The sequence below is a fragment of the Arvicanthis niloticus genome, chromosome 14 (genome assembly GCF_011762505.2).
Source record: "Arvicanthis niloticus isolate mArvNil1 chromosome 14, mArvNil1.pat.X, whole genome shotgun sequence".
In the NCBI taxonomy this organism is placed as follows: domain Eukaryota; kingdom Metazoa; phylum Chordata; class Mammalia; order Rodentia; family Muridae; genus Arvicanthis; species Arvicanthis niloticus.
Genome location: NC_047671.1, coordinates 40,959,257 through 41,103,435, shown reverse-complemented (window position 1 = coordinate 41,103,435; position 144,179 = coordinate 40,959,257). Strand labels below are relative to the sequence as shown.

The 144,179-nt window shown below is 41.5% G+C and overlaps 2 protein-coding genes across 4 annotated transcripts; both read left to right on the top strand.

Annotated features, from left to right (window-relative positions):
• The first annotated feature begins 47,512 nt into the window (after positions 1–47,512).
• Positions 47,513–110,049, top strand: Lvrn (laeverin). 2 transcript variants are annotated; one of them, XM_076912666.1, is made up of 20 exons: positions 47,513–48,329; positions 63,497–63,639; positions 65,362–65,501; positions 70,120–70,246; positions 73,081–73,235; positions 74,353–74,466; positions 77,061–77,204; positions 77,935–78,000; positions 78,091–78,156; positions 78,958–79,130; positions 80,946–81,019; positions 81,334–81,473; positions 83,432–83,487; positions 92,983–93,136; positions 94,373–94,467; positions 97,406–97,513; positions 98,207–98,374; positions 98,567–98,704; positions 103,898–103,973; positions 108,050–110,049. In XM_076912666.1, the coding sequence occupies exons 1-20, from the start codon at positions 47,644–47,646 to the stop codon at positions 108,182–108,184; spliced, it is 2,958 nt and encodes a 985-aa protein (XP_076768781.1). In that variant the 5' UTR covers positions 47,513–47,643; the 3' UTR covers positions 108,185–110,049. The 2 variants fall into 2 exon arrangements, with proteins under 2 accessions (XP_076768781.1, XP_034373625.1); XM_034517734.2 differs by having other exon boundaries at positions 47,515–48,329; positions 108,044–110,048.
• A 13,788-nt stretch (positions 110,050–123,837) lies between these two features.
• Arl14epl (ARF like GTPase 14 effector protein like) lies at positions 123,838–137,741 on the top strand. Of its 2 annotated transcripts, XM_076912665.1 has the most exons (5): positions 123,889–123,956; positions 125,731–125,803; positions 130,516–130,619; positions 132,786–132,925; positions 135,789–137,741. In XM_076912665.1, the coding sequence occupies exons 3-5, from the start codon at positions 130,524–130,526 to the stop codon at positions 136,009–136,011; spliced, it is 459 nt and encodes a 152-aa protein (XP_076768780.1). In that variant the 5' UTR covers positions 123,889–123,956; positions 125,731–125,803; positions 130,516–130,523; the 3' UTR covers positions 136,012–137,741. The 2 variants fall into 2 exon arrangements, with proteins under 2 accessions (XP_034373630.1, XP_076768780.1); XM_034517739.2 differs by lacking the exon at positions 125,731–125,803 and having other exon boundaries at positions 123,838–123,956.
• The last annotated feature ends 6,438 nt before the right edge of the window (positions 137,742–144,179 follow it).

The following is a 144,179-nucleotide window of genomic DNA, read 5'->3' as shown; positions in this document are numbered from 1 at the left end:
CTAATTAGATGGCACTTCCTAAACATACTGGTTGCTTATAGAAATAACAGCAGCCAGATACTGACTAGTTCTCTCACCCTTAAGCATCTTCTAGTGCCCAACAGCAAGTCACAGAAAGTTCAAGACTAAGTTATTTTTAGAGTGAAACCAGCCATACTGCATTAGAAAGCAGAAGTCAGTCTCATATATATTCTCAGTGAGCCCACGCCGCCTGGGCCCTGTTCAGAAGAGCCAGTATACATCACATCTGATTGCAGTAGCCATTTTCGATGGCCAGGGTCACCTGCTTTGCAGTTCGGCAAGACTGAATGGAACACATTACAGATGTGCTTGTCTAGCTGTGACAACAGCAGTCTATGCATCGTCTTGTCACTGTTTTCATGAGCTTCAGGTGAGACTGAGTGAGCCCTGTCTCACATCTGGCTGCAGCCTTGTGACATCCTGATGGGGCTCCAGATCCACAGAGGCTATAAATGGGTATTATGTTAAGCCCCTAAATTTGTGGTAACTTATTATATGGCAATACAAAATGAATTAAGGCTCTCAAGGCATTTGGCAAGGCAGAATCTGAATTATACTATAGTATATGGCTATTAACGTTGAAGTGATTTAAAATTCAGGCAACAATACAAACAAATCTCGAATTTGATTTTTGTTCATTGAAATAAGCATGACCCCAAACTGCATGATGTATGCTTTCATTTATATGATTTTCTGGAGAAGACAGGAGGACAGCAATGAAGAACATGACAGTGTCTCTACCAGAGCTTGGAGTTAGGGGAAGGGACTGTCTCTAAGGAACAAGAAGAGAAAGCTGGGTGAATAAGCTGTCCTGTGTTACCATCTTAGTGCAGACACTCATTTCTGAGTATTTGTCAGGTCCACAGAACTGTATACCACAGAGTTAATTTTACCCTATACAAACTTTAATACAAAATAAATGACATTAAAGGAATTCTTTTGGAGATTTTTGTTGTTTTTTGGGGGGTTGTTGTTGTTTTTTGTCTCATGTTGCTTTGTTTGAATTTTTTTTAAACTTTACTGGTCTTTTGCTCGTACATTATTGTTTCTAATGTTGAGGGGTGTGTGTGTGTGTTCATTTCTCATGTTTCTTCTTAGTTTAATATTTTCTTTTGTTTTATCTTTGTTTGTCTTTTTATTTGTCTATTTGTTTTTTTAAAAGAGAGAAAGAAGGCCTGGTGTTAGAAGAATGAGGAGGTGGGAGGATTTGGGAGGAATTGAAGGAGGGAAAACAGATCAGAATATATTGTCTTTATTTTCAACTAAAAATCATAAATTAAAAAATGTAAATTGCTTACTTGGCATTAGGAAGTTGTGAGCACTCTGTCTCATGGATTTAGAGTCCAGTCAGGAAAGCAGTACTTACACTAGGTATATAAAGAGTGCTATAACTGAGTTCCTGGATGTCCCCTAAATCCCATATATCAAATGTTTAGTCTCTAGCCTCTGGTATTACTGGGAGTGGGTAGGGCTTGTACAAATGATGCCTAGTAGAAGAACAGTCATTAAGGACAGCATTTGACTGGAGCTTGCTTACAGTTCAAAGATTTAGTCCGTTGTCATCGTGATGGAAGTATGATAGCATGCAGGCAGACTTGGTGCTGGAGAACATAGCTTGAGGGTTTTCTACATTGGGATCCTCTGGCAACAGGAAGGGAATGAGACTGGGCCTGGCTTGAGCATTTGATCTGAGCATCTTTGCTCGGTCTGCACTCCTTGTCACAGCCTTCCACTGCTCACAGGCCCCAAACAGCCAGCCAGCTGTGGGCTGAATCCTGAAGCCATGAGCCAGATTTAACTGTTCCCCCTTTAAGAGTATTTTGTGTCATTGAGGTGACAAGAGTCAGATGTAGGTAGACTCTGACATAGGTAGGATTTAATAAAGGTGATAGGTTAGACAAGCAGACAAGGACTGAGGAAACAGAAAGGCAGAACTAAGTTGCTGCTCAGATGCAGGACCTGGTGCTGACCAACTGCTGGCTTCATCTCTGAATCATGTCTGGAAAAAAAGCTAATCGACACCAATTGGAACAAATTGCCAGCTGCTTGGGTGGCTGACAAGAAATAGAAAAAGCAAGAAGGACTACCCCTCCCCACCTCTAATCTCAGTATTAGGTGTACAGTATTAGGGGAGCTAGCTGCCAAGAAATTCTTTGAAACCCTAACTTCACCCACAGCTTCTACAGGCTGATGAGAGGCAGGGGGCAGTGTGCTGGCTCGTGACCACACCAGTGTCAAGGTTGCAGGTTATCAGGAATAGTCACATGCTCTGGGACTCACTGATGCTGTACCCTGTTATTCAACGTCATCCTTAAAGAGGAGCAAGATGATAAGACTCAAGAAGGCAAACAGGAATTTTGCCGTAGTCGTTCCTAAGAGCTAAACTTATGGTAGCCATAAGTGGTTCCTTCAAGATACAATGAGAGAAATGTGGTAACTGAAATCTGCTTGTCTGGAAGGATAAGTTTCTTCAGGGCTTAGGTATGACATATAAAGCAATGGAACTGACTCCCTGACATAAGTGCCAAGATTTTTGTATAATCTCACACTGGATGCATGCTCCTATCTACCCCTTCTTATAAAATTAATTTTACATGATTGTGCAAACCTTAGAATGTGTCCCTGAAGCTTGTCTGACTTAGAGGTCCCTTTGTGACTTCTCAGTTTCGGTAAATACAAAGGAGGTTCTTGATGTACAACTTCAAAGTATATTCATGACACAGTGATCCAAGCGAATGCTGTTAGATTTCTCTTTAAAATTTGTGACTAGTGTACACAGGATCCATTGCTCAATAAAGAATAACATTGCCAAATGAAGTAGTCTGTTCTCCTCCACGGGAGGCTTCTTCGAAGATGAGAATACTCTCAAAGGAGGATTTATTAACTCACAAAGAATGCTGGCTGTCCGCAAGATTAGCTCACAGTGTAACAGCATGGGGGATACAAATTTCAGCTGCCTTGGAGGTGCTAGTTTGTAATCCCAACACTTGGTGGCTGGAGGCAGGAGGATCAGTTGTTCAAGAGTAGCTTTGGCTGCCTAGAAAGTTCCAGACCAGCCTGGGTAACTAAGATCCTGTCTTTAAAAAGCAAAATAAACAACAAATGATCAGGAATTCAGTTTCCATGTATGACACAGGCTGTATGCTACCCTGTTCCTCTCTGGTTTGATGATCATCACTTTTCAACCCAGAAATCAGTATTTGCTGTCAAATAGAAACAGTTCGGTAGTATCCCATCTAAAGAGCCCATTCTCCCTATTTACAGGTTTACTTTTAGTGTGTTTGTGTGTATTCGAGTAGGTATGACTTCAGATGCCCTTGGTGGGCCAGAAGAGTCACATCCCCTTTTTGGGGTCCACACTAGCTCCCCTGGAGCCTGAGCTGCTTCTGCAGGAAGCTGTGAGCTGCCTGAAGTGGATGCTGGGAACTGAACTCAGATCACCTGGAAGAGCAGAAAGCATTCCTGATCACAGAGGCATCTACCCAGCCTCCATTCCCTTGGTTAACCCACTTCATGAAGTGAAAAATTATAAAATATCAGAAAGCAAAAGCACATACTTCAAGGCTACTCATACCTGGATGGAAGAGAGGAGACAGGTGAACAGGGCTTTCAGGATTGTAGCTACAGGGAGGCAGGGATGGGAAGAATGTTGTAATGCAAACTAGGCTCAGAAGATGGGCCTCTTGTTGGGTCTGTTGAGCACATGGACACACTAATGTTGACTGTTTGATAAATGACATTCATCCACTATTGAGTTGTCTGCCTTTGCCAATTTGGAGAAGGGGTCAGGGAAGAAAGACTTAGAAACCCCTTGGCTGTTCCAGTGAAGTGTAATCGAACAAAGCATTTTACACCACAGTTCTTAAAACTCACAGAAATCTACAATAGAACAGAAACAAAAAGAGTCTACCCTCCCTTGCTTCCCCCCCCCCCCCCAAAAAAAACACTGAAAAACAAAACAAAAACAAATGGCCTTTCTATTTTCCATAACAAAGTCATAGTCAAAAGCCCAGGCCACAAACTCCAAAGGGCACTTGAAATACTGCAGTCAAACTGGGGAGGAAGCTAACCTTGCTTTCTAAGATGTTTGGCTGAAAACATTTTCCTGAAATCAACTTACATGATGAAGAGGTTTATTTAGGAGGATCTCTGCTTATTTTGGTCAGACTCAAGAATATGGCTTGCCCAGGGGAGAAGCAGAGAATGTTTCTAGGCAAAGCTTCCCACCACATAGGAAAGCGAAGCTGCCTGCAGGCTCTGGTGATATGTCACAGCCATCCCACCTGCTTGTGGCCCAATGAGATCCCTTCTGCTTGCCAGCCTAATGAGATCCTGTGACTTTGATAACGCTCCACTTAACAAAGAGCACAGGGCTTAAAGCTTAGGCCACTGTATTGCCCTTTGAACACCACAACTAATGATCAACCTTCTCATTTTCTTCTTCTAGTTGATATTAACCTGAATCAAAGCTGAGGGCTACTTTATGATCTCCCCATCCCTTTTCACCCTTGGCCTCAGCTGACAATAAAGGACAATTAGAACACAGCAAGTAGATACTACCGCAGAAGGGAAGAGAGCAGAAAAGAGCAGAATGCACAGGAAGACACTCGGAAATGAATTCAGAAGCTTGAGAAACGCATCTGTCATTTCAAAGGGAGTTTGGGATATGTTGATTTCTCTAAGAACTTGAAAAAGTGACAGGAATTTTTAAAGAGTATAAGACAAGGGGATAAAAGAACCCGTAGGACTTGATAGAGATGAATGAGAAGAAACATACCAGAGAAGAGTCACAGAAGAGACGAGAGAAGAAGAGGAGGAGAAAGAAAAGTAGACACAAAGCTTGGGTAAATCTAGCCTTGAGAAGAATGCACAGGTCATAAAAATTAATCCAAGAGATTATGAAGATAGTGTCATGAGATTGCTTAGCAGGCAAGGGCACTTACTGCCAAGCCTGACCACCTGAATTCAAGTCTAGGAGTCCTGCAAGTGTTCCCTGACTTCTGCTTGTGAGCCATGACATGGGTCCCACCCCCAACACACTAGATAGATAGATAGATAGATAGATAGATAGATAGATAGATAGATAGATAGATAGATAGATAGATGGATGGATAGATAGATAGATGGGTGGCTGGGTGGCTGGATAGGTAGCTTGATGGATAGAGTAAAGGACAAGGCAGAGATGGGGTTGAGAATCAATGATATGAATGATAGCTATGTTACTGGAGTTAGGCCCAGCCTCAGCCCTGTCAGGTCCCTTAAGAGCCAGGCTCAGCCACTCTCCTTAAACAAGTAACAGTGAAAAGCAGAAGAGTAAGTCAATGTCACCTTAGGAAAAGGGACAAAGAAGTCTTGTGACTGCTCTGATTTTCCCAAGTCTATCTTCAGGGTCCCGACCTGTACTTTAGGTTTAAATAGAAAGCAAGAGGTAAACTAAGCAATTCCTGGTCGGAGTGTGGCCCTGACCACAATCACCTTGTTGCCAGTCTCTCCTGCTAGGTGATCTGAGAGGTTATAAGCCCCTTTCTGCACACAAGCTGTCCCTTTGACTGGCACTGGCTGAAAAAGACATTTTTCATGTTCACACCAAAGCAGAGAAGATGGCCAAATATCAGTTTCTAAAATTAGGTTCTGTGGCCTCAGCATCTTAGTCTTGGAGCTTGGATTTAAGCCTCTTCATGTAGCAGGTAAGGAATGGGAAAGGGCCGTCATACTCGGCCATAAAGAAACTTGACAACATTGCGCAAACGAGGAAATACTCATTGGAGGATTGGTTCCATGCGGTATGCCTTTAAATGTGCTCTCCATGTGTTTTAAAAATTATGATTTAGTGTATTAAAATTAAATTCATATGCAGCTTTTCAGAATTTGTCTAAATTTAGCAAATACACATTCCTGAAATGTCAGTATACAAGGCTCTGTGCGGGACACTGCGGGGATTGCAAAAGTGGCCCCCAGCTCTTCTGTCATATAATGGCTTTCTCTAAAATGTCATTTATTCTGCAAATTGAAGCTCCTCGGTAAACATACAAAATAGGGTGCAATAGTTTTTGAAAAGCACAAATTCAAAGATAAACAGCAAAGGCCATCAGGAGAGTCTGTTTCCCACCAATGATGCCCTTTTTCTCCTCCATTCTTTTTCCTATGTACCAGGGTAGAAGCCCACAAACTATAGATTGCTACAAATCAAAACTCCAGAACAACCCAAACAAATGAACCAGTGGGCAGAAAATATCCTAATGCTTCCATCTCCTGTGGATTTCATGTTTTGGATAGCTGTTATGTGGTGGGCATGTGTACTGGTGCTTTAATTAACCTATGTGGCTAGCCCAAGTTTTCAGGAAATCATGCACTCGGGGATTGAATGAGACTGAGCCACTTGCCCCCTCAGAGAAGCATGCTGAGAAGATTGTACTGGTGGGAGCAGTGTGAGAGCCCACGGGACACTCTCCATACTGACTGTGGGAAGTTGTTTGCCACAGATGATCACAAACAGTCAACATTCTTAGGGACTTAGTAAAAAAAAAATCCATCTCTGAGACTAGGAATAAAAGAAGAAGGGAACATAATGCAGACCTTAGTTCATGGAAGCAAAGTGGCTCTTTGCAGGTCAAAGTCAGCAGAGTCTGTAAAGGACTGTAAAATGAGATACAGGCAAAGGAGTGTGAGCTGAGGGAGAGGTGACTGGCATTGCTCACACCGTATCAATGGTACCTTGAGACACTCGTGGTCATGGGAAAAGCCAGACTCTTAAAACTAAGAACTTATAGAGACCAAGTGAAAACGGATGACGTTTTCATCTCCATGAGACTTAGTGTAGCTGAGTGTGGTCACAGGCTGAGGTGGAGGGACCAGAACTTGGAAGCCAACCTTAGGAGGTTCCAGGATAGTCTGAGCTCTGAGGTGAGACTTCCAGAACCCTAATTTCTCCAAACACAGACACCCAGCAAAACAGAACTTGGACTCTGGTTATAAATAACAAGATAACATCCTATTTCTATCCCGTGCCTTTCGTGCGGTGGTTTCCACGGTCTCATCAGACCTATAGTGTCAGCATTTTTGTTTTTGAAGTATCTATCTAGCCGGGCAGTGGTGGTGCATGCCTTTAATCCCAGCACTTGGGAGGCAGAGGCAGGCGGATTTCTGAGTTCGAGGCCAGCCTGGTCTACAGAGTGAGTTCCGGGACAGCCAAGGCTATACAGAGAAACCCTGTCTCAGAAAAACCAAAAAAAAAAAAAAAAAGAAGAAGTATCTATCTAAATTCAAGCTTTAAAGTGATTTGGAGGAAAAAAGCCCAAGTAGAAGAAAAACAAAACTCACTAAGAAAAACAACTTCCCGGAGGTGAATTTAAATCTGTAGGAGTCGCGTGACTCTGGCTGGGAGAAGAGCATCGCTTGCCAGTTGGCTTGGCACAACCTCATGTGGAGCCCAGGAACACATGCAGCGGATGTTGGAGCTGCTTTCTGGAACTGTATGGCCATATTTCCATCCCTCAGGATTTCCCAGCTAAATCGCCTAGGAGATCGGAATTTGTCCTGGCTTCTGGAGCCACATCCACTCTCACTCACAAGTGATGATTTGGAGCGCGCTATCTCCTAAGGGGCTCCAAAGTGCATCATGTTCCTGGCAGGCCTCATGTCCCGATGTGTCCCTGGCAGGTTCTGCTCCTTCTGGGAAGACCTCTTATTACTTTGTTTTAGCCTCACCTTTGCCCTCTCATTTCCTGCCAGGCAAACATTCTCTCCTCATTTGCTAGAAAGGGTCAGTCAGTGCATAGCTAACATTTGTGGGCTTGATCTACATCCACGTACATTCAGCAGGCAGGAAAACTCAACAGGCTACAGAGAAGTCGATGAAACAGCCTGACTACCTTAGCATTCACAAGCAGGGACATCTAGAAGCCAAATGGAAACAAATACAATTGTCAAGATTGAGATCTTAGAAGCATGCAAATACCACTGACATCACTTATGGAAAATGGTAGGGCAGAGTTCCAGTTGTTGTTGAAAGAGTTCGTTCTCAGCTCACAGCTGAAAGAGATGCTCACTTTGGTTAGAAAATGTCCTGAACCTTTATCCAGATCCTGCAGCTCCAATCCATCATCACCTCTCTGCAGCTATCAGGGACAGAGTAAAGAAGCAGACTGTGCAGTGACTTGAGATGTCTCAATTTATGATACCTGGCTCCTCCAGGCTCCTTGTCATGTAAGCCATGCTGAACCAAATCACTTGACATGAAACTCTCCACCACCCCTACAAGGTTATAAAAGTTAGACCTTTGGTTGTCGACTTTGTTAAAGGCATGGTTGAAGACTCTGGAGACCGGCTTGTGGGACATTGCTCCGAAGAATGGTCACTAAAGAGACTTTTCTCCATCCTTCACTGTCATAGAGACTTTCATTCTAACCTTCAAATGTAAATTGACTAAGATATTCAGCTATGTCTGTCAGTCTACATCTGAGTTTGCTGCTAAGAATCAAATCATATCCCATGTTAGGGATATCAAATCTGAAAACACTTGTGGGCCAAGCCTGTTGTAAAAATAAATGATGCATTTATTTTCATATCAAAATTTCCATAAAAATGGCATTCTTCCCTCTCAAATTTTACCTTTAGTGATGGTGGGTGTAAAAATTTAAATATGATACAACCTGTTCAAAGAAAATGTGCAAAGTTACTAACAGCTTTAAAAGTGGCATTTGCACAGTAAGCTCATTCCCAAAGTGCAAATGTTGCCATAACTTAACACTGCTTTTGATTCCTTTTCACAAATTAAGCATTACACAGGATTGAAAAATACACCCAGGGCCTTTACCGTTTCCCAAAAGCCCTCCCATTCAGTCTCCTTTGACATTATTGTGGACCCCCAAGTGTTCATTGGAGTTTGAATTTACTTTATGTAGTCAACAAAGTACACATTATCAGAAGATCCATATACAACCAAATAAAGAAGACTGCGTCATAAAGTTCAAGGGTCCCAGGTGACATGAATGCACCCACAAGCCCTCTGAAACACGACATACATGTGCTTCCATCTTGGAACACAGTCAAATGCTTCTACATCTTTGATTTCACTGTGGTTCTGTAGAAATCTCCAGCATCAACCGACAGTTCCAGTCAACTGAGGAAAAGAGGGCAGACAAAAGGCTGGTTGCTACTTAGACGCTATAACTGGAATGATCCCGTTCCTGGGAAAGGGAAAAGTCAATTCCACTTCTGCCTGATTCTGGCCATTTTATTCTTTATAAAGTTCCTATGCAGATTTTCAAAAGAAGCCCCTCCATTCCTTTAAGGCCCCATTGAGTTTATCTCTCCACTGATTGTATTGCTTCTGTCTGCTCCTCCCCCACCCACCCACCTGATGATGCCTGAGGCCCTTCCATACTAACACACCTCATATCTAAGAGGTATTTTCATATCAGCTTCCTTTACAGACTACTGCTGTTTATTTATTATATTTAACAACTTCCAAACACTCTGAGCAGGTAGCACATGGGGCAATGAGTTGGCAGAGGTGACACAAGTTGTTAGCCCCAGCGTCTTAGGACTGTGTGTCTTACAGTAGAAACCCTGTGCTGTTAACAGCCTATTATCTAAGCTGCTACCTAAATTTAATGACAGTAATATTTTATATCAGTTCTACCATACCAGAGTTCCAATTGCTTTATTCGATTTGTTTCTCTTTAAGGGACTCAATCTTGTCCCAGCAAGCAATCTATAAATACAGTATTAGGTTTCTGTTTCCAGTGTCATGGTCTAGGCTAGCTATGCAACTTGTAAGTAATAGGCCTCTAATAAAGACTGGTTCTCAAGTTACAACAAATGGCCCCAAACAAACTTCTTGTCCTCCAACCCCAGTTGAAGGTAGATGGAGTCTTTGACTCAGAACTTGCTCCTCTCGTTTTATTTCTTTTTTTAAGTATGAGGCCATGACTTCCCAGGACCTGCCACCCATACTTAGTATTACCATTTGTAAGAAGTTGTACTGATGGTAAAATAGATGGATAAAATGAATAGATTTCTACTCACTGGTAAGTAAGCACTGCCCCAAACTCCAAGTGTTCTTCCTCCCTGTACCAGGTCTGCCCCTGTGGCCCCAGACCTTGTCCCCTTCTGTTTTTTTGCTAGAGATGCTGTAACAGAGTACCATCCATGAGCCTTTCCCAGCAACAGACCTTGTCCCACAGTTCTGGACAATACCCAGAAGCCAAACATCAAGGTGTTAGTTGGGTCATACCCTCTGGTCCTGTTCTAGAACTCTCCATAGTGTCTGCAGGTTTGCTGTAGTTTTCCTTAGCTCATAAACTCATTGCTCAGTCTGTTTTCATGTTCATGTGGTGTTCTAGTCTATTCTACCCTTTTAAAGTACTGTATTTTATTAATTTTAAATTATGTATCTAGATGGGAGGGCTATGGTGGTGGGCGGATGGGTTTGTGCACAGGAATACATTGCCACAGAGGCCAGGAGAAGAAAGTGCTAGAGCCCCTTAAGCTGGAGTTACAGGCAATTGTGAGCTACTTAAAGTCGGTGCTGGGAATTGAACTCAGGGCCTCTGGAAGCACAGTATGTGCTCTTAACTGCTGAGCTATCTCTCCAGCTCCATCCATCCCCCTTTTAATAAGCACCAGTTATGTTGGCTTGGGGGTCTACTTTACTGCATGACGACTTCCTTTTAACTGATTACATCTGTAACAACCTTATTTCCAAATATAATTAAGTTGTGAAGTGCTGGGGTTTGGGACTTCAAGGTTTTAGAGAGACAAAGGGTAGCCCATGCTATCACCTCACAATTAGAAATGAACAATTCATACAATAGGAGGCTCATAAACATTCTGATATGCCAGTGTGTATGATGTAGCTGTTGGTAAGTAGTCTACCATCTTGTTCCCAATAAGTTAATTCAGTGAGGGTGCGTTGACTGACTTCACAAAAGCATGTAGAAATCTTTGTGTTCAATATTTGTATAATTCCAGGAATGTAACAACTTAGCATATTAGAAGCTCTGAGCTAGTGACATTCTCAAAATTCCACTTTAATATTTTACTGAATCCCAGAATACCAAAGGAGTCTCACTACTATCCTTCCCAGAGGATAAAGAAAACCAGGACAGCAGGGGCTAATGGTGGTGTGCTAGAAGCCTCTGAACTCTTATTCTGTTGTGGCGAGCTGAAGTAGATTGAAAGTGGTCTTTTTGGGTTATGTTGAGCTGGCCTTTGTGGCCTTTCTCTAAGACCAGAATCCCAGATCCCACACTACTCTGTTTCTAACCCAGCCATTAATCTTTATTTCAAACAGAACTAGTTTTCTTGATTCTTTCTGATTAAGAAGAGACATCCTTTCAAAGGAAGGACCCTGTTCACAGAATCCTGAAAGGAGTTATGGTTTCAGGAACAGAAGGGATATAATAAAGGAGACCTTGAAGTGCAAACATCTGGACAGCTGTCTAGGGCCTTCAGGCCTTGGCACACTAACATCCTGATGTTTTGATGAGTGCTCTTGATCTCTTACTACTTCCTTTGAGCCTTGTGCTGCATTCTTTAGTAAGGCTTCCATTTCTGTAATGTGGGAGTGGGTAGGGCAGGAGAAGGGAAAAAGAAAGTAACAAAGCTCAAGACTTCCACAACATCTGGCAGCCCTGGTAAGTCCTACCTGCCCCTTGGGTTTTGCTTCATACATCAAGCGTGGATACATCTCCTTAACTTCTGGATGGGGATAGTGGATGATTCTAAACAAATCCCAGAGTCCAGTGACTCATGCTAATGATACTCCAGTATGTTCAGGGAGAGTAACAACAGTGGACATCAAAGAGTGATCCTGTTTTTTTTTTTTTTTTTTTTTTTTTTTTTTTTTTTTTTTTTTTTTTCCCTTTTCAAATATAAGGGCCCAGTTCTATTTCATGGATAACTACCCCAGAACTTTCTTCAAATGGAAGAATTGTACTCAGCCTTTGGCAGTCACGTTAGCTACAGAATGTGTCTGGGTCAAAGCAATTGCAGGACTGTGAGTGACATTTGAACATAGGCTTCACTGTAAAAAGCTCTGTGGGTGCATTGCATTGGTCTGGTACCAATCTACTTGTAAACTGTCCCACTTGCTACAGTAGATCCACTTCGGTTTCCTTTTGGCTTAGTTTTATTCTGCCCCCAAAGCACTCCCAGAGAACCTCTCATAAAGACACATCTGAAAGTGCTCAGAGGTGTTCAGAGGCCAGATGCTTGACTGAACAAATGTTTCCATAGCAGACACCAATACCAGATGAGGGTTAAGGACTTTGAAACATTCCTTGCTCTGTATCTTATGAGAAAAACCCCCACAAACACACTTAATAGTTCCAACATTTTGAGTAGGGAGCAAAGTGACCCTGGGGACTCCCCTCTGCTCTAAGTTTCTTGATTTGAGTGAAAGGCGAGAGATAAACTCACATGCATTAAAGCTCAGCTTATAAGAGTGATGGAAAGATACAAGAACAATCTAGATTCTTGCCTTTGAAGGCGGAGGATTGGCTGAGCAGATCTTGACCACATAGCAGAAGTCCCTGAGGTCTAGCTCCACTACAACATTTGACTATGACGGCTTTCTTTGTTCTATGGGAAGTTTGCCCTTACCTAAGAAACAAACCTTTAGTCTGGATTTCCCAGGGTGGGCTCTTAGGAAGGAGTTGGGTGAACCAATGAGTTTTATTGCGGTTACTCACAGGAATTCGGGTGGGAGACTACAGAAGCAGAAATGACTCAAAGACAGTTGCGTCTCCAAAATCCCACCCAAGCCTGGGTGACAGCTCACATAAGCTGGGAACCTGGAACACACTGCACAGCCTGCAGACAGCTTAGTGGGCTAGAGTGTCCTTCACAGGTGGCTTGGTTGGCCAGAGCTTCTTCCAGGCAGCTTGACTGGGCTCTGCTTCTTTCAGTCAGCTTGGCTGACCTCTGTTTCTTTCAGATGGCTTGGCTGATCTGAGCCCCTTTCTAGACAGGAACCAGGCCAGGGCAGAGTCCCTTGGCAAATCTGGGAGACATGGTGTCCTTGCAGTTCAGTGTTCTTGTAGTGGGATCAGCCATGGTAATGCATCTGGAGGAGTACACAAGACACCATGAGGGAATTCAAGTGTGGGAACAGAGCCGGGCCTTAGACCGAGTTCTGTGTACAGCTGAAAATCAGCAGCTCGACCCTGGGGGTGTTTCCTCAAATGTCACATGTAGAGGGTTCTGCTTCCAGGTGTGGCAAAAAACAAAATCTCAGTCTGGGCTACAGGTGAAAGAATATAGAAAGCTGACTTTCCACAGTTGAAGAATCCTGCTTTGTTGAGATGTGTCACACGTCATCTTATTATATGGTCATTTTGACCTTGATTTAAAAAGGACTGGGCATTTTCTCATTCATCACAAACATCTCAAAATAAAAATAAAATTTTATTAGTTTGAAATAAAATAAATAAATTATTGTCAACATGATTGAAACATAAATATTCCCTGCCATGAGTTGTAGGTAGCAGTAGAGAAGACAGTGTGTGTATGAAATCCACCAAAGTAGACATTCCCTTGGAGAAAAGTTAAAATTATATGAATCTTTGTAGTCCCCATTTTGTCTTATTTCTGTGACAGAATGCATAAAAGATGCACCTGAAGAGAAGAATAATTTATTGTGGTTTTCAATTTAAAAGAAACAGTCTATTTCTGCAGGGAAACCATGGTAACATGGCCTAACAGGAAGCAAAGAGACCTTGAGCCAGAGCTGGGCTCCACTATGACTTTCAAGCCCCAGTCACTCACTTCTTTAGCTAGGTGCTACCTCTGAAGAGCTCACTAGCTCCACCCTGTCAAAACCAGAATCTGGGGATCAAGTGTTTAAAGACATGAACCTGTGGCGAATATTTCACATGCAAAACGTAACAGCTTTAATTAGATATTATATTAAAATTAAATTAGTTGTAAAAGTAACAATAACAACAAAAGAAAGCATGATGGATTTTCCCCTATGACACCATGGGCCACAGAAGAGAACAACATAGGAGAGCATGAAATCACTGTCTCATTGAGAAATTCCATGACAGTTGGGACAGCATGAAACCACTGTCCATTGAACAAGTCCATGATGGATGCAATGTCTTATTTGAAACTCATATCTCCATCGAATGCTTCTCCTAGCCTCTTTCCCGAGAATGTTCACACATTGCTATTACAGTCTCCTCTTATTCCATCTACCAACCTTTTCCAGATGGTCACTTATTAGCACTTGCCAACCTCTTACTATTATTGCTCTTTGGGGGCCTTTATAATAAGGAGTAGGCAAGCGTGCAATTTAAATCAAATGTGTTTGAAATTTTCAAGTTGTAAACTTAAGCCATTTAGTGATAGTTCGCTTCCAAATGTAGCTTCCTTCCTTCTTTGGAAAGCAGAGACTCAGAGGGCTGCTGACAGTCCAGCAGCTAAAGATGTCTGCTTTGGTGGCTGCCAAGCCAGTGAATAAAGTTCAGTCCCTGGATATCAGCACAGTAGAAGGAGAAAAACTTAACTTTCTCTTTGAGGGTCATCAGTTCTCTTTAAATTTTTGTCATAAAGAACTAAAAGCTGAAAGAAGGAAATTCCAGAAAAAAAACCCCACAAAAGTGTGATGTTGATACACAAATATAAATACTTTAGAATCAAAAAGAACCGTGTTACAAAGCATTTAGAATCCCAGAAAGGAAGCCTGAATGGGGAGATGTAGGGGGATGTGGACCAGGCTGCATCTGGTTGGGTTCATGATGTGGGTTCTTGGTATTTTAAACACTTGGAGTTAATAAAGGGAACATAGAACTTTGAGACTTATTGGGCAGCGCTGACATGCAGGACAGTGGGTTTGAGCTACCGAAAGTGGGGATTGCCGACATTGTTAAGTGCCAGGACCACTGACAGAATTCGTGTTGGGCAGGGTGGAATGGGGGCCTATGGTAAAAGCATCAAGTCATGAATGAACTGCCATCTAACCCTCCAAGGAAAATGAAACGCTTTTTTTCTGCTCTAAAGGTTGGTGGAATTGGCATGTGTTTGATCTGGTCCCAAAGTGGTTTTCTGCCATTCTCAAACAAACCCAGGTCCGCAGTTGGCAACCTTTGAGAATAGAAGGGTATTTTCACATTCCTTGTTACCTACTCACTTTGCTAATCCACATGGATCCTTCAGTGACAGCAGAGTCCACACGTGTGACAGCTGGTACAGTATTTAAACCAGCATCCTTTGCCTGTCTTCCTTCTCTGCCATTTCACTGGCCTTTCCTGTTGACCCAGCAGATGGCCTTGGCCCAGTCCTGGACCCTTCCTTTACTCTACTCGCCATTACAATAAGCAGACACATCCTGTTGACTTAACAAACAACAAAACCACAACTTTATTTAGAGACAGCATATGTACTTTACAATTCACCCACTTAAGACATACAGCTTAGGGGCTGGAGAGATGACTCGGTGGTCAAGCATCCTGGGGACCTGAGTTCAGTTCCTAGCACTCATGTTGGGCAGCTCACAACTATCTGTAACTCTAGGGGATCTGATGCTTCTTCTGGTCTCCTTGTCCATGTGCTCCCACCCTCTCATATACATAATTACAAATAAAATAAGTCTTTAAAAGGTAGAATTTGATGGTTTTTATTTCCTGTAAAATTACCAATATGCAAAACAATCAGCACTGTCAACTTAAAAATATTTTTGTCGGGGCTGGAGAGATAGCTCATCGGTTAAGAGCACTGACTCTTCTTCCAGAAGTCCTGAGTTCAATTCCCAGCAGCCACCTGGTGGTTCACAACCATCTGCAATGCGATCTGATGCCCTCTTCTGGTGTGTCTGATGGCAGCTACAGCGTACTCATATAAAATAAATAAATTAAATTAAAAAATATTTTTGTCATCCCAGGGATAAACTCTGTACCCTTTAGTTTCATATTCTATAATCTCCCCTACTCTTCTTATCCCCAGGCAACTATTGGTCTATCTTATGGCTCTATATATTTGGTTATTATACATTTTCATATGAGCATAATTATTTCATATGTGGCCTTTTGTGACTGATTTCCTATCTGAATGTTTCCAAGATTCCTCCTTGTTGTAATGTGTAACAACACATTATTCCTTTTCATGGCCAAGTAATATTTCATGATATGGATACACCAGATTTAAAAATGCATGCATCAATTGATGGATCTTTAATAAATTTTTTATAAGTGATGTTATATAATTTATAATGTTACATAAACATTAACTTATTTTGATTTTTCTTACACATAAATCTAGCTCATATGAAAACTGAGTCTACTCATTTGAAGAATGCCAAACCATTTCCTAAAGCAGCAGCATGACTCTGAGGGCTTCAAGTTCCCCAAATCTTCTCCAACACCTGTTGTTGTTTGACATTCTGAGTCTGTCTAACTGGTGTATGAAGCACTATTTTCCTCTTATATCCTTTACTTAGACATTTTGTTCTTTCCCACTATTGGTGGCCCGATCTAGTACTTCTCGCACAGAATTCTGGGTCCTAACCTGCTTTTTGTTTCCTAGCCACTTACTTTTCTGCCGCTACTGGTGGATTAAGGTTGTAACCTAGGAAGAATTCCAAGGCTTCTAGAGGAAATTAGATGAATACATGAGTTAGGACAGCAAGATTAATTTTATGTGGATTGCTATATTAGTAGGTCCTGTCTATGGATAGGACCAGAGTCATTGCTTTTCTGTCAGCAGCTATCAGACAGGGGCAAGTACTGTTGTTTGCCACTGAAGCTCTCCTTAAAGCCCATTTGCTAATGGATTGATCCCCAACAGGTAGCTGCTGAGAAGCAGGACCCATCTTTAAAGAGGTGGGACCTAGTGGGACACCTTTATGTCACTAGGCTCATTCATTAGAAGGAGTTGGTGAAGAACCCTTTCTGTCTTCCAGTTCCTGGCTAGGGGAGCTAGTGGTTTTGCTCCATTTTGCGTGGTGGCACATACAATATACCACTACCCATGATATGCCACCACAGGCCCAAGGCAACAGGACAAACCAATCATAGGCTTAAACTATGAGACCAAAATAAATCCTTTCTTTGTAAACTTATTATCCCTGGTGTTCACAGTGATAGAAATCTGACTACTACAGAAAGGCACATGATTTCCCTATTGGCATTCTCTTCTCTGCCCCAAGGTCTTAATGATGTCTACCCATAATGACTATGATACAGTTAGAACTTGTGGCACTTCCTAGCATGTTTCTCTGCTCTTGGATTTAGGGTTGAGGCAATGGTGTGCTTGTTTGAAATGGTAGACTAGTTGGTTTGAGTTAGAAAAATCTGTGTTCCTTGATTTTTTTTTTTCATGAAAGATTGATGAGGTAGGCGTGGACTATGCCAAGAAGTGGGATGGGTACCACAAGTAGGAGTAGTAACTATAGGTGGAGTGTCAACTAAGACAGTCCTTACCCTTACTCATAAAGAGTCCAGTGCATAAGACCAGGCTCGAACAACTAACGTCATATCAGAAGATCCAAGAGCCCCTCCTAAAGCTCTAGGGCAGGGATGATATCAACTTGGCACAGGGCTGGGGAAGTCAAAGGCACAGAGGACTTTAGAGAGAGATGTTGGCGGCAAGGCTGATAAAACTTGGCAATTGATCTGATGTAAACAGTAACAAAGAAGAAGGGAACAGGGAAGGCTAAATCTTTATGATAGGGTTTTAGCAGTTGGGTAGGTAGGAAGAATAGAGATACAGTTTCCCAAGACAGGGAACCCTTGAAGAGCAGCAGATACATAGGGTAAGAGGTCAGGAGAGAGAGAAAAGAGAGGAAGTGGGGGAGGGGAAGAGAATGTTTTTAACCTGGAAATGACACTTTTATTTTTTATCAGAAAGACATGGCACAGAGTGAGAACAGGGCCAAGGCTAATTCCTGAGCAACTCCCATACTTAGTGTATGGCTAGAAGGCCAAGTACAGATACCTGCAAAGAAACACCAAAGAGGAACAGAGGAGCTAAGGAATGCTAGGTCCAGAGCTCAACCAGGAGAGAGTGGTCCATGGTGGGGGATGCTAAAGAGACAACAAGCAGAGTGTGGGCTTGACTGTGTCTCAGCAACATTCTGCCTTCTGGTTTCCTCAAGATGGGAGGTCTCAGCTTCTGCTCCAGCTTTATGTCTGTCTGCTGGCTGCCACGATCCCCGACTGTGATGGTCTCCAACCCTCTGAAACTGTGAGCCCCGAATTAAACCTTTTATTTTATAAAGTTGCCTTGGTCCTGGTGTTTGGTTAAAGCAAGAGTAACTAAGTGTCCTACTATGTGGCTGATTTTGGAGAAAGTTCTGTGGACTGTTGAGAACAGTGTTTGAATGGAGTGACCCACAGGCATCTGCTAAGTCTAGTTGATTTTATATCATTTGACTCTGAAGTTTCTCTGTTTGTTTTTGTTTTGTTTGTTTTGTTTTGTTTCTGGATGGCTTGTCTGTTGGTTAAAAAAAAAAGGGGGTGTTCAAATAACCTCTGTCTTTGTATTGTGCTTAATCTGTGAATGTTTAGAGGGTTCTTTTCTTAAGAGAGTGAGCTCTGGCTTGGAGTTTGAAAACAATGGAAGGCATAGTTAAGAAGGCAGCTGCTCAATGAAGTTCTGAGAACCCATTGTTCAGAGGTGCTAATGCAAAATGAAATCTTCAAATGTATTCTGTTCCTGTAAAAGGAAGCTAAGTAGTATTCCTGAGGTTTGGGGAATAATGAACGAGTTATTGAAAACAAAATATCTTCCTGTTTTCTTATTTCCTTGTCCCCTGTTTATTAAATTATTATGAAAATATGTCTGTGCAATACTCATGGCTTTTCTGTTTCTCCCTTAGGGTGTATTACCTAATTTCCCTGGTCAGTTAATACAAGTATCTCTCAGTTCCATCCACACACACAAAAAAAAGTTATTCTGAGCACTTTGGAAGATTACATGCTTTATCTTAGTTTGCCAAAGTAAACAAGGTCTCTAGTGTCTCTAGAATGATTCAATCTACCAAAAAAGTAGTCATAACATCTACTTTAGTGTTTTCTCAGTTGGAAGAGAGTGATGTATTTAAAAGTAAATGAAATTAAAAATTGTTTTTTGACACTTCTAGTGTGTGTGTTTCTTCCTGTTTTCTTATTCCATATATATATTTTTTTCTAATTATTTTCACCCTCCACCTCTCTTACCTCCCTCATACCCCTGTCAAACCCCCTTCTTCTTCCTCACAGACTGTTTTCTCACAGTCATATCTTTTTGTTTTCCTTTGTGACCCGTGGGTTTGGAATCATCCACTAGAGGCTGGTGGCCTCACCAATGGGTACACAGCAGAGGACAATGACTTCCCCTCCAGTGGAACATGTCAGTAACAAATAGTGGGGGAGGGGCAGGGAATCGGGCTTTATAAGCCCCTCCCCTGTTCATAGTGATTGTTCATAGGGCCGGTCCTCTCAGGTTCAGTGCCGGTAACCGGGACTTTGGATTAGGAAAGCAGTGAAATGCTTTGTTTAAGCAGGGCTTAATGGGGCCATCCATTAGTAAGAACATGGGAGACAGGGATGTTGAGGATGATTTGAACTGTGGAAACCTGGCTTAAGAGATTTCAGAAAAGAAGTTTAGTATGTAGACTGTTCTTGTGATATTTTGGCTGAGAATGTGGCCACTTTTTGCCCTTGCCCAAAATGTTTGCCTGAGGCTAAAGTGAAGAGGTTTAGAATGAAGAAAGGAAATCTCAAAACAGTCTAGTATAGACTCTGTCATGTAATTCACTCTTATGAAGAATGTTTCAATGAAAAGGAGCAAGCTGAGCAAGGAAAAATACAAAATATAGTTCAAGAAGAAAAGGGGCAGCAGGAAGTAGAATGGAGCTAAATTCTGTGTTTAAGGAGGTACACAGATTAAAGATATTAACTGGAATAAAGGCAGTGGTGACCTCAGGACAAGATCTCAGACAGCTAAGCTTCCACTTTGTGAAAAGGAATTAAAGACCTAAAACACTTTAGGTCCAGGTGTGTGTTGGTCCACACCTTTAATACCAGCACTCAGGAGGCAGAGTCATGTATATCTCTGAGTTCAAGGTCAGCCTGGTCTACAGAACAAATTCCAGCCAACCTTAGGCAATGAAGGAAACCATCAAAAATAAAACGCTGGTGAAGATGTAATTGAACAAGGGGCCATATTCCAGCACCTGCAAACAGAACTTGACGGCTTCAGCCATACAGTCTGACTTTAGAGTCTAGGATAGAAGAAAGGAGTTGTGGAATCTCCCTCCACTACTAAGGAAAGCTGCTGTGTCTTTCCCTTCACGGAGGCTCTGAGAGGCCACTGTGTGAAGCTATGAAGATGAAGCCTAGATTGCCTTTGAGATCCCAAGAGATTAGAGATGCCAGGGCTGTGGAGTACCTGGTATTTCCTCACTATGCTCCTTTCCCTGTGTTTTGGAATGTTAATATATGTCCTGTGCATTAGATGTTAGAAGTATGTGATCTGTTTTTTTTTTTTTTTTTTTTTTTTATTTTGATTTTGTAGGAGACTCCAGTTAAGATGCATGAATCTCAGGAGATACTTTGAACTTGGGACTTTTATACATTGTTGAGACTGTGATAGACTATGGGACTTTGCATTTTGCATTATGTTATGGCTACAAGCCTATGGGAGCCAGGGAGTAGAATGTAATGGTTTGAATAGGGATGGCCTCATAGTCTCATGTGTTTTAGTGCTTAGCCCATAGGGAGTGTCACAATTAGGAGGCGTGGCCTTGTTGGAGTAGGTGCAGCCTCATTGGAAGAAGTGTCACTTTGGGGCCAGTCTTTGAGGTCTCCTATGCCCAAGCTATGCCCAGTGTGGCAGGCACACAGTCTCCTTTTGTTGCCCGAGGATCTCAGCTCCTTCTCCAGCACCATGTCTGCTGGCAAGGCAACATGTCTCACCGTGATGATAATGGACTAAACCTCTGAAACTATAAGCCAGCCCCAATTAAATATTTTACTTTATAAGAGTTGTTATGGTCATGGTGTCTCTTTACAGCAATAAAACCCCAACTAAAACAATGATCTTATACTTCTTATCCCCCTGCCTTTACTTTCTGATTGCTGAGATTGCAGGCATGTGACACCATGCTCAGTTTATACGGTACTGGAGATGAAACACAGGGCTTCATATATTGTAGGCAAGTATTCTACCAGCACTGCCACATTCCACTTCAGCATTTCAGCATTCTGTATTCTAATCTCTCTCTCTCTCTCTCTCTCTCTCTCTCTCTCTCTCTCTCTCTCTCTCCTCACTCTCCTAATCTGTTAAGTGATTTCTCAAATGTCTGCTGGCCCTTGGCCTGAGCTTGCCATATGGTGTTTTTCACTGATGGAGAACTGGAGAAGATGAACTGCCCTTCTTGAAGACAGAGTCTCCCAGACTCATTGCCAGAGGCTTGTTCCCTATAGACATTTGGTCTTAGAGAAATTTCCTTTCATTTTTCTATATGAGACAAACATGCCTTAAAAATAGTCTAAACCTTCAGCTGTGGTCAGGCTGTGGCTCATGGGGGCTGCATGCAGCCCAGGATAGTTACGAATGCAGTCCAACAAAAAATAATAAGCTTACTTAAAACATCATAAATGAGAGGATGGTGGGAGCACACCCTCATAGTATTGGAGGGGGGAATGGGGTAAGGGGTTAGGCATCAGTGGAAGTTGAGGGCCTAGGTTCCCGAAAGTTTGAATTCCCTGATGTTGGGAAATTTGAGAACAGAAAGGCAAAAATGGGAGGATGGTGGGAGCACACCCTCATAGAAACTCCCAGAATTATATGGATTAGGCATGACAGAGGCAGGCCGCCAGAAGACTAGATTCCAGAATTCAAACAAACAATTATCTTGATACTAAAATTTGTTTTGAGAATTGTATATTGCAGAATACATAGCCTTGGTGTATCTACTCATCGGGCAAGTTGAGCAGACCTGCTTGAACCTCTGATGTCCTGGAATTCCAGCTGGATGCAGTGAAGACACAGTGTCAGAGGCTTATCAATTTACTCTTCCCCCAACCCCTCTTCTAATATCTCAACACCCATAATCAGCTTGAAGAAGTTAATGAAGAGTTGGCGCCCCTATTTTCTGGGTTTGGGGACTGAGGTGGTTAATATTGGGCTGTCTTTCTAGAGAAAAGTAGTGGTTTTGTTGAAACAGGGAGGATTAGCTAGGATTTATTGCATAGCCATAACCTACTGGTAGAAATATGTATAATTGTTATTAAGATGAAGTTATAATTTCTTTTTGTTTGTTTGTTTTTTTTTGAGACAGGGTTTCTCTGTGTAGTCCTGGCTGTCCTGGAACTCACTCTGTAGACCAGGGTGGCCTCGAACTCAGAAATCCGCCTGCCTCTGCCTCCCAAGTGCTGGGATTAAAGGCATGCGCCTTTAATTTCTTAAATGGTACAAAATTTACATTGATTTCAAATTTAAGGTTTTTATTGGTACGAGCTTCTTATTAATATAAAAGTGAGATAAATATTGTTACTATCATAGGCATTTCGCCTGTTTAACACATTTAGGAATACAAGGCTTAGACCCAGTCCTTCTTTAACTTTTTAAACTTATTTGAGATGGTTGTGAGTTAAGGGCCTATAGCAAATTCATGGCTTTGAGTTTATTGTTAGGGTGTTTTCTATATTTTCTTTAGAAATAGCTGAGAGGAGTTAACAGACAACAGTCCAGATTGCCTTACATAAATAGTTGGTTTTCAAAACATCAGAAATCCACAGAATTGAGGTTACAAACATTTCTGTATTAATGTTCATTTTGATTAGAGACCTGTCTGCTCCTGACAGTTTCCTGTCTTGGATTCTAAGAAGAAATTGAGCATCTTTGGAGTTATTCCAATTGTGGTGAGACAGCCACTAGGCAAGAATTGCCTCTTTCTATCTACAGACAAATCACTGTCTAGAAAAGGACACACTTGCAGAATAGTCGACTGATTATATCTGCCAAGACAGAGTAATCAGCTCTTAATAATTCTGCATCACTAGGTCTCTCAGATGATCCTGGGCCAGAAGGCTGAAGATCGGATGCTCCAATGTTTTGTAGCATAGGGACTGTCCAGGTGTTCATTGGTCTCTATAAATTGGCTAAGTTTTAGAAGCTATGCTTTGTGCTTCCCATAATTTCAGTTAACTCAGTCATTCTGGATTTCTGATGGGGTTGAAAACTTATAGTCTCATAGCCAATCCTGGCTATTTATTTTGTGAGAAAAAATTTGAGAGGATGTTTTTCAGCTGATATTCATTCTAAAGCCAAGAAAAAAAAAAAAGCCAGGTTCAGAACTATGTCTTTTATTTAGGAGAGATGACAGAGGTTCTGCTTAGTCAACAAAATGATGGACTGGGTATTAGGTCTATCTTTCACCTTACTGACATAAATTGGTATAGTTATGCTCTAACTGTATTTTGAGAGAAAAGTTTTATTTTAACAGGAAGGGTGATATGTAGGAGGAGCTAAGGTGGGAAGAATAAGAAGAGAGGAGTAAGGAGAGGAGGAGGAGAAGGAGAGGAGGAGCTAGGTGATGAGAGAGAAAGAGAGAGTGGGGCCAGATATGGAGGCAGATGTTCACATGTCTTCGCCAGTCAAAGATAGTTGATATATCTAGGTTGGGTATTAGGTTACACTTCTGATTGATATTGAGCATTACCAAATATATAAAGCCATTGGGTAACATTTAAAAAATGTATAAAAGCAAAAAGGAGAAGGGGGTATAGGATAGGGGTTTTCTAGGGAGGGGAAATGGGGAAAGGGGGTGGCATCTGAAATGTAAATGAAATATCCAATTAAAAAAGTGCTGCCGGGCGGTGGTGGTGCACGCCTTTAATCCCAGCACTTGGGAGGCAGAGGCAGGCAGATTTCTGAGTTCGAGGCCAGCCTGGTCTACAGAGTGAGTTCCAGGACAGCCAGGGCTACACAGAGAAACCCTGTCTCGAAAACAACAACAACAAAAAAAAGTAGGGGAAAAAAAACATTATAAGATTTCTTTTTCCCAAAAAATTATTTTGGTAACTTGATTGCATGAACCTTGACAACATGATTTTGCAACACAGAAGGGTTGTGTATACCTTATTTTGCAGTATGAGGCTACTTAGCAGTGGGAGTTGGGAATGGAGGAAACCAGGTGGACAGAGGACTGATCAAAGTGGACAGATGGGCCAGTGTCACCTTCTCTTTGGATACCAATGTGTGTTGGCCTAACTACTAGTCAGTTCTACCTACTGAGCCCTCAGCTCCTCTGTTACCATTTACTTCCAAAAAGAAGCAGCTTATTTAGTGTCCACACCCTAGATACCTAGCTTCCTGCACAGAGATAAAGCTCTATGCTATTGCTGTGCACTGCTGGTAAAGCTTCTCTGGGGTTGTCTTAATGATGGTGTTTTTAAAGACCTTTGTATGTACTTTAATGTCTCTACTTTATAGATGATGTCTCCGAGGCCATGAGATTTGGGGTATGTAAATACATTGCATGTGTACCTGGTTCCAGTGAAGACCAAAAGAAGGCACTTACTGCTCTTGCAGAGGACCTGAATTTGGTTTCCATCACCCAAATGGCAAATCACACAGTCTGTAACTCTAGTTCCAGTGGATCGAACACCCTTTTCCAGCCTCTGAAGGCACCTGGTACTCATTTGGTGCACAGACTTCATACAGGCAAAACACCCACACATAAAATAAATAAAAAATTTTAAGACATCATGGGAGAGATACTATACACAAGGACTACCCAAAGGTCCATATAACAGTGTCCGAGATAATTACATGACTCATCTATTTACACTCAGAATGTAGTCTCCTATCATATTTTGAGGTAGAGACTTTTTAAAATTTATTTATATGTATACAGTATTCTCCTGGCACGTATCCCTGCGGATCAGAAGAGGGCACCAGGTCTCATTACAGATGGTTGTGAGCTACCATGTGGTTGCTGGGAATTGAACTCAGGACCTCTGGAAGAACAGTCAGTGTGCTCTTAACCTCGGAGCTATTACTCCAGCCCCCTCAGTTATCTTCCTTTATTTCAAATTTCCATAAAAGCTGGCTGGAGGTAGGATCATTTGAAGCAGAGTTTTAAAAACCAAGGTTAGTTTTGACTGGATAAATTCCAGCAGAATTATGTTCTTCAGGGATGGGAGAGAGTTTGAGAATGCCAGATAGAAGAAATATTTATTGTGGAGACAGGGGAAGATCTCTGTCTTCAGGCAGACCTCAACTGGAAGAGGCTCAAGGCCAGACTCTGAACATCCTTTTTATACCAGGCCCTTTCATCGACCCCTGCCTGGATAGGAAACAGAATTGTTTGGAAGAAGGTTCTTCCATTCTGCCTTTCCACACCGTGAGCTCCCCTCACTGCTTTCTGAGCTGCTGACGTCATTCAAAGAGAATTTTTAAAAAAGGCTTAACAGCATGAGATTTCCCTAGCATGAGAATCTCATTAATTTATGAGGATGCAAATGGGAACTATTTGATGCTTGCTGTCTTGAAGAGCATCCATCTAACTTAGGTGAGTGAGGAAATCAGGATGTTTAATACCAAGACTGAAAAGTCAGATGTTTCAAAGAAAATCAAGCTGTGGACAAATGGTTTAATCAGTAAGAGTTTGGCCTGTTGTAATATTTGAAGACTTTCTTCACTTCTCAGGAAAGTCCATCCGTGACACAGGACTGAGCTACCTAAATATCACATTTAAATATCACATGCAAATCTTACTCAATGGCATGAAGAAGTGGCTGCCATGGCCGTGGGCAGTGTTGATTTTCCAATAGAAATAGTCAAATTCCTGACTTCTGAGTGAGGTTAGCCCATTGGCTTTAGCATTTAAACAAACTCTGAAAGCCTTTTCCATAAAAAACCTCTGTCATGATATCTGCCTGATCTTGTTGTCTGAAATATGTCAGGATATACAAATGCTTGCTGTTGCTCCCAATAATCTGTAGTTAGAGGTTAAGGTCTTTTAATTTAGGAATAGTGAAAAAATGTAAATTTGACCTTCTGCTCATGGGGATACAAATAGGAAAGAAAGGAGTGAAGGTACCATTATTTAAAGATAATATGATTCTATACATAAAAAAATCCTAAAAAGTCCACCAGAAACCTCATACAGCTGATAAACACATTCAGCAAAGTGGCAGGATACAAAATTAACACACACACACACACACACACACACCCCCCAAAATCAGTAGCCTTCTGATATACAAACAATAAACATACTAAAAAGAAATCAGGGAGATACTAGCCTCAAAAAAAATCATGGCATAAATCAAACGAAGAAAGTGAGGAACTTGTAAAATAAAAACTAAAAGACAAATTTAAAAGAAACTAAAGAATATGCCAGAAAATGGAAAGAGGTCCCATACTCATGAATTAATAGGATTGCTACTGTGGAGGTCGCTATCACATCAAAAGCGATTGACAGTTTCAATGCAATCCCTATCAAAACTGCAACACAGTTCTTCACAGAAATTGAAAACTACTATCCAGATAGAAATCCTATAAGCTGCATTAGCTGCCTGACTATAAGATATACTGGTGTAATAGTGGCACAAGTGTTATGGAAGCAACCAAGTACTTTTTAAAAATTGGATTTAAGGGCCATTCCATGAGATGGACCCTATATCTGATATGGTTAAAGTGGCCGAGAACCCGAGTCTAAATAGGTCAAGGACCCTAGGGGAAAACCTATTACTATTATTCTGCTGAAAGAACATAAAACTAAAATGACTCCTAATGACATATTTGTTATACCTGTAGATCTGTGCATCATTTAGTGATCATTAAAAAAAGTTTCTTCTTGCAATAAACAGTAATCAACATAGAGATTTACAACTGGACAATGTGCAGAGAGTGAGAGACTTTGATCATTAAACAGGATGCCCCTATACCATAGCCCCTCCCCCATGGCTTCGGGATCTATGTGGAAGAAGTGGTGGAAAAATTAGCTGGGTCAGAGGTCATGGATCACTCTAAGGAAATAGAATCTTCCAGACACAACAGGATGCATACATATATAAATTAAACCAAACAGAACTGGGACAGCCTGCCCAGGACCTGCCCAAGTTCAAACAAAATCCTAACACAGAGAAGGGGAAGTAGATGCAAAGTCCCATGTCTAACAAGAAAGTGTTTGCAATTATTCCCACTGGGACAGGGAAAACCAGTGTTCTCCATTGGAGTGTCACTGAGTGTCAACCACATTCCAAGTCAGGCCCCATGAAGTAGTGGCCACCATAAAGCAGACTCCATGGCTGGTTTTGGTGTGTGTGTGTGTTTGTTTTAGTGTTTTGTTTTTTTTTTTTTTACCTTACTGGTTTTACTTGTTTTGTTGTTGTTGTTGTTCTTTTGTCTTGACATTTTGTTTTTGAGAGAGAGAGAGAAAGAACATGAAGTTTGGTGAGGAGGGAGATGGGAAGGATCTTAGAGGAGTTGGAGGAAGGGAAAGAATATGATACAAATTGTATTATATGAAAAAAAATCTAAATCCACTTACTTACAGCCACCAGGTTTTGACAAAGAGGCCAGTAACACAAAATATAACAATAAAACATAGCATCTTCAACAAATGGTGCTAGCCAAACTGGAAAGCTACATGCAGGATAATTAAACCAGGTTCCTATTTCTCACCCTGGACAAACTCTTCTCAAACGGAACTCAACATCTGAGTCTGATGGAGGATAGAGTACAGCATTCTTTCACAGGAGAGGACAGTTTGAACATAATCCCAGTGGCATAGGCAGGGCCAAAAATTGTCAAATGGAATCACATAAAACCAGAAGGCTTCTGTATAGCAAAGGATGCCATCATTTGAGTGAAGAAAGAGCTTACAGAATGTGAAAAATATTTATCAGCTGTACATATGAGAAGTTAGTAAGTAGAATATGCAAAGAAGAAAAACAATAACAAAATCCCCAAAACATAGACATCAAGAAAAACAATGGATTTTAAAATGGAACAAGAAAGTAAATGAATGTAAATGGCTGAGAAATATTTTTTAAACCGTTTAGCATACAACCAAAGGACTCTATGGTACCACGGAAATACTTGCTCACCCGTGTTCATTACTACCCCACTCACAATAGCCTGGAAATGGAAACCAACCTAGACGCCCTTCAGCTGATGAATGGATAGTGAGGATGTGGTTTGTTTATACTACTGAGTATCATTTAGTTGTTAAGAGAATGAAATTGTGGCTTTCACAAAGAAGTTGATGGAAGGAATCATCCTGCGTGAGGTAACCCAGATCTAGAGAGACAAATGTTGCATATTTTATCTCATTTGAAGATACTAGCTTTGATCTTCAGATGTGTATGTTTCATTTGGGACACACACAGAGGTCAGGAAATTATTATGGGGTCGTGGAGGGGGAAATTTCAGTGGAAGGAAGGTAAAATGTAGGGATATAAAATGGGAACACAGAAACAGAAAGGGAGTTAAGTGGTGGGGAGGAATGAGAGGGCAGAGTAGAGGAGGAAGTACAGGGAGGGATAACCAATACTCAAGGCCTTTTGAAAAAGTCCTCTGGAAACGTACTACCGCAGAATCTTCCTAAACTGTATTCGTGAACATATAGAAAAGGAGTCTAAACAGAGTTACCCAATAGCAGGGGAATATCCCCTCTGTAGAAAGCATGGGCTAGCAAATAAAAAGGCCAGCACTAATCAAATAAGATATCGGTTGATTGTTCTCCGAAGCTTTGTGCCAGCATTGCACAAGCATATTTTAAAGGCAGAACTCCTAGATCAAAAGGTTTGTAGCTGTGTTTCTATTTCTCCTTTGGTAGCATGCAAAGCACCTTTCTTTACCAAGGTCACTAGCACAGGGATGTAGACACCAGCTCAATGTCTCCATGTCCAATGATTTGTGTAGGTGTTGTCTTTACAAAGGACCATCACTTTGTGGAGAGCAACCTACAGTCTTAGCAACAGTCTGGGTTTTGGGGGGCGGCTTTGCCAATATCTGATTTGACTTAAGGCCCACTCTATGAGAGGGTACCCACACTGGAAACTGAATGGCCAAGAACCTGAGAAGTACACACAAGCCCCCATTCCTAACCCAGAAGCTGTCTCTATTTGATAATCATTTGCAAATGAAAACTTAGTTCCTCCAAGCGAGTCTCACTGGGGAAACAATACTCTTAAGGGTAGGCTGCATGCCCAGCAGTAGACACCAGCAGAAAGCAAACCCAATGGCAGAGCTTTTCCTTTTCTTTATATTTTACCTTAACTTTAATTTAATTTCATTTTTTCTTCTCTCTTTTTTACCCTACAGGTCTTTTGCGTATGTATTATGGCTTCCAGTTTAGTGGTTTATGGGATTTCTGAGTGTGCCAACAAATGGGTCTCTGCATCTGTATTCGTTTTTTGTGCCTTTTCTTGGGCTCTTTTCCTTCTTTTTGTTTGTTTTGTCCCATTCTGATGTGTTAGTTTTTGTTTTACCTTATTTTATCTTTTCTATCCCTTAGAAACATACTTTCTATCTAATGAGAGACAGAAAGAAGCTGGACCCAAATGAAAGGAAGGCAGAGAGGAATGAAGCTATGTGTATTTCTCTGGTGTTCTTCTCTTCTCTGATCAATGCTGTTCCACATTCTGTAAACTCTAGGCATCGCTGTCTCCTCACATCCTAATACAGAAAGTCCTGTTAGGTAAGAAACCAAGATGATACTTCATTTGTGTTCAGTCTAGTGATAGTCCTGCATCAACTATTGTTTAATATCCGAGAACAATTGCTGTATACGTTTATTTCTGGTCATGTGGTTGATAACCGCAGGGTGGCAAGTTTGGCTCCGTTTGCTTTACCATGTTTACGAGTGAAATTCCAAGGCCTCTGTAATTCTTACACATGGGTCAGCTTCTGTCTCGGTGAGATGTCCTTCAGAATACCTTTCTCGAAGTTCTTAAGTTCCCACTGTTTCTGGTGGCTGATATCATTTGGGGAAGTAGGTTCATTTTGTTGGGGTACCCCCAAAAAGCTGAGATCACACGGCCTCTCTCCCTAGCCTTCATGCTGCATGTGGGTTCACTCAGATGCCAAAGAGGCACTGAGACAGGCGTATGGATTTGATAGTAAGTGGTAGATATGGTGTTTCTGTTACATGGTTATGTGAGGTCACACTTCCAAAAAGATGCTAATATGCTAATATAAATAATATGGCTCTTACATGGGACATATTGTTCTCTGATCTGTCATCGCTCTACCTCAACACAGCCCCTTATCCATGCACAGAGCCTGGGTGCTATTGTTCACACTCATAGTCCAGTTGTGCTGTGATATTAAAACCCAGGGTCAGAGTGGTGAAGCAGACACTATGTGGAGGGCACCCAGAGCTGCCTTCATCCCCTCCACCGGCTCTGTGCTAAATGTCAGGTGGTTCTCATTGGTGGTGCATGTGTTTTGTCTGAGGACTCTAGGTACTGTTGTTTGGGCACACCCATACTTTATGGGTATGTTTGGGAGAAGAATTGGTGGTAATTAACTTTTTCCATTAACTTTTTGGTAATTAACTTTTTCCATTTCCATTTCCGCTCCATTAACTTTTTCTTTCCTCTGCAGCAGTGGTTTTTGACATCAGAGTCTGCTTAGCAGATAACCATGCTTGGGCTCTGCCTGGAACTAATTACAATAAAACCTCATTGATGGGACTTAAGCATCATTGTAGAAAATTCCTGAGGAGTTTCTGATTGTAGCCAGACTTGAGAGCTGGTGTTTAGTCTTGGCATCCTGGGCTCGTTGACTGTAGCAACTGCAGAGTTTATGTTTCAATTCATTCCAATTCAATTCCACCTCCAGGCCAACATGTAAAATATGGAATCTTAGATGAGCAAATTAATATCTACCAGTTTTGTTCAAGATAGTCATATGTTGGCCTATTCCCTTCAATACCCATATACATCCTTCAGATTTGCAAAGAAACCTTTCAGAAATGAAAGGATCTAGGTATGTGCATTCTCTTCTTAGGAACAATGTTATGGAAAGATTTTGTGATACCATTTTGATCCCAGAAGCAGCAAGACTTAGTGTGGAGAAAGCATGCAAATCAATATTCCTTTTCAAGGCATCTAACTCCAGGTAAGGCAAATTTCTCCTACAAAAGAGGGCTGTCATAAGTGAAACAGAAAGCTGCATCCATTGGTAAAGGTTGTTCAGGAGAACCTGATGGTTCAATGTTCTTGTCTTTGTCGATGTGAAATATTCCCTGTCTCATCATCCCAGCCCTTCTGAAACATCGCTTGCCTTAGTGTCAAAGGCCTGCTGGAGCTGGACAGTTACCTTGCACTGCAACTCTAGGCCTAATCGACTCCGTTCCAACCACGAAGCGTCTGTAAGGTGGTCATGGGTATTTCCTGACTGTTCACTTGTACTCTGAGATGAGAATTGGAATCATTGAGTTTGCCATTTTCTTTCTAGACTGTCTCCATGGTAATCGAAAGTCATGATGCTTTACAGTCTTATAGTCATCATTTTCTCCATGAGAGACAAATTAAACAGCCACTCAGTCTTCCAGTCTTTTCTTTATACCCATTGTTTATCCTCTCACCATTGGTGAGAATATGAGCAGGCACCGTCTATGAGGAGGGCATTTATAAACTCTTTTTTTTTTTTTTTTTTTTTTTGGTTTTTCGAGACAGGGTTTCTTTGTGTAGCCCTGGCTGTCCTGGAACTCACTTTGTAGACCAGGCTGGCCTCGAACTCAGAAATCCGCCTCCCACGTGCTGGGATTAAAGGCGTGCGCCACCACTGCCCAGCTTATAAACTCTTAATGGTTGAACTCCTAGGTATGGTTGAGACAAAAAGTTTTATTGTATGTATGAGGGAGAGAACAGCCAGAAGCTTCTAGAAGAGTCCATATTGAACATGGCCAAGATAGCTGAGCTGGACCATGATAGGAGAGAGAAGGTGTCTTAGTTAGGGTTCTACTGCTGTGAAGAGACACCATGACCAAGGCAACTCTTATAAGGACATTTAATTGGGGCTGGCTTACAAGTTCAAAGGTTCAGTCCATTATCATCCAGGCGGGAACATGGTGGCATCCAGGCAGGCATGGTGCAGGAGTTGCTGATAGTTCTACGTCTTTATTTGAAGGCTGCTGGCAGAATACTGGCTTCCAAGCAGCTAGGACAAGGTATTCAAGCCCACGCCCACAGTGACACACCTACTCCATCAAGGCCACACCTAATAATGCCACTCCATATACAAACCATCACAGAGCGGGAGATTAAAAAAAAAAAAAAAGATCAAAAACAAAACAAAACAAAAAAACAAACAAACAAAAACCCAAACAAAACCAAGAGGGCAAAGAGAGGAGAGGACTAAGAACCAAGAGAGCATGTGGCCAACATGGCTGGATTTTTTTTTTTAAGAAAAGAGAAGCTGGGGAAAGAGGCACAAAAAGCAGAGCTGGGGGCTGGAGAGGTGCAGAGTGGGGGAGGCTGGGGTAGGGGTGAGAGGTGCCGAGGAACCTGGGAGGTGGCCAGCGTCTGCCTTTATATGTTAGATAGGCCCCTCAGCCATTTGTCCTGGGTTTCTTTGACTACACCCATACTCTGAGAGTCTATTTCCTGGAACAATTCCTGATGAAATTACTGCGTCAGGTCCCAGAAGAAAATGAACGGCAGAGCCATGGCTTAATTGAAGAAAATTGAATAAGTGTACTAATCCGGGAAGTATGGCCAGACTTGAGGGAACGAAAAAGAAAACATTACCCAAGCAAGGACCAGCAGCATTGAGAAACAGTTACCACATCAGACCCTGAGGATCAAGGCGATTGCCAGAACCTGGAGGAGGCGGGACTGTGGATGGAAGCTGTTCAGTCTGAGCTGTGGCCACAGGGGGGTGCTGCGTTCACACACTCTCTTGGTGGGCGGCCAGGGAGAGCAAGACAATTGGCTTCTTTTTGGTTCATTGCCTTCTCACCATGGTACCTCCTGCTAGTCAAATCCAACTGGAGGCAAGGTTCTAGCAGGCCAGGTAGTACGTTTTGTGTCTCAGATCAGTAAGATTCTTGGGTAGAAAGTAAGAATGGCAGATGGGGAAGTTTGGTGGGGAGCTGAAGGGAACGATTGGATTAGGTAGAGGTTAGGGCGGGAACTAGAATAATTAGCAACTCCCCCCAAAAGTTGCTTGAAGCAGGGAATAAAACCCGCTTGCCACCTACGAATCTACCTATGGCAGCTGGTGGGATGCCTGCGATTATGAGAACTGAAACAAAAACAGACACCAGAACAACCCTTTTTGTATTATCCTTGATCTTGTTTTGGTTTTATTAAGTCACAGAAAAGCTCATTCGTGAGGAAGTAATAAAACCAGGAAGAAACCCATTCACTTCTTGGCCATGTTTTCTGTTCTCTACTTGGACGCCAGAACCTTCCACTTTTATTTTTGTATTCCTGTCTTGATTTACAGTTCTGAAATCTCCCTTGATGCACACTAAGGGCAATTGCCACTTATAGCACCTCCTCAAATCATTGGGAGCTGCACTGAGTGGTAACATCGGGATAGGAGCAGAAGGCGTACCCAGCAAGATGGACACCCTTAGTTGAACTTCGTTGGTTTTCTAAGTTACATATAACTCTGTGACAAATGATAGTGGCCCAGAGTACCTTCATTCAATACTACAGCATGTTCTCTGAGGTTTAGCTCTCTCTCTCTCTCTCTCTCTCTCTTCTCTCTCTTAATTTCTGTGTGTATATGTTATGTATGTATGTATGCATGCATGCATGTATATCTCACATTTCGAGACAAGAATAATGGTGTTAATAGTCCTTCAAGTATGGCAAAGAGTCTAACTTCTTTTGTGCCCACCATTTCCTTTTGTGCCCACCATTTCCTTTTCCCTTTACTATATGTCTGTCACACAACACTGGAGATAGGTAGACAGGCATCTTCCCCTGGGGTTTCTTTGGAGATATAATTTCTTACAATTGGAATAGGCGCAAGAAAGACTTGTACACTAATGTCACTTCCCTAATGGAAAACACCCAGTGCACACTTTCTTTCTCTTCCTTTTCTGGGACCAAGTTATAGGTGTGATACTCATGGGCCCGTGTTGAACATGATTGATTGATGATAGCTGTAGAAAAGCCTGCCTGCTCATCATAGTTATTCAACCTACATCTGGATCATTATTTTAAAAAGTAATCGGTCTACTTTGAACCATTGTTTGCTGGGATTCCTATATGTTTAAATCTTAACCAACAAGTCAAGACTCATTTGGCAGCAATGTAGGACAACAGCAGATCAAGCAGCTTTGTCTGAGGTGTTCTTCTGGTGCCTCAATCTCCCATCTCTATAAACAAATGATTAAATAAGATATGTAACTGAAAATAAAGTTTTACTTGATTTTGTGTAGAAAGATGGATAGCCAAAAGGAGTAAGTGGATATTTAACGTATGACGTTAGTATTGTTACCTAAGATATTTGCTTTTTCATGTGTTTTCTTTTTTCTGGTTTTAATATTTGTGGTTATCATACCAGATTGTGTGCAAGATATTTCAGAGAAGAAAACAACCACGACTGTATCCTCTTTTTAGAAATAGTCTTATTTTAATTGTATGTGGCCTGCCAAAACCAGACTACATATTTCCCAGTTTAGTAAAGAGTGCTGATTTAGACAGAGTTGATTTCTATTGTAAGTACAATAAATCACTGTTACTAACTAAAATAGCACATCAGTGTTAGGTTGCAGCATACGTGAACGCCATTGTTCAAGTGTCGTTGCTGTGGTGTCTGTGTGATGCTGCACTGACACCCTGGCCATGGTTTCTGTCTGTGCCACATGCCTGTCAACATGGAAGAGGAGAGGAGCTACATGCATGTGTTATGAAGCACGATAACTTCAAGTACAATTTCCTTCAGCTCCTTGCTAAAATATCAAATCAGCTCAGGAAAGAATAAAAATGATAACCCTGGGAGCCAGGGAAGAAGGATCTGTGAGCAAATTCCTTTTCTGTAAAAGCCTGATAGTCTGAGTTCAGATCCCTAGACCAGCCAGCTGTGGTAGCACACATGTGTAATCCCAGCACTCCTAGGGTGAAATGGTGTCTCAGTTAGGTTTTACTGCTGTGAACAGGCACCATGACCAAGGCAAGTCTTGTAAAGAACGACATTTAATTGGGCTGGCTTACAGGTTCAGAGGTTCAGTCCATTATCATCATGGTGGGAGCAGGGCAGCATCCAGGTAGGTATGATGCAGGTGGAGCTGATAGTTCTGCATCTTCATCTGAAGGCTTCTAGTGGAAGACTGGCTTCTAGGCAACTAGGATGAGGGTTTTAAGCCCACACCCACAGTGACACACCTACGCCAACAGGGCCACACCTTCTAATAGTGCCACTCCCTGGGCCAAGCATATACACACCATCACAGATGGGAAGAGGAAACAGGAGAATCACCTGTAAGCTAATGGGCCAGTCAGAGTGGAATATGAAACAAGCAGATGAAATAAGAGAGATCCTACCTCAAATCAGTAAAAATTCGAGAACCAACTCCCCAAATCTGTCATCTGACCTCCACACACATGCCACGACATACATGCACTCACACTCACATACATATCACACACAGAGAGACACAAATACACACACGCTGTCTCCCTCCCTCCCTTGCTCCCTCTCTCTCTCTAAAAAAATCAACAGGATTTAGAAGCAACACCTGTTAGCAGCATTTCAGAGAAATCTGTAATTATTGCTAGATCGATATAGTTATAAACAGAAAATCTTCCTACTTAAAGATAAGAAACCATCACCCCATCTTTGCCACAACTAACTACTTCCTAAGTCAGTACCAGGACAATTTGTAAGAAAGACTTATAGGTGTGTAAATGGGTTCATGGGAAAACAGTGGTCAAAAGATGAATACCCAGTGAACACAAAGAAAACTGCTTGTCTTGGCCATCAGAGAAATAAAAATTAAAACTATTAGAAGCTAGTCAAAATGACTATCATTAAATTAGTTAGTCTCATAGATGACCCACTGATTTCCACTCTCACTCCCAGCCCTCTTCTGCCCTCTCCCCCACCTGATCACCACCCCATACCCCTCCTCAACTCCTCTCCTGCCATGTTCCCTCTCTTCATCCTCCTCTGATGACTATTTTGTTTCCCTATATGAGTGGGATTCATGCCTCCTCCCTTGGATTCTCTTAATTACCCAGTTTCTCTGGGTCTGTGGATTATAGCATGGTTATCCTGCACTTTATGGCTAATGTCCAATTATAAGTGAGTACATACCATACATGTCTTTCTGGGTCTGTCTTTTCTCATTCCGGATGATATTCTCAAGTTTCCCTCAGTTGCCTGCAAATTTCATGATGTCTTTGTTTTTATTAGCTGAATTGTATTCAGTGTATAGAAATGTACCACATTTTCTTTATCCATTTTTCCACTGAGGGACATCTAGGTTGTTTCCAGTTTCTGGCTATTAGGAATAAAGCTGCTGTGAACATAGATGAACAAGTCGGGCCTCAGTGGAAGAGGAGGTGCTTAGTCCTGCTGTGACTAGATATCCTAGGGTGGGTGGTACCCAAAGGGAGCTTTCTCTTCTTTTAGGAGAAGGGGAAGGGGTGATGGGGGAGGGGCATGTAAGAGTAGGACTGGGAGGTGAGGAGAGGGGGGCTGTGATTGGGATGTAATGTAAATAAAAAAATAAATTATAGGAAAAAGTAAATTTACATTGCTGGTGAAGATATGGGGATAAAAGGAAGCTGTATACACAGATAATGAGAACACAAACTGATCCAATCACTATGAAAATAAGTATGAAATTTGATCAAAGGCTTACGACTAGGACTACTGTGTGACCCATCTATGTCACTAACATACCAACATACTCACGTTTATGGGAACATCACTTACTCTTTGTGATAGACCAGGATGGATACACACTTGTTATATACTAGGCTAGATTTTAATCTCTGATTGTCCTACCTCTACCTTTCATGTGCTGGGACTACAGGTCCGCAACACCAAGCTTATTGAAGCACTATTCACAATAGTTAGGTTATGAAATAAGCCTCCATCAATAGATAAATGAACAAATAATATGTATATCTACACAATGGAGTTGTACTCAGCCATAAAGAAGAATTAAATTATTTTGTTTGATGCAAAATGTATGTAACTAGGTTAAGCAAAATAAGTCAGATGTCATCCACAAAAAAAAAAAAAAAAAAAAAAAAAAAAAAATCGTTTTGAGACAGGATCTCTCACTTACCAAGTCAGCTCTGCTGACTGTTTAGTGAGCTCGAGGGACCTGCTGATTCATTATCCCCAACACTGTGTTCACAAAGCACATGCCACCAGGCCCCATCCTTTGGTTCAGTCTAGGATACCCAGTCCATGGAATTAGGTAACTGGCATTTAGTGTGAGTCTCCCAGTATGGTAAATCCAATCTAGATTACTTTCTCATAGATACAGTTAGAAGTCTGCCTCTGACATGGTTCTAGGTTCCACCAAGTTGATGATCAGTATTACTGCCACACTTGCACATCCATCTATAATAGAATTGAAATTGTTGGATATTTTTACCCCTATGTAAGGAGTAAAAATAAATCCCAAACTGAACACACTGTTATGCAGGAAACTTACTAATGTGAGTGACATTGAGCTGAAGGAACCAGACATCACAGAGTACACCTTAAAGTTTCATTTTAATTAAAGTTCAAAAAGAGCAAAAGCACCATAAATGTCCATACAGATGGAAGGAAAAGAAAGATCATAGAGTAGGTGAATGTCATCAGATTAGAGAATTGCATTTGGGGTAAGATTGCTTATAGTTCAGAAGTGAATATGAGGGAGTTTCTGCCACACTAAGCACCTACATTGAAGAACAACAAATAAACAACCTAATGGTGCCCATTAAGACCTTGGGAAAACAAAAGCAAACAACACCCCCAAAAAGTAGATAAAAAGAGATAATAAAAATCAGGGCTAAAATCAACTAAAAATAAGAATAAAAAAACCCCCAAAGGTTCAATAAAACATGTTTTAAAAGATTAACAAATTGACCAGCAGTGGTGGTACACGCCTTTAATCCCAGCACTTGGGAGGCAGAGGCAGGCGGATTTCTGAGTTCAAGGCCAGCCTGGTCTACAGAGTGAGTTCCAGGACAGCCAGGACTACACAGAGAAACCCAGTCCCCAAAACACAAAAACAAACAAACAAAAGATTAACAAATCTTTAGCAAAACTAACCAAAAGTAAGAGAGGTGTTCAAAATTAATAACATTAGAGATAACAAGTGAGAAATAGCAGCAGACATTTCGAAAGTTCAGAGAATCCTAAAGACATACATTAAAAATCTATGCTTCATTAAACTGGAAAATTATAAAGAAATAAATAAATTTCTAGGTATATGTGGCTGGTTGAGGTTAATGCAAGGTAAAGTAAATAATTTAATCAGACACATAATACCCAGTGAGATAGAAACAGTAATTAAAATATTTTAATAAAACATCCAGGGGCAGGTGGATTATGCACAAACTTTTACTAGACCTTTAAAGAAGATCTAACACCAACATTCCTCAAATTATTTTACAAAATAAAAAAATGAAGGAACATATCTGATTTTTCTTTTTTATAAAGCTTAGTATAACCCTGATACCAAACCAAAGATTCAGCAAAAAAGAAAATATTATGCTGTCCTAGTTAGTCCTATTACTATAATAAAATATCATGACCAAAGTGACTTGGAAGGAAAGGACCTATTTGGCTTACATTTCTATATCATATGGAAGGAAATCAGGACAGAGGCTCAGACAAGACCTGGAGGCAGGAGCTGATGCAGAGGCCATGGAGGAGTGCTGCTTACTGGCTTTTTCCTCATGGCTTGCTCAGCCTGCTTTCCAAGACCACCAGCCCAGAGATGGCCACCCACAGTGGGCTCAGCCTTTGCATATTAATCACTAATTAAAAACATGCCTTACAGGCTTACCCATAACCTGATCTTCTGGAGGCATTTGTTTTCTTTAAATTTATTTCTCCTTTTACTAAACATAGATTCTTTCTCATATAATATAATCTGAATAAAGTTCCCCCTCCCTCTACTCATCCTAGTTTCTTCCCACCTCCTTTCCCATCGGAATCCACTCTCTTTTTGTCTCTCATTGGAACAGAATAGACTTGTAAGAGATAACAACCAAACAGAACAAAATAATATATAGTAAGATAAAACAAAACCCATCATATTAAAGTTGAACAAACCAAGCCAACAGAAAAACAGAAGAACCCCCAAGAGAAGGCACAAGATTCAGAAACCCACTCATCCACACATTAGAACTCTCAAAACACTGCTAAAACTGAGAGCTGTAGTATATTTGCAGAGAACCTGGTGCAGAACCATGTAAGTTCTATATTACTAGTTCAATCTCTGTGAGTTCATAAGTTCCCTGTGTAACTTTAATTTTTTTCAAATCCTATTTTAAATGATGATTCTTAAATGCTTTAACCTCCCTTGTAGCCCACCACCCACCGGAGGTAGTGGAAAAGAAAGGATACCAGGGAAGTGGACCTGTTTACAAATGCTTCTTTGGAGCAACTCCTGTATGTGTTGTCTGGAAATTGGCAGTTCATTTCACAGGTTAGCAGCAGCAGTTCCATCCACTCAAAAACTTCACAGGTACACCAGCAGTCCAGTTTGGTAGAGTTGGGATACCAAACATGAGGCAGTGGTGGCATTACCTAGCAGAAACAGCCAGGTCTCAGCATTGGCTCAAGTCAGCAAGAGGGACCAGGGCCAACAGGAATGCCAGGAGAAGCTCTTAGCTGGGCCTCTCTCAGCAAATCGAAGATCAGTGAAGATGCAAGACCAATGAGCATTGCACAGCTAGTAAGCAAGCCTAGCTCAGCTTCTGCCACTATCCATTGATTCCTTTCTATGCACCTTCCAAACATCAGGTGTCCTCCACAGGTCTTGCCTCGGCACATGTCTTGCTTCAGCATATGTGCCTGTCTCAGCTGACATCACTCTGCCAATTAGACCAAGTCCTTGGAAGCAGCAAGAAACTGCAGCACACCACCAGAAGTTTTTTGGTAGAAGTTTTTCTCTCTATGGAGTCCTGACAAATGGAACTCAACTACGAAATGGAAGGGGGACCAATACATGTGTGTCGTTAGTGAAGAATCCTTCATCATGTCTTTTCACGTGCTTGTGTTAGCAGAACATCCTTTCCCTTTATGTCTGCTTCAGGAAATGCTCCTTCACGTGTCTGTCCCAGCAAAACACCATCTGACACAACTGCCTTTCCAAAGAACCCTTAAGTTTCTGCTTCATCCCTCCTTTTAGATGACTTTAGCTTGTGTCAAGTTGACATAAAAACTATCCAGATATATCCAATATATCTAATAAACAGGGGTGCAAAAATTATTAATAAAATACTATCACATTGAGTTCCAGCAGACATTTAGAAGGTTATCTACAACAACCAAGTTGACTTCATCCCAGAATTGCAGAGATGGGTTAGCATACATGATCATCTCATTGGATGTAGAAAATGTTTTGACAAAAATCTAACAGCCTTCCATGATAAAAAGGTCTGGAGACAAAAAGGATACAGGGGCCATATTTCAATATAGTATAGACAATATACAGCAAGCTTTAATATCAGCATCTTGTAAAACGGAGAAAAGTCCAAGCATTTGCACTAAAACCAGTAATGAGGCAAGGATTTCCACTCTATTCTTGTTCAATATAGTGTTTGAAGTCTTATCTAAAGCAATAAGACAACTAAAGAAGATAGCAGAGATAAAATAGGAGAGGAATAAATCAAACTATCCTTATTTGCTGATGAGATAATTCTATACATAAAAGACCATGGAGACCCACTATAAATCCTGTATCTGCAAATAGCAAGATACAAAATTAACACACACACACACACACACACACAAACACACACACACACATATATATATATACACACACACAAAAAAAAAAAACCCTCATAGCTTTCCAATGACAAACACACTGAGAAATAGAGTGACCAATCCAATTCACCATAGTGTCAAAAAAAAAAATCTTGGAATACATCAAACCAACAAGATGAAATACTTATATAATGAAAAGTTAAAGACACTTAAAAAAAATTTAAAAAGATACAAGATGGAAAGACACTTTATGCTCATATATTACTAATATTACTATTGTGAAAATGGACATCTTAACAAGAGAAATCTACAGATTCAGTGCAATCCCCACCAAATTTCCAACACAATATTTATAGAAATTAAAAACAATCTTAAGTTTTATAAGGAAACACCACAAAACTAGGATAGCTAAAACAATCTTGAACAACAAACAAACAAGCAAACAAACAAAAACAAAAAACAAGACAAAAAACCTGGCTAAGGTAGAAGTATCCCAGATGTCAAGCGTTGCTACAGAGCTACTATAATAAAAACAGCATGGCACTGGCATAAAAACAGACACATTGGGAAGTGGAAATAACTGGGGACCCCTATATAAGCCCATACTTCTGCAGCCACCTGCTGTTTTAAAAAAGGACCATCAATACAGATGGGGGGAAAAGACATCATCTTAGACAAATTATGTTGATCAGACTAGATATCTGCATGCAGAAGAATGAAACTAAATTATTATTTTTTTTTTACCCTGAGCAAAACCCAATTCCAAGTGGATCAAGGACCTTGACATAAAACCAGACACGGGATTCTGATAGGCTTGAACTTGCTGGCACAGGGAGGGACTTTCTGAACAGAATCCCTGCAGTGCAGGTATTAAGACCAACAATTAATAAATGGGACTGCATGAAACTAAAAAGCGTCTGTACAGCAGAGGAGTGAAGAGGCAACAACAGACTAGGAAAAAAAAATCATTGCCAGCTATGTATCTGAAGGTTACGATCTACAATATAGAAAGAACAAGCAAAAGAACATCAAGAAAACAACCCAACTTAAAATGGGGCATGAAACTAGAGTCCTCAAAAGATGAAATGCAAATGCCTGAAAAACATTTTTTAATGTTTTAAAAGTTTCTTCTCATCTTTTATACCAATATATTTTTTTCAAAGAGGTCATTCTCTTTCCTTAGCATTTCAAATGTTATTTTCCAAAGCCCTAGATACAGTTACCCACAGACATTCATTGGACTAAACAGTGTGAGTCTACTGTAAATTGAAGCCAATGTGTCCATATACCCTTGGGCCTTAATTATTAGTTAAGAATTAACTAATAATTCTTAACTTTACAGTACTTTTGTGGTAAAGTGAGAATCTATTATTTTCATCATTGCTAGGTGAACAATTTAGTACCACATTAAATACATCCACAATGCTGTGTAAGTGTGACTAAAATCTGTACCTAAAACCTTTCATCATCTCTAACAAAACTTCTGTATCTGTTAAACAACAGTTCCCTTTCCACTCCTTCAAGTTCCTGGTGAGTTCTGTTCTGCTCTTTGCCTGTATGAGAGTGCCTTCCTCGATTTATGCTCTGTGCCTGGACTTTTTTACATCTGATTGTTTTATTGTGGCATACAGAACAGGTCTTCTTCTTTTACCGTCTCCCACCTCTCCCAGTGTTGCTTAACTCCTTTTTCTTTATGACTCAGTCAGGGTCACTTGCATGAGCGTGGAAGGGAGTCGTCGTGGGAGCATGTTCAATTCGCCAGTGGCTATATCACTGAAGAAAGAGGACTCTTTCTTCCTCAGTAGACATTGCTGCCCATAGCTCCACAGAGATGGATGGGGGAAAGACTCGTGAGTCTTTCTTGGGAGGTTTTGTACAGGTAAACACAGCAACTCTGAGTTCAGGAGGGCAATGGCTGCACCATGTGCAAAAGATAGCACTTACAGCGCTCTTTCCAATCCTGTGGCTCTTGTATTCTTCCTGTCCCCCCTCTTCTGCAATACTCTCTGAGCTCTGTGTTTGTGTGTTGAGGGGGTGGGAAGGAGAGATGTCTTGGACTGAGCATTCTTCTACAGTTACTGCCATTACTTTGACCAGTTATGTGCCTCATTATTAATCACTTCCTGCTGAAAAAAGATTTGTCTTTGAGAAAGTTTGAGAGCAACATTAATCTATGGGGAACAGAAGTATTTAGAATATACTTTAACATGTCCATTTAACAAACAACTATAGTAAATTCCTCCCTAGGACTTATGAATTCCCCACCCATGGACTTTGGACTAGGTTTACAGTCCTGGGTATGGAGTCCCCCCTGTGGAGTAAATCTCAAATCCAACCATAGAGCAGTTGGTTACCCATGTAACAGTCAGGCCACTATTGTACAGAGGGTACATCTTACCTGGTAGGTCTGTATTATAGTAGGCAGGGTCCACCACTGTGTAAGACCCTGGATGACTTTTCTCTCCAAGTGGCCTGCAAGGCACCTTCAGGCTCTATGAGAGATACCTTAGCTTCAGCTTGATTTCTCTATGTCCTGTAAAATGTATGATGTTTTTAGCAACAGAATCTTACCATTTAGTTCTGACAGGCAACCTAGATCAATGGTAATAGCTCGTTTTTTTTTTGGGGGGGGGGAGGGAGGGTCCTCTGGAATTCTGCAACAATTTATAAGGAGGAACCACAGATTCTTATTTCAAAATATCTCCAATAAAGTCTTTAAGCAACTCGCAGACTTCTCTGCCTGAAACTTCACAAGCCAGGCAGGCCTCTGTCATCTGCACTGCTCTCAGAATTAACTTTCCAAGTTTCTACAATCCTTGCCCAATCATGGACAGGTCTGTCATACCAATACTCCATAGACCTGGGACCAGGATCTGTCTTAGGGTTTCTATTTCTCCAATAAACACTATGACAAGAAGAAACTTCGGCTTATTTCACCTTATAACCTTCAGTTCACTATTTAACACTGAGGGGAGTCAGGGCAGGAGCTCCAGCGGGAACCTGGGGGCAGGAGCTGATGCAGAGGCCATAGAGGGATGCTGCTTGCTGGCTTGCTCCCCATGGTTTACTCAACCTGCCCTTACAATAGTCAGGATCAGCTGAACACGGGTGATAGCATCTGCAGTGATCTGGACTCTCTTGAATCACTTGTCCATCAAGAAAGTGCCCACAGGCTGATCTGGTGCAGAAAATTTTCTCAGTTGAGGTTCCTCTCCCCTCGATGACTCTAGCTTGTGTCAGGTCGACAAAGACTGACTAAGATACACGAGTAGCTAGCACCTTTTCTCTCCCATAGGTTGTTTCTTTACTCAATAGCATTCACTTTAGAAAATCCTTATTTATGCTAGTTTGTTGAAATGTGCTCTCTCTACTTTTACCTAAAATGGTTTTAAATTTTCAGATCCAATACTGAGATTCTTCATTTACTTGGGTTTAATTCTTTGCAGTGAGAGACATAAGGGTAGAGTCTCATTCTTCTACATGTAGATATTCAGTTTTCCCAAAACCATCTGTTGCTGTGGCTATCCCCCACCCCACCTGCCTTAGAATTTTACTGCTGTGAAGAGACCCTAGAACCAAGCAACTCTTATAGAGGACAACATTTAATTGGGGCTGGCTTACAACTTCAATCAAGGCAGAAGCATGGCAGTGTCTAGGAAGGCATGATGCAGGAGGAGCTGAGAGTTCTACAAAGGAAGCCAGGAACAGAGTGTTTCCCACGTGGCTAGGAGGAGGGTCCCAAAGTCCATCACCACAGTGACACATTTCCTCCAACAAGGCCATATCTCTTAATAGTGCCACTCCCTGGGTCAAGCATATTCAAACCACCCCCTTTCTCAGTGTGTATTTTGGCATCTGTAAAAATATCAGATGCCTTTAGGTGCATGGCCCCATGTCTGGGTCCTCTCTTCAAAGCCATTGATCTGTCTATTTTCGTTCCAGCACAATGCTGTTTCTGTCGCTAATGAGTAGTAGAACTTGAAATCAGGTATGGCGACATCTCCACCAGTATCCTTTTTGCTCAAGATTGCTTTATTGATCCAGATTTCTTTTTATTTCTGTATTAATTCTAAGTTTTTTCTATTTCTTTCAATAATTTTGTTTGTAATCACATTGAATCTGTGTCTTGAGTCCACTTACATAATTTGTAACCTTTTCTGATTCATTACATACTGAATCCTCCCGAGTGTCTGAGGTAGAGTGAACTTGATCATGGTGAATGGACTTCCGGATGTGTTCTGGATTTCGGGCATGTGGGTATTGCTGCGTCTACATTGATCTGGGATCAGGCTGCAGTCTCGTTCTCTTCTGCTCTTGGGCTTTCATCTGGTTTTGGTATCAGGGTAATACTGACTTCATAAAGATATTTCAGGAATGTCCTTCCTGTTCTTAATTTATAGAATATTTTAAGGAACGCTACCCTTAGTTCTTCTTTGAGATTCTGGTCAAATCCTCAGTGAATCCATATGGACTAGAACTTTTTTTAGTTGGGAGATTTTAAACAGTTGCTTCAATGTCACTGCTTTTTATGAAGCTTTATTATTTTGCACACATAAAGGTATAACCTATGAAATTAATAGAAGAGATGGGTAACTCTGAATAGGACCAATCTTGGTATTCTCTGAATTAAGTTGGTTGTAAATTGAAACCATTAATATCATTTAGAAACATCAAATGTAATGTCCATAATAATCTCAAAGATAGTATCTATAGAATGTGCACGTACAAATTAGAAGGAGCTGGCCATTGTGTCTATGCCTGTAATCCCAGGATTCTTATTCTCTCTCTTTTTGTCTCCCTGTCTCTGTCTTCTCTCTGTGTGTCTCTGTTTGCCTTTCTATCTCTCTGTCTCTGACTCTCTTTGCCTCTCTGTCTGGATGTCTGTGTCTATCTCTATCTTTCTGTCTCTATCTCTATATATCTGTCTCTCTCTGATTCTCTCTGTATCTCTGTCTGTCTCTGTTTTTGTCTCCATCTGTCTGTCTCTTAGTTTCTGTCTCACTGTCTCTGTTTCTATTTCTGTCTCTGTCTGTTTCTTTTTTTCTGTCTGCCTGTCTCTGTCTCTCTGTCTCTCTGTCTGTCTCTCTCTCTCTTTCTTTCTTCTCTCTCTCTCTCTCTCTCTCTCTCTCTCTCTCTCTCTCTCTCTCTCTCTCTCTCCCCGTGTGTGTGTGTGTGTGTGTGTGTGTGTTATTAAAGCATCTTCTCTAACTGTACTCAGGCATTTGGCAGTTCTGCCTTAGTAATCACACTTTAGCAATCTGCCCTAGAAGGTGAAGAAGTGCTTCCAGATCAGTGCTTATCTAGCCTAGGAGAGTGAAGATGAGAGGGAGAAATGGGGAGGGTAAAGCCAATGTAGTTAATTTATTAGTTGATCAATTAACTAGCTCAGTCACAATTTCCATCTAATGACTTAAACCCTGTGACCTTAGATCACAATCCCAGCAGTGTGACTGTGAAGGTAGAGCGGGAGCTTGCTTCTCATCTCCACCTAGGATCTTCTGAGCATCAGGAACATGCTCACAATTATTTTTAAACACGATTTTCTCTTTTCTGAAGAAGCAAAACCAACCAAGGATCAGGAGACTGGCCCACAGATGACAGGGCATCTTTACAAGTTTACTATCAAATCGACTTCTACCTCTGCGTTTTAGTGGTGTTGATTTGATTGGTTTCCGTTGGAGGAAGGAGGAGACGCGCATTTCCCTCGAGGTTCCGTGCTGTCCATCCTCAGCTGAAAGGATTTCATCATTGGAAGAAGTAAGGGCAAAACGGGAATACTAATCCAGTTACAGCTGCCAGGCAGAAGCTTTTCCACCAACAACTCTGGAGGGGAAAAGATGTTTAAAGACTGGATACTCTGAAATTCATCTTCAGCCTTCAACAGATCTTAATGGGGCTTTTCTAATTCGCCCAGCTGTGGCAGGCAGAGAACCCGCCCAGACAACACAGGCTAAATAGCAAACAGATGCCTGGCGTGCCAAAGAACTCTTTAGTCAGGGCACCGCTAGAAAACAGTTCAGCCTCAGAGAGATAGCTTTATCTTCTTTGCTTGAGATGATCGGATTTTATAAGCAGGAGTTCCTTTTGCCTTGTGAGGAAGCCTTGTGGCAAAGTCGCCGACCTAAGCGGAGGCTTTCGTCCGTCCACTCGCTTCCCTCCTTTCCACTCGCTAGGTATCGCTCCTAGCTCACCGCTTTCTGCTTTTGTTTGCTTGATTGATTTGCTTTGATTTTAGTCTCCCCAGATCCAGCAAAACCCCAAAGCTCACGCTTGCTGTCTGAGCAGCGTGCGTAGCCAGTTGGGTTGCCCTTTGCAGTCTCAGTTTGGGGAGCGTCTTCAAAACCGCATCCCACCTTCTCCCTCAGGAACCTGACCCTTTTTTACTCAGGCAGTCCCACTAATCTAAAACAACAAACAAACAAACAAACAAAAAACTGTCGATGACGTCCAGATGGGAGCTTGGTTTGACCGTGCCTCCCCGCAACGACCAAAGGGGAGTGCTCCCTGGTGAGGGGTCCCCGCCCTTCCTCCCAGTCTCCAGTGGGGCGCGGGTAGGTAGGCAGGGATCTGGATCTGGTTAGGGGAGGGGAAAACCATGGTCCCAGGCGCTTTCTTCAGTCCTGGTCTTCTCAGGCTTCTAGAGGAGGAGGGACAGAACAAGAGAGGAGGGACTGGGAAGGGGTCCCATCGTTGCACATCCCGCCTTGGGTTTAACCCGCTGTCTCTGTCTCTAGTCTCCGAACTCTCCTACCCCAGTCTCCGGCCATGAGCCCCCCTTTCAGCTCTGGTGTCTATGTGAGCCGCGGGGTGGCCCTGCTGCTGGCCGGGCTGACGGCCGTGCTCCTGCTGGTACTAGTGGCTCTGGCTGCCTTGTATGGCAGCTGTGCGCGCGTCCAGCCTTCGGAGCAGGATAGCCCCCTGGAGGAGGACCACGAATGGTCGCCTCCCGGCGGCTGGGAGTGGGAGCAACCAATCCCCTCATATGAGCCCACGGTGGAGACCTCCCAAGACTTGCAACCTCCGTCGGGGCCCTGGGATCATCTGCGCCTGCCACTCTGGCTTGTCCCGCTTCACTATGATCTGGAGCTGTGGCCCCGGCTGCGGCCAGATAACCTGTCCACACCGAGTTTGACCTTCACGGGTCGCGTGAACATCACTGTACGCTGCACAGTAGCCACCTCGAGATTGTTACTGCACAGCGTCTCTCTGAATTACAAGCAAGTGGAAGTGTGGGGTCCTCTGGCCCCGGACACTAGGAACGCCACTGTAGGCCGCGTGCCCGTGGAGAATGTGCGGTTTGCGCCGGACATGCAATACGTGGTGCTGGATCTGGGCCAATCCTTGGAGCCAGGTAGCAGTTATGAGCTGAATTTCGACTTCTCTGGCCGGGTGCTTCAGGAAGGCTCAGAGGGGATCTTTCTGAACCTCTACACTGACGAGGATGAGCTCAGGTAAGGGCTTATGTCCCAGTCCTGCCTGCAGTGTTCATCCATGTGATACATCTTCTACCCTGAGAGATACATTTTTCTCCTCTCCTAGAGGCGAAGGCTTCCTTTTTTTTTTCCCCTCCTCTGAAACTCTGCTGGGATCATTCATTGAGACCCAAGTCTTTCCTCTGGTTACTTTTCAGTCCCACTTCTACACGTCCAATTTGCCCACATTGAAGTTGTTTTTAACCTCGGAGTTTTTCGGTTTTGTTGTTGTTTTAAGAAAGCCTTTCTCTATCCGGAACAGTTTAGCTCTCTAAAAAAACGATTCTGTTATTAAAGACTGGTACTTGGGTCAAGAACTGCTATGACCAAGAGATCCCAGAAACACACCTGTTTGAGTCTACTCCCCACCAAAAGGATCAGAACCATCCAGTGCTCTGGCCTTAAAGTTGGGGGAGGCTAGAAGCATCTTCCCTTGCTCTAAGATTCGCTGCTAGGAGCTCTGAGCTCTCAGCTTTGCTCTGCCCTGCTCCACCCAATCCAGATAGCTGTGGCTCTTTAAGCATCCCCACAGCAGGGCTGTCTGTTCCCGTATCCTTTTCTGTGTGTTTTCTTTTACTAAACTTCAGAATAGCAATTCAACTTTCTGTCCCACCACCCCCAGGGCTCTCGTCTCCTTTTGCTGACAATCTGTGGCATACGACGCGTTCTTCCAAGCTTCTGAGCCAGACCCTTCTGGGATTCCTCTGCTGGGATTCGATCCCACATAACTGTACATATGTTCTTCTTACACTTGCTTTCGGTAATTTCTCTGACAGGGGTGTTTCCAGTCACTGCTCAAGAATCTTCTCTTGCAGTACTCTGAGGTCACACTACTGAAAAGCTTCCAATTTTGTGAAAATTGGCTAATAACTTCCTTCATTCACTCATTGGAGGAACATTTGTAGTTGGCACAGATTCGTGTATATTGCCCTTTATTAGAGGAAATGTTTTTGGATGCTGGGGCTGGGGGCGGGGGCAGGAACCATATTGAAGTACACGCTAAACCACCTCTAACAAAGTTTGTTCAAAGTTTCAAAGATTTTAAATAAGTTTAATGAGCCCCTTTAGTGGATACGATGTCTTAACCTTTAAAGGGCAATGTGTTCGCTTTTCCTCTGTCAATGCATTGATTCTTGAAAAACAACTTGAAATTTTCTCTTAAGAATGTGAGAACCAAGTTATGCTATACCAAGGATGGTTTGACATAATTGAGCCTCAGACTACTGACAAAAGAGCTGAAATGCAGGGCACACCTGGCAGAGATTTCTACTGTTCATACAACTTGGCTTGTTTGCTGGATCCTTCCTTCCTTCTCTCTGTCCTGGTAGGGAAAGCTAACCTGTCCTGTCTCTCTGTTAGGTCCAGGTAAGCTAACATGGAAGAGGAGAGACCCAGTCCATTTTCCTAGTGTACCAGTCAAGATGAACCAGATTTTCAGAATAGCAAAGCCCAGAGAGAGTTCTGGATAGGAGTTTCTAAGGAGCTATTACCAAAAGGTTGTTCTGCCTCTGCTTCTAGACCCCAAACAAAAATATGCTTGAAGCTGGGGTCACAAAGATCCTGTACTGAATGAAAGCTGGTGGTCCAGTAAATCGTGAGGGCTGACCAGGCCCTGCACTTGTCTGCTGAGCCATCTCTGCACTTCCCTGAGTCTGCACTTCCCTGAGTCTGGTCCTCCATCCCTGGAATGGATACAATTAACAGTCAAGTGTTAGAAGACTGCAACAATGAGATGAGACAGAAGAAGCCTATTAGTGAACAGTGGTGTAGACTAGAGGTCAGTCAGCTCAACCTAGGCTCCTTGTTAGCCAAGCAGGAAACTGCCAGGTTCTGGTATATAGGAGTCTAAGAAGGTTGTCAAGTAGGAAAATGCAAGGGCATGGGGAGTGGAGGGGGGTTTCACACAATAGGTGCAAATTTTCATAAGACAGTGTAGATGTTCATATAAGTTACCAAGTTGAAGATATTCTGTTCTTTTCTATGTTTTTCCTTCTCATCCAGTCTTCTTTCATACATTACATTCTGACCTCAGTTTCCCCTCCCCCCTCTCTACCCAGTCCCCCTTTCTACCTCCCACCATCCCCAGATCCATTTCCCTCCAAAGGGCAGCTCTCCCAGGGATATCAACCAAACACGGGATATCAAATCACAATAAGACTAGGCACATCCCCTCATATTAAGGCTTGGCAAGGTAACCTAGTAGGAGGGAAAGGGTCCCAAAAGCAGGCAAAGGAGTCAGAGGCATCCCCCACTCCCACAGGAACACCAAGCTAAACAACCATAACATATCCAGAGGGTCCAGATCAGACCGTTCATGCTCCATGGTTGTCGGTTCAGTCTCTGTGTGCTCCTCTGAGTGCAGGTTAGTTGATTCTGGGGGGGCATGCTCTTGTGGTGTCCTTGACCACTCTGGTTCCCACAAACCTTCCTCTCCATCTTACAAAGGATTCCTCAAGTTCCACCTAGTGTTTGGCTATGAGTCTCTGCATCTGCTTCCATCAGTTTCTGGATAAATCCTCTCTGACGATCATGTCTACCACTCCTCAGGCATCATTTCATTGACTTCTAACCATTCATGTTTGGTTCTATGACTTTGAGCTATCCAGTCTCTGGTTCCTGGCTCTCCAGGCATTGTCAGGCAAGGGCTCATTCTCATGGCATGGGTCTCAAGTTGGGCAAGTTATTGGTTAGCCACTCCCACAAATTCTATATTACCTTTACCTCAGTGCATCTTGCAGGAAGGACAGATTGTAGGTTGAAGGGTTTGTGGCTGGCTTGGTGCCACTGGAAACGTTGCCTCGTTATAGGAGATGGAGGGTTCAGGCTCCACACTCCCCCCCCATTACTAGGAGTCTTTTCAAGGGTCACTCTCATAGAGTCCATGGAATTTCTATTGCACTAGGTTTTTATTTCACCACCAAAATGCCCCCCCCCGCTAGTCATTGTCCCACTATGCTCTTCCTCCATTCCTCCAATCCGATCCCTCCTGTTCCCATACTTCAACCTGCCCCCCAGTCCACCTGCAAAATCTATTCTATTTCCCCTGCCCCTGTGTCTCTTGAGCGCTTCTCGTTACTTAGCCTCTTTGAGTATGAATTGTAGCATGGTTAGCCTTGACTTTATAGCTACTATCCACTTATCAGTGAGTACATATGACATTTGTCTTTCTGGGATTACCTCATTCAGGATGATCTTTTCTAGTTCCATCCATTTGCCTATGAATGTCATGATGTCATTGTAACAGTTGGGTATCCATTGTGTAAGTGAGCTACATTTTCTGTATCCTTTCTTCTGTTGAGGGACATCTAGTTTGTTTCCAGTTTATGACTATTTTGAATAAAGCTGCTGTGAACATAGGTGAGCAAGTGTCCTTGTGGTAGGATAGAGCATCCTTTGAGTACATGCCCAGGAGTGGTATAGCTGTGTCTTGAGGTAAATCAATTCCCAATTTTCTGAAAAAACCATCGTATTTATTTCCAAAGTAGCTACACACATTTGCACTCTCACCAGCAGCGGAGGAGTGTTCTCCTTGCTCTACATCCTCGACAGCAAAACTTGTGTTTTGGATCTCAGCCATTCTATCAGGTATAAGATGAACGCTCAGACTCATTTTAATTTGCATTTCCCTGACAGCTAAGGATGTTGATCATTAGTTTTCTTTTCTTCCCCCATTTATTTATTTACTTATTTATTTATGTTTCATTTATTCACTTTTCATCCTGATCCCACACAGCCTTCCCCCTCCCCCTGCCCTCCTCCATAGTCCCTCCACCTACCCTCCTCTTTTCCTCTGAGAATTGGGAGGCTGCCCTGGACATCACTCCACCCAGGCACATCAAGTCACTGCAAGACTAGGCACATCCTCTCCCACTGAGGCCAGGCAAGGCAGTCTAGTAAGGGGAATGAGATCCGTAGGCAGACAACAGATTCAGGGACAGACTCCATTCCAGTGGTTGAGGGACCCACATGAAGACTCCACATCTGCTACATATGTGGAGGGGGCTTAGGTCCAGCCCATATATGCTCTTTGGTTGGTGGTTCAGTCTTTGACAACCCCCAGTGGTCCAGGCCAGTTGACTCTTGGTCTTCCTGTGGAGTTCCTATCCCTTCCGGGTCCCTCAATCCTGTTGAACATTTCAGTGTGTGTGTGTGTGTGTGTGTGTGTGTGTGTTTTGCCATTTGACTGCTGAGAATTCTCAATGTAGATCTGCATCCCAGTTTTAACTGGATTATTTGGTCTGTTGATGCCTAGATTCTTGAGCTCTTTATATACTTCATGTGATAATTTGTTTGTATGAACAGTTGGATTTTATGAAATACTTTTTCCACATAATTTTTTGTGATAATATGATTTTTCTTCTTTAGCTTCTTAACATATTGTATTTTATTGGTTGATTTTGAACATATTGGTCCAGCCTTAATTTTCTACTCTTTAGGTTGAAAGGTTACTGAACAATGAGGATGATGAGCCCTTTTCTATAGGGAGGAAGGCTTGGAGGCGAGAGAGTGGAAAAATGGAGACAGCAAGTATGTTTGACAATGGCATGAACTCAGACAGATTGTCCTGGGAAAGTAATTTCTTTTTAAAATTATTTTATTTTATGTGCATGCATATTTGGCCTGCACATGTGTTTGTGGACATGAGCTTTCCTGGTGCCTACAGAAGCCAGAAGAGGACATCTGATCTCCTATGACTAGAGTTAGAGATAGCTAACCATCTCAGTGCTGGAAACCAAACCCGGGTCCTCTGGAAAAGTAGCCTATCAGCCATCTCTCCTGTCCCTTGGAAACAATTTATTGGAAAGTGTCCCCAGGGAAAGAAGAGATGTAGACTGGTGTGGTCTGACTGAGAAGAAAGTCAACATAGGAATTAAGATCAGATGAAGCCTTCGAAAGAAAAGTTCCCAAGACTGGGCCACACCTCAGAACTTACCCTATCATAAGCAAAGGAGGAGTGTTTGTATTCTCCATATTGCCTTCAGACTGACCCTGAGGCCAGATTAATCCAAGAACTAGGTAGGAACAGGCAAAGCAGTTCTGTGGGAGCCTTGTCAGCCTGACACTACAAAGAGTGTGTGGCTTCTAATTCACAGAATACAAGTGTCTTAGGTCATGGGTCCTAAACACTGCATTGGAGGTCTGAGGAAGTCTAGAGGATAGAAGGCATTGGCTGGATAGCTACACCATGCCAAGAAAAAAAAAAATAAAAGATTACGGTGGATACTGTAGAAGTGACCGTTCAAGATGGCTTCTAAGGGAGTTTAGCCAGGCTCTGGTGAGGAACTGAACACGTGGGAACCCAGAAGAGGATCTTTGCATCAATGAAAACCACTGAGCCTTGGTTATTGTGAGGGAACAACTTGTGTCACACCAGACCAGAGAACACAGTCACATGAGTCTGGCCAGGAGGCAAACTCTTTTTGAAAATTCTCCTCTTTCTTTCCCTTTTTTCACTATGACATCTGGGAGTAGAAAGATACATCTTAGACTTCTTATCCTAAAGAACTAGTAAGTCTCGAAAGAAGTTTGGGTTCTGAACCAACTTTTCCCTGGCACAAGATTGAGTTACACAGTAACAGTGAAGATCCTCTAATTGATGAGCTTCCAGTTTTATTTTTTTTTCTGTGTCATGAGTGACAATATAGATCTCAGAGTGTGAGGAAATTATTTAAGACAGTTTTACACATCTGAGTTCTGGAAGGTAAATTTTGGTGATAGCCTACCAGTAGCTCATCACCCAGCACAAACAACTGAGTTATGGTATTGTTTCATCACGGCTTCTAAGCAATTACTGAGAACTCCACAAGACATTGTACTACCAACTCTGCTTGTACAACCAACTCTGCTTGTACAAGTGCTGCTGACCTCGGGAACTCATTGCAGAGGATGTATATTATGTCCCTATATGGAAGCACACTTGCTCGGTTGGTGATGGCTGCTTCATCACTAAAGCCTGTGGGGCCTGTGGGATTTTTTTTTTTTTTTTTTTTTTTTTTTTTGGTTTTTCGAGACAGGGTTTCTCTGTGTAGCCCTGGCTATCCTGGAACTCACTCTGTAGACCAGGCTAGCCTTGAACTCAGAAATCCACCTGCCTCTGCCTCCCAAGTGCTGGGATTAAAGGCATGCGCCACCACCGCCCAGCAAATTTTTTTTTTTTATTGTTGTTTTCTGGTATTACTACATGAGCCAATCAAATGTTCTAAATTCTAGAATAGCTACAACTTGACTCTGGTCATAAGAAACCTTTTATGAAATACTGTCCTGAGGGTAAAGTTAGTCCCACTAGTCCAAGAGTACTGGACATCATGTTCTGTTTCTGTTCCCTGAAGATGAGCATACAGATGTAAGAAAGGCAGTGTCTAGCTTTGTGAAAAAAATTTTTTCTAGACAGGGTTTCTCTGTGTAGTCCTGGCTGTCCTGGAACTCACTCTGTAAACCAGCTGGCCTTGAATTCAGAAATCCGCCTGCCTCTGCCTCCCAAGTGCTGGGATTAAAGGAAAAAATTTTTTTAATTTTGTTTTTGAAACAGGTTCTTGCTGTTCAGTCCAAACTGGCCCCCAAGTCACTATCCTCCTGCCTCAACTTTCCAAGTGCTGGAATTACAGACATGCACTGAGGAAAACAATATTTAAAACAATACCCTGCTATGGTCACTTCCTTCTGTTGTAGCATAAATAGACGTTTGGAGAGAGATTTTTTTAAAAAAAGACTTACTTATTTTCATTGTATATTCAAATGTTTTGCATGTTTTAAATCTATGCAGTGTGAGTGTGTGATACCAATGGAGGCCAGAAGAGGATGCCAGATCCCCTGGAACTGGAGTTGCTGGTGATTGTGGACCACTGTGTGGGTGTTAGGGATTGAACACAGTAACAAGTGCTCTTTAACCACTGAGCCATCTGTCCAGGCCCTAGAGAGAGATCTTTAACCTTAACCCTCGGGAAATGAATGACTAATAAAGTTCAGACCTTCATTAGAAATTCCAGATCCTAGGCTCCTGTCTGCAAGCGTAGCAGAGTATCATTAATAGTCTCAGGGTTGGCTCTCTCTCATGGCATGGGCCTCCAGTTAGGGGAGTCATTGGTTGGTCCCTCCCTCAGTGTCTGCTCCATCTTTATCCCTGCGAATCTTGCAGGCAGGACAAATTTTGGGTGGAAAGTTTTGTGAGTGGGTTGATGTCCCCCTCCTTCCACTGGCTGCAGGAGATGCCCACATCAGTCTCCATATCTCCAGCTACTAAGAGTCTCAGCTAGGGTCACCCAATAGACTTCTGTGAGCCTCCCCCGTCCCAGGTCTCCAGCTTGTCCCAGAGATGCCCCATCAATTTCCACTCTTACTCCAGGTCCTCTCCCACAACTCCTTTCCCCACACCTGATCCCACCCCCATTCCCCTCACCACCCCCTTTCTCACCCAGTTCCCTCCATCCATCCATTTCTCATGACTATTTTGTTCTCCCTTCTGAGTAAGATACAAGCATCCTCCCTTGGGCCTTCCTTGTTCTTTGTGTCTGTGGGTTGTAGCATGGGTATCCTGTACTTCATGGCTGACATTCTCTTATAAGTGAGTACATGCCATATGTGTCTTTCTGGCTTTGGGTTACCTCACTCAGGATGATATTCTCAAGTTCTACCCATTTGCCTGCAAAATTCATGATGTCTTTGTCATCAGTAGGTGAATTCCATTGTGTAAATGTACCACGTTTTCTTTATTCATTCTTCAGCTGAGAGATATCTAGGTTGTTTCCAGTTTCTGGCTATTCAAATAAAGCTGTTATAGTTGAGGAAGTGTCCCTGTGGTACGGTGGGGCATCTTTTGAGTATATGTCCAGGAGTTGTATAGCCGGATCTTGGGGTAGAACTATTCCCAATTTTCTGAGAAACAGCCAAATTGATTGCATAACTGTCTTCTGAGCGGCTTCACTGAGCAGCGCATGAAAACAGATGCAGAGACCCACAGCCAAACAGCAGGCAGAGCTCAGGAATCTTGTCAAAGAGTGGGGAATAGGGCGTCAAGGACACCCCAAGAAGACCTACAGAGTAAACTATCCTGGGCCCATGGGGCTCACAGAGACTGAGCCACCAACCAAAGAGCATGTAGGGGCTGAATCTAGGCCCCCTATACACATTTGTAGAAGATGTATAGCTTTGTCTTTATGTGGGTCTCCTAACAATTGGCGAAGGGGTTGTCTCTGACCTTGTTGCCTGCCATTGGATCCCCTTCCCCTAAGTAGACTGTATGGCTTGGCTCTGTGAGAGGATGTGCTTAGTCCTGCTAGGACTAGATGTTCCAGAGTGGGTGGTGCCCAGGGGGGCTTCCCCTTCTCTGAGTAGGGGTGGGAGTAACGAGAGAAGGGATTTGTAAGGGTGGAATTGGGAGGAGAGGAGGAAGGGGGATTGTGATTGGGTATGAATTGAATAAAAATTAATTAAAAAAAAAGGAATTCCAGATTCTTCTTGAACTGACCACATCAGTTTTTGAAAGACTGTTCAGGGCAGGGTCCCTTCTACACCAGCCCTTTCCAGTCTTCCTACTCCATCTTTCTAAAGCCTGGTGTTTCCACAATGTATCTTTTACTGTCCATATATTTCTAGCCTACATATTAAAAATGAGTTTCCATTTGTTCTCAAACACATTTATAAGATATTTAGATTATTTCCAGTATTACAAAAAAAAATCTATTACAAAAAATTTTATTACCAAGAAATCTTTCACCAAAGGTAGATGCTGATGTGGATGTCAGGAAGTGCATGCTGACAGGAGCCTCATGTGGCTGTCTCCTTAGAGGTCTGCCAGAGTCTGACATATTCAGAGGCTGATCCTCACAGCTAACCATTGAACTGATGGGGGGGGGGGGTGGTCCCAATGGGGGAGTTAGAGAGAAGGAGCTGAAGGAGCTGAAAGGGTTTGTGGCCCCATGAGGAGAGCAACAATACCAACCAACCAGAGCTCGCACGGTCTAAATCACCAGCCTGGGAACACATAGGGAGGGACCCATGGCTCCAGCTGTACATATAGGGGAGGATGGCCTTGTTGGGCGTAGGTGGGAGAGGAGATCCTTGGTCTTATGAAGGCTGGACACCCCAAGTGTGGGGAATTCAAGGGTAGGGAGGTGGGAGTAAGGGGGTGGGTGGGGACACATCCTCATAGAGGCAGGAGGAGGGGGGATGGGATGGCAGTTCCTGGGCGGGGAGAGGATGGAGTAAGGGGATGGCATCTGAAGTGTAGGTAGAATATCCAATAAAAAGATAAATACAAAAGAAATCTTGCGGAAATATCCACACACAGATCTTTATGTAAAGTTGCTTCTTTTGATACTGTATTGAGGGTAAATAGCTACATAGCATAGTAGATGGTTGTTTGAAAAATGAGAACAATTATTTTCCAGGCATTTGACTACTCACAATTTTCAATACAATACAATACAAAATTTAAAAAATTTCAATTTTGATACAATAGTATTAGAATTAGAGAATTAGAATTAGAAATAGAATTAGAGAATTCTAGTTGCTCTATCTTTGCCAACACTTGGTATTGTCAGATCTTTTTCTTTTAGCCATTTAAATAGGGTTTTTTTTTTTTTTTCCATTCAATAGTTTTTTGTTTTTTTTTTTCTGCATTTATCGCTTAGATAGACACTGGAATTACTTGGTGATCCCTTGCAACTTCTTGAGCCTTGCTTGTAAGCAGAGAGCAGCTCTACAGCTGTGCTTTCACTAGGGTCTCTTTAGTTCACTACTCAGAGATTATCTTCCCAACTCTTCCACTTATGTAAGTCTTTAATTAGCTTTCAGAGCTAGGTGTGGTGGTATGTGCTATTAATTCCAGCACTCAGGAGACAGAGGTGGACAGATCTCTGTGATTTTATGGCCAGTCAGGGCTATGTAGCAAGACCCTGTCTTTTAAAAAAAAAATTATCTTTAGAAAGGTTGTATTCATAAGTACACTTCACTCTACTTCATCCCAATTATTTCATACCTTTAGAATACAGAAGCAGAAGTGTTGATTCTGGGGTCTCTCAGTCTAAGTTTCTAGGGAATGAGGGTTCACATCTGTAAATGAAGATGACAGGCTTTTACAAGTTCCTTTTTACTTTTAAGTTATTTGAAGTTTCTTCTTTTAGAAATTACATTTATTTTCTCTGTGCATGGTGTTTGTGTGCACACAACTCAGGAGATAACGTTTGGAAGTTGTATTTCTCTTTCTACCTTTAGGTCCTAGGGGTCAAACTAAAGTCAGCTGGCTTGGGCAGCTAGCATCTTAACCTACTGTCCCACCTGGCCGGCCCCCACTTCTTAACTTAATTAGAACAAATATATAACCATATTCTTGAATTCTTGGGAATATTCTTGCATTTTGATCACGGTATTCACCTGATAAAAGATGTGAGGTAGCCGGGAGGAATTTAGAGAAAGAAAATGAGAAAGCTCCAGGGAAGGAAAAAGAAAAAGAAAAAAAAAAATCAGATCTTTATTGTGGTCAGATAAAGGAGACAGTAACACGATCAAAATCAGGCAGCGTGAACTCGGGATTTTAGAAGACTTCCTTGAAGTTGTTTCTTATGCTAAGAAATCTGACACAATGCCTAGAATATGACACACTTTCAAAATAGAAAATTGAGCAATTCCAGGAAGGAATGTGCCTGTCTCAAAACAGGGTCAGTGAACTCTAGTACCAGGCACTAGGTGTTGATGGAGAGGGAGGAAGGAGGCGGTTTCATTGCTGGGGTAGGTGTTGAACTCGTATTTTGTGTGACCAGTGGTTTTCCAGGGAGGTGATTTTACTAACATCCCATACCTTTTAAAAACAAATGTGATTAGCATATCACGAATGCATATCAGTAAAAACAGCTTTGATTTTCCCACTGTTTGTTACAGTTTAGTGGGTGGAGTTACATTTCTAACTTTTCTTCCCGTGAAGCCCGTATATTTCCAGGTTTATTTTTAAGTGGCAGACAATTGATAATCACTAAGTCATAAATACAATCAGAGGCAAAATTCGAGAGAACCTGGCTCTGGTTACTACAACAATATATGTATTTGCTGTTGATGCTTCTCTCTCCCTCTGCATCCTTCCTCTCAGCTCCAGGTCCTGACACCTGTAGTAGAGCAGGCACAGTTAAAGCTTCCACTTTTTGTCCATCTTAATAGGTGCTGGTCCAACATCACAGGTGTCTGGTAGACAGACACCATAGGAAGAGTCACATAGTATGCACTTTTTACTCGAACTAGTCTTGTTGTCATTTGCTCACTCTAGCCTAGTTGATGCCTTATTTTCCTGTCACATGCATCTCTTTTGATACTTCCTAGCTTTCTTGGTCTTTCTCCTACACATCCCTTGACTTAGCCAGAGATTATCTTATTGCTCTGCTAAGGTGGTTACTTACTTTACTGCTTCCTCTATTCAGCCATCAGGTAATGTGTCCTTAAGATGCTTGATCCCCTTCTAGGTGGCTTTTCTGGATAAGACCCAAGAAAGTACTTGTTATAGTTCACAGTGTCCTGGTCTCCAAGTTCTACTGGGGAGCATTCATCCTTCCTTGCCTAGGACTGCCATGCATCTGGAGGTAGCAGCCCACTTCTGGCTCTGCCTCCAAAGCAGCCAGCTGTTCAGTTGCCTCTTAGGTTCTCAGTAGGTAGGAGCAGAGTCCTGACTCTGGGTCAGTTTCAGTTACTTTCAGGATGCATGAACACAAGTCTTAATTCTGTCACTTTCTGAGAGTCTCCTCTTCACTAGCTCAAGGTTAGAGCTGGGTGCCTCCTTCCAACTCCCTGATAACATTTGAGGCTTGCCAAATGCCACCCAATGCTTGCTGAAAGTTCTATTCTCTGGCTTGTGTTCTCTCCCGGGCTCTCCTGTGTCTTCCTATATTTGATCTGCTCAAAGAGAGACTCTTAATCTCAAGGTCATTTTCTTTGAAGAACTTCCTAACCTAATTTGGCATCATTTTTGCAGGGTGGATTTTGCAGCTATTCTATTTTGTTGCCTGGTGAAAAACTCTTTCAGATTCTCTTACACAAGCAATAAACAAACATAGTTAGTTCATGGGACAATCACCGACCCACAATCACAACCACAGAAAGAGAAGAAAGGGTCATGTGCACTCATTGAGTCCAGTGGTTGAACATGTGGCTCTACTAAACATTTTGATTTCTGGGTGTGCATTGTATGAAAATATTTAAGGATTGGGGCATTATAACTCTTCAAGAATTTTACTTAAGCTCTGACCAGCTCTGCTATTTACCACTTGTTCATAGGAGATGTAACCATATGGAGTTCATAAAATAATTTGGAATAAAATGTTTTATTGAATATATACAATTGATATCTTTTCTATGGAAATAGACTTTCCAAGTGCACGGATCTTGGCCACAATGAGCTCTTCCAGTCCCAGAGCATGGTGAAGCCATGATTCTAGAGTAAGACAAGAGGAAGGGGAAGACACTCTACAGTGCTGAGCCACTAAGAGGCAAACTCCCTTACTGTAATTCTGGCACCAGCTGACCACTCTAAACACAGACTTAAAGGATGCCATCATAGAATGTTCGCATAACATTTTAAGGGAAGAAAGAATGGTAGACCATCTTGTGTTCTGAAGGGTAGACAATTTCTCTCTCCACGGGCAGAAGGAGAAGGCAAAGGCACTCACTGTATGATTCTCAGATGTGGTATAGCACAATCATATTGCTGTCGCTGGCCTCTGGCCTTTGCAGTTAAGGTTGAGAGCCAAATAGTTGTGACTCGTAGGGAATTTTCTTGAACAGTTTCTATAAAATCAGGCAGGGAAGTAGTTGCAGAAAACTCATGAGGATTTCTTTTCTTTCATTTTTTTTTTGGGGGGGGAATTAAATCATGGATGTGGAAGCATCTACTGTGGGGTTGGTTTGCTACAGTTTTAGCCCTCTAAGCCCATTCACCACCAAACTCATCCTGCTTCCGCTAAGAGGGCAAGTGTCTTCCTATTGCCCGCCTTGCAACCTCCTTGAGATTCATAAACTTTGGGAAGTCATGGCAGAAGAGCTGCTGTCAAACTTCTCTTTCTGTGGTTTGTGCTCAGGATTTGGCTCTCCCTATACCCGGATATGTACTCTGTAGTGAGATATGCCTTTACCCTCGGGACTAATATGTTAGCATCTGTTCAGAGTGTTCTAGTTTCAAGGGGTGTGAACTTCCGAAGCATGGATGAACTCTTTAGGGAATCCCTCCTACAACTCCAGGTGGTTTAATCAGGGCCACCCTGTAGGCTTTTCTCCATCTTGTTAGATGTGTCCAGTCTGCCTTTTTACCACCATCCCCCAGAATCGTGCTTTTAGAGACCCAATTGGCCATTAAGATCAAGTATCCCCATCCACACATTGTATGGGAGTAGGTGACCAGAGGCTTTAAACACCATTTGTCAAGTTATATGGCTCTTAAAATTTTATTTTATTCTGCTTATCTCAGTGGAGAAAACAGCTGACTGAGTTCTCTGTTCAGTTGTATCTCCTCTCAAACACAGCAACTCAAATCACACAACAGGCAATTTTGCTGTTCTATGCAACACTGCAAAACTACTTCAAGGTCTTTTGTATATATTAATAAAATAGCAAACCCAACTGTGAGGTCGGTCTTCTGTTGTATATGACACAACTTTAAAGAAGAAGAAGAAGAAAAAGACAGAACCCCCTAGCTTCTGGTAGTTTCTAATTGGAGTGAGAACAATGACTTGTATTCAGTTTGTGATCAGGTACTAATGATAATCAACCCACCTGTAACTTATAAATGCCACCAATGTTGAGTATGACTTGCCAGGCTGGAATACGACGGGAGCATGGGTGATTTGTTGTCAAGTTGCTCACTGATAATATATGACATAATGTGTGAGCTCAAGTAGCAATGCAGAGTGTCATATTTTCCACACAGAGAACTGAGGCACAAGCGCCATTATGACTTGCCCAGAATGACTCAGTTGGTAGCGGAATGACCAGGCTACTGTGAAACCACAGGCTTCCTCAAGCCTGCATAAGCAAGGCTATAATAACATGAGGGAAACAGGCAGGACAAACAGGCTGGTTGCTAATTATAGCTTTGTCAGTAAAGTTTGGACACCGCAATGGGCTGTCTGTGAGATGGTTCACTCTTTTTTTTTTTTTTTTTTTTTTTTTTTTTTTTTTTGGTGAGAGGGTTCTGAATGTCTCAACTACTTGTGTGTCCCTCTTAGAGCTGTGTAAAAAATTTTTTTATGTAAGCAAAGAGGCTCTTTTGCAGTGGAGGAGAGATTTGCAGAGGGGAGGAATGGGTGGCACTCTCCGGGTGGTTATGTTGATTTACCTTTATTTATCTAGGAATGGTGCCTGAAGCAAGAGTCAACATATGACAAATGGTAAGGACTTCAGTTGAAAGAGAAGGTCACATTCACTATTGTCCTCTACAGCCAGGTCTCTAGGTCACTGAGTCTTGGCAAATAAAATAACAAGACTGAGGAGAAAGCTGTTTTCTGAGACCCATGCTCTTCAGACACTCAGGCAGGATGTGACTGAGGTGAACCTGACATTAGGGTTTGGTCCCTAAGCTTTCTGCCATAAATCTCCACCGTACCATGGCAGTATGCTCTTCTTTGTATTTTTCCACGGAAGTAGGAGAAGCCACAGTAGGGCTGTGGCCAATCTATCTGTAACTGAAGGACATAATGTTCAGTTGGCATGTCCCCATATGGTTTACCCCCAGAGGTATCTAAAATAGAAATGTAAGTTTTCAATTAGAAAGAAGAGAAACATTTGAGAAAAGAAAAAAAAAAAAAAAAAAAAAAAAAAACAAAGACATTCTTCAGACTGGCTTACCCATTGGTGACAGATGAAAGCAACAGACTATTCTCAAAGAAGTCATCCTGGCTTTCCAGACCAACAGTCCATGTTTATGTTTGTTCCTATTTTGCTTATAAGAGGTTTATGGTGCAACAGAAATTATTTTGAGGGTGCACATTACAGAGATCCTTTTTCATTTTAGGTCTTACAAGAACCCTAAGATGCAGTAGGAAGTGGAGTCTTTCTCTCTCTCTCTCTCTCTCTGTGTGTGTGTGTGTGTGTGTATGTGTGTGTGTGTGTGTGTATTTGCTTCCATTGATCTAAGACAAAAAAGTTGAATAATTTTCCCCCAAAATGTATTTCAGAGCCCTGATAGCAACTCAAATGGAACCAACATTTGCCAGGCTTGTTTTCCCCTGTTTTGATGAGCCAGCTCTAAAGGCAACTTTCAATATTACAATTATCCATCATCCTGGGTATGTGGCTCTTTCCAATATGCCCCAGCTAGGTAAGTAATGCTTCCTGTCATTGTATAAACATGAAAACATTAGCCTTATGTCAGCTTCTCTAGGCAGTATGTCAGTAGCCTTCATCCATTGTAACTGTGGAGAGCACTCACACGAGACAAGTGTTGACCCTTACACTTAGAGAAGATCAATCCCTATTCTTTCTGTATGGGAAGCTGGGGACATGATACCATCTCTACACACTGACAGTTTACCTGCACATTAATTAGTGTTCCTACTATGGGTCTTATTGATAAGGGGCTGGTGCCTTTGGTCTGAACTGAGACATAGATGAGTTTTATTTACCTTGGGTGACTTTCTTATATTGACCTGCATTGATTTCTAACTTTTAAAGATCCAGAGATATTATATAAAAATCTAGCTCTATGTAACTCTCAGACTCAATTAACACTGGACTCTCAGCATTTATAGGACTTTCATGAATGAAGGCCGAAAAGGGATAGCTGCTTGCAGACTGGAGCTGAGCCACCATAAATTGCCTCAGTCTTGCTGTTACTATATACTATCCCATAACACATCAGCCAGCCCTCACCAATGTCTGAGTTTGTGATTTCAAAGTTAGGTTCCAGGACACTGCTGACCTCTCTGAAACCTGCTAAAGGTGGAATTGCAGTTTCTGATTCATTTTGGACTCAGACAGCTCAAGGTTCAATTCTATGTGAAAAGTGGTCTCCACTAGAAACCAGAAGAAGGTGGAAAGAGGTTGTAGATTGGGTGGACAGTTACAATGCTCATGGGTTGGATATTTAGTTAAGCTCTCAACACTCAAGATGCCGATTCCAGCCTAAGATCCTGTCCTTGTGTCCTTCAAATGTACTCTTTATTTGTTTAAAAATTATTATAACAATTCTTCTACACATTTATGCGATAGAGCGTGGTGATTTGGTTCATATGTGTGGTAGGTAATGATAATACTGGAGTAGCTATCATTACAAGAGAAACTACTTGCCAGGCAGTGGTGGTGCACGCCTTTAATCCCAGCACTTGGGAGGCAGAGGCAGGTGGATTTCTGAGTTCAAGGCCAGCCTGGTCTACAGAGTGAGTTCCAGGACAGCCAGGGCTACACAGAGAAACCCTGTCTCGAAAAACAACACAACATAACAAACAAAGAAAAACTACTTGAAAATAGTTTTGGGGACTTGGGAGATGGCCCAGTGAGTAAATGCTTGCCATGAAAGCATGAGGATCTGAGTTTGATTTCCGGCACCCATGTTAAAAAGCCTGTAATCTCGTTGTTGGGGAGGCAGAGACAGGGGGCTCCCCAAGGGCTCGCTGAACTGGGGAACTCCAGGTTCAGTGAAAGTCCTTGTCTCAAAAGACAAAATGGGGAACAACTGGGCAAGATGCTCAGTGCTGACCTCTGTAAACATGTGCACACACACACACACACACACACACCATGTACATGCACAAATGTTTTTAAATAGCATAAGAATTTTTCATATTTTTGTGTCATAGTGTGGTTATTTCAGGGCAATTAACATTTTTATCTCTTTATTGCTAACTTTGTGTTTGGATCCTGGGATGACGATGGTTCACAGTAACCTGATGGAGTGTTGACGGCTTAGAGAGAGGAAACTCAATCTTCTAGACTACAGGAAATGACTAGGAAGGAATGGCTTGTTGACAACTGTTTTGGTAAGTTATTTCTAGGTTGCATATCATCCAGGTTTACAGAGATTTGGACTAAAATATCCCCCCAGGTCAGTCTGAAAGAACGGATGTGAATGGAAGCAGATGGAATGTCACTACCTTCCACACCACGCCCCGCATGCCAACCTACCTCGTTGCACTTGTTGTGTGTGACTTCGACCATGTCAGCAGAACTGAGAGAGGCAAGGAGGTGAGTAGGGAAGACCCTGCAGATAAGGACCAAGATGCTGGCTGGATGTTGTTTACCTAGTGTACCATGTATCTATAACCTACTGTCATGTCCCACTTCCCCCTGCCAAATTCTATGGAAATGTGGTTTTGCAGAATGCGATGTAACAAATTGGGTGTTGTAGCATGTACTTGTAATCCCAGTACCTGAGAGAGAGGTCATGAGTTTGAGGCTAACCTGGGCTATATAGTGAGATTCTGTTTCCTCCCTTTTCACTAAATTAAAAAAAAAAATGTGTGTGTGTGTGTGTGTGTGTGTGTGCGCGCACACATGCAGTCTTCAAGGCAGATTCTAAGTACTCACTTCCTGTTCCTGCTTTCTTAGACAGAAGGACTGAACAGAGTGGCTGGACTAGCCCTGGGAGATACGCTGCCTGCTGGGCCAGATTTGAAATGTTTAGCAACCAGGATGGGCCCAATAAAAGTAGACACTAGCCTTAGCCAGGTGCAACTGTTGTCACTGGAGTGGCGTGTGCAGGTTCACCGTCATTCCTATTTGTGAGCTAGGCTCTGTGGGTGTCCCACAGCTCTGGGTATATAATACTTCTCCAGAGTCATGTAAAATGAGGTGAGCTTTGCCCTGAAGTTCTTAGTTTGTCTAGTTGTATTCTCATAGTGGAGTATCATGGTTGCCATGACGGTGTTTCCCATACTTGCTTACTCCCTATTATGGAGTATGGGGGTAACTAAGGCCAATGGCGTATGCCTAGTTCTTTCTGATTTTCTTGGCTTCGCTGGGTGAGAAAGGTCGTGCTGTGCAGCTAACTAAGCATCCCTCGGGCTGGCCTGAGATCTTCCAGACACATACCATTGACATATGGAGACAAGACAGCTGGTGGTGAGCCAAGCTCATCATGGGAGGAGAAAAAGCCAAAGCTCTACTCCAGTACTCCTAATCTAATGAATCACGAATACAGAATTGGATGCAAACAGCAGCTTATCATCATCCTGAGCCGCTGGCTCCTAGCTCTGTTTCTCTTGCTGAATAGTTACTAGAAGGACCTTGACACTCACAGATGTAACGCTAGCCCAATACCAAATCATAGCATATATCAGTGGATCTGCGAAGGCATGATCTAGAAGCATGGTTTGAACCTGGCAAGAAGAAGCAGACCTATTTCTCACAGCTGAGAGACCCAGGGTGGTCCCTCACACCCACACCAAATAGCCTGTAATCCTCTTCTCGATCAGCAATTCTTATGAAATGATAAAATCAGTTTGTTCCCAAATGTGGAGAATGCCTACGATAACGGATGCCAGTTGCCATAGAGACAAAGAGGAGCAAGAGAAAGTAATGCTCTTGGACAGAAAATGACATTTTGGGTTGAGTTTATCATGGCTGTGCTTGGCCATGGCTGGACACTACAAAGTGAGTCAATCTATTGTGTGTTTTCTGAGTGAAACAAAGTGCAAGCTTGGAATAGTGTCCAGCTTATCCCCAAATTACTCATTCAGTAAGACAGCGTGGTTATATAATGCAAGGGGATAAACAGACGATACACATAGGGCTGGAAATGGCTAACCTGGTAGAGCTGGAGAACACGGGTACGTGCAAAGCAATACTGTCTGGTTTCTAGAACTCCCACGTCCAGCAAGGGCTATCAGAACACACAAATGGGCAGATGTGATTTTCAAGGAACTTTACTGCTACATCTAAAATGGTCCTTATTGGCCTGAGTTTCTTGTTCCCTACTAGGGGATACAGCCCCCCTCCCAATCCAATATGAAATTTCCATCATTTGTCCTGCTTTGGGCATACAGCATGGTCATTTGTGGGAGGAGATAAAACTGGAAGTTTTATGAACATGAAAGGAATCATTGATGATGCTATTATTTTGCAAAACACAGATTGTATTCAATCACACATTTTTAAAGATTTTTTATTACTTTTTATTATTTAATATTTTTATACAATATATTTTAATTATAATCTTTCTCCACTCCCATTTAAAAAAATATATTTCTCGGTCAGCACCGCGATCTTGTGGAACAAAACCAACCCTTGGCTGGGTGCACCCTCTATGGAGGTCTCTGGCCAGTATTGCTTCCACCTGACCTCAAACATGGGGACTATCTTTGAAAACCTCTTCAAGGGCCAATTCGGCAAAATAGAAATGCACATTCTCATGGTGGGCCTGGATGCGGCAGGGAAGACAACAATTCTGTAGGAACTGAAGCTGGCAATATTGTGTCCACAATTCCTACTGTTGGTTTCACCGTGGAGACAGTTGAGTACGAGAATATCAGCTTCATTGTGTAGGATATGGGTGGCTGGGACAAGATCAGCCACTTCTTCCAGAACACCCAAGGCCTATCTTCATAGTAGATGGCAATGACAGAGAGCGTGTGGGAGTGAGGCCTCTGATGATCTCACGAGAATGCTAGCCAAAGATGACCTCCAGGATGCCGCTGAGTTTGCCAACAAGCAGGAGCTCCCAATGCCACAAATGCAGCCTAAATCACAGACTGTACACCACAGAACTAGGGGCACCTGTGCCACCAGAGGGGACTAGCTGACCAATCAGCTCCGGAACCAGGAGTGAACTACGCCCCTCTCTCCCCCTTACTTCCTCTTCTTTGTCCTCCCTTTTCCTCTCTCACGTGGGTGGTGAACTTGCGACTCTGTGGTTCTGAGTGCCAGAAGCTGTCTTTATGGGTTGGTCACAGTGTGCATCCCACCATACTGTTTATGTACCGACACAGCATGCAGCCAGATTTATATTTAATGTAAATAGTTTCTGTTTCCACTGAGGCAGTTTCTGGTACTCCTATGCAATATTACCCCCCCCCCTTTTTTTTTTAACTAAAAAAAAAAGAGATTCAATTCATTGTCAGTACTGAGAAGGATTTGAGTTGTAGAAGCACCTGGCCTCTGGGAGCCATTGAGTTGTAGATTGATGTCCATATCTATTTGATGGTTGTTTTTTAACCCAAACTCAGTGCATTTAAAAAAATAGTTAAAAAAAATACAGGACAAGAACACTTGAACACACAGAACAGACACAATGCCTAATGTAGGTTGTGCATTTATGGCCTGAATGCTAGTCCTTCAGATCACCTGTTACCCTGTGGGAACGACAGAGAAGGTGACAAACAAACTACCATCCACCGTATGGTCCCCCCAAGACTCACCTGTCTTTAGGTCATCTGCATTCCATAGCATTGTGCCTGTACTACGTGCTCACATGGTCAGGGAACACACTGATGGTGTGCAGGGCCTGGCCTATACTTGGTGTGCAGCTGTGTCAGATGCAGGTTTTCATACCCAGCTTATTCTTGGATGTGTGGAGAGGAGGCCTGGGACTCACCAGCAAGAGTGAATGCAAACTGGGAGGGTCGGTCCAGTCCAGAGCCATGATCTGGAACATCCCCAACTCCATGTGTAAAGTACCTTCCTCCCTCAGCCTGCAAGGGTCTGAGCTGCCATCAAAAACCAACTTTTTTCTTTTTTTGTTAGGTTTATCTTGGGGAAATCTCAGAACTGGTTTATTTGGCATTGTGGAGCCTTTTATCAGTTTTAATACCCAATTAGTAATCAGCTGTATTTGTTTTCAGTTTTCATTTTGACAAGCACTATTGTTATAGCTATTAGAATAAGTTCTCTTAACTATTTTAAAACATTTCTCAGCCATTCATATCCCATCTTTTGAGAACTCTCAAATTCTGTGCCCCATTTAAAAATTGAGTTGTTTTCTTGATGTTCTGTATACTAAGTTCTTTGTATATTTTAGATATCAGCCCTGTGTCAGATGTATAATTAGCAAATATTTTTTCCTATTCTGTAGGCTGCTGCTTTACTCAAAAGGAATGATTATGTCCTTTCTATACAGAAGCTTTTGAGCTTCATGAGGGTCCATTTATTAATTGTTGGTCTTAATATCTATGTTACCAGTGTCCTGTTCAGAAATCTCTTCTTGTGCCAATAAGTTCAAGCCTATTCCTTTTTTTTCCAATGAGATTCCTGGTATCTTGTCTTATGTTGATATTCTTGATCCATTTGAATTGAGTTTTGTGCAGGATGATGAATAGGGGCCTATTTTCTTTCTTGTACATACAGCTTCCAGCTTGACCAGCAATTCTAAATTTTCCAAGTAAAAGCTAAGGTTACATATTTTCGGAAAGGGGAGGGAAGTCAGTTAATGCTTTGCCTTCTGGGATTTTCTCAGCGTGTATATGAGCCTAAATGTTATAAGCACTGTCTTGGCTGCTATTTTTTTTACTGTGACAAAAACACCATAACCAATAGGAGAACAGCTGGGCATTCACATCTGCATCTGTAAGCAGGAGGCAAAGACCGAACACTGGGAATGTTGCCAGTCTGTTGAAACATCAAATCCCATCCCATAGTGACACATTTCAACAAGCCACACCTCCTAATCCTTCCCAAACAGTTCTACCAATTAGGGACCAAATATTCAAACATATGAGACTGTGGGGGCCAGTCTCCAACCACCACAGGCACTAGCTTCTTCTGAAGCTATAAGGCTTCAGTTCAGCAGTACCAGGGCGTTGGAATGGACAGGGTGTCACTTTTCAAAAGCCCAATATTGCTCTATGTAATTATTGCTTGTTTAACTTAGATACGTGTCTGGGGCCGGAAAGAGGATATTGCAAATGGATATCTAGACTTTGCTGCAAACATCACAGGTCCCGTCTTCTCAATTCTGGAGGATTTGTTTAATATCAGCTATCCGCTTCCGAAAACAGGTAAGGCATTTAAAGGATCTAAATGCACTGTATTTCTATTTTGCAGACCCCAAGTTGAGATTACACAGTAGGATAATGAGCCTTTGAGGGAGTATTGGAGCCATTTAGATTTTATTTTGGAGTTAGCCTCATGACCATTCATCATGGTGTTTGATACCTTTCAAAACTCAAAGATCTGTTTGTGCTTTCTCTGCCTGGGGCTATGTATCTTGTGGTCAAGACCTTTTGCATGTCAGCTCCCTCGTGGGTGTCCAGCTCCTTCTCCAGATTGGACTAAAACTCTCTTACTTATTGCTTTTCTCTGTGACGGGATGGTTCTTTACAGTGCCTGGCCCTGAATGTTTTCAGCTAGTGAGCTTGTATGACGTCCTCCAGTGTCTTCTCATAAGATTTTAGGTATTGTTTAGTTGTGACTCATTGACCTAGTACTTGTGGTTCCATCTGTAGATTTCCTCATAAAAATTAGAATCATGTGTGAATGTAATATGATCCTCGAGGACTTATGTAAATACTTTATCTCTCATAGAGCTGGATGGTATATCTGTAAAGGCCTGTGAGCTGTTCAGCTCAGAAATTTATTCAATGTGGTTTTTCTTCTCTTCAAATTGTTTGTGTATCATGTAAATTGATTTTGTTCTTTCATCGTGTTTCTGAAATCCTGGGAACACTATACTCTGCTATCCAGGCAGATGGCAGAAAAAGGCGGGGAGGAAATATTTGGGCCGTGATGCTCCTCAGAGTCGCTGCTGCTCGAGCATTTTAGTTTAGGGGGAATAAAGATCGAAGGGCTGAGAGCAGCCTAAGCCAGGTCAGAGACCCCAGTTTGCCTGTCACATAAGGAGCTGGAGACAGCAGCCTTGCAAACCAACTTCCCAGATCTCCCATGCTATAAGTGCTTAAGGTAGCTTGTTCTTGCCCGGTATAAAAAAAAAAAAAAAAACAAAAAAAAAAACAAACAAACAAAAAAACAAACCCCACCACCACTATCTTCAACAACAACAAAAAACTTTTATGCTCATTAGGTGAGGAGTCCAGAGTCACCCTTGTTCTTGCATGACATCCTGTCCACTCAAGGAGACATTTTACTCTCTTCCCTCCCCCCAGCCACTTACTGCCCCCCACTCCTACTTCCCCATGACATATATCATCAGCATCCTGACCTAAGTCTTTGTGTGGTGTCACCCTCTAACATGTCCTCCTCCCATGTGAAGCCAGAATCCCTGTAGGGAAATAACTGGTCACGTTAGAGCCCTCTTTAAGACCTTCCTGCGGCTTCCTATTGCCATAAGGATGTAGTCTGAATGCAGATCATGTCTTTACAGTGATATACCAGCCTATGCCAGAGGTGGGCAGTTCCCAGCTATGATTGGTGCCTAGCAGTTTCTGTAATCTTTATCCTCCAGGCTCTTTACACCTTGTGCGATTTTCACTACTTGGGGTGTTTTTAGCTTAACTGGATGATTCTGCCTTTTCTGTTTGTCAACTCAGACAAAGGAGGATTGATGAATAATTTCGAGGATAGAGATATAGTAACACAATAGAATAATATACAGCGATGAAAATGAAGCACCTTTTATAAAGTTTAAAACGCAAATGTGACTTTACATCATGAGACAAAATAGAATAAATAATCTATTCAAAACAGAGGAATAGTGAATACAAAAAATAGTGAATACAAAAAGTAGTGAATACAAAATGTGATGGAAAACAGTGCATAAGTTGAAAACCTTCCCAGCCAGTTGGAAAGGGTTAAGTGTTAGATCCAAGGTTACTTTTTTTTGTTATTTTGAAACAGTTAAATGTATAAAATAGTGCAGGATCATGTGGGAATTGATGATGATAATTTGTTTCTTAAAACCCCAACGACTTTGCTTAATTAAATTGTACCCATTTGAACTTTAAGAATGTTTTTTAAAATAGTCAAATAGTCATAGGAATGGGGCTAGCAAGATGGTTCAGTGGATAAATGTCTGGCTACTTAGCCTGACAACCCAGGTTCAGCCTCTAGGATCCACAGAGCAGAAGAGGACTGACTCCCATGGACTGTCTTCTTATCTTCACATGCTTGATATCATACACACACACACACACACACACACACACACACACACACACACACACGGGGGGGGGGTAGGGAAGAAGGGAGGGAGGGGAGGGGGAAAGGGAGAGAGAGAAGCATGAGAAGCATGCACAGAGAGAGACACAAACATGCAAACACACACACAAGTAGAAAGATATGACTTCAAGAAAATTTAAATTTAGGCATTAGCATCTGTAAGAAATGGTTTCTTACAGATCTCAGGGCCAGACTCTAAGTGTTGATAGAATCCATCGTTTGATAGTGGGTTTCCTGAGATAGTAAGCAGGGTCAGTTAGCAGAGGAAGTCTTGGGTCAGCAAAAGCAATCAAGGGAGTGTATGAGTTTGCAGTGGGGTGGGTGTGGGGAGGAGCAGTTGAGAGGATGGGCAATGTCACCTGAGGCTAAGTCCAATGCATGTTCTGAGGCACGTGTGCCATGGAGCCTTGAAAGAACCAGGGCACAGTGGTGGGCCACTCTTCATGGATTTAGCTCATTTTGTCTTCTTATTGTTGACCTTTGAGAACTTTCTAGATTTTGAGCCTGAGTCTGTTATTAGAAGTATGTGATCTTTATGTGACTTTCATACAGCTGTAATAACTTATTTTATGGTTTCTACCTTCAGTGTTAGGTTTCTTAAAACTATTTTCTCTTTACTCAGATTACACATTTTCTCTTTATTTTCTCTTATGGCTTTACTTGGACATTGTCTTAGACAAGATGATTTAATTTTTTTTTCCTACTTAAACCCACTTAGATATAATTGCCTTGCCTGCTTTTTTCAACGGTGCAATGGAAAACTGGGGACTGTTGATATTTGACGAGGAATCCTTGCTCCTGGAACCGGAGGATGAGTTGACAGGCAAAAGAGCCACCATCTTGAGTATCATCTCCCATGAGGTTGGGCACCAGGTGTGTGGTGAAATATTCTTATTTCACAGGGAGGTATTTTCCAGCTGTTTCCCTCAAAGCCGCAAAACCTAGAAATGCCAGCCACATGTCAAATGTGGGTGAATAAAGGGGCATCTCTTGAAATGTGTAACTGTGCATAAAACAAGGGTCTGTGTGGTGTCAGTCCAGCTGAGTCTGAGCCGTTGAGGTGTCGAGAACCTGTTTAATTTTATTCTGGGAAGAGATTTGATGGATGGATGTTAGTGAGGAGCATATGAGGGCTACAGCTGCATCCACAAAAGCTGTAACCAGGACACATTATCATGTCCGTGTGCCTCGTCTTGTGATGGTAAAAGTCTAGACATTTGACTTGATGGAGAGTCTCACACCTACATTTTAGTCTCTGGTCCATTAACACAAATGTGCCAAGCAAGAAATAACCTTAAGTACGACAGTGCTATTTTCTTCCATTTGTGTGACTCCACAAGTTTTAGAAAGGACAAAATAACACCCTGGTTACACAGCCCACCTACTCCCATGAGTTTGGATCAGTTGTCTGAAGTGTCGTTTCTTATTATTACCTAAATGACATGTTTAAAAACACAAGGTGCTAACAACTGTGGTAAGAATTTAGTTAGATACCAGGACATGAATTTATTGGTTTGGGGAGCTGTATTTTTCTTTCCAAAGATATTTATGCATCTTCCTGCCCAGTTTATCTCGAATAAAGTAACGCAGCCGCAACACATTACAGAGCATCCCCTCGCCTGAGTGATTTATATGCGGTGCGTCTCAAATCACAATCTAAAGCACAACATCTACTTACAGCAAAGTCATGGCTACAGTATAAGGTGCCTAAGTAGCATGGGTGAGAGCCTCGCTTCACTCTTAGCTTCACTGACCGAGCACAGCTCGTGGGCAAGGCCAGCAGTTTATGTGTTCAGCTCGCCAGCCTTGTACTTACATGTCAGTTTGAAAGCAAACACTGCTTCCAGTTACCAGAGGTGAGGCAGTCATTTCTGAGAAGTGAATAGCTAAACGTGTACATGTTTTTGGCATCGCGCTTCCTTGATGTGTATTTGCAATAAAGATAACTTAAATTTCAGAAATATCTTCTTCTCTCTCACATCTCCAAAAGTGGTTTGGAAACCTGGTGACCATGAGTTGGTGGAACAATGTCTGGCTCAATGAGGGCTTTGCATCTTATTTTGAACTTGAACTAACTAACTACTTCTATCCTAAAGTTCCAACGGTAAGTAATTTAAACATTGTCCCTTAGTTATAAAAATAACGTACAGTCGTTTTTAAAAATCTTTTTAATAGAACACAGACAAAGCTAACAACTACTAAATTACTAAAACTCTCATCAAAGGTGAGTCATGTTGCCTTTAATGTTTTTTCTTACAAGCTTTTTACTTACTATTTTTGTTTAATTAAGATTTATACCCAAACTGCTTTTGACTTAAAAAAAAATTGGTATTTATTTTCTTTATTTATGTATTATTGTGTGTGGCAGGCTGCATATACCAAAGTATACACATGGAGGACAGGGAGTGGGAGTCCATTCTCTCCTTCCAACCTGTGGGTGTGAGGGCTCAAACTCAGGTCATTAGCCTTATGGGCAAGTGTCATTTACCTGCTGAACCACATGGTCAACTGTGTAGGGAAATTTCTAATGCTGCTATGGCAGGTGGCAGGTGGCAGGTGGCTGGTGTGGCTGGTGGGCTGGTGTGGCAGGTGGCTGATATGGCAGGTGGCTGGTATGGCAGGTGGCTGATATGGCAGGTGGCTGGTGTGGCAGGTGGCTGGTGTGGCAGGTGGCTGGTGTGGCAGGTGGCTGGTGTGGCAGGCTGCTGGTGTGGCAGGTAGCTGGTGTGGCAAGCGGCTGGTGTGGCAAGCGGCTGGTGTGGCATGTGGGTTAGAAGGTAAAGGCACTTGCTGTGTGAGCCTGACAACCTGCTTTTGATTTCCAGAAGCCACCATAAAGGTGGAAGAAAAGACCCATCTCTGCACTCCCACACTCACCATGCCTAACAGAGTAATTTTAAAAAGTTTCTAACGTGTCTTCATTCCATATGACACCGAGGACACTTCTATATATCAGTAAATACACTTGGAATTTTCCTGCACTTGTGAGTCCACAATGTCTGGAAAGTGCTGAGGTAGAGCAGCCGCTTAACCAAGTCCCACGCCATCCCTCTGCCCTTTCCACAGGACCTGGATTATGCTCCCTCCCTAGCCCATCACTCCTTCCTTCTTCCTTCTCAGAGCAGCACAGGTCCTGTTGTGCTGGAAGGAAGTTTGGATGTAACTCTATAGACCAGGAGAATGGAGCGTTCAGAGCTTAGGTGACTCCCTAAGATCACTTCCTAACTGGGACACAGTTGGCTTTGAAAACGCATTGTCGGATCATTTTTAAATAAGTTGAGCATTCATTAGATCCAAAGAGGTTGACATTTAGATCCAATTAAATGATATGTTTTTTTTTTTTCTTTAAATGTCATTGCAGTTGACTTCTGAAGTGTTAGGAAGGCAAAGACCAAAAGGAAGGCTGTTCCTCAGCACTTGCAAAGGTCCTGGGTCTAAGGAAAAGGTAGAAAAGTCTGATAGCTGAAAGCCAGTGTCGGTGTACCTACTATCTAGCTTAGGATATTACCTATTATTGTCTAGATTCTCTAGAGTGGGTTAATTAAGGTGGAGAGATCCACCTTAACTATGTGCAATATCGTGGCCTAGGGGCCCGATTGAATTAAGCAGAGAAAGTAAAGTGAACATGAACATCTATTGCTCTCTGCTTCCCGACTGTACAGGAAATGCCAGCTATCTCAGCTCCTGCTGCTATAATATCTCAGCCATGATGAACTCCACTCTGGAACCATACACCAAAGCAATCACATTCTTTCTCACCTGGCTTTTGGCAGTATAGTTTTTTTGTTTGTTTGTTTTTTACCGTAACAAGACAAATAGCTATAAATATGAACCCAATTAATGGTCTTGCTAATCAAAACTAAAGCTAGGAGTACAAAAGAGTTGATCGGAAGGTTAACAGGTGGAAGTAGAGCAGAATTTGAATGTTTACCTGATATTGATGTAGCGAGTGACATGAGACAGTCAACTTGGAATTCCAAGAAGTCAGGATTTTAGGCTTCATGAGGCTGCCAAGGGGCTGGTCCATCACCAGAGTGCAGAACAATGTCTCTCCTAATCTCTGCTGTTTTTTTTTTTTTTTTTTTCCCATCCAAGATTCCTCCTTGGCTGTAAATTAGTTTTCTTTCTAGCTTCACATCAGAGAGAAATTGTTCTTGCCATGTGGCCGAGGGAAAGCCGGTGTCTTAGACAGTCCTGTAGCTCTCAGTACAGTATAATGAACTGCTGTCTCAGAACACAGGAACTGCAAACACTTGTACATAGTCTGTGGATTTCTTTCCAGCTGTAAGTTTTTATGTCCACATTCATGTCAACTTATAAACCTAGTGTGCGTTTTTTTCTGGGTATGCACAGAGAATGCTAATCAATTTTAAGGAGCCACTGATTGACTGCCAATACAACCTAGTGGATTGGTTCTATGAAGAGACGGTGCTGGGAACTTACCCTCATGAAACATACATGGCTCCTAGGGATCACACTCTGTTGTAATCAACTTCTTAAAATTCTAAATAAAAGGCAGAGAACAGGAAGGGAGATGGTTTATAGTTTTGTTACTCAAGGAATTCTGATGTTTGAGGAATATTGGGGTTCAGACATTTCCCTGTTTCAATGTGAGTTTTACAAGCTATCTCAGGAGTGCTGGATTTTGTATTTCTGTAACCCTTGGAAGTTAACGTGGCTCAATCTTTTCCTTTATAGAATATGATCTTTTATTTTACGGTTTTACATGGTATCCTCAGAGAAGATCATGCCCTGGAATCTAGAGCTGTGTCCACTCCAGTGGGGAATTTCACAGATACAAGAGATATAAAGAAACTCTTCAACTTATATACTTATGAGAAGGTACAAGCACATTCTTGTTTTCTTCTGTTCTCATTCAGAGAGTTGTGTAGAAAGGGTTCCAGGGACTATAAAGTGCTACATACTTAAAAGTATGGATTAAAGTAACTTTAATTTTATTGATTAATAGATGTCAGAAAATGCCTTAAAGTCAGAGTTCACTTAGGAAATATTATTATTGAGGTCATGTTAGATAGATATTGGGTACTCGACCAACTCAGCCATCTCCCCAGATCCAAACTTGTTTTGTAGAATTTTATTCTTACACGCAATATCATAATTTAAAAGGTTTTGTATACCCCAACTCTTTGTGTGTGTGTGTGTGTGTGTGTGTATGTGTGTGTGTTGTGTGTGTGTGTGTGTGTGTGTTTCTGAGACAGGGTTTCTTTGTGTAGCCCTGGCCGTCCTGGAACTCACTCTGTAGACCAGGCTGGCCTCGAACTCAGAAATCCACCTGCCTCTGCCTCCCAAGTGCTGGGATTAAAGGCGTGCGCCACCACTGCCTGGCTGTACCCCAACTCTTTACATATAGGACATTTGGTCACTCTTTACTTGCTACTTAGCAATGGTCTACTATTTTATTAACATAGCTGGGGCTAATTGGAACAGGAAATTCAAGGACAAATTGCAATCAGAAGCCTAGCGTGCAACAGCTATATTTTTATAAAAATAGAGTGTGTCCATGTGTAAACACTGAATTTTGTTCAGCTCACGACAGCTCTGTGTGTCCTAGGGAGCGTGTATGGCCTGGATGCTTGCCAATTTCCTGAGCCAGCCCTTGTTTGTCAATGCCCTTAAGGTGAGTTGCTAAGAGAATGACCCGAGTAGCATCAGACATAAATTGAGTGGACATGTTACTGCTTTAACCTCAGTTCCTCTGCTTTCACAGTCTTATTTGGAGACGTTTTCTTACTCAAATGCTGAGCAAGATGATCTATGGAGACATATTCAAATGGTAATTGTCCTTCTTTAAGACACTTTCTTGCTGAGTAATTTTGTCTAATACAGTCCAAGATGGGAGGTGGGGATGTAAGTGAATGACTAGACCACAGGAACATGAATTTTCCCTATTTATAAAAACACTTTTAGGTATAAGGTATTTCTTTAGTGTTCTTTGAATTTCTATGCCCTAAGCAGAGGGTGGCTATCATGCCCATAAACATGTGCTTAATGAATAAATGGATGGCTGAATAAAGAACCATTCATATTGTCAGTGCTCTGTGTTTGTTGTCCTGTATTTATATATCCAACCCATCCCAGATGAGAACTAGAAAATGTTCTGTTCATACTAAACATATATAGTCTTTTCTAGGGCCATTATTCCTCAAACAATACAATGTAATGAATATATGTTCTCATACCATTTTCAGTGTATTATGAATCATCTGTAGATGATTTGCGATTCATGTACGTGACTTTTGTTTGCTTGTTTTTTTTTTTGTTTTTTTTGTTTTTTTGAGACAGGATTTCTCTGAATAGTCCTGGCGTACACGACTTGGATAGTACATACTGGTCTATTTTATATAAGAGGCATCAGCATCCGTGGATTCTATACCCATGGGTGTGCTGAAAAAAAAATTCCCTCTCAGATACCAGAGGAAAGCTCTGTAGAGATAAACAGTTGCGGATATCAAACACCAGGGATTAGTATATTTATCAGGAAGAGGCTGAGTGTTTCTTATCTTTGGGGAAGACTGCTGCTTCACGAGGTTTTGCTGATAAACCATGTCTATTTTGTGATGATTTTTTTAACTAGGCTGTAGATGAGCAGAGTATAATTCATTTGCCAGCAACGGTAAAAGGCATAATGGACAGCTGGACACACCAAGGTGGCTTTCCTGTCATCACATTAAATGTGTCTACAGGTGTTGTTAAACAAGAGCCATTTTATCTTGAAAAGGGTGAAAATCAGACTCTTCTGAGCCACAAGTAGGTCATTTCGTTCTTCCATCATCACCGGGCTTGGGGTTGGGCAATGATGACATGGAAAGCGGTCAGCAGTGAGGGCGTTCATCACTTGCTGGGCACATGCCCTCCTCCTGGGTGACTCCCTGAAGGCATGGCAACTGCATGCTAAGGACTGGCGTGTGCCCCTGCCTTGGGACTTAGTGTCACCTGAGTGACCAGAGCATTGGAATTCTATGTGTTCCACATTGTCCATCAGACATAATGAATTACTCAAGATTCTGGGTGAGAGGCTAGAAGATGACATCACAGTGGCACAGCTCCCAAGAATGGAGCTGTGCCTATGTGTACACATTGTGTGGTGCACATGCATGTTTGTATACTTACAGCCATACCTTCAACTTTAAATAATGGCCTTTAGGTTTGTTTCAAATACTGACTTCCACAAAAGTCAAACTGTATGTGGGTCTTATTGAAGTCCTCTGAGCTCCAGTTGCATTGTCTGTAACACAGCCTGGGGAAATGTTGCAAAAATGCAGCCATGAGTGGTAGGTACCTTCTGGCCACCTTCTCTTCCTCATTTGTTAACGTGCAACCATTTGAGATAATTTGACTCTTACCTCTTATTGTGGTAGGTAGCAGCATGAATAATGATTTTCAAACACTACAAAAAATTTCAAGGGACTGGCAAGATGGCCCAGTGAGTTTGCCCCCAAGCTTGGTGACATGAGTTTGATTCCTGAAATCCACGTTAAAGGTAGAAAGAGGGAAGAATTAAGTCTACAAAGTTGTCCTCTGACCATGCCGTCTGTGTACTGCTTCCCACATTCAACACAGGCGCATGTGCGCACGTGTACACACACACACACACACACCCTACAAACAATAGCAACAATAAATTAAATAGTTCTACTCTTTCTTCAAACCCACCAGGGATAGAAACCTAAGGCACTATAGTGTCCCACGACTTTGAGAAGTGAGCAGAGTCTTATGTACGCAGATGAGTGCTGACTTATAGCTAAAGGGGAGATGCCAGATGTGAGAACTAGAAGAACTATCGAAAACAATTGCCTGAACTGTGTGTCTTTTTGTTGTTGTTGTTAAGATCTTATTTATTTTATGTATATAAGTACACTGTGGCTGTCTTCAGACACACCAGATGAAGGCATTGAATCCATTACAGATGATTGTGAACCATCATGTGGTTGCTAGGAATTGAACTCAGAACCTCTGGAAGAGCAGTCAGTGCTTTTAACCACTGAGCCATCTCTCCAGCCCCTGTGTGTCTTTTCTAAAGACTAATGCAGGTCTCACAGTCAGCTGATTCATCCAGTTCACGTTCACCCATGTGGGAGAAAAAGGTAGATGATGTTCAGTAAAAACAAATGTGACCGATGCCTGTGAATGTGTTTCAGATGGAAAGTTCAAGGCTGAGAAGTATTTTAAAATGTTGGCAAGCTTTCCCTTTTTTAATTACCCTTCACCTCTCTGGGAAAGGGCAGACATTTGGGTCTTCCTGACCCAGATTGAGGTCGGGTGGCTGTAATTTAGTAAAATCAGTCCTTTATTGCTTCAGTCAGAAGGAAGTCCCAGCAACTGCCTATGCTTTTAAGAAGTGAGCCCATAAGACACATCAAGAGAGAGGGGTATGAGTAAAGCATCAAAGCAAGGTGGGCTAGCAGAAACCGCAGCGAGTAATCCCAACAGCAAAGCCTCGAGTGTTCACTGGGATTGATCGTAGACTTGGAGGGCTATTTCAGCATGTCTTTAATTTGGACTGAGTGTATATTCTTGTGCGTGAAAATAGCTAATTCTTTTCTGTTCTTCCAAAACAAATAGTACATGGATTGTCCCTATTTCTTGGATGAAAAATGGAATCACACAACCTTCAGTCTGGCTAGATAAAAGCAGCAGTAAGTAAATATACACATTTTTATTTACAAATGAATATATTATATGCATGTATATCTTCATGTGCACGTATTAAAACAGAAATAGACATTTTGTTAAAATGTTGAATTTTTGAAATCCTGATTGTTGAATACAGAGCTCTAAAGATGCACTTCAAATTAAAAGTCATTATTCATACAATTTAGTTATTTGGCAGACCAATATATACTTAAGAACTATAATACCTTTTTATTGGCTTATTGTTTAGAAGTGTGAATGTATTATATTAAAAAAATACTGGAATCTTTTTAAGAACATTTTGTTTGCTTTTTGGTAGTGATGTTTCCCGGAATGAAACTTTCAGATTCTGACAGTGACTGGGTGATTTTAAACTTCAATCTGACTGGATATTACAGGGTTAATTATGACGAGTTAGGCTGGAAGAAGTTAAAGCAACAACTTGAAAAGGATCCTAAGGTATGAGCTGGACGTGCTGTTTTGTTCAAGTGTCAACTGTCATCATCTGGAGGATGTGCTTTCTGATGGAAAGCCTCCATCCCATCAGCCCCTTCTCTATCACCTGTGACAGAGACAATTTTACTCTCATTCTTAGGAGGGGCTGATTTGGGATGAATGTGTATCTCTGAACATACTTTTTGTTTTTCAAAACTAAGTTTATCTTTTGAAATGAGAATCAGAATACATTTTCCTAAGTTACTTTACTGTTTGGTTCCATTTTTCACATTGCAATGAAAGTATTCTTGAATTCATTCTACACATTGAAAACTGTGTAGGTGAAGAAGTGCCTAGAGTTTCTAAGCTCACAATAGGTACATACAATGTGCTAAAAGTTATGGATTTTTTTTATTCCTTAAAAAAATATTCTTCTCACTCAGAGGGATGGATCTAATGTATAAGACATCAAAAGCCCGCTACCACTTTTCATTGTTTTTAAAAACCTATAGATGATGGTAACATCTCTGCATGGTGGGATGTTGACCAGGTCACATTGGTCAGACTTTAGCTGATTGACATCATCAAGTCCATGAGGAGAGAGGGATGCTGGCTTAGGAGTCTACATGACCCAATGAGGAACCTTGTGCAGTTCCCTTGGCTGGAGTAAAATCTGTCCTGAGCTTCTCCATTGGAGACACAGCAGCCTTCCCAGCTGAGGAGAATGTATGTCACACTGGCCCAGAGTTTGGGCTGTGGTTCAGGAGACTTCAGCTTACGTGTTTGCTCATCATTTGCCTAAAGTGTGATCACAGGCTGGCATTTTACTAGTATTACAATTTCTTCATCTATAGAATGGTTGTGATTCGCTAATCTTACCTTGAAATTTAAGGCTAAGCTTAAACTGTCCCGGTGAAGACAAGGTAAGATGATGTCTTATGTTTAATGGGGGCCAGACACAGGCACTCAGAATATGTTCAGTAACTTAAGGAAATGTTATTGAGATTCTTAATAAAGCAATAAAAGCCACTTGCAATGTTTCCTCCTAAAACCTTTTTTTAGACTAACTATATTCTTAGTAGCTTCCAATGGTACTATATGCCATAAAGGTACAAGTTATATTATTATGGAGATCATTCCCTGACATCATTGTAGGTTGATTTATTGAAACACCTAACTAATCTATTTCTGTGGCACAATTGGTGAGAAAATAAAACGAACTGTGTGCAATTCAAATATATGTAGAAAATGCCGGCGTTCTAACTGCCTCAGTGAAATGAGACTATTAGCTAAGGGAGAGTTAGAATTGTTGTGCTCCAGTGCTGGGACGCTGGGAAGAGAACTTCCCTTGGAGCAAATACATGAAGGTGCTGGCAGCTGTTGCAGGGTTGACAAGAGGCTTTGGGCTCCTTGGAGGACCTAAGACAATATCAAAGTTTACACGCTGTCAATGTTGAGATGACCAGACAGAGGCCTGTAGACTTCACCTGGCAACTGGCTTTTGCCTCTCCGGAAAAATGGGGTCACATTAGTGAAATCTTGAGAGTGCAGATTCCATTTAAAATAATCTTAGTGAGTAATGATGTTAATAATAAATATTACAAAAATAGTGCTAAATATAATTTATTTCCTCCCTGCTATGCCAAAATTTCCCTGAAAAATCAATAAGACATTGTAATAACATTCAGTATATACATTTCCCTTTGGAGAAGCTTTTAAACCTCAGCTGTGAACTTTGTTTTTTAACATGGTATGTTTTAGGAGAGTATCTTGGTAAACTGTCTGCCATGTTTAAGCATTATAATTGATATCAGAAGGATCTCTTAACAAAAGCACAGGTTATGGATGGTTCTTAGTAGCCACTATTTCTCTACTTATGAGACAATTTCTTAGGAAGGGATTTCTAGGCTAGGACAGTCCTGAAGTTGCTCTATTGGAAATATCTTCCTCTTTCCTTGAGCATGTTTGGGTTTTTTCTGCAGGCCATTCCTGTCATTAACAGGCTGAAGTTGGTGAGCGATGCTTTCGCCTTGTCTAAGTAAGTGTCTTTTCTACTCTCGCTCTTAAAGGAGCTGCCTTGAAAATTTTATAAAAGTCACAGCCTCGTGACTGTGAAATTGGTTCTTTTACTATACAGAGGCCTTTACTGATTACGATTAGGATCAAAAGTGGGGTGTGGTTGTTCAAACCTGTAACTCAATTCCTGGGAGTCTGATGCAGAAGGATTGCTGTGAGACAGCAAAACACAAATTAAAACAAACAAATAAACAAACCAAACAACCCTCCCCCCCAAGATTATGGACAAATTTTAAGCTCTTAGAGAAATTTTATAGCATAAATTGTTGTTGGATAAAAATAAACTAAAAACCGAGATTTTGAAGTTACTCGAAGGTGAAGGCTGATGGTTGTAATGGTAAAGATATCTGGGTTACATTTTTATACACTGCAGAATTATAAATTTTATATGTATGTACTAGATTAGTATAAACCATGCCACTAAAACTAGAAATATTATTACATGTTCAGGATTTAAGTTTTCAGGCAATAAAATTAAAGAATATAGATATATTTGTTTGTGTATACATACACACACATATATATACATGTACACACACATATATATAATTTCCTAGTGTGCCCTCTTTTATGCCTGTCATATGTGTTGAGTATTTGTCACTTCCTTGCTGATCGTCTCCTCTGACACCTGTTGCTCAATGCTTGGCTGAAGAGTCACTATGGCTCTATAGAGTCACTATGGCTTGGATACGGCTGGCCATATCCTCCAAGAACTATCCTTTTAGCTTCCTGACACTTTGACACAAACACTTGGTTTTCTGGCCTTACTTCTCACTGTGAGCATTCTTAAGCACAGTCACGTTTCTGTTTTCTTCCTTCCTTTGTGTGACTCATTCCGTCTTATAATTTAAGTGATTGTTTGAGGTACAAGGCTCAGTAAGATGATAAGAAGCTAAAAGGTAAAATGCTCAGTTACATTCTAAATGGGCACCGCTCCCTCTTCCTCCCTTGTCTTTGTGTTTATCCTGTAATTATTTCATTACTTTAACCACCAAATTTTATTTTTGTCTCTAATTGTTCCTGCTATTAATTAATTAGTCAATCTCTGTGTGTCTCTGTGTCTCTATCTCTCTGTGTCTCTTTCTCTCTCTGTCTCTGTCTCTCTCTTTCTTTCTCTGTGTGTGTGTTTGTGTGTGTGTGTAACATGTATCCCTATTCTCCCTATTGCTAAAACTTGAAACCTCAGAGGCATTCTTATTGTCCCTGTCTCATGCTCGGCCCCTCATCATGTCATATCTATCTGTCCTTCGTAATACCTTCCTGCCTTCCCAGTTTCACTACTTATATACTAAGCTGCTTCTGTCGTCTCTTTTCTGGCCTTTTGTCTTAGCTGCCGGCCTTTAGCTCCCTTGAGTTCCACTATGACTTCAGCATTGTAACAATACAAGTCCTAGATATCAACTCTCTCACATTATTTTGGGTGCTTAAAAAACTAGATTTACTTCCCAAGAAGTCTTAACTCTTTATTCTGATTTTCAATGATCTCCTTGGGTTCAAACCACCTGATCCTTACTCTTTGTCTCTCATTAGACCCAGAATGACTTGGTCCACTAGCCTTACCTCTTACTAGACATAGAATGCTCTCTGCCGGTTTGCTTTGCTACGCCATCACAGTGCTCTTCAGTGTTCCTTCTTTGTCCTGGGCTTCCTTCTCTCCCTTTTTAATCAGACATGGCCGTTGGTGTGCCTCTCAAGGTGTTGCGAACCCCCCACGCTTGGGCACCAAACTGTTGCGCTTACTGGAGCCCGATGTTGGACGCCAAACTGTTACAGCCCGTACTGCCCGTTCCGGTCCGAGGGTCAGGGTCTAGCGAGAGAGAGAGTGGGGATAAAGGGGAAGAGACGCGAAGAATGGAGACAAGACAGAGATTCTGATCAAGTCTCGTTTATTGAAGGGAATTCGGAGCTATTTATAGGCTTTTGCCACGTGCCTTGTAGGCGCGTGGATACCACGTGCCTTGCAGGTGTTGATATGACGTAAGCCTTACAGGCGTCTATAGCGTGGACAGCACGTGCACCGCAATGCCTTGCAGACGTGGATAGCACGTGTGCCTTAAAGGCATGTATGGCGTAGATAGCACGTGGACAGCACGTGAACTGCATTGCCTTGCAGGCGTGACTACCACGTGCACCTTGCAGCTGGGGCCAGTAAACAGCAACACAAAATATGTGGGATATCAGAGTGTGCTTCAGCTGTTGTAGGCTATTGAAAACCAAATCTTTCGTCAGGGTATATGGTTCCAGATGGCTGCAAAGTTGATCTAGCCGCTTTCTGCTAAAGTCGGCTCCCAACAGGTCCCCCTTTTTAAATTTTTTTCAAAAGGGAAGGCTGGGAAAACTTACGGAAACCGTGCCTGTCCTAGGTTGGAACAAAGGACCCCAGCCTCCCTTTCCCGTCCTTGGATACTCAACAGCCATTGGTTGAGCTCCTGTCTTAGGATGGTGAGGCCTCCCTTCTTTTAGGGGCAAGGGTCTCGGTATGCTCTCTTACCCGTCACTGACTATCCGGCTTAGCGCGTAAGTTAGGGGTTAATCCTCATCAGTCTTGATGACAGAGGTTTCAGAGTTCCCTACTTCCAGCCTGTAATAGTGGACCTGTATGGGTTTCATTTGTATAGTATCTCGTACAAAAGCCATCAGTTTGTTGAACCTTATTAACCCAAGAGACAAGAGACTTAGCAATGCCTGAACAGTCAGTATAAAAGCAACACTCTTTTTTAAGGGTAACACATAACTCCCTCTATCAGAGGAGTAAAAAGTGTAAGCCTCTTCTATTCTGTTTATAAATGTCTTATATCAGAATCTAAATCTATATAAATACAAAACTGATCATAGCTTTGATCTAAAGAAAACTAAGGAAATCCCTGTTCCTGCTCTAGTCAATCTCAAACCCAAAAAACAACTATAGTAACTGTGGTAGTGGGTTTTCTCCTAATCTAAATTCCCACTAAATCTAAAACAATCTAGTTCCCCACTAAATCATAAGTCAGGGAATCAAGAGTCCAATAGAGCCACCCTGGAGTTATGGGTGGTGATGTCTTTTTCAGCACTGATAACTTCCCAAGTCAGGTTTACTCGTTGATCTGTTCCAATTTGAAGGCAATTGTGAAGCATCTTTATGTTTCCTGTGAAGAAAAAATACGCTTCTCAGGGGGTTTCTCCTCCCTGGATTTGTTATTGTTGTCTATTTGTTTAATCAGTCTCTCTGGCAGCCAACGTGCAGCATCTGCAGTTTGGGAATATATGCAAACAGAACCTCTTCCCCAGATAAGCACTGGGTCTGGCCCATTCCAGGTTCCAGTTAATGGATCTTTCCAGAGGACTGTTGCAAATTTTTTTTTTTTGTATCAGGATGCCAGAATCTATCTGCAGCAGATTTTCCTTCAGAATCCAAATTTAAAAATTTAAAATGAAGAGTGTATGATGAAGGATATTTCTGGGGGATCCCTTGGTAGGGTACCATTCCCCCTTTTTAATTTTTTCAAATTGACATTTAATGGTTTGATGTGCCCTTTCTACTATACCTTGGCCCTGTGGATTATATGGAATACCCGTTTTATGTAGTATTCCCAATCTTTCACAAAATTGGTGGAAACTGGAGCTTGTATAACCTGGGCCATTGTCAGTTTTTATCTGTTTAGGCACACCCATTACAGTGATTGTAGCAAGCATATGAGCAATCACATGCTTGCTTGCTTCTCCAGTTTGTAATGTTGCATAGATGAAACCACTGTATGTGTCTACACATACATGTATATATTTTTGCTTGCCAAATTCATTATAATGAGTAACATCCATTTGCCAGATACTGTTTGGTATCAGTCCCTTTGGATTTACACCCAAATGAGGAACTGGTAAAAGTTTAACACATGATTGACATTGTTTGACAATTTGTCTAGCTTGTTCTCTGGTAATTTTAAACATAACTCTTAAGGTTTTAGAATTAAGGTGATGTAACTCATGAGCCTTTATGGTCTGATCCAAATTAGATTTTTGATCTGATAAAGTCACTGCAGCTATTCGAGTAGCTAGGTCTGCCTTGGTATTTCCTTCAGAGAGAGGACCTGGTAGCCCAGTGTGGGCTCTTAGGTGTCCTATAAAGAATTTACACTTTCTCTTCAAAATTAATTGTTGGCACTGTAAAAACAAATCAGCTGCTTCTGAGGAATGCTTTATTTGTGCAGCAGTTTCTAGCAGAGGGATAGACTGAGCTATGTATGAGCTATCTGTATAAATATTAATGGGTTGATTTGGAAATGCTTGAAACACAGCAATAACAGCATGTAATTCAACCAATTGAGCTGACACAGATGATGTAGCAAAGGAGATTACTTGATCTTTAAAGGCATAAGCAGCTGTTCCTGATGAGGAACCATCAGTGAAAACTAGCAATGCTTCCTTGATAGGTTCATGTGCAGTACGAGATGGAAAAACAAATTCATGATGATTACAAAACTGAACCAATTTATCTGGTGGATAATGATTATCTATCTGACCAGCAAATGAGGCACATGCAATAGGCCAGACTTCAGAATTCTGCATAAGCCAATCAACCTGATGCCTTGTATAGGGTTGTACTATGACATCAGGATCTTTTCCAAAATATTTTTGACTGTTATCTCTGCCTAACATAATCATATCTGCTACAGCTGCATAGTATGGATTAAGAACCTTCTTGGGGGATGAGGGAAGATGAACCCATAATATGGGTGCAGTTTGCCAAAAAACTGCAGTAGGAGTCAGTTTAGTGTTAAAAATAAGAAAATATAAAGGCTTAGAATAATTAATATGAGTTACAAATTGGGATGAAATAGCATTCTCTACCTTCTGTAAGGCTTTTCTACCCTCCTCTGTTAGAGCCCTGCCAGATTTAGGGTCAGGATCTCCCTTGAGAATATCAAACAGAGGCTTCAATTCTCCTGTTGTAAGTTTCAAATATGGTCTTAGCCAATTAATGTCTCCCAGTAGTTTTTGAAAATCATTAAGTGTCTTAAGGGAATCAGTCCTCAGTGTGGCTTTACTATTAATAATACATGGACCATTAATCTGAAATCCTAAATAAGTATATGGGTCTTGTAATTGCACCTTTTCTGGTGCTATTTGTAACCCTGCAGTCTGTAAAGCTGTTCTAAGATCATCAAAGCACTGGAGTACCTGTTTTCCATCTTTTCCAGCTATCAAAATATCATCCATGAAATGAATCATGTAAATTTGCTTCCACATAGTTCTAACACCCTCTATGGCAGAAGCCACAAACTTTTGGCACAAGGTAGGACTGTTAGCCATACCCTGAGGCAATACCTTCCATTGATATCTTTTCATAGGTTCTCTAAAGTTTATAGAGGGAATACTGAAAGCAAAACGTTTTCTATCATTAGGATGTAAGGGGATAGTAAAAAAACAGTCTTTTAAATCTATAACTATTTTAAAATAACCTAAAGGTATGGCCACCGGTGTGGGCAGCCCAGGTTGTAAGGCTCCCATTTTAATCATGGTTGCATTAACAGCCCTCAAGTCTTGCAACAATCTCCACTTTCCTGATTTTTTCTTAATGACAAATATTGGGGTGTTCCAGGGAGAGTTACTCTCTTCCAAATGCCCTGCCTGTAATTGCTCCTGCACTAGCAACTGGGCAGCTTGTAATTTTTCGGTGGTTAGGGACCACTGATCCACCCAGACGGGCGAGTCCCCTTTCCAGGTGATGGGATCCGCACAACGTCCTAGGGGTGCAGCTGAATCAGAGGCCCCCATCAAAAATACCCCAAGCCTCTTCTTTCATTGTTACCATAAACTTCAGTAGGATGAATAATTTCATCTTCACCTTTTCCTAATCCTTTGACTGGGGAAGGCTCAGAGTTTACCATTTGAGCCATGATTACTTCATTAGGGCTGCACATAATCAATCCCAACTGGGATAACAGATCTCTGCCCCAGAGATTAATGGGAAGGCCTGAGATGACATAGGGTTGTATATTTCCTGTATTTCCTTCTTTATCTTTCCACGTTAGCACCTTAGAGCTTTGTAGTGGATTTTGACTTTGGCCAATACCCCTTAAATTGGTTAAGGTTGGGGTCAGAGGCCAGGTAGCAGGCCAATCACTTTGTTTTAGGATAGTCACATCAGCTCCTGTGTCAACCAAGCCTTGGAATGCCTTTCCATCTAGTCAGATTGTCATCATAGGTTTTTGTTTAACTATAGGCTGTACCCAGTATGCATCAGAGGAACCAAAACCTTGATCCCCTCTTTTAGGATTCTTATATTTGTGATTAGTAGGGTACAATGGAAGTAACAATAGTTGAGCTATCCTCTTTCCTGTAGGAATGGTGACTATGTTCTGAATTGCCTGCGCCATTACCTTAATCTCACCCTGATAATCATTATCTATAACTCCAGGAAAAATTTGTAATCCCTGCAGAGTAGTACTGCTTCTTCCCACTATCAGGCCAAACACATTTGGATAGAGTGGTCCAAACACTCCAGTGGGTAAAGCCTGAGGTCCCATTTCTGGGGTTAATACTGTGTGGGTGGCAGAACTGAGGTCCAGTCCTGCGCTTCCTGGTGTTGCTCGACTAAGTTCAGAAAGGGATTGGTATTTGCTGGTAGGACACTGACTGCTCCATAAGCCTGTTTTGGCTTGTGTCGGTTCGGGGCCTGGAGCTGGCCCCTGTTCCCGTTTCCCTGATCATAGAAAAGGGTGTTACCTTGTGCGTCTCTTTTAGACATACAATGACTAGCCCAATGCCTTCCACGTTTGCAACGTGGGCAGAGCCCAGGCTGTTTTCTGGGCTGTCTCTGGCTTAACTCATTTTCTACTTTGCAATCTCTTGCAAAGTGTCCAGGCTTACCACATTTAAAACATGCCTTTATGTCTTTATTTGCCAAAAAATCTCTTACAGATTTTCCTTGCATAGCAGCTGCCATAGCTAAGCCCTGTTGATAAGAGGGACCTATGTCAGAACAGAGTCTGATATATCCCGTAAGGTCTGTCTTTTTCCTATAAGGTCTAATGGCCGCTTGGCAGGCAGGATTAGCATTTTCATATGCAAGTTGTTTCACATAATCTACACCTGTCTCTGCATTGCCAAAAATCCTCCCTGCTGTTGTCATTAATCGATGAACAAAGTCAGAAAATTGTTCATCAGGCCCTTGCCTGACTGCTGTTAAAGATGCACCAGGGTCTCCCTTTACCGGGAGTTTACGCCAAGCCTTCATGGCTGCATTTTGAATTTGAGCATATAAACCTGGGTCATATTGCATCTGGTTATCACTAGAAGCAAATTGCCCTTCTCCTACTAAGGCATCAAAGGACCAACCATTGCCTGCCTGAATGTTTCTCCTAGCTGTCTCTTTACAATTCTCATGATACTCTGATTTCCAAATAAGATAGTCTCCACCACTAAGAACTGCCCTCACTAACATATTCCAATCACTAGGAGTTAGCCACTCCTCTGCAACAGATTCTAAAATTGCAAGAGTAAAAGGAGCAGTGGCACCATATTGAGATACTGCATTTTTTAATTCTTTAATAATTTGAAAATTAAACCCTGTGTGATGTCTCCAAGCAACCCCTTGAGCGTCTCTGGTCTCTGATACAGGGAAAGCCTTAGCGTCTCCCTCCTCTGGCTGATCTGTAGCTGAACTAAAGCTAGAGGATAGGAACTGCCTTTGGACACCAGGTTGAGGAACATGAAAATCCGGGGGATTTTCGCAGTTAGTCTCTTGAGACCTCTTCCCTGTCCTTAATTTCTGTAACTGGTTACTTAAGCCCTGATACTCTTTTTCTAACTCTATCAGTTGTTTAAGGGTAGTAATTTTGTCCTGTAACTCCTTTTTAGGATCTACAACCATTGTCTCCATTGGGGGAGCACTTGGAGGTAGAGGCACATAGGGAAAGGGCATTTCAGCATCATAAAATTTAATTTCCTCTTCCTCTTGGTCAGCACAATCTGGCTCTGACAAATTGTCATCAACCTTTGGCTGTATTTTGGATTCTAACTTACGCTTCTTTTTATTTTGAACCAAAAGGACAGCATTCAAGAACAAAAGCAGAAAATTAACACATGTGAGCAGCAAACAAAACCAAAACAGAGAGTTGAATTCAAGCTGTCAAATTTCTTGTCCCATTTTCATTACCTTTCTCGAAACAAACCAAAACAGAGAGTTGGATTCAGGTTGACTAATTTCTTGTCCCATTTTTCTTACCTTTCTCAATGCGGCAGATTCCTGCGGCAACCAACAGATTCTTCTTCCGTAAAGTCCCTCACTGGGTCTCTCGTTCCCGCTGCCTCTCGATGAGTGCCAAACTGTCGCGAACCCCCCACGCTTGGGCACCAAACTGTTGCGCTTACTGGAGCCCGATGTTGGACGCCAAACTGTTACAGCCCGTACTGCCCGTTCCGGTCCGAGGGTCAGGGTCTAGCGAGAGAGAGAGTGGGGATAAAGGGGAAGAGACGCGAAGAATGGAGACAAGACAGAGATTCTGATCAAGTCTCGTTTATTGAAGGGAATTCGGAGCTATTTATAGGCTTTTGCCACGTGCCTTGTAGGCGCGTGGATACCACGTGCCTTGCAGGTGTTGATATGACGTAAGCCTTACAGGCGTCTATAGCGTGGACAGCACGTGCACCGCAATGCCTTGCAGACGTGGATAGCACGTGTGCCTTAAAGGCATGTATGGCGTAGATAGCACGTGGACAGCACGTGAACTGCATTGCCTTGCAGGCGTGACTACCACGTGCACCTTGCAGCTGGGGCCAGTAAACAGCAACACAAAATATGTGGGATATCAGAGTGTGCTTCAGCTGTTGTAGGCTATTGAAAACCAAATCTTTCGTCAGGGTATATGGTTCCAGATGGCTGCAAAGTTGATCTAGCCGCTTTCTGCTAAAGTCGGCTCCCAACATCAAGGGTTTCTGTCTTGAGGCTTTCTCTGACCTCTCCTGTCCCCCTGGTGTTTTCACTTTGGGAACTTTACTCTCAGTACTCATTACCCTTTCTGAGATGCCCTCCTTGATTTCCTAGGTACCAGCTGAACTCTGCACTGAGGCTGTTAGCTGTAGGCACCTACTATGTCCTATGCTGGCTTCTCTGACCACCAGCAGTTGGCAGAGCAGTAGGCTGAGAATGCTAATGATTGACACCTGTGGGATGGAATTTATATTGCTGTAAGAACACTTAACACTCATATTTTGTTAATCAGCATTTGGCCTGGGCTTTTGACAGCTTCTAATGTAGATGCCTGAATGAACCAAGTGGGCATGGAAGCCTGGCAGCATTGGTTGAGTTCTATGTTAGAGCTATAATAGGACCATTGCCACTCTTTTGCTCGGTTTGTTTTCACGTCTTGTTGAAGTTAGACATTGAGAAATGGAGCAGATCTGGACATAGAGACAATCCTTTAGCAGGTCAAGGTTTTTGAACGCGTGTGTGAGTTTTTTAATTTTTTAAACCAAACAGAAACAATTACATCGAGATCGAGACGGCACTTGATTTAACCAAGTACATTGCTGAAGAAGATGAGATCCTCGTGTGGTTTGAAGTCTTGGTGAACTTGGTAAACAGGAAAGTTATCTATGATGTGAACAACTATGCTTTCTACCCATTATTGAAGGTAATTTCATGCTTTGTTATGTGGCTTTTAAATCAATTCTTTTTTTTCTTTCTATGTTCTGGCTAGCATCTGTGGGACAGGCCTTTCCAAAAGCAATGTTCTATTCATTCCAGATGTTTGATGATTTATTTCTTGGTAGCTACAGCTGATTATTCTTAGAAGAAAATACAGTAGCCATAGACCTGGTGTTGGAGTTGAGTGAGGGATAAGGTTGCCAGGGTTTTCCATTCTTGGTAAAGTTAGATTATATCCAAACAAAACAGAAACCCCAGAAGGTATATAAATGATATTTCTACTTATAGAAAAATGGTATTTATTGGGAACAACTTTTAAAATTTATTTGTAGGCAAGAAAACAGTGTCTTATCAACCCTGTGTTTATAGGCCTAATATTCAGGTCTATGAGATCAGCAATTTCAACCTGGGAAATATGTTTCAGAAAAAAAGAAAAGTTTCAAAGCTGTTGTGGTTGTTAAGAAGATAAAGATGGAAATTGGCATTTATGAATGAAACAATGACATATCATCATCAATGAGGGAACTTAAGAGGGGAAATTCCCATCAGTAGATTTGAATAGGATTTGGAAGATGTCAGAGTAAGATCAGCGTAGATGTTTAACATCCCTTTGGACAAAGTCCACAAGCAAATCCTGAGTGATGAATGCAAGTGAGTTTCTGGGTCACTCTGAGGGTGATGTTGTAAATACCTCGGAGTCAAGGTCTTCTTTTTTGTATCCAAAGTAATGTTGGAAGCCTCAGTAGATGCTAGGAGGCTGACTTACAGGAGGAGACTCTGGTGACTAGTTTTGGCCAAGTCCATACAAACTGGCAGTTGTACTGATTCAGAGAGTTTCAGTAGATCGATAGCATCTAGTTGGTTCTTAGTAAGACTGATGAACTCCTGACTTTTGTAGCCTCATATTTGCCAGTTGATACATGTGGACTGATAACAAATAACAGCAATTGCTAGTGTTTACTAGGCTCTCATCTTTGCCAGGCAGTTTACTTACCTCACATTCACACTTGACTGCTGTGGTTACAAACCGCTTCATGTGGTTTTATGTGTGAGGCACTAACCCTGAAGAAGTTTAAAAATAAATAAATATATTTAGTAACAAAGACCATGTCTGAAAAAGTGTCTGTCATATCTCTATTAATATCTTTCATATAAATAATAATACACTGGGATTCAGTGTTGTGTGCCAGAAATAATAGTAACTTTTCTTTGTGATTTATAGAAGTATTTACTAAAGAGATTTAACTCAATATGGAATACTTATGCAGCTATAATTCGAGAAAATGTGGCATCATTACAAGACAATTATTTATCTCTGTAAGTATTTTTAAGTAGCCATAATTGAATAAAATGACTTAATAGATTAGCTTCCATATTTATGAAAGAGAATCATTTTTTTAATAACTAAAATCTTAGTGCCTACTACTGAGAGAATTTGTATGTTATTTTAGAATAATTCCAGACCTGGTAAACTGTGTGTGTCCTTAGAGGAAGCAACAGCTTGTGCTATTAATAGATCTGCAGTGCACATGTGTGTGCACATACAAGTTTAAACTCTGTATTCTCAAGAGCTAAATTACTGACTAAAATGTTAAGTGTATCCTGTTATGGGTATAATGTTGTGCCTCCAACATCTACTGTACACCAGTAGACCAAAGGTCACAAGAAAGTTACCATGTAGAAAGTTGACTTGCCCTTGGAATTTTGCTCTGGCAAAATTTTACTTCTCAGCTCCCCAGTCTTTGTATTTTCTGTTGAAAGAATTCAAGTGTGACATATGGGACTTAATGTAGAGACAGAGTTTCTTGCAAAGTAAAGTGGAACAACCTTAAGGATAGACAATGTGCAAACCTACATTTTAAAGTGTGTTGTATACTGTTTTCCAAAGCCTGTAAAGCAGATACCTTATCTGAGGGGTCATTCCTTATGACCAGCATTACTGTAATGTCACAACAGATTAATACTCAAGGGAGAAGTGAGTGATGTGTCTATGCTCTTTACCAAAAAGCCTCCTGCTGGATAAGAATTTTTCTTACCAGTTTTAAGGTCACATCTCTACATAGGGTCAAAGACACAACTCTTCTCCCATTTCTTTGGCTAAAACTCATATATCAGAGCAAATTTAAAAAGAATTAAGGAAAAAAATCTATAAGAATATACATTTTTACCAGGAAGAAACAACCTTTGTAACAGATGGGCATACAAAGCCCTGTTACCTCCACCTCTCTCCCCTTCATACAATATAATATCTTAAGTCTTACAGAGACAATTGTAATATTTCTGCTTCTTTCATCCATCAATACAAAAATGTGTTAGCAGGGACACAGGGGATAAGGACTGACAGCTGATTAAGGGATAGGGTCCACCCTCCAGTTCCTCTCAGTCTACTTGTTTCTAACTGGTTACCTAATAATCCTCTATTTATTGTTAGCAATGATGCAAACAATAGGTTGACAGTATTCCTGATCAGTCACTTATATATGATCAGTTTTAATTACTGTAAATGACTATCCTATGGGGAACAATTACTTTTTCTTTTTCTTAAATTGGATAGTTTGTTTATTTACAATACAGATGTCATCCCTTTCCCCCATTTCTCCTCCCTAGAACCCCCTATCCTATACCCCCTCTTCCTTTATGCTTTTATACCATTTTGATTACATGCATGCATTAAGGTCAGTTCTAGGTTGAGGGTCTAGCAATACAATAGATGTAAATAGTCAAGGAACAAGCAATACAATAAACACAAACAGTCAAAGAAAAACTAAGGCATTAAACCCAGTTACGTAAACACTCCCATGATCACTGTTTCTAAAGGCTTATCAGGATGATCAAAGTAGCTGAGCCTACTTCCCTATCCTAGCCCAAGGTCATTTTCATGTCTAAAGCCTACGTTATCCTGAACAAGTACTTTTTCATGATGGCTTAGGAAAGAGCTGAAAGGAACCACAAGGCTGTGGTACCTCTGTTATGATTGTGTATGTATGTTGGGATCTAGATTTAGAGGTTGGTGGTAGCCAACATCTATAGCTACAACTTCTAGAAACATCAAGCTTCAATCAACCAGACCAAAACTACACAAAAGCATGATCATTCTTACTCAGTAGTACTCTGCTGAAGCAGTCGAAATTAGTGCCATGGTCTACAACTAAAAGTCTATCTAGAGCTGGATTGGTAAATTAATAGACAGTGTGTCAGGGGCAGATTGTGTGATTGGACAGGAAGACAAACACACTCAACGAGGCAGCACACATGTTAACCAGACCCATTCTAGACTCTCCTAAAGCAGAATGGAAAAGCTTTCGTTCTGTAGCATCCTGGGCCCATGTTTCTCCTCTAGCAACTTCTGGGACAGGCAGAATTTCACAGAATCACATCTTTTTGCAGCTAGCCCAAGTTTGAGTTGGGTGGAGAGAGGGAGTGAACTCATAAACAAATTTCTAAGAGGAGCTGTCAGGGGACCTTCACCCACACACATCCCAAATAGGCTCATCTCCAAGTCCAGGCCATGCTGCATTGAAACCAGAGGGTGGAACAAGAGAGGCTTTTCTATTTTCGAACAACACGAAAATCAGTCTGGCTTCTTTTGCCCAGACCCCAAACTTAATGGCTTTAGCAAGACATTCAACAAAGTATGGCATCCTTGGGTTCATTGTTGTTCAGAACCTTTCTTTGAACTTGTTTTGACAGTAATGCAGACCCTTGCTTAGATATGAAAATAAAACAAACACTTCTGTCTTTGGACATGCACACAATAATTGACAGCAGTCAAGGAAGTTTCAGATGCTTAGCAAGGGAAAACAAATTACATAGCGGGGAGAAAAATCTTTTCTTGAATAAAGAAAGTATCCTCCTGTTCAGCACATTAGATCAGATACGCCATAGATAGTTCTAATGTATAACAGAATTTTTGTAAAAGAGGGAGAAAATAAATTGACAACAGATGAATAGTATGTGTACACACATGTGGGTTTTTTTTTTTTTTGAGGGAGATGAATGATGGGAATAATTTATTTCTAATTTTGTAAAAAAAATATTATTTGTTAGGAACTTGCTGGCTTTTAAAGGCCTCTCTGAAAATGTTTTTCTGAATCTTTAATATGTTTGTCATCATAAAATCTATTTTTAAGAGGAAATCTGATAGTACTGGGGATGTTTTCAAATTCTCCTTGTTTTATGAAACACATTCTTGGAAGCAAAAGAAAATGGTGATAATTCAAAGTTAACCACTTTGCTTTGACTTTTTTTCTTCAAGTCTATCACTGGAAAAGTTTTTTGAAACTGCCTGTTGGTTGGGTCTTGAAGACTGTCTCCAGCTGTCCAGAGAGCTCTTCAGAAAGTGGATGGCTCATCCAGAGACAGCGTAAGAGCTTCCTTGTAGCTCTCCTTGCCCAGCTTCTGTGTCAGTGCCAGTGGTTTCTCTCCCTGGGTGATGAGAGGGATCATTTCTGCTTTTTCTCAGTTGAGCATCTTGATGCCTTTACAGATACCTGTTCTGAAATAAGATTATCTAAGTCAGTTCTGGGCGTGACAAGAGATTAGAACCCATTGAGATCACAGCCTTTGGATGCTGTTTTCTCATTAACTGCTTACAGATTGTGTGATCTCTGCTTGTTTTATACCTTAGTAGATTGTTCTTTAGGATTGCTTGTTAATGTTATGTCTATGAATATATTGGAGTCTCCCACCCCCACCTGAGTTTTCAGTTTCATTAACTGCTGAGACTTTGGCGTTTGGGACTTCATTGCCTTTCATTTAGCACCTCAGATGAACTCTAAGGAAATGTGATACAGACATGAGACCAAACTACTTTACTGATGTATGCTATGATGTTTATAAATTACCTCCTTGAAAACTCAGCCACTCTGCTAAATGGATGAGTCTTACCATAAAGCTAATGCTAGCTCCCTCGCTTGTTTCTTTACATCTTTACCTTTGATCTTTATAGCTCAGCTATCAAGTGACGTCACTAGCTTTATGCTTCTGAATATGACTCTTTGGATAACTGTGTTTCTGAACTACCACAGGGAATGCCTTCTCTTCTTATACCTTGCAGAATGCCTCCTCCAATTGAAAAGGTGGTTTTATGCAATGCCATTGCTCTGGGAAGTGATAAGGACTGGGACTTTTTGTTTAATCTTTACATCAATAAGACAGACGAAGAGGATATGACTCATCTCGTTCATGCATTGAGCTGCAGTAGAGATCCGTGGGTACTTACCAGGTGAGAAGATCAACTTACCTTGAATGTTCTTGCTGGAGAAACATAATCCATATCAAAAAGAAGAGAGAGAAAAAAAAGAAGCAAACATATTTGTGTGATTACTTAGAACCATGAGCTTTTTAAATGCCATAAAAATTTAACTTTTCACAGGCTTCTAAAGCTTATTTACATGTTACAACTGGACTCTTGTAGATTTATGGAGTACTCCATCACTGTGGTTCCCTTCCATTTTAATGAAACAAATATAATAGAATCTGTAGCGGCATCTGAAGTTGGCCGGTATGTTGCAAAGGACTTTCTGATGGACAACTGGGTAGCTGTGACTGAATGGTAAGAAGGAACCCAGGACCTCACTTTCATTTAACTTGCTAATTGTTTTTATTTCCTATTTTGACCAGAAAATATAACTTGGATAGTTTTTGTATTGTTTGATAATTTCAAACAAGTGTATGATGTCTCTTGATCAAGCCCATTTCCCATTCCCTCCCTTGCTATTCTTCTCACACACACACCCTGTGATTCCCTCTCAATTTCATGGGTTCTTTTCCTTTTTTAACTCACTGAGCCCACTTAGTGCTTCTGATATGGTGCTTGCATATAGGCCTTTCTATAAAGGGGAAACTATACCCCTTTCAGACACCATAGGCTATCAAGTAAAAAGCCCAGTGCCCGGGTATAGGTTATCTCTTTTCCAAGTGTTAGTCAGTGGGCTCCAATTGACACCCCAAACATTATAGGCTATTGCCATTGTTTGTGGTACCCCAGGATGCTGATTATGGAGAAACTAATTTTCAGCATGACTTTGTCAGAAAAGTTCTTTCACTCACTGAAAAAGCGGTGACTGTTTCTCCATTTTGTCTCACCACAAACTAGAATACATCAAAGACCACTTACCCTTAATTTTGTATGAAAATGGAATGCATATACTGTTATCTATCTCAGTTTCCCCATTACATCCATCAAGAAGTTTCTCTTGCCGGGTGGTGGTGGCCCGCGCCTTTAATCCCAGCACTTGGGAGGCAGAGGCAGGTGGATTTCTGAGTTCGAGGCCAGCCTGGTCTACAGAGTGAGTTCCAGGACAGCCAGGACTACACAGAGAAACCCTGTCTCGAAAAAAAAAAAAAAAAAAAAAAAAAAAAAAAAAAAAAAAGAAGTTTCTCTTGAGTAAGATTAAATTGAATAAATCATACTTTTGATATGAACATACCCCATCCATTCGTGTATTTCATGAAGCCTATCAGCATGGTATTAAGAAATACTTGTTTTTAAAACAAAAATTTCAGCCATTCGATTTTATCAATGAAAACTCAGGAGCCAAATGCTAGAGTGAAAACCTGCTAGCTCAGAGAGGCAGAGAAAGCACCCAGCTGACCCTCTTACTCCACTGACATCCCACAAGGAAAAGCCCCTTCTCCATGCTGTCTTAGATGTGCTTCAAAGTCGCCCCTTTCTGTTTACTTATGTTCACTCCCTGTCAGCTGGTTACTTGCTCTGCCTCTTGACCTAGGGTTGACTTTATTTAGCTTTTGGATGAAAGGTATGTGTTAAGGCTGAGCCATGCCACAGCAAGGGTTTTCCAGCTCATAATTTGGGGTTCCCAAGGTGATCAAATACTCTGGAACAAACAATATTACATCATTAGCCTGAATATAGCTCATGTTACTAGTGGGGATCAGATTTTTTTATTTGTCTGGACTCTGTATTGTTGAGTTTTTATATTTTTTTACCCTTTAGGATTAGATCTTGCTTCCTAGGTCTTCTGTTCAGCAAAATATACATTGGCATGTAAAAATCAGAGAGCGTGTCTTTGATGGCTGCTGCTTCTAGAACATTATATAATCATATTTTTAAAAGATAAAAATTAATATTCCCTGCATATGCCTAGACACTATATATTTAGCAGATAAAACATGGATAAGGTGGAAGCACCTGAAGTTTTTGCAAAGAAGTTTCTTCCTTCAGAGTAAATCCATATTCCATAGATATGCATAAATATCTTATAGAACAAAGTAATCAATGTTTTGTAAATGCTTACTGAACACCTTTAGAACATGAAGAATGTATGAGGTTTGTTTGCATTAGGAAGTTGAAAGCTATATAGATGAAAACTCATTTATACTGCATTATTTCTTGAGCTCATCATAAAAACATACATATTATATTCATATTATGAAAACATTGTTCTTATCTTTTGTTTAAGGTTATCTAACTCTTGGTTATATATAATATATTATATATAATATCTAGTCCTAATGAACTACTAATATGAACACACATATGCATATATGTATGTACCACACACACATATATATGTATTTATGTATGTATTTGTATTTATACAACTCTATATCACCCCTAGTACAATCCACACAGACAAGTGAGCTTGACTCTGAAATTTGGCAGAGTGGCTAATAAGCATATAAACTCCCAAGCACACCTGCCCCTTGAAAACTGGTATAAGATGGAAAGTCTCTGGTTTCCCAAATGACTCAAGCAAAGTTTAATATGGGCCCAGCTGATACTGTCTTCAAAATTATCTACAGCCAAATTGAGTGTGTTATCTTAATATTGTGATTCCAGCACTTGGTAAGCTGAAGCAGGAGGATTACCGTGACTTCACAGCAAACCTGAGCTACATAACAAATTCCAAGCTGGTCTGGGCTACAATCTAAGACCCTGACAAACAGACAAGCAAGCAAAACCAAACCACATAAGCTTTCTCAATATAATAGCCCCTAGCTAACATGTAGATATTTATTACGTTTCCATTTGCTGTCTCCTAAACTGACCAGCAGACAAAAGACAACGGACACGAGATCTCCTTCCCAACATGGTTTATTCAGGAACCTTGAAGTATCACGAAAGGCCCACGAGCTCTATCTCCCAGCCCTTAAATCTCTGTGTCCTCTCCAATCAGAACCTGCCACGCAGTCATTCTTGATTGGTGCTGAGTGCATACATCACATGGCCCCATCTTACATAACGATGAACAAGCAAAATGCATGCGCAGTAAAGCCTAGCCTACGTGCCACCCAGGCTTCCTGAAATGGTTAGCCAACACGCCAGGGTTGAGTTCCGCTCCCCACATCTATTCATCAACATTTTCAAAAATTAAAATTCAGTTTCTCAGTTCTATTGTCCTTGTTTGAAGTGTCCCATATGACAGAGGCTGCCATATTTGGACAGCCCAGAGAAAGAACATCTTCATCAGGGTACAGACGCCAGTAGGCAACACTGATGGATCTAAACTGGTCTGCTGTTTAATTTGCTGACTCATGTAAATTCAAACTTCAATGTTGCATCAAACAACTCACTAAGTCCAGAAATCAGTGCCTGGTGTCACATGGGTAGTGGAGAGCACTGTTGTCTTGGGGTGATGCCTGCCACGTGGACACCTCCTTAGCCAGTGGAAGCCACTAGACTGGAAAGTAAAACATGAGACCTTGTTTCTAGCTGAACACACTTTTTACTTCAAAATTAAGGAATGGTTGGTTCATTCATCCCGGGACATGTGTCATAGTGACATTAAGTATAAGAAAAACCAGACTCAAGGCAAAGGCATACAATGATATTTTCCTAATACTTGTGCAACTTTTTTTCTGCTCTGAATCTGTCTCTTACCTCAAGGGCCTTAATAATGAGAAAGATTGCTTTTAATATAAGGGGTCTTCATATGTAAGTTTTATTCCTCATAAGAATTTTTCTTGCCTTTAGAGAATAGGAAATTGTTGGCAGCTACCTAGTAAGACTTAAATTCTACTCTCTAAAGAGTTGATTGTCTCACAATTGGTTTAATTAACCCATACAAGTACATTAAATAAAATATATAAAGAATCCTTTTTTTAAAAAAAATCAAAAACTTCTGAATAAGTCTTATTATCTCCGTGAAGTTTGCAGATTGTAAATGAATAAACTTTTAATGCATGGGTTCATTACTTTTATATTTTATTCTTGAGAACACCAAATTCATAGAAGATGCTATATTTATGGTAAATTGAATTAGTTTACTTCTTTTGCATATTCTACTACAAAGAATATTTTATACTCAACTAAATATGTTTTACAAATTGAACACATTTATTTTTTGTGTTTAATTTATATTGAAAGTCTTATTCAATTTCGCTAATGATTTTGTCTGAAGAAACAGTGCAATTATGAATTGTTGAAAGCTGAAGTTCAAATTAATGGTGAAAATGTATACACTTAAATGGCATAGGAATGCACACTTAGGTTTTTCTATATCAGAGTATCTATGGCTTACTGAAGTTATAGTCAGCATTGACCATGATTATGTCGCGAATCTTCGTGACAAAGTAGATTCAAAGGCATGGCTTCAAAAATGTTTATAATACATGCTTTAGTTTAGATTATAAAGTTTCTGAGAAAGAAACCCACAGCTTTCAGCTACTTAGCATCTTAGAGGCATAGCCCTTCTGAGCCTAGTCATATACTAATGCCACTAAAGTACACATTTTCTAGTAGACCAGTTGTCCCAGGAGACAATGTTTCCCAGCTCTGCCATCACAAACTACAAGTGAAACAACACATTGCTCTGTTGTCTGTCTACTCATCAACACTTAAGATTTGATTCTGTGAAATGGCAGCTATTGTGTTTGATATGGCTTAAAATTTTCCCTTGTAATCTAAAGATGCAGTTGGTTTGAATGCAGAAAGGATAAACTCAGAGACACCAATAATATATCATGAAAGAAAGAGATCAAAGCATTTGATGGCATTTTAGCAAGAGTAAACCCATATTTGGTTTCTCTACTTCTCTCTCCTGTCTTTATCCTCCTCTGAGAAGAGTTTTGAGGTATGTATATTAGTTACCAAGGCAATTTCTTGTTCAATCCACTATAATAATCCTATTTCAATTTTCTTTCTTTTTTTAATGCATCCAAAAGTCTTTCCCCCTACCCCTCACTACAGCAGTACTTTGCACTGGTATGTATTTGTTCTTTCTTTGTAACACTTTACAATTTTTGTTTCCTAAACAGAGCTAAAGCAATCATGGTACCAAAACATCTTGAGACTGTCAGACTATAGAGATGCACATGCCAGAAAACACACAAATATAATTTTAAGTACACCGCAAAGCATTTTAGTCAGTGGATTTTGAAATTTATTACATATTGACTATTATTTCTTGAGGAACAGCATTTACTTATTTATATACATCCTTATAAAGTTTTTTTTTACTTTGAGACATTGTATATAAATTCTAACTGTCCATAGAATACTTGCCTATAATTGTTGCTATAAAGAAATATATTAATATTTAGATTAAGCTGCAAGCTTTATTGCACAAAGCAGTATATATAAGTATTTCTTTAGTGTTAGTAGTTCTCTGCATAACAGATTTCCTACTTAAAGGTAGAGCTGAACAAGTCCATACATGGTTTTCCTTAGATTTGCGAGGATGACGTCAATGAGGCTATGTATACACTATGTATCTACTGCTGAAACATGCAGCTTCTTTGCCTGGTTCTGTTGCTCAGTGAGCAGCGTCTTGTTGCTTTGCAGGTATGGACCACTATGGCTGGATGATCTAGTGTGTGTCTTGGGGAAGACTGTCAGTACAGATAAGCAGGTTACTGAGGTAAGTACTGAAAATGTTGTGAAGTATAATGGTATTTGGTACGCGCTCTTGATATAATTTGACTTGGTAAGATTAAAATTCATATGCTTATCTGAGTCATCTCTCTATGCTTTGCTAGTGCTATCGATATTGCATCAGGTTTTTTCAAAGCAGTCAGGTTGCATATCAGATGTCCTGCATATCAGATATGTACATTACAATACATTACGGTAGCAAAATTAGTTAAGAAGTAGCAACAAAATACTCATCATAACATGAGGCTACATTAAAGGGACGCAGTATTCGGAAGGTTGAGAATATCTTTCAGTCCAGACATAATCTTCCTTACCTCCATTGTAGAGAAGCAATCCAGTTTCCCCTTAGCAGTCTGGATCAACCACCTGTCCTAACACTGCTATTCCTTTCTTAGCATGTTGGCTTAAGGGCTTCGGAAGCCCACAAGGCCAGGGAGAAGTCTGAGAGATCCTTGGAATGTTTGTTGTTTCTCCTCCATCTGGAACCAAAAGTTCTAGGCTAGCAGAACTTAAGGAACAAAAAAGATCCCTAGTGGGTCAGTAAGAGTGATAGCTAATGTAACCAGTCACTTCTTCGCCCCATGGCTTCTGAATCTATGGGTAATGTCTTTGGGAGAAATCACACTGTATACTGGATGTGGCTTCAAATCATTCACTGCTGTGTGGAGAATCTTGCTCCAGCCTTCCTGGCTACTGTCACTTAATTGCTGCTGTAATTGTGTCTCCAAAAGGCCATTACATCATTCTATTAGACCAGCTGCTTCAGTGTGATGGGGAACATGGCAAGACCAATGGATTCTATGAATGTAGGCCCACTGTCACACTTTTCTGGCTGTGAAATGAGTTCCACAGTCAGAAGCCACGTAATGTGGAACACCTCAACGGTAGATAAAGCATTCTGTAAAATCCACGGATGATAGTTTGGGCAGGAGCAGTATGTGCAGGAAGGACAAATCCACAGCCAGAGTAGGTATCTAGTTCAATAATGACAAAGCCCTTTAGCAGTGTAGTACATCTCCTCGTGGACAACACTTTCTATCTCCCCTCTAGAAGCCTGCTCAGCCTTAAGTCTGATTATAGAGAGGCAACTACTGGAGGGCCCTGGCATCTTCTTCAGGGAAGATTACTGCTGGTTGAGCAGACAATGAAGGATTAATTTTCTCAGGCAAAGGGAAAGAGGTCAATATCGCAGGAGTGAGAGAGAAGGGGTATCCTCTACTACAGGTTGGGAGATTACTCTGTCAGGTGAGACAAGCCCTTCAGAATCTGAGGTTCGATGTCCTTAGCCTCAGTAGGGTCCCTAACACATCCCCACCACACGTTACACGGTCCTATTCCTTACCAATCAATGCCCTTACTTTAACTGCTGACACCATTCAAGGTTGGGCATCAATTCCAAGGTTGAATTTTGTTGTCATTCAACCAATCTTTTAATGAGAGCTTTGGTTTGATTTTCTGCAACTTGAGTTCTATGGCTGACAGAAAGAAGATTCTTTTCCAGGGAATACTTAGAAAGCCTTAGACTGTTTCTGTGTGCATCTAGATCTAGTCAATTGTATCAATGAGTTTGTTCATTTCTTGCTACTGTATCTGTAGATGCTATAAGTTGATTGATTTTACCACAGAGTTCATTATTTTCCTTTGTCACTCTATCCTGAAATACAAGAAGTTGATTAATTTTTATCATACAATCCATTCTTTTCCTTTGTCAGTTTATGCAGAGAGGCTAGAAGCAACCAACCAGAGTTATTTTCCTAAAAACTGTCAAAAGTTATGTGTACAGTCACTAAAATTCTTTTACCTGCAGCAAGCCCCTCAAATATTTCAAACAATGGGCTTTTAGTGTCCTCCATATTACCAAGTTGGTGAATTCCGAAGTCTGTTCAGATACTTCATCTAGAGCCACTCCCTTAATTACTTCTGTCTTAGTTACTTTTCTGTTGCTCTAATAAGACATCATGACCAAAGCTACTCACAGAAGAGTTTACTGGAGACTTGCTTACAACTTTAGAGAATTAGAGTCCGTGGCCATCATGGCAGGGAGCATGGTAGCAGGCAGGTAGTCATGGCACTGGAGCAGTAGTTGAGGTCTCACAATCCACAAGTACAAGACAGGGTGAGATGTAACTGGAAATGGCACGGGCTTTTGAAGTCTCAAAGCCCACTTCCAGTGACACACCTCTAACAAGACTACACCTCCGAATCCTTTCTGAACAGTTCCATCAAATGGAGACCACACATTCAAACGTATGAGCCTATGAAGGCCATTCTCATTCCCACTCCCTGTTTCCCATAAACTTGTGACCATATCATAACATAAAATGCATTTAGTCCGACTTCAGAAGTCCCTATTATCTTTCAGTCTCAACACTGTTTAAATGTCCAACCTACAAAGTCTCTTCTGAGATTCAAGGCATTCTCTTAATGGTAATGTCTTGTAAAATCTAATTACATAATGATAGCTTTATGTCCTTTCACCTTCCCTGCCTGCAATACACTTCTCTCTCTTGGGCTGGCTCCTCTCCATGTCTGAAGGTCTCCTTGGCTCTAAGACCTCTGATCCCTTGGGATCTCTGACACAATCCAGGATTCATTTCCGCAGCATCATACAATGACCTCTCATTGTCTGTAACTGGAGTTAATTAATCTGCTCTAATCTCCCTGGCAGTGATGGCACGAGGTCCTTGCTACCCACCCCAATGCTTTGGATTCTCAAAATGAAAGACACACACACACACATACACACACACGTGGCCTTATATTTAATATGTTTTAATCAGCTCAGTGTCTGGGCCACTCCCAAACTTCCATGTTGCTAACACCTCTTCTCTTATACTCCTGAATTATTACTTACTAAAATCTATATCCTTTTTTTACTACCTTAGACCCAATAGGGGGTGGGGAGACCTGGGGCTGCTCATTCCTGGCTCTTACATGATTGTATGCTTTCTCTCCTGCAGCTCTCAAGCCTGATTCTCCTGCTTCTCCAGCATGGCGGTACTAAACCTTCTTTTTCCCTTGGTTCCCTTGCCCAGGAAATCTAAAGTCCTGCTCCATCTCGCTGCCCAGCCATTGGCTGCTGGCAACTTTATTTACCAGTTAGAACCAACTGGAGGTGGGGACCCATAGTGTCTTACATGCAGGATTCTCACATAATTTGGGGGAACCCAATTAACATAATACAAGCAATAAACCAAGTCCACAACAAGTGTCTCTTGACTTCTCAGAGCCTTCTTGCAGGGACTGCCCTGCCTCTCATTGCCTGACCTCACCAGCCCTCCTTACCATGGAGGAAGATTCTATAACCCCTTCCATATGTGTGACTCTAAACCCAGATCCACGTGGACAGCACTGCCAAGTTTGGCAGCCTGCTTGGGATGATGGAGCCTGGCCCCTGGAATTACATCTACAGCATGCCACCATGTCCCACTTTTAATGAGGGAATTTAACTCAGATCCTCGTGGTTGCACTGTAAGCACTTTGCCAAATGAGCTATTTTTCCAGCCCAATAGTACTGATTTTTGCATATTAATTTTCTATCCTTAAACTTTGCTGAATTGTTTATTTGTTCTGATATTCTAAAAATAAAAGATCATGGCATATATAGACAGTGCCGATTTGATCTGAAAACATTCAGGAATGAAGAATAACATCTTTACAGATATAAGAAGCATCAGTATTGCCCTCCGAAAGCTACCGAGTTCCTTAGAAATAGAGAAGGGTCTCACTATGTCTCGGTTCACAAAGCTTTTGCGATATCCAGTACATATTCAGTAACTATTTGTTGAGAGTTATGATGTACTTTGGAAACAGAGAAGTTAGTAAGACCAAGTTGACTGTATGGACATTCCTTCCAGCTAACATGTCACCTTCCTGGGGATAATCACACTGCCTCAGTCACGGCCTCCCCAGGGACATATGCTGGAGGTCTGCACAGCTACCCCTGGCCACCATCATTGCCTCTTTGCAAAGTGATTTTGCTATTTCCCCATGAACTCTGTTTTGGTTTGTGCCAGTGAGAAGTCTGGTGGCGCTGATCAGTTGTCTCTGTCCTAGTTGCAGCGGTTCTTCAGCACTGTGTTGAAGGAGCAGGAGAGGATCGAGGCTCATGCCAGATTACAGGCCATAAAGATGGAGAATCTGAAAAACAAGAAGAGAATTGCCAGGGTGGTGGAGTGGCTTCGGAAAAACACGTGATCTGTGGCTTCTTGCAGGCTGCTTCCTGCAGGATGCTTCTTGCATCTTATAATCTTGTTTACTCACTGTTCTTCTGGCTTTCATATTTAGTGACTGGAAAAGTCATGCGGCTTCTTTTATTGCGGTACCATTTCCTACTCAGAGTCATGCCCTCCCTGATTTCACTTCTTGCCGGTGGATCTGTGATCGCTGGGGATTTTTGTCAACATTGCCATATATCTGTGCAAACTTCTCCCCATGGAGCAAGAAAGCCATTGAAATTATTTTTAACTGCTTCATTAAAAACAACAAACAAACAAAACCGGATTGACCTAAGAAAGCATCACTTAGTCTGATGAAACGGATGCCGGTGAGCATGGCATCAGTGGCATCCATGGGGAGCGCAGTCTACTCCGGGTGGAAATCCAGACCTGAAATACTCTACGCCTTATTAATAGTTCAAAAATGGAAGACTGGTGGGAACATAAGGCAGTGTAAGGACATGGAAGCTGGAAATAAATGAGATCTACTAGGATGCAACTCAACCAAAGAAAGCCAAGTTAAGTCAAGTCTGAAAGAGGAGTTGACTCTTCCAAGTGCTGCGAAGCAAAACAGACAGACAGATCGTCATTAAACTGACACACAGACCGTCATTTCCCCCCACCCTCACTTCTCCGCAGTGCCTGTACCTTTGACTCTTTCTTGGCTGTTACTGCCAATGGTGTCACAAAAGGACAAATAATAGTAGAATCTGCAAAATGCCCTCAGGATCTCTGGGTGTGTGGGGAGGGTGGGATGGAAGTTCTGCCCCATGGCTCTGTGTATTCACCTGGGGGGACACTCTTTCAGAATGCCTGAGATCAAGGGCAGTAACTGCTGCAGATTAATCTGGGCTAAGGAAAAACTCCACATGAAGAGAACCAAATGTCAGTCCCCAGCACAATTATCATCATTTTGTACACAGGAGAATAAATTCACTTGGCTACACTGAACCTACTTGCAATGGGGGCCCATGGACTTTACAGAGTCACTGAGGCACTGGGACACATGGACTGAGCTTAGACCACAGAGCACATGCCTCCTGCTTCAGACGCTAGCTCGTCTAGTGCTTCCTTCTTTACATTTTGTTGGTGTTTATTTCCAGAATGAGGGTGAAAATTGCGTATCGCCTATCTACCTCACAGAAGTATTGTAAAGATTAATGAATATATTGGCTATGAAAAGTCCTTAATACTTCTAAACAAGACTAGAAACTTAGAAGTTTGTTTTGAGTAACCTTGTTAATGAGAGGAATCACGTAACAAGGGAAAGACTGTATTCTAGGGGCAGAAAGGGCAATCAAAGAGAAAACAGGGCTGGTGAACCGCACAGAGGAAGAGACAAGGGATGGAAAGAAAAACAGGTCATGGCCTGCCACCTCATCCATGTGCATGTCACATAAGCATTATGCAAACATAACACTAAATGAATACAAAATAAACAGTAGGCCATTACACATTCAAATGTTGATTTGGAATTTGTAACATTTCACATTACTAAAACTTAAAACGCCTCTAAGTTTTCTGGAGAAGGTTTTGTACATATCCGAGATGAGAGCAACATAAAGTCATTGTGCTAATGAGCCAACTTCTACTGCATAATACTTACATGGCACACTGCTCACTCCTATGCCTGATAAGGAATCCTTTACAAACCCAGACGATGTGACTATACAACGCCTTGCATACAGCTGTGCCTTCTATTCCTGTGACTAATGAGATTTAATGGATGCAAATAAAAACTGGGCTGGGTATCCACCTGGCAGCTTCTACTGGCTTGCCACCCCTTTACCACCTTCCTTCTTGGAGAAAATGTAAGTGGATGAATAAAAGTTATTTTGACTTTATTTCTTTTAAAAGGTTTTGGTTTTAAGTTTTAATTGGGGTGTGTGTGTGTGTGTGTGTGTGTGTGTGTGTGTGTGTGTGTGAGAGAGAGAGAGAAAGAGAGAGAGAGAGAGAGAGAGAACTATACTTTTAATTCTCTCGATTTTTATGGAAAAGGAATAGCAGGAGATGAAGCTTTTCTTCCCCTCTCACACACTTAGAGTGGAGCAGAATGGGATGCAGCTATCACTTCTGCTTCCAGCCTGAAGAAAGTGGCCACTTTGAAGAGATGAGGGTTCTAGGAGGAAAGCTTGGAAATAGGAGCCTGAGGACTGAAGTGGGGCTCTAACTATGGGATTTGCAGGACGCTGGGATTTCTACCTGTGCAGTGATCACAGTATCATTCAGAAATGGTGCTTAATTTTAGCCTATTTCATTTGAGATAAACATAGCTGTTAACCCCACGGATTCTCAGGAGCAGGAATAATTCTGTTGCTAAATCTCAAGTTTCACTCGGGAGATCATCCTTGGAATGCTTTGTAATGAAGAACAAATGGCTCTAATCTCTTCAAAAGGTTGATAGTCTTCTTCATCCCCACCAGCCAAACCCCAAAGCATAGAGAAAATATATTTATTTTAGGAAGGAATCGAGAGAGAGAGAGAGAGAGAGAGAGAGAGAGAGAGAGAGAGAGAGAGAGAGAGAGAGAGAGAGAGAGAGAGAGAGAGAGAGAGAAGTTGTGACCTAACTAATTACAAGTGGCTTATTGAAGCTGGCAAGCGATAATCAGCAGGAAGCACTACACCTTCAGCCAGCGCTTCCTGCAGGATACACTGAGCATGCGCTGTACAGGATTCACACCACTAAACCGCACATCCCTGCTAGGCAGTGTCTATTCCCGTGGATTAAAAACAAACAAACAAACAAAATAAACCACACTAATATTCTGTTCGTTTGCTTTAACAAAGAGACCTAAATTCTAGGTTAAACAGATATAGGGAACATGAAAAGAAACAAACAAACAAACAAAACAAAACAAAACAGACACAGCTCAATGGGGGAATCCTTATTTCAAGCTTCAGAACCTTTCCACTCTTCAACCAATGCCCTAATTTCCGCACTGACTTGGCGAGGCTGTGAATTGAATTTGCATTGCAATGATATTATACAACATCATAGAGCAGTTACGAAAATGCAGCCTCTTTTCTGTGGGGGTCGTGGGGAGCAGAGGCAGCTGCCTCTTTGGGGCGCTGTGGGCTAGCTGACTGGCTTCTCTCATGGGCCCCAGACTTGATCCTGAAGTCTCCCTCTGCTTCCGTGTAGACGATGGCCTCTGTTGAGGTAGCTGGAGAACTTGAAATGACGTCCATCTGGCTCCTGATTCCAGCCCAGCATGGCTGAAGAGATACACACATCCATGATGCTCCCAGGCTGGAAGGGAAAGACAAGTTCCTCCGTCCTCCAGACTGCTTTGCTTGCTGCTGCACACGTTGATGTTGTGGAACTGATTCATATAGGCTCAGATTGTTGAGTCTTTTCCCAGGTTCAGCACAAAGCTCTTGGCTTTCGGAGGCCATCTTGCCACAAACTCTGAGGCACTCCCTTGGTTTGGGATTCAGGTGGCTGGGACCAGACCACAAGCTATGAATGAAACTTACGAGACTATCTGCACCAGCTGCCTGAAGAGTTGGCCTGAGGTCTCAGGGATTCCTTATGGCTAAACGCTTAGAGTCGCCTGGTTCTCTCATGTTGCTACAACATGTCCAAAACTCTACTTGTGTAAAGTGAGGGTTATTTAGTTCACATTTTTTGAAGGCACAAAATTCATGATTGGGAGTCCTCAGGTCAGGCTTTGCCTGGTCCTAAGTGTCTTTATATTATATAAAACTAGGATTTGCTGCTCCCCAACCCCTGATGTGTCTTACTCTGAGAGATTCCATTTTATAAACAACACCTAGAGATAATTTAAATAATAAAGAAAGAGATGAAAGTGTTGCATTAGTCCACACAATTGACTTTTTAGCTTTACTTGTCTTGGTGCCTATGGGGTCTTGGAATCTACACCCCACAAATGCTGCAGATGGCTGCATCTCCCTGTGACCCACCGCAAGTGTTGACTGATTAAAGGTAACGATGCTACCGAGGAATGTGGGGATTCCCTTTGTACATTCGGAGTTTCATTGAAAGGGACTCAGAAAGAATTTTGGATATCATTTTATTATATTTGGATTGAAAAAAATATCAGGGTAAGCAGGCTGTGAATCTCAGCAGCTGGTGAGGGATCCAAACGGAGAAGGGGCAGTCATGCTCCTTGAGTTAGGGTGCAAGAAAACAGGCAGGTTCAGTAATAGAGGAGGAGGAGGAAAGGGCATCCTTTGAGAAAGGTTGGAGAAGTCGAGGCAAGCACACTCAGGATTTGGGCAGGTATAGAAGAAAGAGGTAGGTGGGGTGGGTATGAAAAGTTGTATTTTTTGAGTTAGAACTCAGAAAAGTGGATAGGCTTAGCAGTTAAGATCTGCAAGCGAGTAAATGAAGCGACGGGCTTCTGGGATAAATAAGTATACTGTCTCACTAAAGGTATAATTATCTTCCAATCTCCTTAGCTAGTCTCCTGACAAGTCAGCTTTCCTGAGGGCTGGTTTCCTGGTCAGGTGACTGACAGCCCAAGTTGGATGAACTCTTAAGGGAATAAATTAGAAGTAGAATTGAATTTTCTTCTGTTTCCAGGAATTTGCTCCCACCCAGGGTCAGAGGAAGAACTCGGATTCTATTCTGTTGAGCAGGAGGAAGTAGCTTTCCCTTACCTGGGATCAACAAAGCCCTGACGCTCCCACCCTTTCATATCTTAAGAAGCGGCGATTATAATGCTTCCCTTAAAACTGGTATGTTACCAGGGAGATGGATGGTAGGATTCAAGGCAGATTGTGAAGGTTCATCCTCAATGACCTCCAAACCTTCTCTTCCTATCTAGACACCTTATAATGACACTAGGCAACCGAGCTGTATGTTCTACACTAAAGCAAGAGTCCAACCTAAACGCAACCTCTTTTCTTGAGACTCTCTTGTATCAGTAAGGGTCTGATTAGGAATTTAGACACCTTTCTGCTCTCTGACTGAGAGAACTCAACGTAAGGGATTAGTAGAGGAGACCTGAAATGGTAAAGACCGACGGACAGTGAGAGGACACCAAGGTAGGAGCTACAAGGTGCAAGCAGCTCGCTGTCCCAGTGAGAGTGCCAAAGAGATAGCTGGGCTACCTCAGCTATGCAAGGGCTCATGTGGGCCGTGGCCGCTGTCCTGGTGCACTTCTTGAGGAATTGCTTGGCTCCACTTTCCTGGCAAATTAGAAAAATCAAAAACAAAGAGGGGGCCCTGGAACTACATTCAGATTTCTAAGAAAGGAGTGGTCATCAGGTGCTGATGTCCCATCTGGGTGTAAGAGTCGTTTGAAATACTGAGGGGAAATGGAATCTAACAAGCCAAGCAAATGGGACTGAGCAGAGAAACAAGAAGCAAACGGAAAGGAGCGAGCAAGCTCGCTCTCTGGTGCCATCTGCTGGCAGAATTGGAAAAGCCAAAATACAGTCCTTGATCCTAAAGCAAGGGATAAGAAGCTTCATCTGGTACTGAGTCAGTAGCTAGATCTTCGAGCCAGGTTAATACAAATGTCCTGACTTTATTACAAGTGAATTCACAGGCTTAATGTGAAGCGCTAGCAGAGAAGGGGACACAGAATCCAGGACCCTTTCTATCTACTGCCCAATCCATCGACCTTTGGATTTATCATTTCTGTGCTTTCTTGAGACAAGCCTGGTCTACAACAAGAGTTCCAGTACAACCAGGGACACACAAAACAAAACAAAACAAATCAAGACACGAACGCTATAGTATTGTAAGTTGGGAGGCAGCATCTGAGAGCTTTTAATTCACATATCTTCTTTTGGCCAGAAATAATAATAAATAATAAATAACAAATAATAAATAACGGACAGGACTTTGTGTAGATGTGGTCTGAGAAAGGAAAACTTCCTAAGAATAGTTCTTAGGTTTGGATTTGTATTGAAAATAATTATTTGTTTTGGACTCATTTATTTTGATACGTACAAGTGTTTTACCTACATATATGCAGTGCCTGAGGTCATCAGAGGACATCAGATCTACAGTGATTGGAATGACAGAGGGTTATGAACCACCAAGGCATGCTGGGAACTGAACTCATGTTCAAAAGTAACAAGTGCTCTAATCTACGGACCTATCTCTTCTAAAATAACATTTTATGTAACTGTATTTAAATAGGTTGTTGTATACACATTTTTTAGATCAATTTTGTGGGACTTCTGACCTTATGCTATCAAATTACTTCATGTAATGGCTTATAGTTGCATTTAAAAATTATAGTCTATGAAGAAAGCAGCCTAATGATGTTTTTGCTGATGTAAATAAGCCTCATATCTAAATATAACCTAGGGGGCATGCTTGTGTCACTCAAGAAAGCTTGAATACTGAGGTTTTTATAGTTTCTCTTAGCCACATTCAGCCATAAAATGGATTTAACTGGTGCCAAGATTGCAAATCAAAAAACTTAGTATATCATAAATCCTAATTTATTGCCCACTGTCAAATTTTTGAAAAGCATTACTGTTGAATTTATGGGTGGATTTCAAGCAGACGTTTTGATGGTTTTCTTTAAAAGCATCATGATTTTGTTTTGCATTGTATATTTTTTCTATATTTAATATATACTTGTCCAAAGAATCCCTTTCTTAATAGCACAATGAAAATGTTGTTCTATATTAGTGGTTTTCTCTGGGACCTCCTAGAAGAGTTTGATGGTTCATAAGGGATTTTTGTTTTGTTCCCCCACTTCTTTATTTTTGCCAGCACCTATTTAGCAACACTTTCAGTTAGCATATAAAAGGATGGGTTTAATTATCAGGTTTTGGATGAGAGTTCTGCATTTTCTTTTTCTTAAACTTCCAATCATAAAATACGTCATTATAAAAGAGAGCCTTTGTGCTCTGCGAATCTCAGTCTTGGAATCAATGAGACAAGAATCTGAAAGCCATGGACTTGTTGAGTTTTATGTGTCTAGTACTGATTCTGAGTAAAAGCCTATCCGAGCAAGAGAGAAAGCGTTTGCCAAACGGACACCCACTGTTCTTGTATGTTAACTCTTTCTCATCACTTCCCTCATGATCATATCTTCTCCTCGATGGTCTCCTTTCTAGTTTTCAACACATGCACAACACACACATACACCTTTTAAATTCAGGCTCTCCGTATGAGAGAAATCCAGCTTCTATATGTGATTTTGAGTCTGGCTTATTTCACCTAACATAATTATTTTCATTTCTGTCTATTTTCTAGCAAATATCATGATTGCATCCTTCTTTATGGCTAAAAGAGATTCCATATGCTGATGGATGTTGGGAGCCGACTTTTAGCAGAAAGTGGCTATCAGCTTTGCAGCCATCTTGAGCCATATACCCTGGCATGAGACTTGTTTTTCAACAGCTTACAACAGCTGAAGCACACTCTGATATCCCACATATTTTATTTTGCTGTTTACTGCCCCCAGCTACAAGGTGCACGTGGTATCCATGCCTGCAAGGCATGCAGTTCACATGCTGTCCACATGCTATGCACGGCCATACATACCTGTAAGGTGCATGTGGTATCCACGCCTGTAAGGCTTATGTCATATCAACACCTGCAAGGCCCGTGGCAAAAGCCTATAAATATCCCAGATTTCCCTTGAATAAACGAGACTTGATCAGAACCTCTGTCTTGTCTCCATTCTTGTCTCTTCCCCTTTATCCTCTCTCTCTCTCTCTCTCTCTCTCTGTCTCTCTCTCTCTGTCTCTCTCTCTCTCTCTCTCTCTCTCTCAATAGACCCTGACCCACAGACCGGAGCAGCAGCTTGGGCTGGGAAACAGTGGCCACCAAGCGTGGAATGGAGTGGGCCGCAACAGATGGACATCTAAGCTGGTTCTACTTCCTAGCTGTTACAGATAGTATAGTGTAAATACAAGCGTGTAAGTATTTCTGCAGTATGTTGACACAGTCTTTGGGGGTTAGATCAAACTGTGGTATAGCTGAGACACATGGTAATATGGAAATATTGGCTTATATTGTGACTACATCAGTTTATATTCCCACCAGCGGTACATAAGGTTCATCTTTTCATGCACCCTTGTCCCCACATGTCATTTAATTTTATGATAGTAAGTCATTCTGACTGAGATGGGACAGTAGCTCGTGGTGAAATGTTTAATTTTCTGGTTTGCTCCTGTTACTCCACTAGGCAGATACCTCACTCTGGAGCCTCCTCTGCTCCTGTTACTCAGATATGCAGAGACTTCACACTGAAGCCTACTCTGGCTTTATGTCACATGCTCTGTCCTATTTTGGAATGTCCCCTCTTTGACTGTAGAATAACAGGCAAATGAATCTTACCTGTCAGGGATGGACATTTCTTTACTGTGTTGACATAGGCCTGGTCACACAGAAACATACCCTTCCCTCGTGGAATTATTGAAAGAGCAAGGGGTCTGTTTTACTTTGAAGATATTTTTGAAGATATTTTAGTTTTCATGCACAAGGGTCTCAGTTATACCCCTACCACTGAAAGAAACCTCTTTTCTCGAGTAGGTCTTTTGCACCATCTGTTGGATGTGTTTGTTTTATACTTACAAGAGGGAAATGTTGAGAGGAGAGAACAGGGCTAGCAGAGGCAAGGCCTAGCAATGGTTATTTTTGTAGCTCCACTAGGGAGCAGAGGAATGAGAACTAAGCAGTGAACTAATGAGATAGCAGTGAACTTAGGCTATCTCTTATGAGAGTGGAAATACAGCAGAAATACAGCAGACTATTAAAATGTTATGAATGTTTGTAGACATATAAGATGTGGAACATAAAAACATAAAAAGGAATGAGAGCTAAGGAGTCCATTCTCTTTAGAATGGAAAATGTCTGAAATAAGGCATAAATAAATGGTTGATGAGTAAAAAAGGTGACTGTAGACACAAATGACAGCACAATGATATTATAGGGAAAAAAGTTAGCAAATTAAAAGGCATGATTAAATTCCTAGAAAAAAAAAAAAACCTACCAAACTGTGTCACAAAGAAAAGATTTAAAATTGTCTACATTTTTATATCTTCTTTCTTATCAGTAAAGTATTTATGTATAAACTATTATATTATATTATATTATATATTAGCTTTTACTTATAAACGTATACAACACCATTTTAGTTATTTTCTTAGTCACTGTTCTGTTGCTGTGCAGAGACACCATGACCATGACAACTCTTATAAAGGAAGGCATTTAATTGGAGTTGGCTTACAGTTTTAGAAGTTTAGTCTCCTGTTACCATGGTAGAGAGCATGGTGGGATACAGGCTGAGAAGGTGCTGGAGAAGGAGCTAAGAGCTTTACATCTGGATCCACAGGCAACAGGAAGCGAGAGTGCTTCTGGGCCTGGCTTGGGCTTTTTAAAACCTCAAAGCCCACCTCCAGTGACACACTTCATCCAACATGGCCACTCCTACTCCAACAAAGTGATACCTCATAATTCCCCCCAAATAGTGGTACTCACTGATAACCAAGCATTCAAATATCTGACCCTGTGGGGGCTATTCTTATTCAAACAACATTAGATGTTTATAATATCACACGTTTTCTTGATAAAGTCATTTATTGTCTTTTACTTTCTTTTCAATTTTAAAATTTACCCATTAACACAAAATTTCTTGTTGTAGCTGAAGTTTTGCAAAGATCTGCACCTTTACAATAGATTTGCTAAGGAGGATGCCTACTTTAAAGCTTGTGTTAGAGAGCTGGAGAGATGGCTCAGCAGTTAAAAGCAGAGGACCTGACTTTGGCTCCTAGCACAGACATATGGAGGTTCATAATCATTCATAACTTCCATTCCAGAGAACCAGATGCCCTCTTCTGACTTCTGCAGGTACCAGGCATGCACAGGGTGCACAGACATCCATGCAGGCAAAACACTCACACACATTTTAAAAAAAAAGATATCTAAAATAGAAAACAAAGCCTTTAAAAAATGTACTAGATAACTATAGTTTTCACTGAACAAGCAACAGAAGGTATTTGTGGAAGAGAGACTAATAGGACCAAATTGAGGTTATAGCAAATACAACTGTGTCTTGGGACTGGGAAATATTCCATGGAGTAATAAGGATATCATGATATTGGTAAATCAACTAGTAATATAGAATTAGCATAATAATTACATTTTCAGCAGAGTATTTGTTATAATAGAAAATAGAAAATAAAATAGTAGTATAACAAAATAATTACACTTAAAAAAAACCGTTAGGATGCTCGAAGCCAATCATTGGAGTGAGCACGTGGTCCCCAGTGGAGGAGTTAGAGAAAGGAAAGGAGATAAAGGGGTTTGCAACCCCATAGGAAGAACAATATCAACCAACCAGAGCTCCCAGGGACTAAACCACCAACCAAGGAGTGCACATGGAGGAGCCCATGGCTCCAGCTGCATATGTAGCAGAGGATGGTCTTGTTGGGCATCAATGGAAGAGAGCCCCTGGGTCCTGTGAAGGCTCGGTGCCCCAGTGTAGGGGAATGTGAAGGTGGGGAGGTGGGAGTGGGTGGGTGGGTGGGTGAGCACCCTCATGGAAGCAGGAAAGGGGGATGGGATGGCGGGTCTGGAGGGTACAGGGGACCAGGAAAGGGAATAACATTTGAAGTGTAAATAAAGAAAATATTAAATAAAAATAAAAATAAAAAAAAAGTTAGAATTACTTTTAAATAAGTTTCCTAAGTAGAAGCTTAGTTTGTATATGTAAGAAATTTAAAGTGAAAAGCCCTGGCTACAATCCATTCATTAAAGAAAAAAAAATGTATGGGATAAACGATGCCTTTAAATGTGAAACCATGAGTAATTTTAAATCGTTTTAGATAGAGTTTGCAGTAATGTTATCAAGGACTTGGGAGATCACAGTTTGGGTTATTCCCCCAGCAACAATAAAAACCTATATTCACTGGCAAGCTACCTTTCCTCCTTTTTTTAAATAACCCATCTATGTTAGTTACTTTCTCATGCCTGTAACAAAATACTGGACAGAATGACTAGGGGAGAAGGGTTTTAAAAAACAAAACAAAAACAAAAAACCCTGTTAGGGAGCTGGAGAGATGGCTCAGCGGTTAAGAGCACTGGTTGTTCTTCCAGAGGTCCTGAGTTCAATTCCCAGCAACTACATGGTGGCTCACAACCATCTGTAATGGCATCTGATGCCCTCTTCTGGTGTGTCTGAAGTGAGTGACAGTGTACTCACATACATAAAATAAATAAATCTTAAAACCAAACCTGTTAGCCTGCCTGTCATATTCACTTACAGTACTCTATTCAGGTTGGAAACTGTGAAACTGTGTGAGGAATTCCCAACAGGGAACTGCTGGAGGTCCTGAAAGTATACAGTTCTGCTAGTTCCCTCTTGTTTGTCTTGTTCTGTCTGCCTTGTGGCCAGGCGCACAGGTTTGTTGTCACTGGGTATGACACATCTTGGAGTCTACATCACCACACAAAGACTACCTTTGGCTTTCAACCCACGTTAACCCTTCTGCCACACGTAGACTTTTTATTTAGTTCTTGCTAGGAGCAAGCCCCTTCCCCAACAGCCAATGCCTTTTCTACTCCATCCTTCCCTGGAGCTCTCCTGTTCTTTCAGAAGCTCTTTTAGATGTGTTTTGGCTTTTTTGGTTTCTCTTCTTCTGGGGACAGCTCACAGTCCCTTTGTTCTTGCTTCTGGCTGAACAGTACTGCTGACATTTGTGTTGGATATCCTGCACTCACTTGATTACAGAACTCCTCAAAGCAGATGTGAGAGCTCCCTGAACAAAAGAATTATGACTTGTCTTTTACTACTTGCTGAGGGAAGGCTTCCGTGAGCAGCAACGACTGATGCTCTAGATGGCTTCCAGCGAGACTGACATTGCTGGTCTTGCTCACCTCCACACACTTATGGACCCTCAGAGCAGTTCTCACCAGGGAACGGGTCCTTTTGAATGCTGGGGCCTTTACCGGTTCACAGTACCTTAATCAGACAATAGCTGCAGCAAGCCTAAAGTAATGGAACTTAGGCAATACTGATGATTCTCATGAGGACCTCTCCAAGAGAGGGTTGACTTATTCAGTAGTTGCTGAGGGAGATGTTAGAACTTGGGAACGGAAAAGTAGACTGCGTTGCCATGGCTGCTCAGATGCTCATGGCTCTCAAAGCAAAGTGGCTTTTCTTACACCCACAACAAATCTAGTACTGAGTTTGTTAAAAATTATTTGGCTAAAATAGGAATCTCCTTATAATTCGCTTGTCTTAAACGAGGATAATATACACACTATCCTGACTTACAACTGTTAAACTTGCGGGTTTTTTTTTTTTTTTTATTTCCCTTTTAAAGGTTTTAAATGCTATTTCTAATGCTTTTGTTTGTTTGTTTGTTTTTAGATTTTGAGACAGGGTCTCTATGTAGTCCTGGCTGTCCTGGACCTTGCTCTGTAGACCAGGCTGGCCTCAAACTCACAGAGACCCTCCTGCACCACCATGTCCAACTATTTCTAATGGTTTTATATACATGCCCAGAAGGAAACAGCTTTTGAATTGGTATCTTGATATTTTCCAATATTAATGACACTTGACATGATATTTCCTTCTGATAATGAGCAGAAGCAGCATGTGGCTATAATTCCCCATGAACACAAATGAGGAAAACTTGACAGTCTACAATAGCCTCTCAGATTTGACATTCACCGGGTTACTTGTGGTTTTTTCTTTCCTTCCTTCCTTCCTTCCTTCCTTCCTTCCTTCCTTCCTTCCTGTCTTCCTTCCTTTTTCCCCTCCCTCCCTCCCTTCCTCCCTTCCTTCCTCCCTCCCTCCCTTCCTTCCTTCCTTCCTTTTTTTCTTTCTTTCTTGTTTGGTGGAACTCCTAATGGCCAACCCTAAGGACTAATGCATATTAGGCAAATATTCTACCAGTGAGCTGCACTAGCAGCCAAACATGCATTTTAGAGTCATACTATCTTAAAGTTCTGATGGGTTGATTGATTAGGAAGTTTACTATAAGTTGAGGAGTAAAGTTAACATTCTTCATATGTTACTTTAAAAATTTACTATATGCACACATACATGCATATATCTCTGGGTGGATGTGTAAGTGTGTGGTGTATGTAGGTGTTTGTGTGAGTGTGTGCTGATTATTATATAGCATGTGCTTTACCAGCAGAGCTATCTCACCAGATGTTACAGTATAAGAATCCTTTTTATTCTTTTGCCATATCACATATATTTGTCATATGTACGTAGCAGTACCGTAGTTTAATTAGCCATTCTCCTATGCATGTATTTCAGCGTTTTGCAGCTATAAGCAATACGTTGAAATTGTTTTAAGTACAGTACACATCAAAAACTAATATAGAGGTAGTTATAAGCTGGTATCATAAATTCATATAATTCATAAGCATTAAGGTTTTTGTTCTCTGAGAATTAATAGGAAAATTGAGGAGAGTTTTAAAATATGAGTTCTTCATTTGAAAAGATGGTTTTGGATTACATTCAACTGACTGACATGTCTGAGGAAACCTGAAGAGAAGTGCATCTCTTTAGTTAAAGTTATATTAAAGGACAATGGATTCTAGACACACACAACGTTAATAAACACCATTCCATCTCTTAGGATCAGATTGTAATTTTTAGGAGAAGCACTGCTATGTTACAGTGATTTCCATGTGAAATGTCCTTCACAGGCAAATGTGTTTTAACACCTTCTCCTTAGTTGGTAGGAAGGCTGTGGAGCTTTTTTTTACTGGAGGAAGTTGGTCACTTGTAGATGGTTCTTGAGTTTCCGTGGGCTTCTTCCACATCCTGTTTAACTTTCTGTTTCCAGACAGGGTGTGCAGTGTGACTAGAATCCCCACCCCCACCCCACCCTGTGCCTTCTCTGCCATCATGGAATCTATCCCCTCAAATGATATTGCAACATAAATCTTTCCTTCCTTCAGCTGCAAAGTGCTTGTTAGCATCAACTGTCAACCTCACAGCCTAGAACCACCTGAAAATGTTTCAACCAGTGATTGTTTTATTGGATTGGGCTTTGGGCTTGTTTATGTGTGGCTGTCTTGATTGTTGGAATTGACTTCTGAGGGCACAGCCCACTGGGTGAGCTGCTTTTAGTTTCTCAACCAGTGATCTGAGCTACTTAAGAAAGCTAGCTAAGATCGGGCCTGTGAGTGAGCCACCAAGTAAGGAGTAAGGTGACAAGCAGATTCCCCCAAAGTTTCTGCAAGTTCCTGCTCTGGCTTCCCTAACGGATGGACCATGGCCTGGAAATGCAAGCCAATAAATAAATAAATAAATAAATAAACAAACAAACAAACCCCTTTCCTCCTCCAAGTTGCTTTAGGTCAGTGCATTTCATCATAGCCACAGGAAAGTAAGCAGAGCATCAGACATTTTGTCGTAGCAACAAGATACATAACCAATGAAGAACTTTTGTCAGTTGGCAGTTCAAAATTTGTGTTAGGATATGCTTTTAAAAGCTTAGAAAAATGCAGGACAATTACATCGTATGCCTAAGGACTTCTGTACATGGTGCAGTGCTAGTTTGGGGTGCCTTAACCTTTTAACCAAACTCTGTTTGGTACTTTTCCTTGTTGGCCATTCTTTCCTTTTAGGATTGTTTCCTCTGCCTAGTCTGAAACACTTCGCTGCTTTTGAGCTCAGCCAATCATGTTCGATTTTTTTCCTTCTTGACTTTGTGCCATCTTGTAAGATCAGCAAAGTGGACCTGCTGCTGACTGCACAAGAATGAAGCCAAACTTAGCCAAAGGGCATGCTTTTGTGTGGAACTGACTCTGGAAAAATCTAGTTTCATCAGTCCTTAACTTGCAAAGTAGAACGTGCTTCTGATGATGCTCTGACGCTCTTGTTACCCGGGAGTGAGTCGCTGTCTTAATAGAAAGCTCAGATCAAATCCAGCTCATTCTGGAACCAGCTTAAGGTTTACACGGTTGCCAGATGACCGAAAGCTCATTTAACCAAGACTTTTGTTTCCTTTCCTTGTAGTAAAAGTGATTAGGGATGGGATAGTGGTTTTCACCCTAACTCATAAATGAACATGGCGGTGTCCAAGCTGCTAGGGGAGAGGTTTTAATGACTCACAGGATAATATTGGGGGTTCTGGTGGCAGAACACAGTGTTTAGAGGGTGGGAATTTAGGGATTAATGAATTTTTTAGACACAGTCATAAACATGGGTTAGTTCACGCGGGGCAGTGGTGGCGCACACCTTTAATCCCAGCACTTGGGAGGCAGAGGCAGGCGGATTTCTGAGTTGGAGGCCAGCCTGGTCTACAGAGTGAGTTCCAGGACAGCCAGGACTACACAGAGAAACCCAGTCTTGAAAAACAAACAAACAAACAAACAAAAAACCAACAAAAAAAAAAAAAAAACCCAACATGGGTTTGTTTTCTCTTGGGACAATTTTTTTCATTAGAAATATGTATATACTGCAGTATTTAGACTAAGCTATAAAATAACCAAAGAGTAATTAGATGTTAATATTAAAACTTGAAGCCAAGATGCAAGATTTGCTTGTTTTAAATGGAAGTTGGGAGAGGAGATGCTATGATACTGTTTCACTCATAGGACTTTAGAACTGACCTGCACTGAGAGATTGAGGGGACATTTACATCTTGCCTCCCACCCCCACCCCTTCCCACCTTTTCTCCTCCCACGACGGGATTACACAAGCATTAAATTGTAAGGAACACTTGGGAGACTTTATAATTTTTCCCTTGAGGGTTCTATGGTTTCTTAGCAAAACAAAGGAAACAAAAGAACACAGTTTCTCCCACTTTCCTGTGTCCTGTCCTTCTTTTCATCCTCTTGAAAGGTATGTGTGCTTCCTTCTACAGATTACTACCTGGGCTGCTTTAGGCAACCACTATTAAAGGAGTGGGGGTGGGGGGGGAACCATCCTGGCTGGTTATTTGAGCAGGGCTCTCTCTCTGCTAACAATGCAGGTTAAATCAGAGGCAGGAGAGAAAACACAATCCAGTGCTGATTCAGCTGCCCAGTTTACTCGTTATAGTTAACAGTGGACCATCTGAGTTCCTTTATTGCAGTGAGGACCAAACACAAGCGAAAACTGAGAAATAAACACTAAATGGCTGTTGGGATCTGGGAGGAAAACCCTCCATGCTTAAGTACTGAGTTGAACGGTTCTCTACCTCTCCTATCCATGGGGCATGGCAAACAGGTGTCTGTCCTTTAAGATCCTTAAAACTGCCTTGAATTCCGCACTGAGTGCAGAATGAACGAGACCTACTTCATAAATAAGGCCCCTGCAGCTGGTGACCTGTGACTGACCCAGACTGACACTGGTGGTGGGGGTGAGGGTGGGGTGTGGTTCAGACGCAAGAATGCTGTAAACAACAGTAAGTATGCAGAAGTATTCTATTCTCTTGATTGCCAGATTCTCTGCTAAGTACATTTTTGAATAATTTTAAATAACGGTGTATTATATTGAGCCTCAGAATCAATCTCTGTCTCTCTGTCTGTCTCTCTGTCTGTCTCTGTCTCTCTGTCTCTCTGTCTCTGTCTCTCTCTCTCTCTCTCGTGTGTGTGCGTGTATAGGAAACAGTATCTCTAGCTATCTGTAAGTACAGTTGTTTCTAAACACATGGTATGACTTATTTAACAACAGGCTGTTAATTCAGTGTGGCTTAGTGGTTTTTTTTTTCTTTTTTCTTTTTCTTTCTTTCTTTCTTTCTTTTTTTTTCCTTTGAGAGCGTTTCACACTGTAGCCCAGGCTGGTCAGGAACTAACTGTACTATGCAGTACTACTATGTAGTACGTACTATGTAATAGGCTGGCTTTAAACTCAAAACAGACTTTCTACTCTAGACTCTTATATCCTGAGATTATGGGCATAAGACAGCAAGCCCAGCTCAGTAATTTTAATCCTTATGAACACATGATAATGGATGCTTTTTGTTATTCTTTTAAAAGAGACTGATAAGCAGTTTTGTGGCTTTGAAAACAGCTCCCTCAGTTGAGAGGCATGAGCAAGGGAGTCAGATAATTGACGACCTGCCCCGCCTTTTCCAAAAGTACCTTTATTGGAGCCAGACACCCATCAATTACAGGAGTGGCCTGGTATTTTTAATAAGTACAGGAAATAAGGCTAGTGACAGAAGGCTATGAAGGAACAGTTTGACTCTTTTGTATGAATGTGTGTACATTTCTTCTAAAGAGCTTACAGGAAAATCTTCCAAAGAATATCTCTGAGTAAATGGCTTTTATCTGATACTGAGTGGAAACAGGCCAAGTCTGGGGCTAGAGTGTAAGCCAAACATTTTTCCTGTTTTAATGACTTGCAGGCATCTTAGCGAGACAGAGTGAAACAATACTCATTCTTTCTTATACACAATCAGCTTTCATAAAAACCAACTACACATGCCAGGGGGGTTCACTGTAAAATAACCCCATAGGCTCTTGTATTTGAAACCTTAGACACCTCGCTGCCCCGAGGCGCTGTTCTGGAAGGGTTGTGGACCCTTTGGTTGACGGGGCCTCGTGAGAGGAAGTGGGCCAGTGGGCGTGGGCCATTAGGTTTTATGACCTAGCCCCACTTCCTGTTGTCTTTCTCTGCTTCCTGGCCGTAGATACAGGCGATCAGCTGTCTCCCGTTCCTACTGACTTACGTTCCTGCTGTGGTGGACGGTATCCCTGTGAACTGTAAGCAAAAATAAGCCCTTCCTCCTTTCAGTTGCCTTTCTCAGGGTGTTTCAACCCAGGAACAACAAAAGTAACTGATACACCAAGGGACCCTAAAGACCCCTGTGATTAAAGTGCGGCTTATTTTGTCTGAAGCACTCTTGGTGGCCTATGCCTCAGAGGGAGTTATAAAGACAGAGATCTGACTTGGTCTCTTTCCCGAGGCTTCGACAGAGTGTGAAACTTGTCAGGGTTTAAAAGCAAACACTGCTTATCCTCCATAGATAATTTAGCCATCCTGACTCACAAATAAGCCACTACTTCATCTGATGCGCAACGGAAGAAATGATGACCAGTGCTAGAGAAATATGTAGCTAGATAGTAGTAGCATTCTAATGCAGCTTTTTTAAAAAAAGATCATTTAAATGGGAAAATTGATTGCAATAGACTGAATTATAAATAAATTCAATATATTTAAATATTACAATTAAGTATATTTATATATTTAATTATAAATAAATTTATACATTTATATAATATGTTTATAATATATGTTATATATAATATACCTCTGGCTCATGTGCTTAAGACAAGAGTCTCTTCCTCGCTGGGTGGTGGTGGCGCACGCCTTTAATCCCAGCACTTGGGAGGCAGAGGCAGGCGGATTTCTGAGTTCGAGGCCAGCCTGGTCTACAGAGTGAGTTCCAGGACAGCCAGGGCTATACAGAGAAACCTTGTCTCGAAAAACCAAAAAAAAAAAAAAAAAAAGAAGAGTCTCTTCCTCTTGTACGGTCTACCAGGAAGGAGGTGGACTCAAGTGACCTCAGTGTGACCTTCCAGTTTCCTTCCAGGCTTCTCTATGCAGTCTGTTTGGCTGGTGCATATCACTCCCCCTTCTTCAGCCATATACTCAGTACAGATGGTGACAGATGCAGTGTGATATCCTGAAAGGGGTAGAGACTTGAGGGCCAAATATGAGTTTCAAATTCACAGAAGCTACTAGTAACTTAGTGATCTAACTGATCTTTCAGTCTTAGTTTCTTCTCTTCCAAAATAGTAAAAAAATATTTATAGTGTAGTGAAAATTTAATGAAGGACTTTATATGGAAAGTTAGTAGAAGGGACACGCTTAGCATGTAACAGGTTCGATAAACACAAGATTCACTGTGTGTATGTGTGTTTTAGACAGGTATCACTATGGTGTCTTGACTGGCCTGGCACTCAAAGTGTTCACTAGGTTAGCCTTGAATCAGTAGATATCTACTTACCTCGAGAGGGCTGGTAGTTAAGGTGTGTGCCACCACACCTGGCTATTCACCAGGTCTTACTGATCACTGGCTATGTGCTAGCTTTGGGCTTCCTGTGGGTAAAGTGAAGTGTAAGCTTTACTTCAAAGGTAAAGACCTAACCAAGCCAGGCCAGTGGTGGCACATGCCTTTAATCCCAGCACTTGGGAGGCAGAGGCAGGCAGATTTCTGAGTTCGAGGCCAGCTTGGTCTACAGAGTGAGTTCCAGGACAGCCAGGACTACACAGAGAAACTCTGTCTGGAAAAAAAAAAAAAAAAAAAAAAAAAAAAAAAAAAAAAAAAAAAACCTAACCAAAATAAGAACGTGCATTTAAAACTGGCCATAGTAGCACATATCTTTGAGCCCAGATGCTAGGGAGGCAGAGGCAGTCAGATGTATCTGTGAGTTCAAGATTAAGCCAGAGCTACATAGTGAGACCCTGTCTTGAGCAAGCAAGCAAGCAAACAAACAAACAAACAAAACTGAACTGACTTAGAAGGAAAATGAGTGTTCAAACAAGCTTGACTCTAGAGTGACTCCAGCTTCCTGTTTAAGTTGAATAAATGTTTAAGTTGAATAAAACAACCCCAGATCAGGATATAGAGCAATTGTGTTCCCTGCAGGAAGACAGTATGATCTCCACCTGTTCTCATTCCCATACTGACACCACACCATCCTCTGACGGTGCTAGGGCTGGCTCTGTTTCAGGAGTATGTTAGGAGTCTAGAAGACTCCTTTCTTTGACTTGGCCCATGTTTTAGATCTTTCATAATTAATCTGACATGATGCTAGGACAAAATGCAGTGTTGGTTAAACTGATTTTATGTTCTTTTAATCAAACATAATAGCTCAAAAATTTCTGTGTGTTCAACCTTCTGCTTGGCAATGAGCTTTTTCCGTAAATGCTAAGCTGGGAGCTTTAATGTGCATGACCATGATACTGGGAATGGTGACAGGAGGTTCTTGGGAAAGACTCTCATTATTTGTATGTGTGTTGGAAACTGCATTGGCAGGCAGAATTCCAGTTAGAAGTTAGTGGAAATAAATATGCACATTTTACTTATTTGTATTCAAAGACTACCCTGTTCTGTCTGGTTAGGAACTTCTACCTTAGGAAAATCATACAGGGCTCAGGGGGAGTGAATACTGACCATTTTAGCACTTCTGTGGAACACATGTTTGGGGCTAATAATAATGATTTCCAGTTACAATTTAGTGGCTGGTGAAATTATATTCTAATTCTATTTTTTATTTATCTGAAGCATGTAATGACTAGTTTTAATCGTTAACTTGACCCATGCTAGCCTCACCTGGTGAGAGAATATCAGTGAGGAATTACCCAGATCAAGTTGGCTTGTGAGCATGTTTGTGGAGGATGATCTTGTTTCTGTTAGTTGAGGTGAGAAGGCTGCCCACTATGGGTGACACCATTCCATAGGCAAGGGATTCTGAACTGTAAAAGAAGAGAGGAAGCAACGTGAGTACAAACACACATGTAATTAATTCCTGTTTGGATTTTTTTTTTTATTGTGGCTATAACATCTGAAGCTCTTGCAACTGATTACCCTGCAGGACAGTATCTAACCTGAACCTGTGAGCTAAAAAAAAAATAAACCCCTTCTCTCCTAAGCTGCTTTTGTTAGAGTTATTTTATCACAGCAACAAAAATGAAAATAGGAACACAAAAGAGCAACTTTGCCACCTAAAGTATTTATGGAGACCTACATTTCATGAGTAAAGGATGTTCCTAAGAAATTAATCATCCTTGTACATTTTGAATCCCATAGTACTTCAGGAAAAGCTCTTGCCCATGGAAAAATTTTTTTTTTTTTTTTTTTTTTTTTTCCTTTGAGGAGGGATATCTGTTATAATGAAAATCCATGGTTTGGAATTTCATTGGACATTCTTTTGAGGAAGCACTAAATGGTGCCCCAGAGAAAAAAGAATCTTAGTGAATCCGGAAAACACTTTGGGCTGGAGAGGCTCCCAGGGCTCAAAGTGAAAAGCTTCAGTTAAGTGAGGTTTGGAACAGCAGTCAGTGGCAGCAGAAAAGTTGGGTAGTTTTGGCTGTGGTACTGTGTGCTGAGGTGAGCCTAGGCATCTTGTTAGAGACAGCTGTGAAGGCCCTTCACTGATCATGCCAGGGACGTGGAATAGAAGCAGAGAGGAATCTAATTTAGGGACGTAAACATGGTGAGAATCTGTTCAATGAACACGGATGGAAAGAAAGTATGGGGAACAGGTCTAAGGTGAAATGGCCAGATTGGATAGGGAAAAATATATCTTATTTTCCTCTCTGTTTGTAATGTTCTAAAGTGGGATTGGAAAGAGTTTATAATTATATGGATTATGATCATATTTTAACAGTAAAATGAACAGGCTTCACTGTTGGATTTCTCTAGGTATTTATATAGTTAACTCTTCTACCTTTTTCTTCTTCTTCTCTACCGGCTCTCCTCTGACCCCCTTCCCTTATCTGATATCCTTTCATCCGTGTCCATGTCCTGTCTTCACCTTCCTCCCTCTCCTTCTCCTTTTTACTTCCTTATAAGGAAACTTGTGATATTTGCCTTTCTGAGTTCTTTAGATTCACCCATTTTTATGTAAATGACAAATTTTTTATTATTCCTTGCTGGTGATAATACTCTGTGTGTGTGTGTGTGTGTGTGTGTATCACATTAACCATTCATCTGTTGACAGACGTAGAGGCAATTTTTAAGCATGCAAGGAAGACTATTTAAGGATATTGCAAACAAACAAACAAACAAACAAACAATCCAACAACAACCAGAACTCAGTTTGAACTGAGCTCCCTTGAAGCAAAAGGTTTAAGAGTTCTTAATGGGTAGGTTATGCAACTAGAAAAGTACTGGGAAATTTGGAGTACTTAGGGGTGCTGGGCAGTAGGATGTGTTACGGATAGTGAGTTCCGAGTTTACAAATACCCTTCTCTGTTTGTAACAAGGCCACTTGCATCTGGTAGTTGTCCTTGATCAAGTTTAGAGTCCTATCTTCTCGTGTAGAACAGAAGAGGGTGCCTCATGTTACTGGTATTTGCAGATCTTACTTTTTTCCCCCCCAAGAGAGTCAGTGTAAAGAGAGGAGAATGAATTATTCACTCTCTTTTTAAACAAGAGGATGCTCTGCAGTTTTGCCAGCTCCAGAGCCATCTGTGATCCTAAGATTGGTGAAAGACTTAAGAGATTCACCAGTGGAGAACCTGGAAGAGAAAAATGCCACTAGAACAGCTGAGGGGATGAAGATGCAGGAAGTTAAGGGTGACTGCGGTGAAGGAGCCAGGCTTTCTCATGAGGTCAGGCTTTGAATGTAAGGAGACCTGGACAGAGATCAAAAGTTCTAAGTTCTAAGATCAAAAGTTCTAAGATGACATACTGGCTTCTGTGACATTGATGTGTTTCGTTTCTTTCCAATTTTTTTTTTAATAGTTGCCAAAATGACTGAACCATCACATAAGAACAACTCCACTCAAGAGGAGCGCACAAACCACACATTTCCAGAGAAAAGCAGTCAGATTGGACAGAAGCAACTGGTATAACACACAAATTTAATGATTCTGTTATTCGATAAGTTTCTAACATGGGATGTCTGAGGTGTCTCTGGACGTAGAAGGTCTGGCAGTGGAGACTTCCCAAGAAAGAACTTTGCTCTCCAGCTGTTGGGATTGTCCGACAAATTTCCTCTTTGCTTTGTTTTAGCCCAGTGTTCTTTGTAACACTAAGTCTGGTCCTCACAATAGAGTACTCAATAGAAAAGGATCGAGTCAAATTGTCTCTATTTAGTTAACAAATTTGCATTTTGTTCTAAATACTTTGTGCAGATTGATTCACCCAAGTCTTATCACAAGATACTATTAGCCTTATTTAACAAAACTGAGCCGATAAGGCTCAGAGAGGAACTTATGCAGTTTACCTAATTTACAATGTATAGAACCAAGGACAGCAGTAGGCTTGTCTGCTGTGTTTATTTTTAGTTTCTTAATATGAAGCTGAACAGGAATAGAGAGTGCTAGGTTTTACACTCTTCATAGCTATACCCAGGTGTGGAGCCCTTGCATAGGGTAAGTCTGTAAAACAAACCGATGTACCCCCATCACGATGAAACTTTACAGAAATGCTTATATTATTCTAGATAGGCTACCTGGACTACTACTAAACTAGCTAAACTGGAAGTGTCCCTTTTGCTTCTAGGAATTGAATTTCCAGTGGAAGGCAGCCTGCAAACTTTCAGGCTGCCCAGGTTATTTTCTTCTAAATACATTCAGAAGAATATTTCTTTTCATATGATATATATTATTATGCGCTTAGAAAATGTCCTCACACTGGCTGTAACACACACACTTGTAGTCTCGGCACTTGACATGCTGAAGCAGGATTGCCACAAGTTCAAGGCTAGCCTTGGCTACACAGTGAATTTTAGGCTGGCCTACTATAGTGTGCGACTTGTCCCAAAGAAACAAACAATGATAGCAATAATAAAAAGTCACCTTTTTATTTCTGTGTGTAGATCAGTGTTTGACTAGGTGTTTGTGTCTGTGTATCCCATGTACACAAGCCCGGTACCTGCAAAGGCCAGAGGAAGCTATTGGGACCCTTAAAACTGGAGTAACAGATGGTTTTGAGCTACCCTGTGGGTGCTGAGAATAGAACCCCATCCTCTGCAAGAACAGCCAGTTCTCTTAAGCCCTGGGCTCTCTCCAGTCCCACATCACCGTGTTGATTGAAATATCTGGTTTCTTGTCTTCACTATCAGGAATATTGTTTGTAAACACCAACATCACCTAAACAAAGACTTTTGAAAATCTCCCCTAACACTCCAGAAAGTTGTCCTAGCAAGATCTCTCTTGCTCAAATCTGGCTTTGATTGAGAAGCAACTCTGGGTACCACTGTCTCTGTTGGAACCTGACAGTGTGTGCAGCCCAGGACAGGGCACGGTTCTGAGACCCATTTCAGAAGCTGGAGTTGGGCAAGGAGAATGATGTGTGCTGTGGCTTCTTGTGGCTTTGACACAGTGTCTTACTTAGGGTTTTACTGCTATGAAGAGACACCATGACCAAGGTGACTCTTATAAGGGCAACATTTAATTAGGACTGGCTTACAGGTTCAATTACTATCAATGGTGGGAACATGGCAGCATCCAGGCTGGCATGATGCAGGTGGAGCTGAGAGTTCTACATCTTCATCTGAAGAATGCTAACAGAAGACTGATTTCCAGGCAGCTAGTGTAAGGGCTTTAAGCCCACACCCACAGTGACTCACCTACTCCAAAAAGGCCACACCTCCTAATAGTGCCACTCCCTGGGCCAAACATATTCAAATCATCACACCTAGTAAATGGGTTTCTTCAGTGGTGGTTGGGAGGAGTCCCATTACTACTCTGACCTTATGCCTAAGAAAAGCTAGTTCTGGAGTTCATCCTATCAGGTTTGCAAGGCTGGCTGGTGACTCACAGGTAAGCAAGTGTTTTGTTCCATCTTTACGGTTTCCCTCATTTCTGTTACATGCCCTTTATACTCTGTCTTTAGAAAGAATAGCCTGATTTGAGAAGTTGCCTTTTGAAACTCAAGTCAGATGAAGCTCTTGGTTCTCCCTTATAAAACAAAATACTTCCTTGCTATTTTGATAAGAGCCAGAGGCGGTAGATTTTGAAAGAATGTAAAATGAACACAACTACTAAAACACTTTGTTCCTCTCATAGCAACAGATAGAACGGCAGCTAAAGTGCTTGGCATTTCAAAACCCTGGACCGCAGGTGGCAGATTTTAACCCTGAGACAAGGCAGCAGAAAAAGAAAGCACGGATGTCGAAGATGAATGAATATTTCTCTGCGAAGTACAAGTAAGACCATATTTGATTGATGGGATCAATTTTGCAATGCACAGATTGCATGTGCTCTCCTTGATTTTAAAGCAAAGTAACTGAGGGTTACATCTTGTTATGCTTTCACAGTTTTCTTCTATAGTACACTAAGACCCCAGAGGTCTCAGGTGTTACCATCTTTAAGAAATAAGTTGAGAGCAAGGTGTGGCACATTCCTGGAATGCCAGCGCTTGGATGCAGAGGCAGAAAGACCCCAAGTTTAAAGACAGCTTGGGTTACTAGGGAAACTGTGGGGGCTGGGGGAGAGGTATGTAAATCTCAAATTAAAAATCACCTTTTAAAAAATGGTTTTGTACCAAAACAATGTTTTTAGTAGAAAAGAAATAGCATTAAAAGGAAAAGTCATGTGATTGTAGGGATGGATTTGGAATATTGAGTGGGTACCATTCTATCACTAACTACAACCACTGTTAATGCATGGAGATATAAAATACCTGGAGACAGCTCATACTGCCTGTAAACTCAGGGAATTTAGGGAATCTGACACCATTTTGCAGCTTTTGGGAGGGGTCTCCACACTCATGGCATTGCATTCATTTTCACACACACACACACACACACACACACACACACACACACACACATATTTTAAATGATTATATGAAGCAGGAGGAGTGAAAGCTAAGCATTAATATTTTTAAAATTTGAGATTTTCAAATATTCCAAAGGTGATGACATAAGCCATCACTAGAATGGTATTTTTTTTTTAAATTTTTTCCTATTATTGAAAATAAATTATTTTCCTCAGCTGGGCATGGTGATACACGCCTTTAATCCCAACACTCTGGAGGCAGAGGTAGCCAGATCTCTGAGTTCAAAGCCAGCCTGGTCTACAGAACAAGTTTCAGGACAGCCAGGGCTACACATAGAAACCCTGTCTGGAAAAACAAACAAACAAAAAGGGAAAAGTGCTAGGCAGTGGTGGTGCATGACTGTAGTCCCAGCATTAGAATCTATAAAAATAGATTTTTTTCTCATGCCACACATCCTGATTATAATTCTTCTCCCTCATTTTTATGCATAAAATATGGTATGTAGTTATGCTGATCTTTTATAATTGCTTTTAAAATAAAATTTTAGCTAATTCTCATTAAGGAAAAGTGACAGTACAATAAAGTACTTGTATGTTTTTTTTTACAACTAAACAAAAGTGATTTATATAACTGAACAGGAGGAGAGGAGAGGTTATGGTTGGGCACAAAAGTTGCAGAAGTACCCACTGAGACCACAGAGTACAGTGCCAGCCTTTGGAGCTCACGGTGATGAGCGATCTAAGCTGCTACCGAGGCTCACAAGCAGATGGGTTTTGAAGGATATAACAAAAGTGGCTGGGTTTTGAGTGTGTGGTAAAGTTCTTGTAAACATCTTTTCACTCCTGGGAATGCTCTAGAGTTGGACAGAGAAAGTGTGGGAATCTGAAGACTGCAGTGCTGCCCTCTGGCACTGAACAGTTCAGCCGGCTCCTTACAATATGGACTACCGCCTCCTTTGTTATTTTCCGTCCACACTGAGGGTAACATAAAGAAGCAGGAGAGGAGGTACCTGGAACCTTTGCCAATAGCACTTGTACCCCCCCCCCCCCAATGATTATGGTATAGTAACTGATAGGCTTTGTCTTGAGTCATTAAGAAAAGGTAGTAGTTTTTTAGTGGGTTTTGTTTGTTTGTTTGTGGGTTTTTTTTTTTGTTGTTGTTTTGTTTTTTGAGACAGGGTTTCTCTGTGTAGCCCTGGCTGCCCTAGAACTCACTCTGTAGACCAGGCTGGCCTCGAGTCTCAGAAATCTGCCTGCCTTTGCCTCCCAAGTGCTGGGATTAAAGGCAACCCACTGCCTGGCAAGGTAGTAGTTTTGACTAGAGTACTTTTAAGAGGGAAAAGGGGTACAAAATCAGTAGATAAAAATGTGAAGGGCGTGAAGCCCTTGTGCTCACAGATAGCTCTAGGGGAACCAGAAATGGTAAACATACAGGATTCTCTCCTCAGTGGGAGAGCTGTAATACCTGTTTTCCATCCAGAATTCCAGGAGTGGATGTGGTTAATAGCTTGGTGACTTCTGCACTATTTGTATGACCAGACCATACCTAGCTCCTGTTCCCAGAAGCAGGAACCATTCTGTAGGGCCAGGCCACACCCCCCCCCCCCCCCTTACCTACAGGACTGGGGATGGTTTATAGCCTCGTGACCTTTGTACTTCCTGTGTTACAGAGACTACACTAGATCCTCCTCCAGGCCCCTATACATGTAGTCTATCTGTAGAAACCATCTTCACGGAAGAGGAAGAATTTTGATGTAATTATACCTTAATCTTTATTGTGCACATGAGATTGTGTTACACTGGGAAACTTTTGTTTCCAAATTGTCGTTTACTTAAATATGCCTAAAATTAACTGCCCAGACTGTCAGACTCTAGATAATTTAAACCAACACAGACTACTGAGCTATGTTGAACCAGACTTCCTTCTTGCCTCGTGGCGATTGACGTTCTGCTGGTTATGTTTGCAGGGACCCCTCCCCAACAGGAAAATACCATCATCCTGCTGATATTTTAGAGGGATATGTAGAACCGTTTTAGCAGGAAGCTTCAGACAGCAATTCCAGTGCTTTTACATGGATGATTAAATGCTCCAGAAATGCTGGACACCTAAGTTGTTCTCAGCAACAGTCCTGGCTGCGCTTACTGGCTGACTATCCCAGCTTACCACTGCACACAGCAGATTGTTTCTGATAACATCAGGGATGGCAGGTGACACGCTGTGCATCCTCTCCTTTACTGGAGAGGACAGCAGTGCTAGCTCACTAGCGCTCCGTCTTTTCTTCTCTGCAGGGTGATGAAGAAGTACGACAAAAGCGGCAGGCTGATCTGTAACGACATGGACCTGTGCGACTGCCTGGAGAAGAACTGCCTGGGGTGCTTCTACCCCTGCCCCAAGTGCAACTCCAACAAGTGTGGGCCGGAGTGCCGGTGCAACCGCCGCTGGGTCTATGACGCCATTGTCACCGAGTCTGGCGAGGTCATCAGCACCCTGCCATTTAGTGTTCCTGACTAGGAGATATTATGTATAGACACTCTCCTCTCTCCGTCTCCTTCTCCCTTTTCCCCTCCCCCTCTCTCTGCGTGTGCATGTGAGGGTTTGCATTTGTTTGTTTTGAAAAGGTCTTATTCTATAGCTCAGGCTGGCCTTGAACTTATGGCAATCCTCCTGCCTCAGCTTTCCCAGTTGTATTAATTTAGGTATAGTATATTATGCCTGGCTTCTGTTTCTTATACATACATACATGTAACATACATTCACAAATGTATGTACGGCCATATATAGAATATATTTTATTTTATTTTATTTTATTTATTTATTTATTTATTTTGGTTTTTTTGAGACAGGGTTTCCCTGTGTAGCCCTGGCTGTCCTGGAACTCACTCTGTAGACCAGGCTGGCCTCCAACTCAGAAATCCACCTGCCTCTGCCTCCCAAGTGCTGGGATTAAAGGCGTGCGCCACCACCGCCCGGCTAGAATATATTTTATATATGTACACGTTTAAGTCAAACTTCTTTCTCTTGGATAAGTGTTAGTGTTTGGGCAAAATATTTTCTCAAGCTACAGATGGATATAGAATGGACAACACTTGTGTAGACCCTCTCAGGTTCCTCAGCTGGTGACCAAAGGCTGCAGGAGTGGACGATCAGTCTCCTCCTCAGCAGCACTCTCAGCTTCACCTTGAAGTCACACCTCTCCCTTCTCAGGGTGTCTGATGAGAACACCATAGTTTTAAGATTTGCAGAACTCTGTATCTGAAAGCTGTTACCTAGAACGTACAACCAAATGAATGTTTCTCTTAGAATGTCATATATCACTAAGAAAAGCAAACTTGTGCCTTTGTACAGTGTATCTCTAGTTTTATTTTCTATTGTTTATATTTTGGTGTTAAACTTAAATTTCCTAATGGCAATATTTTAATACCAAACATTTATATTTTACTAAGTTATATATTAGTTTACTAAATTGGTAAGCAAAGACTTGAATATGCTAAAAGTCAGTGATTAACATGTTTCCTTTCAGGTCAGTATTTCAAGGGTTGTTTTTTAGAGGAAGTTGGCCTTCAGTGATACTCAGAGTGGCTTAAATGTTTACTAGTTGGCTGTATGGAGAACAGCTGACAGAAAGCACGATGTGGTTGTGTCTGTTCTGACATATGGTAGCAGGTATCTGGAAAGTTGAATTCAACCTTCTATAAACTAATATCTTTGTGCTTGTGTGTGTGTGTATATCTTTGTGTGAGTTCATATACATCAGTGCAGGTGCCTGTAGAGGCCAGTTGGCTTCTTTGGAGCTTGAGTTACTGGCTTTTATGAATCCCTTTAAATCAATGCTGGGAAGCAAACCCCAGTTCTTTGCAAGAGCAGAGTGGGCTGTATATGTCAGAACTATCTCTCCAACACCAAACTTACTAATTTTCCCCATCTTAAGTCAGAGTTTCTCTTACGCTCATTGTCTGGAGGGCTCTCAAATCCTCAATTACTAACTTAAGATGTGTACTGTGACTCAATTTACGTTTGAAACAAATTCCCAGATGATTCTGATGTCACAGGCCTGGGGGCCATGCATGAAAAGCACTTCTCTAAGTTACATTAGATATGTAATGTGAGGAAGTGGGGCTTAGTGACTTGGTACTATTTTAATCCACTAAGAATGTTTTAAGTAAATGTGAAGTGTTAAAAGCTGGGTTTTCAGAGTTTCTTTTTTCCTTCCATAAACCATTAAAATACTTATTTCTGTACAATCTGTGTATGGTAGAAATTCTGACAGCCCTGGACTTGTTACTTGAGAATATGTTTTGACATGAAAATCCAGAAGATTTTACTGTGCCTATGGAACTCCTGACTCATAAAGAGAATGAAGATCCCCCTGCTCTGTTTCCCATGGTTTGCCGGCTTTTCTGGATTCCAGTTACTTTTGTGGCTGCATGTTGAACCCAGGGCTCTGTGCATGTGCAATAAGTGCTATCACTGAGCTATACCTGAAACCCTCAAGTCACCTTTTTGGAACATCTATGCTGTGAGCCAAACACTATGTCAAGTGTCTCTGAGTTTGTGACCTTTAGCTATCACAGTCCAGAGAGAAAGTTAAAACGTGAAGTTACTCAAGTCAAGTCTTTTGAGAGCTCACTGGGCACGTTGTTGCCCTAAGGCTAGGTAAAAGGATGAGGTCCTTTTTATTTATTTTCTAAATAGTGGACCTGATACACTGCTTTATGACTATTTATCTTTGAACTGTTTCAGCTCATGGGAAGGATAGATGGGTCAAGAAACACTGGGAGGAGGTGGTTCTGTGCCAGACATTGAGCGAGATGCTAGAGACAACATCAACCAAAATCCACCTTCTCTCCACCTTCATGGAGTTTGTGGGCCTAAACCAAACCATTTTCATTTTTGGTTCTTTTAATTCTGCCTTTACAACTGAGTCAATGCAGCCCCAATTAAGTTAGCCCCAGTAAGAAGAATTCACTAAAAATATAGCATTTCTGGTATTGTTTGAGATAGAATTTTATGTAGTGCAGGTAGACCTAGAACTCCCCTACATAGCTGAGGATGAACCCAACCTTCAGATTCTTCTGCCTCCACCTCCTGGTATTAAAAGTGTGTATTACTATGCCATGCTAGAGATGGAATCCAAGGCTTCATGCATCCTCTACCATCTATGCTATGTACACCCAAAGCCCACCCTGATCATAACACCTTCCCTGGCAACACAACATGCTGTTGGCTAGTCCATAATCACATGCAGGTCTTTTAATAACATTCATCTCTGAGCCTCCTCCTTGTCCTCCAAAATCAGCACTTCCAGAACTGCAGCCTAGGCATCTGTTTCTTCAAAGTAGCTTCCTTGGTGATCCTCGTGGTGTTGGATTTAAGTATCGAAAAAACAAGGGACTCGCTCCCCCAGAGAACTCATGGACAGGACTCTTTGTAATAACATGAGGTTTATTGGTGAGTTGATAATAGCCGGTACCGGGGCTCTCCTGTATGAAGACAAGAAGAACCCCTTGCCAAATTGGGGGCAGTATTTATACCATATTCACAGGGCTCATAAAGGCAGTTTTACCTCTTAATCAGTAACTACAAAGGCTGATTTCAACAGCCATTCTCAAGCTGGGTTTCTGGTCCCATGCCTGGTTGCTGAGTAACCCAAATCTGCACCTAACAAAGAAGGTCAGCTTAAGTAGCTTCTGTTTACCCAGGTTTTACTGTGTTAAGGGCTCATAAACTCCTATCCTGGGTCTTCCTGAAATGTCTGTTTGAGTCTTTGGAATGTGCTCTTCCCAGGATGTGTCCCTGGGGGAAGTTAATGTTTGAGTTTAAAACCAAAAGCAGAGCTTTTTATTAATTTTAAGTTTCTACAGTGGTAAGTGTGGAAAAACCTTATGTCACCAGTCTCCACCATCATACTAAAAACAAAGTGGCACTAATCTCTCTGTCTCCTCTGTCCTTCTCTCTTAAGCAACAAGGTAAGTTGACCTTAAATGATCTGTCTTGATAAGTAAGTGTATTAGCAAGTTATATTTGCAACTTTCCCAGTAAATCTAAAAATATAAGAACAATTCCTCAGCAGACATTTGCCTGCTACTTACACAAAGCCTAGTAAAACATGGTTCAGTGTGATTTTAGAAATCAGGATTGTAAAATACAACTTAAGGAATCAGGTTTATGAAATACGATTTTAGAAATAGGGTTTATCTTGTTCATCTTGATTGAATACCAACTAAATGGATGTTTGAAAAAAAGCCTCCTGCACTAAATAATTTTGGCAAAAATAAATTTCTGTGACTTGCCAGAAACTCATTTTGTAAGTATCTAATTTTGATCACAGACTGACTAAAGCTTATTAGCTACTTGATATGAATTCAGATTAACAGGGAATGAGGTGACATGGTCTGATTGCATTAACCAAGGAAATTGTCTCCTTGGTGTAATGGGATTTTTCTCTTCTCTGCTTGGCTATCATTCTATGCTGATGGTGTGTCTCATGAATATGTATAGTGATAGTGAGGAAAAAGAATTCATGCAGGTCATTTGAATATAAACTGCTGCTTGCTAAAGGTTTTAGACAAGTCATCCTGTGCCCATTTATGTAAAGGTTTTGAACTGGAATGCTGTACCTCACCCATCTGTGTGACAACTTTGTGGGACTCTAGTTTATAATAGTGAAAGAATATCCACATAGTGTTTGATATGACTCCTTTCCAGCCCCAAATGCCAATATAGTTAAGTTACTTTGGGAGAATGGTCTCAGAGGCACCATTTAACTTTTAGATTTACAGGTCTATTTGCTTTCTTGGGATGGGAACAAGTACCTACTTGGATATTGAGTGTTTCTGTAGTGTCTTAGAAACATTTAAACATCTGTATGAGCAAGTCTTCAGTATTGGGCTGTTCTCAGGGAGTTCCTTTTACCCAGCCCAGTGCCAGTGATGCTCCAGGAGGTGCACAGTGCTGTAGCCCTGCAGGCGGGTTCATTCTGCAGTCAGACAGAGGATGCAACACCTGCCAGGCCACCTGTGCTTCTAATTAGCTCATATTCTCATGTAACATAATTAATGGAATCTTCGTAGCTCTTTTTCTCATCCAGTCTCTCTTTCCTTTCTGCTCTGTAGAGTCTGTAAACAGGAAATGACCCTTGCTAGGCTATTTTAGACAACGTTCTACACGTTCTAACTTAAGTAGGCTTCAAACCTTTTTTCACAAATTTATTAGAGTTTGATCTAGGAATTCTCTTCAGCTATTCAGATTTCCTAAACATTGTACTGTGCCTATAGTAAAAGGAAGGGGAATGACTTAACATCCTGTGTTGGACAAGCAACATAGTCTTTACTATCTAACACTTATACTTTGAAAAAAATTGTGATTATATTTTGCAGTGCTGGGTCTGGCATACCTCTCCTGGGGACAGAATGACCTGGTCTTGCCCCTGGGACAGGATCTGCTAGCATGAGTCTCCAAGTGTGTAGACTTCTGCAAGGGGTTTAAGGCTTGTTTGTATTATAATGTACATATTTTACATTCATCCTTTAAGGAATGCCCTCTCTATTAATGTTAATGACTCCATGATTATCGGACAGCAGGAGTTCAGGAGGTGAAGGTGTGGCTAAGGTTGTAGGAGGAGCTAAGGTGGGAGGAATAAGGGAGGAAGGAGAGGAGAAGGAGGAGGAGGAGCTAAGGGAGAGACAAGGGGAGAACCAGAGAGACGAACTTGGAGGCAGGTGTTCATGTGTCTCTGCCAGTCAAAGGTAGTTGGTATATTTAGGTTGGGAATTGGGTCACACTTCTGATTGTATGGGCATCTTGTTATTGATCATTACCAAATATATAAGCCTTTGGATAATCTAAGCATTAGAGTCTCATCTGTACCGAGCCTGGGTGGTTGGTGGGATAGTCAGGGCAATGCCCAGCCTTGCAGAGACAGTGTGGAAGACTGGCAGAGCCGTCTCCCACGCTGACATCTCGTGGGTGGCAGGGCTGGTGTCTGTCTGTCTGTTTCTAGCTGCAGCACACACGTGGCCTCTGTCCACGTGGTTGAGCTAGGCAGAGCCGCTGCAGCCTACACAGTCGGCAAGACCAGCGGCCGTCTTATTTTTAAATAATTACTACAACATAAGGTCTTAGCACAAAAGTAGATGCCGAGACCTTCAGGAAAGCCCTTAAGGCTATGGGAAAGAACTTTAAAAACGTGAGTTCAAAAATAAATAATTTCTCAATTGCAAAAAATAAGGATGGAATGTGAATTATATGAGAGGCTTCGCCAACCTAAAGGAACAGAGGCAGCTGCACTAATGAGCCAGCTTGTCAGAAAGGTACAAAGGCAGGCAGATTCCTGAGTTCAAGATCAGCCCAGGACACAGCAAGGTATAGTTCCCATCCAGCTAGCTTATCAACTGTGTTCAACAGAGGCCGGCAGATCTCAGAGTTCTGCAAGGTTAAAAGCAAATGTGTGCTTGCTGCCTCCAGAGAATCAAGGGGCTGGGGTCCTGGATGCTGATTCATAGGATAATAGGAAAGGGAATCTGGAGTAAATGGCTGGATTAATATGTAAAATAAAAGACAAGGTTTATGATCTGCAGGAGATGAGCTATCCAGAGAATGCTTTAGAATAGAGCTAGATAACTGCTTAGTGAGCTGTCTCAAGGGAATGGAGAGAGAAGGAGAGAGAGAGAGAGACAGACAGAGACAGAGAGAGACAGAGAGAGGTACAGAGAGCAGTCTAGAGTTCTTCACAGAAATGGAGAAAGTAAATCAGAGAGAGAGAAAACAGAGCAGAAAGAAAGCAGAACCAGGCTGGAAGCTATCTCCAGCACAGCATAGGCCACCAGCTTGGACCGGCGGATTTGACTTCAAGTTGTTTGTTTCACTACTCCCAGATACCCCCTCAGAACCCCTCTCCAGGTTGAGACTGGTCCTTGGTATTGCAGTTTCATTAAATTATTTTTTTCATGAGTGTGTGTGTATGTATGTGTGCATGCACATTGGTGCAGGTGTATGTGTGTGTGATACACACACATACACACACACACACACACACACACACACACACACACACACACACACGTGCAAGTGTAGGCCAGAAGTCAATCTCAGATATCATAACTCAGAAGCCACCCATTCTTGGTTTTGGAACAAATTCTCTCACTGGGACGGTGGCTTGTTGGTTAGGTTAAGCCGGCTGGCCAACAAGTGAAGTGGACATTTCTGGTTTCTTTAAAGATTCAGTTGTGTCATGTGATGTTTTTCTGGAAATTATAAGAGGATGTTTTGCTGTTCTTTTGCTGAGAACAGACACATGGTGTTACTCTGGAAGCGGCCTGGGAAAAGGGCGTGTGATGTTTTGTTAGAGCAGATACTTGAGAGAACATACGATGTTTGGAAAGGGTGTGACTATAACCCAAAAGACAGTGGCTGACACTGTCATTGACAGTGTCATTGGTTTACCTTGCCACTCTTTGCTGGTCTTCGATGGGTTTTGCTGACACTGGTCTTTTCTGATGATACTTTGGCATTGATTTGCCTTCTTTGCTGATCATTGCGTGTCCGGACTTCATAAAGAGAAACTCACCAAAGAACTTCTCATGATATTCCAGTGGCTTCTGGCAGCTTCCTCGGACTAGGGCCGATTGGCAGAGCCTCTCCGATTCTTCTGGACGAGTTGCCATTCCTGATTCATGGTGTTTGCCAGTGGATGGAGCTGGCCCTACTGATTTTTGTGAACTGCTGATATCCTGACAACACAGGGAGATTGGATTTGTTCCAAAGAACTTTTTTGTTTTTGTTTGTTCGGGGTTTTTTTTGTTTGTTTGTTTGTTTGTTTTTTCGAGACAGGGTTTCTCTGTGTAGTCCTGGCTGTCCTGGAACTCACTCTGTAGACCAGGCTGGCCTCAAACTCAGAAATCCACCTGCCTCTGCCTCCCAAGTGCTGGGATTATGTCTGAAACTTAAAGCAAGGTAGAGCACATATTGTCATTTTGTTTTCCTCTTTAAAAGTTTTTTTGTTGTTGTGGTGGTGGTGGTGGTTGTTTTTGTTAGTTTGTTTTATTTTGTTTTTCTGGCTGTGGTGGTAGACACCTGTAGGGCAAACAGAGGCAATTGGATGTCTTTGAATTCTAGGCCAGCCAGGACTACATAGTGAGACCCTGTTTGTTTTGTTTTGCTTGTTTTTTTAAATGTGCTATTACCAGTCACTTGCCTTTCCACATTCATTGTAGAATGTATATGGTCTGAAAGAGTTTAGGCAGCTTTTAATAGACAGAGTATTAAATCGTGCATCTCTCATGCCATGAACGTGGCTTGCCATTTCATTTACTGAAAATTTCCTTCACTTTCCCTATCATTTTGGAGTTTGGTACAGAAAAATGAAATGTTGGTATGCACCATTAGATTTACAGCCATGTGTTTCTGAGCAGTTGTAAATAAGCCTATTTAAAATAACAGGATTCACTGCAAACATACAGACATATGAGAGATTTTATGTGTATTTGTCACATATCTTACACATTTTCAGAGTTTATTAGTTGTAGAAGGTTCTTTGGTGGGTCTCTAGTTTCCTGTAGGGGGAATCTGTCCTCTGCAGATGGGGACAACTATTTCTTTCTAACACATGTGTCTCTGTGTCCTTCTCTTCCACTATCTCCATGTGGTCAGAGCCTGGCTCACCATGCTATGCCTCTGGCTGA

Coding starts and splice junctions, on each gene's coding strand:
- Lvrn (XM_034517734.2), top strand. CDS start 47,644: ATGAGCCCCCCTTTCAGCTCTGGTGTCTATGTGAGCCGCGGGGTGGCC. Junction 78,157..78,957: donor TATGGAGACATATTCAAATG/GTAATTGTCCTT, acceptor TTTTTTAACTAG/GCTGTAGATGAGCAGAGTAT. Junction 98,705..103,897: donor TGGGTAGCTGTGACTGAATG/GTAAGAAGGAAC, acceptor GTTGCTTTGCAG/GTATGGACCACTATGGCTGG.
- Arl14epl (XM_034517739.2), top strand. CDS start 130,524: ATGACTGAACCATCACATAAGAACAACTCCACTCAAGAGGAGCGCACA. Junction 130,620..132,785: donor AGATTGGACAGAAGCAACTG/GTATAACACACA, acceptor TTCCTCTCATAG/CAACAGATAGAACGGCAGCT. Junction 132,926..135,788: donor TATTTCTCTGCGAAGTACAA/GTAAGACCATAT, acceptor TCTTCTCTGCAG/GGTGATGAAGAAGTACGACA.